At 46.2% G+C, this 142934-nt stretch overlaps 3 protein-coding genes and 2 non-coding genes across 6 annotated transcripts; 3 read left to right on the top strand and 2 right to left on the bottom strand.

Moving 5' to 3' along the window:
* Positions 1–47456: 47456 nt before the first annotated feature.
* On the top strand, positions 47457–47563 carry LOC139037630 (U6 spliceosomal RNA). Its single transcript, XR_011490505.1, has one exon. It is a non-coding gene; the product is annotated as a U6 spliceosomal RNA (small nuclear RNA).
* A 15871-nt stretch (positions 47564–63434) lies between these two features.
* On the top strand, positions 63435–125770 carry DNAJC11 (DnaJ heat shock protein family (Hsp40) member C11). The gene is made up of 16 exons (XM_020892845.2): positions 63435–63542; positions 86213–86342; positions 89118–89191; positions 98265–98366; positions 110165–110293; positions 111201–111323; positions 112228–112301; positions 115310–115499; positions 115959–116044; positions 116371–116487; positions 121138–121293; positions 122383–122452; positions 122950–123007; positions 123137–123279; positions 123933–124062; positions 124469–125770. Exons 1-16 carry the CDS (start codon positions 63471–63473, stop codon positions 124492–124494), a joined length of 1680 nt encoding a protein of 559 aa, XP_020748504.2. The 5' UTR covers positions 63435–63470; the 3' UTR covers positions 124495–125770.
* TRNAG-UCC (transfer RNA glycine (anticodon UCC)) lies at positions 91643–91715 on the top strand. The gene has a single exon. It is a non-coding gene; the product is annotated as a tRNA-Gly (tRNA).
* Positions 125771–126133: 363 nt separating the features above from the next.
* Positions 126134–132365, bottom strand: THAP3 (THAP domain containing 3). 2 transcript variants are annotated; one of them, XM_070474219.1, is made up of 6 exons: positions 132225–132365; positions 131590–131775; positions 129569–129761; positions 127529–127591; positions 127069–127173; positions 126134–126839 (listed from the first exon to the last, which is right to left on the bottom strand). In XM_070474219.1, the coding sequence occupies exons 1-6, from the start codon at positions 132296–132298 to the stop codon at positions 126555–126557; spliced, it is 906 nt and encodes a 301-aa protein (XP_070330320.1). In that variant the 5' UTR covers positions 132299–132365; the 3' UTR covers positions 126134–126554. The 2 variants fall into 2 exon arrangements, with proteins under 2 accessions (XP_070330320.1, XP_020747401.2); XM_020891742.2 differs by lacking the exon at positions 131590–131775 and having other exon boundaries at positions 132225–132361.
* An 898-nt stretch (positions 132366–133263) lies between these two features.
* On the bottom strand, positions 133264–141758 carry PHF13 (PHD finger protein 13). The gene is made up of 4 exons (XM_020890641.2): positions 141361–141758; positions 138662–138763; positions 136384–136918; positions 133264–135859 (listed from the first exon to the last, which is right to left on the bottom strand). Exons 1-4 carry the CDS (start codon positions 141397–141399, stop codon positions 135633–135635), a joined length of 903 nt encoding a protein of 300 aa, XP_020746300.2. The 5' UTR covers positions 141400–141758; the 3' UTR covers positions 133264–135632.
* Positions 141759–142934: the final 1176 nt, after the last annotated feature.

The raw sequence follows: 142934 nt of genomic DNA, 5'->3' as shown, positions 1-142934 counted from the left end.
TTTTGTCGTGGGCACCCAACCAACAATACTCACACGTGTCCAGTTGCTTGGCAAAGCATAACACAACCAGATGATTTCCACAATTTCTAATGGTAAGAATGACAATGTGGAAAGCTTTTTCATCTTGTGCCAGTCACAAAGTTTCTCCACAGAGGAAAACAGTGGTAAAAAATGCCAAGTGTTGTTGTTTTTTTAAACACTAGTCAAACATGAGGCTCCCTTTTTCAATGTTTGTGCGATTGAGATAAAACCAACTGTTCTTTTGGCGTGGCGTCTTTTTCGTGTATCACTCTTTCTAAATAGAGTATAGGGGAAACCCTTCTAAGCTAGCCTGCCTTACATTTTGAAATGCATGAAAACTCAGTCCTTTTTCTTTTTTGTTCTAAAAGTTTGAGACTTTACAGTAGTCTAGAGGTAGGCTTAACGAGACACGGCCAAGCTTCCCAAATACGGGTTCAGAACCACTTGGAGTTATCTATCCCTTCTTACAGCCCCACAGTCTTGGGCCATCCATCTAATCCGACTGTCTCTCATTCATCGATACGTTCTTGGGATTTGCAGGAAAATAGCTCTGCCTGGAATTTCATATGAGCAGTAGATGCTGAGTCAGCATTGATTTGTCACATCAGATTTTCTTATGGGTCCAATGAGACAGGTCACCAGACTGTTACCTACCATCCAGAGCTGCAAACGCTGCATTAGGAAGAGAAGCTGCCTGCTCCCATGCACACACAGGAAGTCCCAGGCAGCACTAGTGGTAAAGAACCCGCCTGTCAATGCAAGAGATGCAAGAGACACAGGTTCAATCCCTGGGTGGGGAAGATCCCCTGGAGAAGGAAATGGCAATCCACTCCAGTATTCTTGCCTGGAGAATCCCACAGACAGAGGAGCCTGGTGGGCTACAGTCCATGGAGTCACAGAGTCAGACACAAATGAAGCGACTTAGCACGCATCGTGCATGCACACAGGGACTCTGTGTCGAGGGCAGTGAGAAAATTCCCTCATTTTCCATGCCATTCCTCGGAGGCCACTTTCTCTGGATGTAAATTGTCCCAAGTTAGAATGATGGGCTCGGGACTTCCCTGGTGGTTCAGTGGCTAAGATTCCATGCTACCAATACAGGGGGCCCAGGTTCGATCCCTGGTCAGGGAACTAGATGCCACATGCCACAACTAAGAGTTCACAAGCTGCAACTAAAGATCCCGCCACCCCTAAGGCCCAGCACAGCCAAATAAGTAAATAAAAATAAATATTTCAGAAAAATAGAAAAGAACGAGAGGCTCTGGGAGCAGGAAGGGAATGCTTGGCAGAGCTGTCCTTCATCAGGGAATAAACCAAGTCTGCTCCTGGACGTAGGGTGGGGGAAGAACATAAATAGAAAAGAAGTTTTATCTACACTGTAGGGCAATGTCCATGAGCCAGCCAGATCCTAACAGGATAATGCTTAACTGACGCAACTCTCTCCCCACCCCCAGCATCCCCCTCAACAGCAGGCTTTGTGGGCACTCCATGCCAGAGCCAGGATGGGGGGTGGGCAAGACAGGGCCCTGGGGTGCAGCATTTCCCGAGGACCCACCCTGCATGTGCATGACCCTTAGTACCTCCTTACAGGTCATGTTCCAGGCTCCCCAGAGACACAACAAAATGCTGCAGAGGATTATTTATTTTTCTCGATATTTATTTATTTTTGGCCTGCCCTAGGTCTTCGTTGCGATGTGTGGGCTTTCTCCAGTTGCAGTGAGCATGGGCTACTCTTCATTGCAGTGGGCGGGCCTCTCACTGTGGTGGCGTCTCTTATTGTGGAGCGTGGGCTCTAGGGTTTGGGGGCTCAGTGGCACATGGACTTAGTTGCCCTGAAGCATGTGGGATCTTCCCAGATCAGGGATCGTACCCGTGTCCCCTGCATTGGCAGGCAGATTCTTAACCACTGGGCCACCAGGGAAGTCCAGCAGAGGATTAGTTAACAAGACCAGGGCATCCACGTGCTATGAAGGTGATGGACAGGCTGAAGTTGCTCCCAAGCCTAATTCTCCAAACCATCACAAAAGATGGCAAAGGAAATGGAGAGGAAATGAATCTGAGGGCGTCTGCATCCCAACTCTTATTGATCTGGCCGCCGGTCTCACGGTATCAGCAGAAACTCCTCTGCTTCCTTCACTGTGGTTCCCACCGTTACTTTACAATTTGGGAGCATCAGAGCTGGACCGATGGGCAGGCCTGCGTTCTACCACCTGCCCCTGCTGAGTCACCGGCCCGCCAGCGTGGGGCGAGTCGTGTGCCTTCTGTGAGCTTTGAGCAACTCATCTGAAAAGCTGTAATCCTACAGGGACATGGCACGAGTTATTACGAATGTCAGAACACCTGTTAAAAGAATTCTCTTGAAAATGCAAAATACACTAAGATAGAAAAGATAACAATTGCTATTTGTTGTTGATCACTTACAGCTTGGCAGCAGCCCTCTTTATCTAGCTAGTCATTTCCATCGGTTTTTTCCATTATTTTTTTTTAATATTTACTTATTTGGCTGCAGCAGGTCTTCATTGTGGTACACGGGCTCTAGAGTGGGAAGACTCCCAGAGCACAAGGGATCTTAGTTGCCCAACCACTGCATCCCCTGCGTTGCAAGACAGATTCTCTATTTAAGATTTCTTCTTTATTTTTGACTGTGCTGGGTCTTTGTTGCTGTGCAGGCTTCTCTCTAGCTGCGGTGTCTCCTCTTGGTGCGGAGCGCAGGCTCTAAGGCATGTGGACTCGGTGGTTGTGGCTCCCAGGCTCCAGGGCACAAGCTCAGTAGTTGTGGTGCATGGGCTTAGTTGCTACAAGGCATGTGGGATCTGCCCAGATCAGGGATGGAACCCACGTTCACTGCTTTGATAGGTGAATTCTTTACTACTGAGCTACCAGGGAAGCCCACAAAGCAGATTCTTAACCACTGGACCACCAGGGAAGTCCTTTCATTCCCACTTTAAATTGCGTACCTTGTTTGAGGTTGTAGGAATTAAGAAAGCAAGCCCTGGAGACTTCGAGGGAGACTTTCAACTCACATTGTGTTTGTTTTTTCTATGTTATTTCCTGTTTGTGTTTACCAAGCTTATTTAATCCATTGTGTTGAAGTAATAGAACTAGACCACCTTCATCACGGGACCAGAAAGCAAGGAGGAAATGCAGGTTTCATCCATATTAACTTTGGGGTAAAGGGGGGCGCAAACTAGAGCAAATGATAAGCTCAAGATTTGTGAGAAGTGCCTTATACAAAGTCCCAACACTCAATTCCATTCATTAAACTACCTTTTCTCATTCACTAACCTTCCAGAAGCTCTAAGGATTTTGCTGGTCATTATTAGGCTTGAAGAAGGAACTCCAAGCTGCCCTCCAAGAAAGACCTAAGGGTAATGGTGTTGGTGAGGGTTCTCCAGAGAAACAGAACTATTAGGAGAGATGTAGGTATTGATATAGGCTTCCAAGGTAGTGCCAGTGATAAAGAATCTGCCTGCTAATGCAAGAGACGTGGGTTCAATCCCTAGGTCAGGAAGATCCCCTGGAGTAGGAAATGGCTACTCACTCCAATATTCCTGCCTGGAAAATTCCATGGACAGAGAAGCTTGGCAGGCTACATACAGTCCATGAGGTCTCAAAGAGTCAGACACAACTGAATGACTGAGCACACACATACAGATATAGAGTAAGTCCCGTACATATGAACCTTCAAGTTGTGAACTTTGAAAGATGAGAATGTTTGTTCGCAAGTCTGATCATATCAGTTAGTTCATTTGTTTGGCGTGCACTGTCGCATGCATGCATCCTCCACAACAGGTTGTACTTTTGTGTACTTTACTGTATAGTACTGTATAGAGTACAGCAGAAGGGGATCTTTATTTCAAGCCCAGGAAGTCAAGAAGCAAGCATAAAAGTAGCCAATTGTGTTAGTTGGATATCTAGGTTAACTCTGTTGGGCTTATGAACAAATTGGACTTCTGAATGTGCTCTCATAATGGAACTTGTTTGAATGTAAGGGGCTTACTGCAGATATAAATTGAGATTTATATAGGGAGATAGGGAGACTGAGAGAGTGGTTCATTACAGGAATTGGCTCACGTGGTTATGGAGACTGAGAAGTCTCACCATCCACCAGCTACAAGGTGGAGACCCAAGAAAACTGGTGGGTGATATAATTCAAACCGAGACCAAAGGCTGAGAACCAGGAACCCAGTGGTTTAATTTCCAATCTGAGGGCTGGAAAAGATGAGATAAGAGATCCCAGATGAAGCAGGCAGGCAGAGAGCAAAATGGGGTGAATCCTCCTCCCTCTCCTTTTTGTTCTATTCAGGCTTCCATGGATGTGGTGATACCCACCTGCATAGGATAAGGCCATCTCCTTTGCTGAGGCCACCAATTGAATTGCCAATCTCACTCAGAAACACCTTCACAGGCACACCCAGAAATAATGTTTCATCTGGACATACCATGGTTCTGAAGTCAACGAAGCAGAGAAAGAGGATAAGGATTTCCTTGCTGGGCACCTGGGATGATGTTTTAGCTGGATCTATGGGAATATCTGGCTCCCCTGGTGGCTCAGGTGGTAAAGAATCCACCTGCAACACAGGAGACTCAAGTTGGAGCCCTGGGTTGGGAAAATCCCCTGGCAAAAGGAATGGCTACCCACTACAGTATTCTTGCCTGGAGAATTCCTTGGACAGAGAAGACTTGTAGGCTACAGTCCATGGGGTCACAAAGAGTCAGACAGGACTGAGCGACTAACACTTCACTTTCATGGGAGTATCTGAAGAAATGCATGTTAGGGACAGAGAATGGCCTGTACAATGACCCTAGGAATGGAATCAGCTCAGTCTAAGGAGCAAATATGACCACCAAACCAGGAAGAAAGGAGCCAGAACTCAAGGGGACTTGTTGGCCCAGATGAGAAATTTGGATTTTATTGCAAATGTAGTAGAAGTCTATTTGTAGGGGGAAATCACATGATTTAAACTTGGGGAGAGCCAAGACTCTGTTTCTCAATGGTTTCCCCAAGACAATTTCTTAGTGGTTTCCAACCATATTTTTTTTAATTAATTAATTCATTTTGGGGAGTGCTGAGTCTTTGTCACTGCATGCAGGCCTTCTCTAGTTGTGATAAGCCTCAGCTACTCTCTAGTTGTGATGTGGGAGCTTCTCATTGCTGTGGCTTCTCTTGTTGTGGAGCATAGGCTCGAGAGCATACGGGCTCAGCAGTTGCGGCACATGGGCTTAACTGCTTCACAGCATGTGGAATCTTCCCAGACCAGGGATTGAACCCATGTCCCCTGCATTGGCAGGTGGATTCTTAACCACTGGACCACCAAGGAAGTCCTCCAGTTACTGAACGGAAAAGACTGTCCATTCTGCCAACACCAGCCATATGACCTTAGCCAAACCTCTCCACCAACAAGTCTCCCACAGGGTCATCTTTGCTCTTAGTAGGTATGAGCCCCATGTTTGCTGGATGAAGATTTGGGGTCAGCTCATGGTAACAGGAAGTCAGTGGATAATGACTAAGGTGCTTCTCAGCTCCAGCGCATGCAGGAGTCTGTGACCTCAAACTGCTGAAATGGCCTGAAGTTATCCAAGCTTCTCCTAATGCTCGGTTCCAAATGGGTTATTCCAGCCCATTTCTCTCTGGAATGACCCACACCCCTCCCTCCAGTCTTAGCCACAAAGGGAAAATTAACAGTAACATAAAAAGTTAAGAAGGTGAGAGAACATTATCACTCTTGTCAACAATAAAATCTGCTGCTGATCTTCAGTTGTGAAGACAGGCACATCTATTATTTATAGAATACAGATGGTTAAATATTAAATACTGGAGCCCAGGACAGTGTAAGGGTAAAACCAAGAGTGTGAACTTGTCAAAATCGTAAAAATGGTAACTCTTTGTAAGGGTGGAGTGCACCTACATTTATGACCGCTTTTATTGCACTATAAATTAAGGAAGGGAAACCTATGATGTGTCAATTTCAAGTTCTAAGTGATATGCATTATCTTTGGGATGGTATTCGTTTGACTCTGCTTCACAAATAGCTACTAAGCCCACTTGCTTCAACTATTAATTGTTTTGGCCAGGAAGGAGGTCAAAGATAAGGTTTTCTTCCTTATTTACCACACAAGGGGATGACAGACAAGTAAAACATTTTATGAGCTGGCAATTTTTCTTGGAATTACTTGCACATCTGATCTAATATTTGCCCAAAGGTTTGTGTTAATAAAGGCAAAGATACTTCTTAAAAATCTTAAAAATTACATGTGAAGCCAAACATCTTAATTTTTCCATGATTTTGACATCTTTCAATTTACCCTAATGTATTTCTGGCCTGAATTTTTCATGCAAATTAAAAAATTTGAATCACTGCCATTCATTCCATAATACAAAGTAGAATGCCATGAGATCGGTCAGGATCTGAGCAACCCACTCAACCTGCCCCTAGAGCTCATAGGTGTAAAAACTTGATTCCTTAATTTACTGCTCATAATAAAATGATTTTCCTTCTTCTTACAAAGGAGAGTTGCACATCCAGTTTGCTTTTCCCTTTGAAAAAAATGTGTTGAATTTAGCCAAAGAATTTCCAGCGAAGCACCTAATTCTGTCCATTAAAATAGACCGTCTCATGTTTACTAAGTGCTCAGCAGGGATTATGCAATAAATTATCTTCCTCAAAAACTTGCTGATAGACATCAATATTTGGATTGATTTTAATGTTAAAGAAGTAAATCCTTAACAGTTCCGTTTTAGGAGGAAAGGAAACTTAATTGTATAACAATTTAACCTTGTTTATCCCTTTTTCTGATTGAACGCTGTACAATGATATTAAATTCGAAAATTAATCTAGCCTGCAGGATGGATAATTAGTCAAAACCAGGGAAAAGTCACAAGAAATTAACAATGAAATCAATTCCTTGATTGTGTGTCACATCTCTTTCTCTTGGGCATTTTCAGGCAGATTTCCAATGTGAGCTCATTGCCTTCTTCTAATTCTGCTGAAGCTATATTACAGAAAGATCTAGACTTTTCCTTTTCGAGATGGGAAAACTGAGGTAAGGCAAAGTTCTATGATGACAGAAAGGAAAGAGAGAAGAAATGATTTAGAAAGACACTGGGGAGTAGGAAAGAGCCAGTGTCCAGAGTGGCTGAGGTGACCCAAACAAGAAGAGAGTGAATGCCAAGAAGATAGCGATGGAGGGGAGAAACGACCTGGCCACATACTCATAGGAATTTAAAGCAGGGACTGATTAAAAAAACAAAAACAGAGTGGATATATGTACATGAATAACTGAATCACTTTGCTGTATGCCTGAAACTAATACTTTGTAAGTCAATTACACTTCAATTAAAAAAAAAAAGCAGGGACTGAAACAAATCCTTGCATGCCCCAAAGTGAAAACAAAAGATTTTTTTTAATGTGGTATATGCATACAATGGAGTGTGTTAGTCACTCAGTCATGTCCGACCCTTATTTGACCTCATAAACTGTAGCCCATCAGTTTCCTCTATCCTTGGAATTCTCCAGGCAAGAATATACTGGAGTGGGTAGTCATTCCCTTCTCTGGGGGATCTTCCCAACACAGGGAACGAACCCAGGTCTCCTACATTGCAGGCTGATTCTTTACCATCTGGGTCACCAGGGAAGCTCCAAATATACAATGGAATCCAGCATAAATGGAAGGAAAGTCTGACATATGGTACAATATGGATGAACCTTGAAGACATCTTGCCAAGTAAAATAAGTCAGTAACAAAAAGACAAACTCTGTGTGATTCCATCTACACGAGGTACATGGAGTTATCAAATTAATAGAAAGCAGAGTGGTGAGTTCCAGGGGTTGGGGAAATGGGGAGTTATCACTTAACTATTACAGATTTTCTTTTCTGTAATAAATGTTTTTATATGTATACAAAATTATGTGTATATATATATATAAAATCAATATTTTGTACACCTTCAATTCAGTTCAGTCACTCAGTTGTATCCAACTCTTTGTGACCCCATAGACGGCAGCATGCCAGGCTTCCCTATCCTTCACCATCTTCCAGGGCTTGCTCAAACTTTGTCCGTTGATGCCATCCAACCATCTCATCCTCTGTCATCCCCTTCTCCTCCTGTGTTCAATCATTCCCAGCATCAGGGTCTTTTCCATCAGGTGGCCAAAATATTGGAGCTTCAGCTTCAGTCTCAGTCCTTCCAGTGAATATTCAGGACTGATTTCCTTTAGGACTGTATACCTTAATACTTTGTATACTGCAACACTTTGCATACGATGTTATATATTAATTACATCTCAATAAAAAATGAAGCAGGGGATAAAAAGAGCAGCTGGGAATCAAGCAAGCAACTGTCCAGTTTGGAGCAGGAAAGCAGAGAGCTCCAGGAGGATGGTCTCTGGTGAGAATAGATGGTGTAATAGAACTTGAAAAAGAATTGAGACTAGGATGAAGACAAGCCATGCCAAAAAGGCGGGGGGGGGTGGTGGAAATGGTGATCAGGCCTTCCAGAAAAGACAATAAAAAGTACATAAGAAACTAAGGTAGAAAATGAAGCAAATAAAATGTGTCATCATTTTAAGCAACCCACGGAATATGATAATAATTTGTTTGTATTTGAAAAAATGGCACAGAGTTCACTCTTAGGACATGCATCAACCCTCCTAAACACATTACTGGAATATAAAGGCATTCGTTGGTTTGTTTTGTTTTTCGTTGGTCTTTGTTGCTATGCTCAGGCTTTTCTCTAGTTGTCCCAAGTGGGGGCTACTCTCTAGTCATGCTGCATGGGCTTCTCATTGCAGTGACTTCTCTGGTTGGGAAGGGTGGGCTCTAGGATGTGCAGGCTTCAGCAGTTGTGGTGCACTGGCTGAATTGCCCCGAGGAATGTGGAATCTTCCTGGACAGGGATTGAACCTGTGTTCCCTGCATTGGCAACAGATTCTTAACCACTGAACCACCAGGGAAGTCTCCATTCATTGGTTTTTCACTTTTCATTCAAACTGCAGACAGCGCACAAAAGTTTTTTGGGTCCCCAGGACAGAATACAAACATTACCAACTTTTATGTTCTAAAAGTGTAGCTGAAATATATTAACAACGAAAGGGGGAGGGAAGGCAGGAAGTAAAAATCCTTATCTGACAAAATAGATGTTGAAATGAAATTGTGGAGAGCTGATGCACAAAGAAACAAGAGATAAGCCCATTATTTAAAATTAGAAAAAAGTGGACTTCCCTGGTGGATAAGAATCTGGCTGCCAATGCAAGGGACATAGGTTTGATCCCTGGTCCAGGAAGATCCCTCATGCCATGGAGCAACTAAACCCGTGTGTCGCAGCTTCTAGGCCTGCATTCTAGAGCTGCCCCTCCTGAGCCAATGTGCCCTAGAGGCTCCACAAAAGAAGCCACCACAGTGAGGAGTCTGAGGACTACACTGAAGAGGAGCCCCTACTTGCCCCAACTAGAGAAACCTCGTGCAAGGTAATGAAGTCCCAGAGCAACCAAAAACAATTTTAAAATTTGACATTAAAAAAAAAAAGTTAGAAAAAGGGACTGATAGAAGAACTTTAAATAATAATATAAATACCAAACATCAGGAGAAGAAAGAAAACTCAACAAAGGGATCAAGAAGAAATAGGAAATGTCAATAGATTGATAATAAGTTAAAAGATTGAATTAGTAATTAAAAACTTGCCTCCCTACCCTGAGCACACGCACAAAAGCCTAGGCTTAGTTTCTTCACTGATGAATCCTGCCAAATGTTCAAAGAAGAACTGATACCAATCCCTCAGAAATTCATCTGTAAAAATAAAGCAGGTAACAACACGTCCCAACTCATTCTATGAGACCAGTGTTCTCTGACCACCAGACCACCTTACCTGTCTCCTGAGAAACCTGGATACACTTTAAGAAGCAACAATTGAAACCAGACATGGAACAACTGACCTGTTCAAAACTGGGAAAGGAATATGTCAAGGCTGTATATTGTCACCCTGCTTATTTAGCATACATGCACAGTACATCATGTGAAATGCCGGGTTGTATGAATCACAACCTGGAAGCAAGATTGCCAGGAAAAATGTCAACAACCTCAGATATGTACAAGATACCACTCTAATGGCAGAAAGCAAAGAGGAACTAAAGAGCCTCTTGATGAGAGTGAAAGAGGAGAGTGAAAAAGCTGGCTTAAAAGTCAACATTCAAAAAACTAAGATGATGGCATCTAGTCCCATCATGTCATGGCAAATAGAAGGAGAAAAACTGGAAGCAGTGACAGATTTTCTTCTCTTGGGCTCCAAATCACTGCAGTTGGCGACTGCAGCCATGAAATTCAAAGATGCTTATTTCTTGGAAGAAAAGTTATGACAAACCTAGACAGTGTATTAAAAAACAGAGACATCACTTTGCAGACTGAAGTGTCTATAATCAAAGCTATGATTTTTCCAGCATTCATGTATGGATGTTTTGAATTGATGTTTTCAAATTGTGGTGCTGGACAAGACTCTTGAGAGTTCTTGGGACTGCAAGGAGATCAAAATCATCAATCCTAAAGGAAGTCAACACTGAATATTCATTGGAAGGACTGACGCTGAAGCTGAAAATGTTGGCAACCTGATGTAAAGAGCCAACTCATTGGAAAAGACCCTGACACTGGGAAAGACTGAGGATAGGAGGAAAAGGGGAAGACAGAGGACAAGATGGTTGGATGGCATCACTGAATTGCTGAACATGAATTTGAGCAAACTCCAGGAGATGGTGGAGGACAGAGAAGGCTGGTGTGCTGCAGTCCATGGGATCGAAAGAGTCTAACAGGACTAAGCAACTGAACAACAACAAAAGATGCAAAAATCCTCAACAAAATGCCAGCAAATAAAATCCAGCAATTTTCCTGGTAGTCCAGAGGCTAAGACTGGCTAAGACTTTGCACTTTCAATGCAGGGAGCTGGGTTCAGTCCCTGCTTAGCGAACTAGATCCCACATGACACAACTAAGACCCACCACAGCCAAATTAATATTAATTTTTTAAAAATTAGGAGTTTTTTTAAAACAAGGATTATATGACCAAGCGGGATTTATTCCAGGAGTGCAATGTTGGTTTCACATATAAAATAAATCAATGTAATACACTGTGTTAATAGAATAAATGACCAAAACTCACAGTCATCTCATAGACACACAAAAAAAGCATTTAACAAAATCCAACACCTCTCCAGTATTCTGGCGTGGAGAATTCTATGGACTATATAGTCCATGGGGTGGCAAAGAGTTGGACATGACTGAGAGACTTTCACACACACACACATAACACTCTTTCACATTAAAAGCACTTAACTAACTAGGCATAGAAGGAAACTTCCTCAACTTGATAAAGGACACCTATGGAGAGTCCACAGTTAACATCAAACTTAATGGTGAAAAACAAAACATTTTCCCCCTACAACTGGGACAAGAATAGCCACTCTTAGCACTTCTATTCAACATTGTATGGAAAGTTCTACCCAGGGCAATTAGGCCAAAAAAAAAAAAAAAAAAAAATCTATATTGGAAAAGAAGAAGTAAAACTATCTAATCACAGATGATATAAAGGAAATCCTAAGAAATACACACACACACAAACTATTAGAACTAATAAACAAGTCCTACAAGCAAGGCTTCAGGACACAAAATCAATATACAAAAATCAATTGTATTTCTACATGCTAGCTATGAACAATCTGAAAATGAAATTAAGCAAACAATTCTATTTACAATAACATCAAAGACTAAAAATGGGGGAAAAATTACTGAAAATAAAATTTAAAAAGACAAATAAATGAAATCCATGTTCATGGACTGGAAGACTTAATATTGTTAAAATGGCAACTCCCCAAACTGATCCACAGCAACATAGTTCCTATCAGAGACCAAAATGTAAGAGCCAAGACTATACAAGTCTTAGAAAAAAACCTTCATAGCCTAGGATTAGGCAATGGTTTCTTAGATATAATACCAAAATATAAGTGACCAAAGAAAAAACAAATAAGTTAGATTTCGTCAAAATTTAAAATTTTTGTAATTCAAAGGACACCATCAAGAAAGGACAAGCCAGAGAAAGGGAGAAAATATTTGTGAATCATATATCCAATGAGGATCTAGTAACCAGAGTATATAAAGAATTCTTCCACATCAACAATAAACAAGAAATCCAATTTAAAAAGTCAAAGGATGTGAATAGACATTTCTGCAAAGAAGATCTATAAATGACCATTCAGTTCATGAAAAGTTCCTCAAGCTCATTAGTAGTTGAAGTGAAGTCGCTCAGTCGTGTCCAACTCTTTGCGATCCCATGGACTATAGCCCCTAGGCTCCTCTGTCCATGGTATTTTCCAGGTATGAATACTGGAGTGGGCTGCTATTTCCTTCTCCAAGGGAATCTTCCAGACCCAGGAATCGAATCCGGATCTTCCACATCATAGGCAGATGCTTTACCGTCTGAGCTACCAGGGAAGCCCCATTAATAGTTCAGTTCAGTTCAGTTCAGTCGCTCAGTCGTGTATGACTCTGCGACCCCATGAGTCACAGCACACCAGGCCTCCCTGTCCATCACAAATTCCCGGACTTTACTCAAACTCATGTCCATCGAGTCGGTGATGCCATCCAGCCATCTCATCCTCTGTCGTCCCCTTCTCCTCCTGCCCCCAATCCCTCCCAGCATCAGGGTCTTTTCCAATGAGTCAACTCTTCACATGAGGTGGCCAAAGTGTTGGAGTTTCAGCTTCAACATCAGTCCTTCCAATGAACACCCAGGACTGATCTCCTTTAGGATGGACTGGTTGGATCTCCTTGCAGTCCAAGAGACTCTCAAGAGTCTTCTCCAACATCACAGTTCAAAAGCATCAATTCTTTGGTGCTCAGCTTTCTTCACAGTCCAACTCTCACATCCATATATGACCACTGGAAAAACCATTAGTGGTTAGGGACACCCAAATCAAAACCACAATCAGAAACTAATTCACATCCACTAGAATGACTATAAGAAAGAAAGACAGATAAGAAGTGCTGGTGGGCAGTGATAAGAGAACAGACTCTGCATGATTTCAGTACCTTTAGATTTATGAAATTTTTGCACCTTGCTTTACATCCCTGGATATGTTGCAGTGTCTCCTAATTTATAGTCTATGGGAACTTGAATAGAACTTGCATCCTACTGTTGTGTGAAAATTATATAAATCTTAATTATGTTGAATTGGTTCATAGTGCTTTTCAGATCTACTATATCCTTCTACATCTCTGTATACTCATTCTACTAATTTTTGAGAGTTTGATATTGAAACTCCAACTAAAAATCTTAATTTACCTACTTAAAAAAATAAATGTAATATATAGTGGAAGTATATGTAACCTTGTTCTGTACTTTCCTCTAAAGTCTCCTCTAAATGTGTTATCATATTTTCATAATTAAAAAAATTTTTTTTTTAACTTCAAAAGAGCATATAAGAAAAAAAGAAGTCCTGGTGGGGATGTGAAGAAATTAATAGTTGCTAAAAGTTGGGAGGAGGGTAGATGAGTGCCAACTGCTAGTGGGTGCAGGGCTTCCCTGTAGGAGACAAAATGCCCTGGGGGCACCCTGGGTTTAGAAATGGTTGCACAACTTTGTGAACATACAAAACCCCACTGAATGATACACTTTAATAGAGAGAGTTTTATGGTATGGGAATTCTAGCTCAATAAAGTAGTTATAAAAATAAAAGACAGAGAAAGACAAGGAGGAAAGGATGGGGTAGGTGAACTAAATCCTTATCTTTCTACTTGGGGGTCAAAAGATAGTGCCCAAAATTGGGGGAAAAAATCAAACAATAGAGGCATAATCATAAAACAGCAGAGAAAGCACCAGAAGAATTAAAGGAAGGAACAAAGTCGCCTTGGAGAGAGGGCTGAATAAGAATGAAGCTTTACAACAGTTATCTCTTCCCTACTTTTTAATTTGTTACTCTGTGTGTGTGTGTACCTGCAGGTGAGTGTGTGTGTATATATATGTGTGTTACATTGATACAAAGTTTCTTAAAATTCTTGAAAATGCAAGCATTTTTTTTTTTATGCTCCTGGAGCTTGAGGCCAGGGAAAGGGAAGTTTTAAAAAATACTCGTGGGACACCAAGATGGAGCTTCTGGACCAAAGCTTCTTCCAGGAAACCATCCTCGCACTGAAATCTTGTCTCAACTCCACGCCTGCTGCTCGTCCTTACAGCCTCCTGCTGCGGCCAGATGACCCTGTCTAGGCTCCAGCAAGAGTAATGACTGATAGAGAATTTTCCTAACCAGCTGAGAGATCTTCATGTGATGCTGTCAAAAAAGAAACGCTGGAAAGAATTAACTCTAAAATTAATTAAATGTCGTGCACTCAAAATCGCAGCAATATTGGAAGCAGAATGGGGGCTGTGGTTTAACAGTCAGCACCTAACTTTGAAATACGTCTCTAATGTTCCCCCCTCCATGAAAAGTGTGCTGAGAAATCAGGGGTTCACTCTGTCCTCAGTGGTCTTTATGTCTTTAATTTCTAATCACTCTTCTTCTGGGTTGAATCTGTTTTTTAGCTAACATACAGCTCAGAAATCTCTACGTTTGATCCAATATTCGGAAATTTTAAAAATAAATAAATAAAACACAGTATGTAAGGCAATTTTGTCCCAGATCTTTCCCTCCAAGTCATGAACATAATAGATTTGACTTTTTACATCGTGTGCCCCCCTAAGAAGCATAAAGGAAAGGTTACACTGGCAGGCAGCTAGAAAAGAGTTTAATTAATCCCAAAGTGTGCGCTTCATTTGGAAAGAACATCACAAAAGAACCCTGTGTTTACTGAACTAGATCCTTAGGGCCATTATCCTTCCACCAATGGTGAGATTTTTCGGAGGGAGCCTCATCCCTTGTGGTCTGGAAGGTACTGCCATTAAATGTAAGATCCACACAGGGAACCAGAACTGAAGATGCTGACGAAGCAGGCACTTTCCCCTTGGCAGAGGTAATTGGCATCCTGGCATTTGTGGGAGGATGTGCAAGCCCTAATCTTGCAGACTTTTCTCTCCTGGGCTGACAGTGCCAAGCCAGCTTTCCCCAGACCATTCCTACAAGGCAGATGAAGGGTGGTCTGCATTTGGCAAGCTCCTAGTTTGCCATTGCTTTTTTGAAAGCACATGCTGCCCTTAGCAGATATGGGCTAGAACTAATCAGAAACTGTTTGCCTAAAACAAACAAACAAACAAAAATGTAGTTTGCTTCAATTTAGCACTACTTTTATCAATTAGGTGAATGATTTTTTTTAAAATTTCTATTATTTGGACATGCCACATGGCATGTGGGATTGTAGTTCCCCAAAGAGGGATCAAAATCATACCCCTGCAGCAGAAACCCAGAGACTTAACCACTAGACCACCAAGGAAGTCCCTTCTTTTCCTTTTTAATTTTCTTTTTCTGTGAGTGATTTTTTTTTTTTTAGCTTAGGATGTTGCAACACGGATAAACCTCAAAAACCATATTCCCAGTGAAATATGCCAGTCACAAAAGGACAAATATTGCAGGATTCCATTCATATGAGGTCCCTGTTGTTGTTATTGTTCAATCACTAATCTTATCTGACTCTTTGCAACCCCATGAACTGCAGCACACCAAGATTCCCTGTCCTTCACCATCTCTCAGAGTTTGCTCAAACTCATGTCTGTTGAGTCGGTGGTACCATCCAACCATCTCATCTTCTGTCTCCCCTTCTCCTTCTGCCCTCAATCTTTCCCAGCATCAGGATATTTCCAATGAGACGGCTCTACATATCAAGTGGCCAAAGTAATGGAGCTTCAATATCAGTCCTTCCAATGAATATCAAAAGTTGATTTTCTTTAGGATTGACTGGTTCGATCTCCTTGCTGTCCAAGGGATTCTCAAGAGTCTTTTCCAGCACCACAGTTCGAAAGCATCAATTCTTTGGTGCTCAGGGTTTTTTATGGTCCAACTCTCACATTCATACATGACTACTAGAAAAACCATAGCTTTGGCTATAAGGACCTTTGTCTGCAAAGTGATGTCTCTGCTTTTTAATACAATGTCTCTAAATTTGTCATGGCAACCCACTCCAGGATTCTTGCCTAGAGAATTCCATGCAGAATTCCAATCTGCATATCTGAGGTTGTTAATTTTCCTCCCAGCAATCTTGATTCCAGCTTGTGCTTCGTCCAGCCCAGCATTTCGCATGATATACTCTGCATATAAGTTAAATAAGCAGCTTGACAACATACAGCCTTGACGTACTCCTTTCCCAATTTGGAACCAGTCCATTGTTCCATGTTCAGTTCTAACTGTTGCTTCTTGACCTACATCTGATTTTCTCAGGAGACAGGAAAGGTGGTCTAATAGAAGAATTTTCTTGAAGAATTTTTGAAGAATTCTCCATCTCTTGAAGAATTTTCCACAGTTTGTTGTGACCCAACAGTCAAAGGTTTTAGTGTAGTTGATAAAGCAGAAGTAGATGTTTTTCTGGAACTCTCTTGCTTTGTCTAGGATCCAACAGATGGTGGCAATTTGATCTCTGGTTTCTCTGCCTTTTCTAAATCCAGGTTGTACATCTGCAAGTTCTCAGTTCACATACTGTTGAAGCCTCACTTAAAGGATTTTGAACATTACCTTGATAGCAGGTGAAAAGAGCATAATTGTGAGGTAGTTTGAGCATTCTTTGGCATTGTCTTTCTTTGGCACTGGAATGAAAACTGATCTTTCCCAGTCCTGTGGCCATTGCTGAGTTTTCCAAATTTGCTGACTTAGTGAGTGCACCAATTTAACAGCATCATTAGGATTTTAAGTAGCTCAGCTGGAATTCCATCACCTCCACTAGCTTTGTAGTAACGCTTCTTAAGGCCCACTTGACTTCACACTCCAGGATGTCTGGCTCTAGGTGAGTGACCACACCATTGTGGTTAGCCAGGTCTTTAAGCTTTTTTTTTGTATAGTTCTGTGTATTCTTGCCACCTCTTCCTAATCTCTTCTGCTTTTGTTAGGTCCATACTATTTCTGTCCTTTATTGTGCCCATCCTTCATGAGTGTTCCCTTGGTATCTCCAATTCTCTTGAAGAGGTCTCTAGTCTTTCCCATGCTATAGTTTCCCTCTACTCCTTTACACTATGCCCTTAAGAAAGCTCTCTTTTCTCTCCTTGCTAATCTCTGGAATTCTGCATTCAGATGGAAATAGCTTTCCCTTTCTCTTTTGCCTTTTGCTTCTCTTCTTTTCTCAGCTACTTGTAAGGCCTCCTCATACAACCACCTTGCCTTCTTGCATTTCTTTTTCTTTGGAGTGGTTTTGGTCACCACTTCCTATACAATGTTACAAATCTCCGTTCATAGTTCTTCAGGCATTCTGTCCACCAGATCTAATTCCTTGAATCTGGTCATCACCTTCATTGTATAATCATAAGGGATTTGATTTAGATCTTCCCTACTTTCTTCAATTTAAGCCTGAATTTTGCAATAAGGAGCTAATAATCTGAGCCACAGTCAGCTCCCAATCTTGTTCTTACTAACTGTATAGAGCTTCTCCCTCTTCGGCTGCAAAGAATATAATCAATCTGATTTCAGTATTGACCAACTAGGGATGTCCATGTGTAGAGTTGTCTCTTGTGTTGTTGGGAAAAGGTGTTTGCTATGACCAGTGTGTTCTCTCCGCAAAACCCTATTAGCCTTGGCCCCTAGAGGAGTCAAATTCACAGAGACAGTAATAGGATTGTGCTTACCAAAGACGGGTGGGGGTAGGGATGGGGAGTTAGTGTTTAAGGGAATAGAGTTGAGTTTGGGAAGATGGTAAAGTTCTGGAGAAGGACAGTGGGAATGGTTGCACAACAATGTGAACCATCCTCATAAAATTGTTAAGATGGCCAATTTTACCTTTGATATGAACTGCGTGTGCTCACTCCTGTCTCACTCTTTACAACCTCATGGACTGTAACCCACCAGACTCCTCTGTCCATGGAATTCTCCAGGCAAGAATACTAGAGTGGGTAGCCTTTCCCTTCTCCAGGAGATCTTCCCAACCCAGGGATCAAATCTGTGTCTCTTGCACCTCCTGCATTGGCAGGTAGGTTCTTTATCACTGCACAACCCAGAAAGCAAGGGGGTGGAGGGTGGTGGCCAGGTGGACTTTCTCAGCAGTCACTCCCCACCAAAGACCAACTTCTCCAAACCCCAGGGGCCCAGGCAGGCAAACCCAAGATGCCTCCTGCATCGTCCCTCCTGGGCCTGTCCCTTGCACCCTTGGGACCTGTGTCCCCACTGTCATACTGGGGTGGGGGGGAACCCAATGACATGCAAGGATCCTGCAGCTCTCGAGTATACAGTCCCATCCACAATTCAAAAAGTAAGTTGGTTTTTGAAAGCTTTAGGACTCGTGGTGTTTAAAAATCCCACATTGTGCTTTGTTTTAGGTGTAAGTGTTGTATTGTTTCCAGAGACAAGGCAGGGGCCCTAAGTGGGCATCTGAGGGCAAATCCAACTCTCCTAGAGACTGGGAGGGAGGAAGCTTGCCCTGCTTGTGAGTAATGACTGTGGTTTTCTGGCAAACATTAAGAAGGAAGGAACTAAAAATACTTATCGGCCACTCTGCCAAAACTCCACAGCACTCAGAACGTACCAGGCCAACACACTGAAGCACTCTCAGAGAGAGCAGAACCGGACCAAACACCAAGGTCAAAGCCATTTCACAGCCCTTGCCTCTCCCCAGGCTGGTGCACAGAGGAGGGACCAGGTGCCCAGCACTCCACTGGCCAGCTGTCCAGCCGCTGCCCAGGAGAGAGGCAGGAGCAGAAGGAACTGGTGGGGCCCCTGGCCACGCCAGCCACGGACTCGCTGCCCCCACCAGCTGCAGGGCTCACCGAGTCCTGCCAGACAATGACTCTTGTGCCAACTCACAGAAGCCAAGACAGAAAGAGCAACATAGACATTTCCCCAATGCTTTCTCCCAAACTGCTGGAGCCGGAGCCCCAGACACCTGCAGAGGAGGCGGGAGAGAAGGCGAACAGCCCAGATGGAGCTCAGTCCTCCAGACCCTGCTTCTCACACTTTAAGGTGCAAATGCATCACCTGGCTTCTGGTTCAAGTGCGGTTTCAGGTCCAGCAGGTCTGGGTCGGGCCAGAGCTTCTGCATCTCTAACAAGTGCCCTGGTAGGCAGATGCTGCTGGTCCATGGACCAGGAGTGAGACAAAAACCCATCAGACACACAGAGCAAACAAGGATGGGGATGTGGGTGAGGCTAAAGGCAGCTCAGATGTGGAAAGCTCCTGGTTTGGAGGATGGAGAACATTTTCTTTTTTTAACTCCTTATTTTGTATTGGGACATAGATGATTAACAATGTTGTGTTTGTTCCCTCCCCGCAAAGGGGCTCAGCCATACATATACACGTATGCATTCTCCCTCATTCTTTCTGGAGTTATTTCTCCACTCTTCTCCGTAGCAATATTGGGCACCTACTGACCTGGGGAGTTCATCTTTCAGTGTCATATCTTTTTGCTTCTTCAGACTATTCATGGAGTTCTCAAAGCAAGAAAACTGAAGTGGTTTGCCATTCCCTTCTCCAGTGGACCATGTTTGGCAGAACTCTCCACCATGACCTGTCCGGCTTGAGTGGCCCTACACAGCATGGCTCATAGTTTCATTGAGTTAGACAAGGCTGTGATCCATGTGATCATTTTGGTTAGTTTTCTGTGATTCTGGTTTTCATTCTGTCTGCCCTCTGATGGATGAGGATAAGACACTTGTGGAAGCTTCCTGATGGGAGAGACTGACAGGGAGAATCTGAGTCTTGTTCTTACGGGCGGGGCCATGCTCAGTAAATTCTTAATCCAATTTTCTGTTGATGAGTGGGGCTGTGTTCCCTCCCTGTTGTTTAGCCTGAGGCCAAACTATGGTAGGGATAATGGCAGTAATGGCAACCTCCTTCAAAAGGACTTGTGCATGCACTGTTGTATTCAGTACCCCTGACCCCACAGCAGGCCACTGTCAACCCACGCCTCTACCAGAGACTCCTGGACACTCACAGGCAAGTCTGGTTCAGTCTCTTGTGGGGACACTGCTCCTTTCTCCTGGCTCCTGGTGCACACAAGGTTTTGTTTGTGCCCTCCAAGAGTCTGTTTCCCCAGTCCTGTGTAAGTTCTGTAATCAAACCCCACTGGCCTCCACAGTTAAACACCCTGGGGGTTCTCAGTCCCTTTGCCAGATCCCCAGGGTGGGAAATCTGTTGTGGTCCTAGAACTTTCTTAACAGTGCGAGAATTTCTTTGGTGTAATTATTCTACAGCTTGTGGGTCCTCTGCTGAGTGGTTCTATGGTGGCACTGATGGCAGCCTCCTCCAGGAGGGTTTGTGCCACCTGCTGCGTGTCCCAGGTCTGCGGGAGCCAGAGCCCCTGGCCCCACAGCAGGCCACTGCTGACCTGTGCCTCCGCAGGAGACACTCAAACACTCAAAGGCTGGTCTGGCTCAGTTGCTGTGGGGTCTCTTGGTCCTGCTATACACAAGGTTTTGCTTGAGCCCTCCAAAACCATAGCTCACTCAGTATGACAATCGCTTCGCTTGGCTTGGCTTTGCCATGCAGCTCAGCATGGAAGCCAACAGCCCATGATTTTGAATCCACCGTGTGGGAGAATTTGACTCAGCATAGGCACTGCCCAGGACCCCTTGTGAGTTTGGGGGGTACAGGCACCCACTCACCGCTAGGGGACTGTGAGTCATTGCAGAAAGGGTACACGTTGATCCAAACGTGTAAGTCAGGGAGTCAGACACACCAAACATTGACAGATGGGGTTCAAGTCCCAAATGTTCCACACCAGCTACGTGACCTTGGGTAAGTCATTCTGATCCTCAATTTCCTTATTTGTAAAGTGGGACGAATAATGGTACTTTCCATGGTAGACAGAATAATGACCCCCAAAGGAGTATATATCATTATTCCCAGAACCTGAGACTGTGTGTCTTTGTGTAGCAAAAGGGTCTTTGCAGGTGTGGTTAAATTAAACATCCTGGGTTAGAGATTCTCCTGGATTACGGGCATAGGGTGGGCCCAATTAACCACAAGAGTGTTTATAAGAGGGAGACAGGGGGACTTTCATGGTGGTCCAGTGGTTGAGATGCCATGCTTTTACTTCAGGGAGCACAGGTTCGATTCTTCTTCAGGGAACTAAGACCCCCACATGTCACGCAGTGTGGATAGAAGAATTAATTTTTTTAAAAAAGGGAGATAAGAGGATCAGAACAAGGCAAGAAGATGTGAGGATGAAGCAAGGGTTAGACAGAGATTTGAAGGTGCAATGGGAGGAAGGGACTACAGACCAAGGACTATGGGTGCCTCAAGAAGCTGGAAAAGGTGAGGAGCTGGATTCTCGCCCAGAGCCTTGGAAGGAACAGAGGGAAACAAGTCTTCCCACACCTTGGTTTAAACCCCAGATGACCCATTTCCTCCAGAACTGTAAGATAAATAAATTTGTGTTGTTTGGGAGGTGGGAGGGGGGATCAGGATGGGGAACACATGTAAATTCATGGCTGATTCATGTCAGTGTATGACAAAAACCACTACAATATTGTAAAGTAATTAGCCTCCAACTAATAAAATTAAATGGAAAAAAAAAATTTGTGTTGTTTGTGTGCTAAGTCGCTTCAGTCGTGTCCAACTCTTTGAGACCCTACGGACCATGGCCCTCCAGGCTCCTCTGTCCATGAGATTCTCCAGGCAAGAATATTGGAGTGGGTTGCCATGCCCTCCTCCAGGGGATCTTCCTGACCCAGGGATCGAATCTGCTTCTCCTGCATTGGCAAGCAGGATCTTTACCAGTAGCGCCACCTTTGTGTTGCTTGGAGGAGGCGGGTCACTAAATTTGTGGTAACCAGTTACAGCAGTTACAGGAAACAAATACACTTTCCCAGAGGACGGTTGTAAAGATTCATGAACAACATACAGTGCCTGGCACCGGGTGAGCTGCACCTGTTAGCAGGTGCACAGCAGGGACCCCCAAGCTTTCCTGCGGTCATTAGTAGGGATGCAGCCTTGTCAGGTGGTGACTGCCATCCTCACCCTGTGCTAGGAACACTGAAGGTTTCTGGGATCCATGTTCATCACTAAATGATGACCAAGACTTCCTGCTCCCAAGCACTCCAGATGACTCTGAGGTCAGACAAGCTTGGGGGAAGAGGGTCCCCAAAGCAAAGATTTGGAATCACTGGTGAAGCACAAAGGGGATGCTAGACAGAGGATTCCAGCCACATCAGGCATTTCCTTTAGCTAAGAAATAAACCCACTTTTTAAGAACCTCTATATCTCCACAGTAACATCACAAAGATATGCTGTTTTAGGAGCAAGGAGGCAAGAATATAAAATGGACGTTGTGCAGCTGGAGTTTCAGGTTGATGCAAACTGGAACGGACTTGCTAACAGAGACAACAGCTTCTGGGCTACAGAGTTTTTGCTCTGACAGCGATCTCGCGAGGCTCCAGGATTCCCAGACCTGGCCCCAGGCCAGGGCATAATGTATTATAACTATAGAGTAAGTTATTCAAATTATGATCATTTCAGGAACCATTTTTATGAGAAAATAAATTTCAAATAATAGCATTTTAAACTTTTTATGGTTACATTTGTCATGTGATCCAGGACAAGGTATATTTTTGCACCAAAATGGGACATATCAATTATCTCCAAAGTAACACTCACTGAGTAACAACATTAGCAAGATGAAAGGACAGGCTGAACCAGACAGTCGTTCTTTCCATCTGAGACACACACACACACACACACACACACACACACACGTGAGGATAAAGGTAGGACAGTTTGGCCCACAGGTTGAAGACAGGTCCCTGAAGAGCAAAGGAAGACTGCAAACAGGGTAGTGGATTTAATTCAGGCAAATGAAGTAATCCATGTGGAGAGGGATAAATTAGGAGTTTGAGGGGGAACATACACACACGACTGATCATCAACAAGGACCTGCTGGGACTTCCCTGGTGGTCCAGTGGTTAAGAATCCAGCTGCCAATGCAGGGGACACAGATTCCATCCCTGGGCCCACATGACATGGGACACCTGGGCCGGGGCACTGCAACGACTGAGCCCAAGCTCTAGAGCCTGTGCTTTGCAACAAGAGAAGCCACCACAATGATAAGCCCCTGGGCACGGCAATTAGGGAGGAGCTCCCACTCTCTGCAACTTGAGAAAGCCCACAAGCAGCAATGAAGACCCAGTGCAGCCAAAAATTAATAAAAGTTTTAAAAAAGCAAGGACCTACTGTATGGCACAGGCTTCCCCAGTGGCTGAGCCATAAAGAACTAGCCTGTCAATGTGGGAGATGCAAGTTCGATCTCTGGATGGGGAAGATACCCCAGAAAAGGAAGTGACAACCCACTGTAGTATTCTTGCCCGGGAAATCCCATGGACAGAAGAGCCTGGAGGGCTACAGTCCATGGGGTCTGCAAAAGAGTTGGACATGACTTAGCAACTAAACAACAACTGTATAGCACAGGGAACTCTACTCTATAATAATTCTGTAATAATACATGTGGGGAAAGTATCTGAAAAAGAAAAATATGTATATATGTATAACTGAATCACTTCGCTTTACACCTGAAATTAACACAATAGTCCAAAATAAAATAAAAATTAAACAAAAAACAAGGTAATTGTGTGTGTGTGCACATGCATGTGTTTGCTTTGCTTGCTTATTTAACAATTAAACAGTTTAACTTTGGCCACATACTTCCCCAAACTCCTGGAAACAGATAATATACTTCAGTGAGCAGTGGATTCTCCACCTGTCTCTCAGAAGGTCTGAACTCACCTCCAGGTTCCCATCTGTGCAGGATCCCTGGGTCAGATCAAACGGTTGGACTGTGGGAATGGGAGATTTCCCATCAGGAAGACACCAGACAGAGGAGGTCCCCACAGTCTCTTATCCCTGAGGAGATGAGAGTCTTTTAAGTAACAATTAATGCTTCGTATAGTGCTTTACAGTTTAATTTTTTCCAAAATTACATAATTTTGTCCACCACGTGGCATGTGGGATCTTAGTTCCCTGACCAGGGTTTGAATCCGTGCCTCCTGCAGTGGAAGCGCAGAGTCTTAACCACACTGGACCACCAGGAAAGTCCCATGTATAGTGGTTTATGGTTTTGAAGTCCTTTACCATACATCATATCACCTGCCTGGGGCAAACTATAAAATCTGTGCAAGATGAAAACGCAAACCTTTATTTAAAAATTTTTAGGAATCTCATGATGGCAACATGGAGCATCAAGCCAAGCTCAGAGCACTGTGTGATGACCTAGGTGGCCACCTGTAAAACCGGCCTTCCTCCTGCTGACATTCAGAATTGACCATTTGAAACATCAGCAACCCACTGCCTTCCATGCCCAAGGACTCCCCCCTCTTAGCCTTCCATCTCTGTAAAGCAGCTGCAAATTACAAACACACAGCCCAAACTGGCTTACACAATAAGGACATGTATTTGATCATGTGACTGGCAGTCAAGAGAGAGGGTGGGCTTCAGGACCTACATGGGCCATAGTCTCTGGATGGTTCCCTGGCCTGCCCTGTGTTCTGTCCACTTGGGCGGTGATGTCGTCCCCCAGCCAGAAGCAAGGATGGCTGCATAAGCTCTGGACCTCCCCACTGTGCAACACAATGTCCCAAAGAAGAGAAACCACCTTCCTCCATGACTCTCCCCTGAGAACAAGAACCTTTCCAGCCCAGCAGTGCTCTGCTCATCTCCCCTGTGAAATATCAATCTGACTGATGAATCCATCCCCGGACCAATCCCTGCACAAAGGAATGCTGTGTGCTGGTCCAACCTGGGGTCCTTTGACCAAGACCTGACAAGGGTCAGAGAAGTGAAATTACCTCAATTGACTTCAGCAGCCCTTTCCTGGTCCAACTGAGGTCCAGCCCCTGAACTCACGGCTGCTCCACAGTGCAGGGTGTTACAGAGACCGCGCCCACATCCCTTGGTGACAGCTGCCATGGGCAGCCATGTTTTCTAACACATTGTATTGACCTCCAGCTATATCTGATTGGACCATGGGTATTCTGATCTAGGGACTTCCAATCCATTGGCCATACATTGCAGAGAAAGATGAATTAGGCCAGATTGTTGCTCTGAGCATTTGAAGAAGAAATTATAAGACTGGTCCACCAATAGATGAATTGATAAAGATGGCGTGGTACATACAGACGATGGAATATTACTCATTCATAAAACAGGACAAAATTATACCATTTGTAGCAACATGGATGGAACTACAGATCATTGCACCAAGTAAAGTAAGTCAGAAAGAGAAAGACAAGTGCTATATGATATGATTTACATGTGGAATCTAAAATATGACACAAATGAACTTATCTACAAAACAGAAACAAATTCACAGACATAGAGAACAGACTTGTGGTTGCCAAGGAAGAGGCAGGTTGGGGAGAGATGGATTGGGAGTTTGGGATTAGCAGATGCAGACTAGTATATATAGAATGAATAAACAACAAGGTCCTACTGCATAGCACAGGGAACTATGTTCATTACACTGTGATAAACCACAATGGAAGAGAATAAGAAAAAGAATATATATATGTATATATAAGTGGATCACTTTCCTTTACAGCAGAAATTAACACAGCATTGTGAATCAACTACATTTTAATATTAAAAAAAAAAAAAGAAAGAAACTATAGGGCTGAGAGAAGAAAGCAGTCAGTATGCAAAGTTGAAGTTCAAACATAGCAATGTAGAAAGAAGTCAGAGAGGCCGCAGGGGGTCTTGTGCACCTGAAGTCACGAGGAAGAAGAAAGTGTGGACGAGCTTAAGCTCGAGAGGACAGAAAACATGTTGAGTAAAGAGTGAGAAGCAGGCAAGGGGAGCAGAGAGGCTTTGAGAAGCTGACTTCTGTTAATGGCAGGAGCCAGAGTAAAACGTACGAACTGCTCCCGTGATCACCAGGGCAGCCCTGGATCAGAACGGTCCTCTAACTGCTGGAATTTCTGAGTCTGCATACCCAGTGTTTCCTGGACTCCTTGCCTGCGCCTAGCCCTCCCCTTCCTCTCCCACCACCGTTCTTTGAGTGTTTCTGTGTTTTCTTACAACCAAAGGAGCCCTGTCTCAAGCAAGGGATCTTAGATTTCTAACTGCACTTGTCAGCTGAGTGAGAGACCAGAAATACAAGAAAACAGTCGTTCATTCATTCATCCATTCATCCATTCATACTGAGAAACTTGTACCCCGTACTCCTTTGGGGATATTAGCAATGGGCTTCCTTGGTGACTCAGACAGAAAAAACTCTGCCTGCAATGCAGGAGACTCGGGTTCGATCTCTGATTGGAAAGATTCCCTGGAGAAGGAAATGGCTACCCATTCCACTATTCTTGCCTGGAGAATTCCAAGGACAGAGTAGCCTGGAGGGCTACAGTCCACGGGGTCGCAAAGAGTCCTACATGACTGAGCAACTAACATACACACACACTCAGGAATGTCACAGCCAGGCTGGGCGGAGGGAGAAGACAGACAGGTAAACAAGTAATTAGGCTGTGCTGTGATGAGCATGATCAAGAGAGGAAGGCAGTGATGGAAATGGTCCCCCAAACTCAGTCACCTCAGAGGGAAGTGCCTCCGAAGCTTAAATTGCATTCGAAATGTTTGCTCCGAGGGAAGATGAGAGGCAAATGTTTGATAATAAACAAGCATATGGCGGATTTGTTCCACTCCTCCTCCCCACTGTTTCCCCTGTATCTGTAATTCTTCCACTCTCATGAAAAAAGAATTAAAAACAAACAAACAAGGTTGATCCTGAGAGCTTTGTGCGGGTTGGTTCTTACAATGGACTGAATTCCACAAAAGTGCAGCTCCTGGTTACTAAGAACTGTGATAACCAAAGCATATCCATGGTAACTGATCAGAAACATAGGAAATCTATGGCCTAGGAATCACTGATGAAACAAAGTAATCAGAGTAGGTGATACTGACTTATGAATCCAGTTATGAAATTTTATGAGAAAAGGAATTATACCTTCAGAGAGAAGAAGGGGTTTACATATCAACAAAACATCCATCTGCATCAGAATAAATAACCACACCTTGATTCCAAGGAAATTGTCCATTTCTCTGAAGAAGTCCAGGGATTTGAGACTCAAAAGCTGTGTGTTTATTGGTGGGGTGGGGTTTCAGGAGAGCAGAGAATGAGGGAAAACTTGTATATTTCTCTGGGGAGTATCTAACCACTCTTTCATGACTCATTTCATGGGCATTCAATAAATCCACTGCAAATTCACAGCTTGACGCTTCATACTGAAAGGCTACTTTAAGAAAGCACTAAGTCCTACAGGTTGGAAATCGTCTGGCCAGGTCCCTGGAGCAAAAAGATCCAAGGACCCTGTTGTTTAACCATCCTACATATACTAGTTTGCATCTGCTTATCCCAAGCTCCCAACAAGGTCCTACAGTAAATGGTGATAATTCAGTCACTAAGTCGTGTCTGACTCTTACGACCCCATGGAGAGTAGCCTGTCAAGCTATTCTGTCCATGGAATTTCCCAGGCAAGAGGACTGGAGTGAGTGAATTGCCATTTCCTTCTCCAGGGAATCTTCTTGACCCAGGGATTGAACCCTCAGACCCGAGTCTCCAGGATTGCAGGTGGATTCTTTACTACTGAGCTACCAGCGAAGCCCATCCTACTGTATAGCACAGGAAATTATATTCAATATCCTGTGATAAACCAGAATGGAAAAGAATATGAAAAAGAATGCATGTATATATATATATATAATCACTTTGTTGTACAGTAGAAATTAACATATTATAAATCAACTATACTTCAATAAAAAAAATTTTAAGAAAGCAAAAAGAAAAAAAAAAAACACCTCCAAGGAAATTTGGTCTAAACTTTGGAGAAGAACCTTAGCTTAATGCTCAGAGAGAAATAATTACAGCCCACCCCCTCCCTGCCTCATTGGGACTTCACTAACATACAAGATGTGCCATTAAACTTCTGAAAGAAATAGCACTGCATAAATCATAAAGACTGAAATTTAATTTTTATATTACAACAGAGACAAGCAAGCCTGAAAAGAAGGCCCTAAGGTCAGCCGAGGGGAACAGAAATTGATTTCTTCATGAAGTCATCGTGCTGCAAACCCCTGGCCAGAGGTGACCTGGCTAGTGTCCACATCTGTATCAGAGACTCCAAACTGCCCTCCTCTCATACTTAGAAAACAGATTAATAACATAGCAAGCAATGATTGCATTAACGGTGTCACAGCTGCCTGTCTGATGAATTGCAACAGGCAGAAGTGTATATGGAAGCTACATTTTCAGAGTCAATGAGTTTTGATAATTGAGTTTATCTCGCACAACGAGTACAGTTCTAGGAAATCTAGATAAAAAGCGTTATGGGCTTTGTTTGCTTAAGTGTTTCCTGAGCAGGACCATTAGCTTCCTACGACTTTTTTGGACATTTTGTTGTCATTCCATCCTGGGTAGGGTTTTCAGCGAAGATCTCAGGCATCATTTTCACCCCCACAGAACAGTTTTTGAATAATGTGTGGAAGGACAAGTGAATCACACAGAACAAAGTCTGAAGCTCTGGTCAGTGGGTGCCAAGGGGAGCCTGACCTCTTTGGCTTTGTTGTCATCCTCCATTACACACTGAAGCCCCCCGACAGAGGGTCCTGGGGGCACAGTTTGAAAACCATGCACGATCCACAGTAAACCTCCACGCCTCTTTCCTAGTTAATAGAGTGTCACTGGAGCTTCGGGGAAGGGCTGGACTTGGCTTGGCCCTGGTGTGGGTCTATACAACTAGAGAGGGAGGTGAGCACTGCCTGGGAAGACAGCGTGCTAAGGCGAAGGGGGAGGGGTGGGAGGGAGTCTGGGGTGGGAGGAGCCTTGGAGCCAAGGGGGAACAGGAAGAAGAGAGACTGGAAAGTGGGGTGGGACGAGGACACAGCGGGTCTCAGACATCAAGTTAAGAAATTTGACCTTTGTCTTGTGACTAATTGATTGTATCACTTTGCCGGGGCTGCCATGACAAACAGTCTGCCATGATACACTGGGGGACCTGTAACACAGAAATTTTTTTTAAGATTTTTTTTATGTGGACTGTGGTTATTTTATCTTTGGTTGTACTGGGTCTTCGTTGCCGCACACGGACTTTCCCTGGTTGCGGCAAGCTGGGGTTACTCTTCACTGCGGTGCATGGGCTTCTCATTGCAGTGCCTTCTCTTACTGTGGAGCGCAGGCTCTAGGCACGTGGGCTTCTGTAGCTGTCAAGCAGAGGCTTAGCTGCTCCGAGGCTTGAAGGATCTTTCCTGACCGGGGATCAAACCCACATATCCTATATTGGCAGATGGATTCTTATCCACTGTACCACCAGGGAAGTCCTATGTGGACCATTTTTAAAGACGTCATTAAATTTGTTACAATATAGCTTCTGTTTTATGGTTTGGGGTTTTTGGCCATGAGGCATGTAGGGTCTTAGCTTTCTGACCAGGGATCGAATCTGCACCCCCAGCATTGGAACGTGGTCTTAATTAACCGCTGGACCACCAAGAAAATCTCTAAATCACATTTCTAGAAGCTAGAAGTTCAAGATCAGGATGTAGGCAAGTTGCTCTCTTCTGAAGCCTCTCTCCCTGGCTAATAGCCATCTTCTCTCTGGATCTTCACACGGTCTTCCCTCTGTGTGTGTGTCCTAATCTCCTCGTCTTAGGGACACAAATCATATCGGATTAGGGCCCACCCCAGTGACCTCTTTTTAGATAAATTACTTCTTTGAAGACCCAATTTAAATGCTGTCATATTCTTAGGTACCAGGAGTTAAGACTTCACCAAACAAACTTGGAAGGGACACCTTTCAGCCCATAACAATGAGATTGATATTTATTTCATACATAGACAAATACATATTTTTTGGCTTAAAAAAAAATTCATCTGGCAATAGGGCAAAATAAATTGGTTGGCTCCAGGCATAGTGCAAAAGTGGAGAGAGTGAGAAAAGAGAAAAGCCTGAAGACACGGCCCACTGAAGAGCTGTAAAGTAGTGCACATGCAATAAGCAAGGAATGAAAAGCAATTGTAATTACTCGCTGGCTGGGAAGGTGCAGCCCAATCCATACATACCATGGGAGTTCCGTGTGTGGACAGGGGCTTGTGGAGGGCTCACATCTCAAGGGGTGGATTTCAGATAGGAGAGCTGAGGGAGTGGAAAAGTGAAAGTGAAAGTGTTAGTAGCTCAATCATGTCCGACTCTTTGCAACTGCGTGGACTGTAGTCCACTAGGCTGCTCTGTCCATGGGATTCCCCAGGCAAGAACACTGGAGTGTGTTGCCATTCCCTTCACCAGGGGATCTTCCCTACCCAGGGATCGAACCCTGGTCTCCTAAAATGTAGGCAGATTCTTTATAATTTGAGTTGAAGGAGGGTCTGCACTTAAAAAGAGGTGAAGAAAGAACCCAAGTACAGGCTTTGCAGCTGGAACCAGCGTTTGCAGACCTCCATCTGCAAAGTCTGGACAAGACTGCATTGGGGGCTTCTGGCCAAATTCACTAGGTTAGGATGTGCTGCTCAGAGCATGATATTTAAATTTGAAGAGCTGGGGACTTCCTTGGTGGTTCAGTGGCTAAGACTCTCATTCAAATTGCAAGGGGCCCAGGTTTGATCCCTGCTCAGGGAACTAGATCCCACATGCTGCAACTAAAAGATCCTGCATGCTGCAACTAAGACCCAGCGCAGCTGAGAAAGTAAAAAATAATAATAATAATAAATTAAATATGAAGGACTTTGCCCTCGCATTTTAACTGATCCTGAAGAGGAGCCCAGATTCGATGCTGAAAGAGCACTTGCTTCCTTCGATGATTTGCGGTTTTGCATTTTTATCCTGTTGGAATACACTAGACAACCCCTCAGGGTCCCCAAATCCCAACTAGGCAAACAGCAGCCCCCCGTGGAGGATGGGGGAGGGGCACCTCCCATCTGAGCAAGTCACACAGTTGCTAGCACCCCCACCCTGCGTGTGTTTCAATGGGACTGATTTTTCAGAAAGAATTTTTAGACAAGCTCAAATAACAATCTCAAAAAGCCAGACTCCAGAGAACAATGAGAAAATGTAGAAAAGCCAAATATAAAAATACCGGCACATACAAAAGAAAAGAAAAGAAAAATCAATTCACTTCCACAGATTACAACTGGTAATTCCCAGAGGGACGGGTAGATTTTGGAAGAGAAAAAGAGATTATATTTTATGGAAAGAGATACAATAACCATTCTCTTCCCATAAAGCAACTGATGGAAGATTGTCTCTGCTCCATAGCTACACTGCACATTTTCGGGATAATACTAACAGGAAATCAATAGGATGTTTTCTATGTGAAAAGACATTATCTCTCTGGAATCCCAGCATGGCTAATCGGGCTACAGAAGATCTTCATGAAAACTTGCCACTCACCATTCATCTTGGTCCTGGGACAGTAAGCAGCCCTTAAATCCAGACCTTTGTTTATTTAAAAATTATTCCTTTTTTTTTTTTTTTAAGAAATAATCGTATAGAAAACTTCACCCTTCATTAGCACCAACAAGCCTTCAGAAAATGCCCCATGACAAGTGTCTCCATGCTGGGCCAGTGCCCTTCAGAAAGTCCCGCCCACCCATGGGTGAAGAGCCATAACTTTAACCACCAGAAGTTTCATCAGGGCATAATGTGGCAGCTGGGCTTCTCTGGTGGCTCAGTGGTAAAGAATCTGCCTCCAGTGCAGAAGAAGTGGATTCAATCCCTGGGTCCAGAAGATCTCCTGGAGAAGGAAATAGCAACCTACTCCAGTATCCTTAGGGCTTCCCTCATAGCTCAGCTGGTAAAGAATCCACCTGCAATGCAGGAGACCCAGTTTGATGTCTGGGTCAGGAAGATCTACTGGAGAAGGGATAAGCTACCCACCCCAGAATTCTTGGGCTTCCCTAGTAACGCAGCTGGTAAAGAATCTGAGACCTGGGTTCGACCCCTGGTTTGGGAAGATACCCTGGAGAAGGGAAAGGCTACCCACTCCAGTTTTCTGGCCTGGAAAATTCCATGGACTGTATAGTCCATGGGGTCGCAAAGAGTTGGACACGACCAAGCAATTTGCACTTTCATTTTCTTTCCAGTATCCTTGCCTGGAGAATCCCATGGCCAGAGGAGCCTGTCAGGTTACAGTCCATGGGGTTGCAAAGAGTCAGACACGACTTAGCAATGGAACAACAATGTGGCAGCTACGACAAGCTCAGTGGGATTTATGGGATCTCCTTGTTTTTACGTCCACAGGTCTAATAGAGAAACAAAATTAATACTCGCAAAAAAAAAAAAAATGTTTTGTGCTGGGGCAATTTTCCCGAGAAAGGCTTTGGTGGCTGGTGGATTTGAACACGTTTTATACATGTGCCCTTGGTCAGGTGACCCATAAATGCTCAAGAGACTGGACATATTGTCTCTCCTTCCTCAGTAGGATGTCAACACCATCCTGGCAGTCTCTCATTTTTCCAAGAAACTAATTTGATTGTCCCACTCAGATCAAGTTTGGGTTTAGCACTGGGTCTGCCCTTGCAGTAGTTTCCTAGGGCTGCCCTAACACAATGTCAAAAACTGGATGTCTTAAAACAGCAAGGGACTTCCTCAGTGGCCCAGTGGTTAAGAATGTGCCTTCCAATGCAAGGGACTCAAGCTTGATCCCTGGTTGGGAAAGTAAGATCCCGCATGCCCAGAGCATCTAAGCTTGCATGCCACAAAACACAGCTAGAGAAGCCTATGCCACAAGGAAGAGTCAGTACAGCCAAAAAAAATAACAATAATAATAATAATAAAACAACAGAAATTTGGGTGGAGGCTAGAACTCTGAAATCAAGGTGTTGGCAGGGCCGTGCCCTCTCTAAGGGCTCCCAAGGAAAATCCTTCCTGGTTTCATCCAGCTTTGGAGGCTTCCAGCAATCACTGGCGTTTCACATTTCTAGAGAAGGGCATATTGTGAGATACTAGGGTTTAGGACTTTAACATGTCTTTTTTTTAGAGGACACAATTTAAGCTATGACAGCCCTCAAGGAACTGACCTCTTACTAAGTACGGACTAGATAACTCCTAACATAGTTAGGTTACATCAGGGTTTCTCAACCTTGGAATATATGACATTTTGTCCGGACAATTCGTCACTGTGGGGAGCCATCTTGGGCACTGGAGGAGGTTTAACAAGATCTCTTGCCCCTGCCAATTAGAGATGTCAGAACACTCCTCCACCCTTGTGACAGGCTGTCTCTAGATATTGCCAAAAAGACCCCTGACTGGGCACAATTACCCCCGGTTGAGAATCACTGGCTTAAATGAAATGAAAGCCAAGCTTATAAAGGTGCCACGGGTTGGATCCCTGGGTCAGGAAGATTCCCCTGGAGGAGAAAATTGCAACTCGCTCCAGTATTCTTGCCTGGAAAATCCCCACAGACAGAGGAGCCTGGTGAGCGATAGTCCATGGGATTGCAAAGAGTCGGACATGACTAGGCAGCTGAGCACGCACAGTAGGTTGAATGCATATAAACAGGTAAGTTAGATATGCATCAATCAAAGGTTTCCTAAAGGATATGAATCCTAAGCAGCTCCCTAAACATCTGGATTTTCTTTCATTTATTCAGCGATTGTTTATTGAGTGCCAACTATATATCAGGTACTGGACTGATTTGAGACCTGGGAGAAAAACAAACAAGCACATTGATTTGAAACCTCTGCCTTAAACATCATGTGTTTCAGGGTATTCCCTGGCAGTCCATTGGTTAGGATGCCATGCTTCTACTGCAGGGAGCGTGAGTTTGATCCCCGGTCAGGAAACTAAGTTTCCGCAAGCCACGCAGCTTGACCAAAAACAAGCAAGCAAACAAACAAAACACATCATCTATTTCAGTGAGGAAGACCAAAAATATGAGGTAAATAAAATATATACAGTTGGCCCTCCAGCAATACAGTTTCAAACTGCATGGGTTCCCTTACATGCAGATTTTTTTAAGAGTACAGGCCCACAGGAGTCCCAGTAGGCTAAATCTGCGGATTCCTAAGTGGGGATACAGAGAAACCATGTGTATTAGAGGGCCAACCATAAGTCACATGTGGATTTTGACTGTGGGAAGGATTGGGGGAAGAACCCCCCAACCCCCACATTCTTCAAGGGTCAAGCATAGTATGGTAAATAACGCTACATGTGAATGCAAAAAAACCACTAAAGCTGGCAAGGAAGGTAGGAAGTGTTGGGAGGATGCTGAAATTTTTCCAGAGTGGCCTAGGAAGGGCTCACTGAAATGTGGATGCAAGTCTTAGAAATGGGGACAAGCCAAGGAGATTGGGTGGAGGTCATGTAGGCAGAGGGGAGGGCAGGGGCCAAGACCCTGAGGCAGAGATATTCCCGAGATGTCTGGACATCAGGAGGCCTGTGGAACAGAGAAAGCGGTAGGAGGGGAAGTCAGGGAGGTAACCTCAGGGTACAGACAGGGTTTGTGGTTCGAGTAAAGGCGAGCCGTCACTCAGAATGATGTGAAAAGCCAGTGGAGATGTGTGTGGAGGGATGAACGTGGACCAGTGTGTTGGGTGGTGTGAGACGTGGTGAGATTCTAAATGCATGTATTTGAAGGTACCGCCAAGAAGACTTACCAATGTGCTGAACGGAGAATCAGTCTTTGGCTTTGACTAATGGAAAAACAGTCAGTATTCATTGAGATTGGGGTGGGGGGCGGGGCTTCCCTGGTGGCTCAGTGGTAAAGAATTTGCCAGCCATTGCAGGAGACATGGGCTCCATCCCTAATCCAGGAAGATTCTGCATGCCTCAGAGCAACTAAGCCATGTGCCACAACTACTGAGCCTGTGCTCTAGAGCCCGTGTGCTCCACAATAAGAGAAGCCACAACAGTGAGAAACCCGTGCGTCTCAACTAGAGAGGAGGCCCTGCTTGCCACGACTAGAGAAAAGCCTGTCCAGCAAAAAAGACCCAGCACAGCCAAAAATAATAAATAAATAAATTTTTCAAAAAAAATTTTTTTTTCTTTTTTTTTTTTTTTTAATTTTTATTAGTTGGAGGCTAATTACTTTACATCATTACAGTAGTTTTTGTTATACATTGAAATGAATTAGCCATGGATTTACATGTATTCCCCATCCCAGTCCCCCCTCCCACCTCCCTCTCCATCCGATCCCTCTGGGTCTTTCCAGTGCACCAGGCCCGAGCACTTGTCTCATGTACCCAACCTGGGCAGGTTATCTGTTTCACCCTAGATAATATACATGTTTCAGTGCTGTTCTTTTGAAACATCCCACCCTCGCCTTCTCCCAGAGTCCACAAGTCTGTTTATGTGCTAATCTGAAGTTTCTTTATTTTTAAAAAATTGAGATGGGAAGTCTGAAGGAGTGCGTTTGGAGGGATTATCAGAGGATTAAAGTTGTTTAATGAAGTAAATATAAATAACAAAATTTACCACTTTAACCATTTTAAAGTATATAGTTCTGTGTCATTTAATTCATTCATTGTTGTGCAACCATCACCACCATCCATCTCAGATATTTTTATAGTTTCTCCAGCTGATACTCTGTACCTATTACCCCACCCCCTTCTCCAAAGCTCCTAGCAATCACCATTCTATCGATACTTTGTCTCTATGAATTGGACTAGTCTAGAATCTCATGTAGGAGGAATCATATAGTATTTGTCCTTTTGTGACCGGCTTATTTCACCTAGCATAATGTCATCAAGCCTCAGTCACATTGAGGCATGTCAACATTCCCTTCCTTTTTAAAGTTGAATAATATTCCAGTGAGTAGGTATCACATTTTAATTCTCCATTCATCCTTTGATGGACACTTGGGTTGCCTCCACTCATTGGTTACTGCAAGTAACACTGCTATGAACTTGGGTGGACAAGTATCTGTTTGAGCTCCTGTTCTGGATATATACTTAGGAGTAGACTTACTGAATCATACGGTAATTCTGCTTAAGTTTTCAAAGAACTGTCCTGCCATTTCCCACTGCAGCTGCACCATTTTACATCCCTATATGCAATGCACAAGCGTTCCAATTTCTCCACATCTTCAGCTTGGATTTTAGCAGAAAGATCCGACCAGCTACACCAATTTGGGAATCAGAGCTTACCGATGGCATTTATTTATTTATTAATATTTATTCATTTATTTGGCTGTGCCAGGTCTTAGTTGTGGCATATGGGATCTAACTCCCTGTCATGAGATCGAACCTGCACCCCCTGCATTGGGAACACAGAGTCTTAGCCACTGGACCACCAGGGAAGTCCCCCACAGATGATATTTAAAGTCATGACACTGGCTGAAATCATCTAGGCCTGTGTCATTCAACAGAGTAGCCTCAAGCCACATATGGTCATTTACCTTTATATTAATTAAAATTAAATAAAACTTTAATTCCTTAGCCACATTTCAGGTACTCTCTAAACACATGTGACTAGTGGCTATTGTATTGGACAGCACAGATCCAGAACATCCCCATCATCACATAAAACTCCACTGGACAGCACTGGTTAGGAATACGGAAGATATAAAAAAGAAGATTCAACTTCCCTGGTGGTCCAGTGGCTAAGACTCTGTGTTCCCAATGCTGGGGGCCAGGATTCAAGCCCTGGTTGGGGAACTAGATTCCACATGCCACAACTAAGAGTTTAAATGCCATAACTAAAGATCCTGCATGCCACGACTAAGGCCCAGCACAGACATATAAATGAAAAAAAAAAGCAGCAGCAGCAGCAGAGGTCCATGCCTGGAATCAGAGGGCACTTTAACACTGAGATCTATGGTAGAGCTGAGTGCAGTCCACCTAGAGCTGTTACCCTCTTTGCCAGGGACAATTCCAACTGTGCTTATGGTCCTAGGATAATTAATAGTGGCTCCTTCCACTCTGAAAAGTGCTCCAGTGTGGGTGATAATATGGTCACCCCACCTACACCCCATCTACCCTGAATAAGAGTTACCAGGTGGCATCTCCCGTGAAGGGAATATGCAGAGCTGCAGTGACTCAGAAGCCTCACCCAGGCTGCCCCACCAGACACTCAGCTCATTACTGGGAGCCATTTAGAGGACTGGTTACGGTCTGCTTCTCCCTATGACTAAACCATCCTCGAGAAATCTGTGCCTGTCCAAGTCTGTGCCTTTGGGGCCGGCTGGAAGCAGGTGTCAACTCCGGGGCCCTGTGCCAAGGGTCACAAGGACAAGCACGTAGCCTTGTGTCCCCTTGTTTCTTTCACTCACTGGTTCTGATGACAGAGGATGACAAAGGATGAGTTTAGACTCGTAAGGGCTCTGCCTCTGACATCTCCTGCTAGAACGCTCCTCTCTCCCACAGCCTATCCTGGGGCCACCATCTGTTTATTTACAGAACATCTCACTTCACCTGTTGACATTTACATGCACATGCCAAAACTAAAAGAAAGCCTGAAGAATGAGGGATGAAAAGATCTGGGGTGTTCCCAGGCCACTCCATGCTTCCTTCACTAGGTGAGCTGGAATATGGTAGACAAGCAGGAAGTTAAGGGCATGCATTCCAAAATCTCTTCTGACACCTTCACAATGAGTGCAACCCTGTGGCAGGCAAAAACAATAGCCCTTGTTTAATTCTGAAGTTTACATGCACGTTGGCATGGTTCTAGCTCAACCTCTCATTTCCATGGAAACCATGTATGAGGCTACAAAAAGAGGATTCTGACCAGAGTGAGAAAGGAGTAGTAGCGATGAAAAACTTGCTTTCAGATCAGCTTCTGGTAAAGGGAAGGACGGGAGAAAACCAAAAGGAGCTGCAGGTACCTAAAGCTATTGTTAGGGAGAGTGATGCTCTCGAGACACACAGAATGAGAACTCACAGCCCAAGCAGAACCTACTGACCCCTGAGCTGATTCTGATCATCTAGGTGGCTGGGCGGCTCATCCAAAACTGCTTTTATTTTTTAAAATTTATGTATTTACTTTTGGCTGCACTAGGTCTCTGTGGCTATGCACAGGCTTTCTCTAGCTGCCATGTTGTGGCTTCTCTTGTTGCAGAGCCCATGCTCCAGGGCTTGAAGGCTCAGGAGTTATGGTGCATGGGCTGAGGTTGCTCCTCCGCGTATGAAATTGTCCTGGGCCAGGGATCGAACCCCTGGCCCCTGCAGTGGCAGGAGGACTACCATCCCCTGTACCACTGGGGAAGTCCAAAACTGTTTTATTTTTGTTTTCTTAAGAAAAACAACACGTTCTTCAGTCAATGGCTCTCCGCTATAAGGAGAGGCATGGGATGGGAGAGTAGAAGTGACCCATGGTGTCAGTTTCCCGTGACTGCCATATAAAGTGCCACCAACTGGCGGACTTAAAAAGCAGACATGTGCCGCTACCCTGGTGGCCCAGTGGCAAAGAACCCATCTGAAAATGCAGGAGATATTAGTTTGATTGCTGATCTGGGAAGATCCCACATGGCACAGAGCAACTCAGGCCACGTGCCACAACTACCAAGCCTACAGCACCAGAGTCCAGGAGCCACAACTGCGGGAGTCCGCATGCTCTAGAGCCCGTGCTCCATGACAAGAGAAGCCTCCGCAATGAGAAGCCCGCGCACCGCCTTTAGAGAGCAGCCCCCAGATGCCGCAACTAGAGAAGAGCCCACGCAGCAGTGAAGACCCGGCACAGCCAAAAATAAACAAATTAAAAAAAAAAAGCAGACATGTATTCTTTCACAGTTCTGAAAGCCAGAAGCCTGAAATCGGAGTGTCAGCAGAACCACACTTCCTCTGAAGGCCTAGGGCAGGATCCTTCCTCGTCCCTGCCGACTTCTGGTGTCTCCTGGAACCCTCTGGCTTCTGGCAGCATTGCTCCAATCCCTGCCCCTGTGTTGACATGAATGCCTTCCCTGCGTCTATGTCTCAAATCTCCTCTGCCTTCTTCTTATAAGGATGCCTGTCTTTGGATTTAGGGCCCAATCAAAATCCAGGAGAATGTCCACTCGAGATTCTTAAATGTGAAAAGACCCTTTCCCCAAATGAGCTTGCATTCACAGATTCCATAGATTATAACCTGAACGTATATCTGGGGGGACCACTGTCCCCACATCACAGGGGGCTTTGCCCTGGGAGCTGCAAAAATTTACTCTGTGCACCAACAGAGTGATGCCGTGAGTCCTGAGGCTTAGGCCAATTTCAGAGGCACGGCAGGACCAGTTCCTATCACACTGAGACCTGCCATCACAGGGAATCTGAGGCGTTGCCATGGCAATTCCAAACCTTGAAACTTTTGTCCTTTTGTATTGTTTGCAAGGAACTAATTGCTCTACCATCACATGAAACTCATGAATCAAATAGGTGGGCTGTTTCTGGAGGAAAACCACTGCTCAGAGTGGGAACTTCCCTCTCATCCAATGAACAGAATCTGTGACATCCTCTGGGTTTCCCCGAACGACCATTGTCCTAGCCTTAGCGGTAACCTTAAACTCAAAATCAGACACATTTGGTAAGAGGGGAGAGAAGTACCTCCAAAACTTAGTGCCCTCCGCCACTCCAGTTCAGAAGAGATTTTGAAAATGCTGGTCTTTGGACTTCCCTGGTTGTCCAGTGATTAAGACTCCATGCTTCCAATGCAGGGGCTGCAGGTTCAATCCCTGGTTGGGGAACTAAAATCCCACATGATGTGGGGCATAGTCAAAAAAAGAGAGAGAGAGAGAAAGAAAAGGCCAGAGGTAACACGGACAGAAAAGGAAAAGCCTCAGTATCAATAGCTTATCATGATGGATACACTCTGCCAGGCAACAGAACACATTACAAGGAGCTGGCAGAAGGGCCAGGCAGCAGGTGAAAGCCTATTTCTTGGAGACACCCTGGCTTTTGTTCGCCCTTCCTGGGATTTTCATGCAGGTAGGCATGTAAGAGGGATGATTTTAGTAAATGCATCAGAGTTTCATCCTGGACAGAATTTTGGCTGAAGGTTCTGTGGGTGATTCTCTGCTCTGTAAATAAAGACAGCTGTGACTACCCTCTTCACTCCATCCATCACCAAGGCAAGGATTCAGCACCGGTGCCTTGGTAGCATGCGGGGATGTGAACACATGGCCCCACGTGGCAGTCATGGCATGGAGCCCCAGAGAAAGGAAAATGCAGAGGAAACCCTCTCCTTCACAATAGAAACAGTTTTTGCTCCTATTGCAGTTACAGACTGAGATCAGCTTAAAAATGAAACATCAGGACTTGCCTGGTAATCCATTGATTACGCCTGCCAGTGCAGGGGACATGGGTTCGATCCTGGTCTGGGAAGATTCCACGTGCCATGGAGCAACTGAGCCCTTGAGTTACATCTACTGAGCCCACATGCCCTAAAGCCCATGCTCCACAACATGAGAAGCCACGGCAATGAGAAGCCCACGCATCTCAATGAGAGAGTGGCTGCCACTCTCCGAGACTAGAGAAAGCCCGCACACAGCAACGAAGACCCAGCGCAGCCAAAAATAAATAAATTTGCTTTTAAAAATGAAATGTCAGAAATAGGACAACAAAGCTAAGATGGTCTTCAAACTTTAGGTTCTCAAGAAAAAAAAATTCAAGTTCTCTTTATGGAAGGAGATTGTGCATTTTTAAAAGAATAGGATGATTGAACATATTGTCCACAAAATTATTTAAAAGGCCCCACCTCTGGACAAGGAAGTGATGACAGTACCATTTTCCTGAAATCTTTTCCCTCTCTGTTCTAAACCTTCAAGAACAGTTTGCTTTGCCCACTTCAGTCGATCGGGACCACAGGTCTGCCCTCTGCTGGTGAAGGGACAGTCCAGCATCATTACAACTGGAAAGGGGATGGCTGTTGGGCCAATTTCCCAGCTGCCTTGCCAGAGATGCAGAAATGTGCTGAATCTCCTAATTCATAGACTTTTTAAAAATAATTATCATATGTCAAGACTCTTCGTGATCCCATGGACTGAAGTCCCCCAGGCTCCTCTGTCCTCCGTAATCTCCCAGAGTTTGCTCAAATTCATGTCCATTGAGTCAGTGATGCCATCCAACCATCTCATCTTCTGCCGTCCCCTTTTTCTTTTGCTTCAGTCTTTCCCAGCATCAGTTATACATCGACATATATCCATTCTTTTTTTTTTAAACTTTGGTTTGTTTTTTGTTTTTAAAATTTATTTATTTATGTATTTGCTTTTGGGTACACTGGATCTTTGTTGCTGTGCAGTGGCTTTCTCTAGTTGCAGCAAGTGGGGGCTACTCTCTAGGACATGCACAGGCTTCTCACTGTGGGGGCTTCTCTTGTGGAGCACGGGCTCAGGTGAGCAGGCTTCAGTGGTTGTGGCACACAGGCTTAGTTGCCCTGTAGCGCCCTGTGGCATGTGGAATTTTCCTGGACCTGGGATCGAAACAGCTCCCTCTTCATTGCAACAAAATTCCTAACCGCTGGACCATCACGGGAAGCCCTCTTTTTTTTTTAATATTTATTTATTAGGTAGCAAAGGATCCTTGTTGTGGTCCACAGGATTTTTTGTGGCAGCGTGTGGACTTTCTAGCTGTGGCACATGGGCTCCAGAGTGTGTGGGCTCAGGAGTTTCAGGGCCAGGCTTAGTTGCTCCAAGGCATGCACGATCTTAGCTTTCCCAACCAGGGATGGAACCTGAGTCTCCTGCATTGCAAGGTAGATTCTTAACCATTTGGCCACCAGGGAAGTCTTGGTCCACTCTTCTTTAGATTTTTTTCATATATAGGCCCTTACAGAATACTGAGCAGTCTTCCCTGTGCTATACCGTAGGTCCTTACTGCTTATCTATTTTATATATACTAGCATGTATGTGTCAATCCCAATTTCCTAATTTACCCCTCCCCCTCTATTTCACTGAGACTTTATCTCAGAGTCAGGGCTCTTGAGTGGGCAATAGAACATTACCCGCCTTTGCAGCTGGCTGTTAACAACTTCCCACACCACATATCTGAAACATCATTATATAAATTAAACTGAAAGAGAAAAACAAAAAGTAAAGGCCATCATAAAAGGAGACAGACCTTCAGTGGAACCCTGGTTTCACAATGTACTACTTCCACAAGCTGGAACAAGCAGATCTCAACCTAGTTTCCTCATCTGTAAAATGAGGCTGCTAATACTTATTGAAAGGATTAGTCACTCATGTCTGACTCTTGGCGACCCCACGGACTGTAGACCATCAAGTTCCTCTGTCCATGGAATTCTCCAGACAAGAATACTGGAGTGGGTTGCCACTCTCTTCTCTGGGAGATCTTCCTGACCCAGTGATCGAACCTGCGTCTCCTGCATTGCAGGCAAATTCTTTACCGTCTGAGCCACCAATACTGACTCAATGGACACAAGTTTGAGCAAACTCCTGGAGACAGTGAAGGACAGGGAAGCCTGGCATGCTGCAGTTCATAGGGTAGCAAAGAGTCAGACACGACTCAGCGACTGAACAACAGCAACAATACAAAGTTGGCAAAAAGGTCATTCGGATTTTTCTGTAACATTTTATGGAAAAGCCAAAATGGACTTTTTTAGCCAACCCAATACATCATCAAGTTTTTCAAAAGACTCAATGAGATAGTGAATTCGTTGCACAATGTCTGGCACAGAGTCAGTATTCCATACATGACATAATAGAGTAAGTATTTTTCTTTGCCACTGGCTGCAGTAGGAGAAGCCAACGTCAGCGATGAAAAATGGGCACTGATTTTCTTATAGTTTGTGAATAACATCGTCACCTCTGGCCAAACAGTTCTCAACCTGGCGATTGTGTCCTCCAGGGGGATTTTGGCAATGTCTGGAGACGTTTTGGGTTGTCCCAGCTGGGGAACGGTACCACCAACATCTAGCGGGTGGAGGCTGGGATGCTACTTAGCATGCCATGGTGCACAGGATAGACCCACAGCACTAAATGTTCTTTGCACCAAGGTGGAAAACTGCTCCAGCCTTTCTAGAAGTGTCCTTAGCTTTAACACCGAGGAACTAAGGCCTCAGCCACCCACTATCTACAGATGAAGCTATGCTTCCCTCAACTTGAAAACCCATTCAGAGATGCAGGCTACAAGCCCTCACCACGTGTCAGGTATGGCTTTAAGCAGTGGGGACTCTCTGCTGGGTTCCATAACTTTCAGTACATGACAGATGGGTAGCATTTCTGCCTTTCCGCTCAGCTTTCTAGGTGACAGTAAGATTAGAAGTAAGGCCTCTGGGGTTTCCCTGGTAGTTCAGTGCTAAAGAATCTGTCTGGCAATGCAGGAGACACAGGTTTGATCCCTGGTCCAGGAAGATCTCACATACCACTGGGCAACTAAACGTGTAGGCCACAACTACCGAGTCTGTGCTCTAGAGCCTGTGCTCTGCAACAAGGGAAGCCACTGCAATAAGAAGCCCGTGCACCGCAACTAAAGAGTAGCCCCTGCTCACTGCAACTAAAGAAAACTTGTGTAGCAACAAAGATTCAGCACAGCCAAATAAAGAAATAAACAAAGTTATTTAAAAAATAAAGAAGTAAGGGGTCTGGATTCAAAAACCACCCAAAGTTAAGAGGTCAAGATTCCATAAAGATTTAAAAATTGTGGTAATATATACATAGCAAACAATTTACCACCTTAACCAGGTATAAGTGTATCCTTTTGTAGCATTAAGTACATTCACATTGTTATGCAGCCCATCTCCAGAACACTTTCCATCTATCTACACTGAACTTCTGTACCCAAAAAACAACAACTCCCCAGTCCCCTCCCTTCAAGAACTTCTGGTAATTTTGTAAGAGAAGATACTCCAATACTTTGGTCACCTGGTATGAAGAGCCATTGGAAAAGACTCTGATGCTAGGAAAGATTGAAGGCAGGAGGAGAAGGGGATGACAGAGGATGAGATGGTTGGATGGCATCACCAACTCAATGGACATGAGTTTGAGCAAGCTTCAGGAGATGGTGAAGGACATGGAAGCCTGGCATGCTGCAGTCCATGGGATCGCATAGAGTCAAACACGACTGAGTGTCTGAATAACCATAACAATACTAATTTTTCTAAACTGAGCTTCAGCAGCCATCTAGGCACCATGAGAGCATCCAGTCTAAGCAGTCATGATTCCCAAGAACAGAAGGAAGCAACATGGAAAGAACTCCCCTCCTTGCTGATGTAATGGAGTGGCGGACCATCCACTTTCATTACTGCTTGACTTTGGGCTGCTGGTATTGTTGGATAATAAACTTCTTACCCTTGGAGGGGAATGTAAAAACAAATTAAAACAAAAGAAACCAAAAGACAAGCCGAAAAAAAAAAAACCCAGAGTTTATTTGAAATTAGCATTTCATTTAAAAGGACCCATTTCTCCAAGCCTAGCCTGTCTCTGTTGTCAAGGTTGGTGCCCACTCAACTCGACCACCCTCAGTGACGAATACTCCCTGGCCTGTCTCTTCTTGGGAATCCCACTGGATGGAAAGGGAGATATACTGCAACCAAATTGCAGAGCCATGAACTTCCTGAGATCAGGGATGCTGGGGAGAGGCCTGGTCTACCCCAATTCAGAGGGACTGAGGGCTTTCATTGGCCTTGTTCTGCTCCTGGGGGCCCTTGGCACTCTCATCTGAACTCTGTCACTCTCTCAGTGGGTGAAAACATGTCTCTGCTTCTCCATCTCCATCATCTTTTGTTTCCGGCTCCTCCTCTCCTCCCAGTTTTAGCACAAGTTAAATACATGCTTGTGTCTTAAGCACTTCCTATACGCCCAGCACACAATGCTGTTGGAAATATAGACACAAAATACACTTGCTTCAAGGAAATTACAGAGACTTCCCTAGGGGCTCAGTAGCTAAAAAAAAAAAAATCCACCTTACAATTCAGGGGAGACAGGTTCAATCCCACATGACCTAGGGCAACTAAGCTCACACACCACAACTACTGAGGCCACACTCCAGAGCGTGTGTACCACAACTAGAGAGCCTGGGCGCTGCAAGTACGGAGCCTTCCTGCTCTAGAGCCTGCAGCAACAACTAGAGAAAAGCCCGAGGGCCACAACTGCAGAAGCCCTCATGCTGCAATGAAGAGCTGAAAGTGAAAGTCGTTCAGTGTCCAGCTCTTTGCGACCCCATGGACTGTATACTCCATGGAATTCCCCAAGTCAGAATACTGGAGTGGGTAGCCTCTCCCTTCCCCAGGGGATCTTCCAAACCCAAGGACTGAACCCAGGTCTCCCGCACTGCAGGTGGATTCTTAACCCGCTGAGCCACAAGCGAAGCCCAAGAATACTGGAGTGGGTAGCCTATCTCTTCTCCAGAGGATCTTCCCAACCCAGGAATCAAACTGGGGCCTGCTGCATTGCAGGCAGATTCTTTACCAGCTGAGCTATCAGGGAAGCCCTTCCCCAAATGAGGAAGTACCATAACATTGTTTGGTACAAAGGGACTTAGATTGAAAACTGACAGAACACAAAGTCTGTCTTTGCTCCCTTCAGAAATCCCAATAAAATGATGATAAAGGAATTAAACAGGTATAAATGCATAGGGAGAAGATGAATGGGAGAAGAGATGACATCAGACAAAAGATGTCAACAAAATTTTGGAAAATGGAACCTGGAGGGGACGTTGGAAATTACTTAGGCCACAGCTTTCTCTGCTCTGCTAAATGCCCACAGGGTGTGGGAAGACTGGAAAGTGTGTTGGTTTGTGCTGCATGATTCAGAAGTGGTTCAGGAACTGGAGGCTGGGCAGGGGTGGTGATAGTTTACATAAAGAATAGTTAAATACCCCAGATTTCCTCACCAGTGTATTCAGCCAGGCAATGATTCCATCTTCACCCCTATTGGAGATTTATTATCTGGTAAGCAAAGGCTCTGAAGTCTAGATACCAGAGCACAGCTAGATACCAGATGTTGTACTTTTAAAAAATAGGAATTTTGTAAATGTCTCGGTACTAAAATGCTATTCCTGGCCCCTTCTTCTATAGGGCTTTTACCTACCCCAGGCAGAAGAAAGGAAGACTCCTCTCTGGGAAAACCAATCCACCTAAGAGAAAAGACATCTGGGGGACCTTATCTGACAGCTCCCCAATAGGCCCACCAGAAGGTAAGCCTTGAACATGTATGTGGAGCTCTCATCAATAGACAGCCAAGGATCATCAGAGCTATAATGAAAGCACTCTCCCCTCCACTCTCCAAAAAGAAAAAACACAGGAAAGAAATAAGTAGGAGAAATAGAAACAGTAAGGGAGTGGAATAAAACTAGGTATATCCTCAGACATATGAGGAGAGAACTAATTGCATCCACAGAGTTATTGTAAAGGAAAAAATCAGAGAACAAGAAAGAAATGTGGAAAAATAAAAAAACACTGTTGAGTTCAGTTCAGTCGCTCAGTCATATCAAACTCTTTGTGATCCCATGGACTGCAGCATGCCAGGCTTCCCTGTCCATCACCATCTCCCAGAGCTTGCTCAAACTCATGTCCATTGAGTTGGTGATGTCATCCAACCATCTCATCCTTTGTAATCCCCTTCTCCTCCTGCCTTCAGTCTTTCCCAGCATCAGGGTCTTTTCAAATGAATCAGTTCTTTGTATTAGGTGGCCAAAGTATTGGAGTTTCAGCTTCAGCATCAGTCCTTCCAATGAATATTCAGGACTAATTTCCTTTAAGATTGACTGGTTTGATCTCCTTGCAGTCCAAGGGACTCTCAAGAGTCTTCTCTAACACCACAATTCAAAAGCATCAATTCTTTGGTGCTCAGCTTTCTTTATAGTCCAACTCACACATTCATACATGACTACAGGAAAAATCATAGCTTTGACTAATACGGACCTTTGTCGGCAAACTAATGTCTCTGCTTTCTAATATATTGTCTAGGTTGGTCATAGCTTTTCTTCCAAGGAGCAAGCTTCTTTGAATTTCACGGCTGCAGTCACCATCTGCAGTGATTTTGGAGCCCAAGAAAATAAAGTCTGTCACTGTTTCCATTGTTTCCCCATCTATTTACCATGAAGTGATGGGACCAGATGTCATAATCTGAGTTTTTTGAATGTTGAGTTTTAAGCCAGCTTTCTCACTCTCCTCTTTCACTTTCATCAAAAGGCTCTTTAGTTTCTCTTCGCTTTCTGCCATAAAGGTGGTGTCATCAGCATATCTGAGGTTATTGATATTTCTCCCTGCAACCTTGATTCCAGCTTGTGCTTCATCCAGTCCAGCATTTCACATGATATACTCTGCATATAAGCTAAATAAGCAGGGTGACAATATACAGCCTTGATGTACTCCTTTCCCAATTTGGAACCAGTCTGTTGTTCCATGTCTGGTTCTAACTGTTGTTCTTTTTTTTTTTTTATTCCCAATCTTTATTTTAGCCAAATAAGGCTAGGAAAAAAAAATTTTTAATGAAAGTATAGTTCATTTACAATATCGAGTGAGTTTCAGGTGTACAGAAGATTGATTTAAAATACATACACACGTGCTTGCTTCGGCAGCACATACACCAAAATTGGAACGATACAGAGAAGACCAGCATGGCCCCTGCGCAAGGATGACACGCAAATCCGTGAAGCGTTCCATATTTTTGAACAGAATTTTGGACTCTGTGGGAGAAGGCGAGGGTGGGATGTTTCAAGAGAACAGCATCGAAACATGTATATTATCTAGGGTGAAACAGATCACCAGCCCAGGTTGGATGCATGAGACAAGTGCTCCGGCCTGGTGCACTGGGAAGACCCAGAGGGATCGGGTAGAGAGGGAGGTGGGAGGGGGGATCGGGATGGGGAACACATGTAAATCCATGGCTGATTCATGTCAATGTATGACAAAAACCACTACAATATTGTAAAGTACTTAGCCTCCAACTGATAAAAAATAAATGAAAAATTAATTAATTAATTAATTAAATACATACACACACATTCTTTTTCAGATTCTTTCCCTTGTAGATTATTATGTAATATTGGCTATAGTTCCCTGTGCTATACATATAGCAGGCCCTTGTGGGTTATCTATTTTTATACATAGTAGCATGTATCTGTTAAACCCAGCCTCAGTTCAGCTCAGTTCAGTCGCTCAGTCCTGTCCGAATCTCTGTGACCCCACGGACTGCAACACACCAGGCTTCCCTGTCCATCACCAACTCTCAGAGCTTGCTCAAACTCATGTCCATGGAGTCGGTGATGTCATCCAACCATCTCATGCTCTGTTGTCCCCTTCTCCTCCCTTCAGTCTTTCCCAGCATCAGGGTCTTTTCCAATGAGTCAGTTCTTCCCATCAGGTGCCCAAAGTATTGGAGCTTCAGCTTCAGCATCAGTTCTTCCAATGAATATTCAGGGTTGATTTCTATAAGGGTTGAATGGTTTGATCTCTGTGCTGTCCAAGGGACTCTCAAGACCCTTCTCCAACACCACACTTCAAAAGCATCAGTTCTTCGGCGCAAGGGAATACCAGCCTAGGGAATTCTTAAATTCATTCTCAGCACCCATTTCTTAGTCTGGACTCAATAATTCTTTCAAAATAGATAATTCCTGTAGAGATTAGGCTGCCCTCTCCAGCCTCTTCTTCTCCAGTCTTCTGGCCTGGAGAATTCCATGGACTGTATAATCTACGGTCGCAGAGTAGGACACGACTGAGCGACTTTCACTTCACTTCACTAAAAGCCGAGAGGAACTCCAAGCATTAATAGCCTGTGTGATCCTGCACAGCATCTCTGCCTGTCTCTCCAGCTTCATCTTCTCATATTTAAAGGGGCGACATCATCTGTGCTTGTCCATCTTCAAAAACTTACTGTAGTCCAACAAAGAGGTTAACTTGCAGCAGGGGAGGCCACATGGGGGAGGAAGGTGGGCATCCTGGAAAAGGGAGTAGGGAGGGGCTTCTCACAGGACTGAAGCTCTTTTTGGATAACAGCACAAGCAGATGGAAGACCAGCTCTGGGTTGGGTGCTGTCATGAGGTGCAGCAGTTTAGCAAGTGGGTATCTTATAAATCTTTGGGAGCTCAGGTAACAGGGAAGAGCCAAGTCTGACTCCATGTTAGATCTGATTCTTTGACTCCTAACTGTTGTTCTTAATCTGCATACAGATTTCTCAGGAAGCAAGTCAGGTGGTCTGGTAATCCCATCTCTTTAAAAATTTTCCACAGTTTGTTGTGATCCACACAAAAGCTTTAGCATGGTTAATGAAGAAGTAGATGTTTTTCTGGAATTCCCTTTCTGATCCAACAGATGTTGGCAATTTGACCTTTGGTTCCTCTGCCTTTTCTAAATCCAGCTTGAACATCTGGAAGTTCACAGTTCACATACTGTTGAAGCCTCACTTGGAGAATTTTGAGCATTACTTTGCTAGAGTGTGAGATGAGCGAAATTGTGTGGTAGTTTGAGCATTATTTAGCATTGCCTTTCTTTGGGATTGGAGTGAAAACTGACCTTTTCCAGTCCTGTGGCCACCGCTGAGTTTTCCAGATTTGTGGGCATAATGAGTGCAGCTCTTTAACAGCATCATCTCTTAAGATTTGAAATAGCTCAGTTGGAATTCCATCACTTCCACTAGCTTTGTTTGTAGTAATGCTTCCTAAGGCCCACTTGACTTTGCATGATGTCTGGCTCTAGGTGAGTGATCACACCATTGTGATTATCTGGGTTGTGAAGATCTTTTTTGTATAGTTCTTCTGTGTATTCTTGCCACCTCTTCTTAATATCTTCTGCTTCTGTTAGGTCCATACTGTTTCTGTCCTTTATTGTGGCCATTTTGCATGAAATTTTCCCTTGGTATCTCTAATTTTCTTGAAGAGCTCTCTAGTCTTTCCCATTCTATTGTTTTCCTCTATTTCTTTGCATTGATCACTGAAGAAAACTTTTCTTATCTATCCTTGCTATTCTTTGGAACTCTACATGAATATATCTTTTCTTTTCTCCTTTGCCTTTTGCTTTTCTTCTTTTCTCAGCTATTTGTAAGGCCTCCTCAGTCATTTTGCCTTTTTTGCCTTTCTTCTTGGGGATGGTTTTGATCACCACCTCCTATACAATGTTTCAAACCTCCATCCATAGTTCTTTAGGCACTCTATCTATCAGATCTAATCCCTTAAATCTATTTCTCACTTCCACTGTATAATTGTTAGGGATTTGACTTAGGTCATACTTGAATGGTCTAGTGGCTTTTCCCTACTTTCTTTAGTTTAAGTTTGAATTTTGCAATAAGGAGTTCATGATCTGAGCCAGTCAACTCCTGATCTTGTTTTTGCTGACTATATAGAACTCCATCTTCGGCTGCAAAGAATATAATCAATCTGATTTTGGTATTGACCATCTGGTGATGTCCATGTGTCGTCTCTTGTGTTGTTGGAAGTGAGTGTTTACTATAACTAGTGCATTCTCTTGGCAAAAGTCTGTTAGCCTTTGCCCTGCTTCAAGGCCAAACTTGCCTGTTACTCCAGGTATCTCCTGACTTCCTACTTTTGCATTCCAGTCCCCTATGATGACAAGAACATCTTTTTTTGGTGTTAGTTCTAGAAAGTCTTCAGTTCTTCATAGAATTGTTCAACTTCAGCTTCTTTGGCATTAGTGGTTGGGGCATAGACTTGGATTACTGTGATAGAGAGTGGTTTGCCTTGGAAATAAACAGAGATCATTCTGTCATTTTTGAGATTGCACCCAAGTACTGCATTTCAGACTCTTTTGTTGACTATGAGGGCTACACCACTTCTTCTAAAGGCTTCTTGCCCACAGTAATATGTATAATTGTCATCTGAAAATACTGTTAAAGACATTTTAAAAAATCAACAAAAAGGATGGTAGATATAGTTGATACCTCCAATAAAGACTTTAAAGGAAAATTAAGATTACAAAACGGAAAAAAAAATTAAGAAATCAGTCCAAGAGGTCCAACCTCCCAAAACACTAAATTCCAGTACAAACAAACCAAGAAAATCAATGGAATTAAGTTATCAAATAATCAAGTAAAAATTTCCAGAAATGATGGACCGATGTTACCTGGTTAGGGACTTCACTTGTGGTCCAATAGCTAAGACTCCATGTTTCCACTGAAGGGGACATGGGTTGGATCCCTGGTCAGGGAACTAAGATCCTGCATGACACAACATGTGGCCCCCCCCAAAAAAAGTTTCCTGGTTAAAAGAACTCACTGCGCGCATAGCACAGTAATTCTTTAAAGTCCCAGACAAGGCACATCATCACAGAATTTCAGAGCACCAGAAAGAAAAAGTGTTTCCAAATGGGGAAAAAAGAGATTTACAGAGTCTCAGGAATTAGAATAGAATCAGTCTTATAGTCAGCAATACTGGGAACAAAAGATGATAAAACAATGCTTTCAAAATTCTGAGAAAAAATTTTACAACCAGACTTTTATCCTCCACCAAATTACCTACTATCAAACTTCCATCAAATATAAAGGTAAGTTAAGAGCATCCAAGTTCTCAAAAAAATAAAAACTGGGAGGAATATTTTTCCATGAAAACAATGGAATAAAACAAGAAATAGGAAACAGGATTCAAGAAACAAGAGTGTCAACAGTGAAGAGAGGAAAAAGGTCTTCCCACAGTGATAATATAGGGAAGATACAGGATGATAACTTTGGAGCAAACTATATGATTTCATATATAAAATTTGAGAAAACACAAACTAATCTATATTGACAGATAGTGGATTTGTGGTTGCCTGGGGATAGGAGCAAAGAGAGAGGTAGCTTATAAAAGGGCACAAGGAAACTTTGGGAGGTGACGCAAATGTTCATTGCTTTAATTATAGTCATGGATTCATGGGTGTTTACATGGGTCAAAACTTATAAAATTGTTCACTTTAAACATACACATTACATTTGCAGGAACATAGATACACCTAAAGAATATCTAAGTAAAGTAAGCCAGACAAAGGAAGACAAATATCATATAATATCACTTATATGTAGAATCTAAAAAAACATAATACATATGAACTTATATATAAGACAGAAATAGACCACAGACATAGAAAACAAGCTTACAGTTACTAAAGGAGAAAAGAGGGGAAGGGATAAATTATGAGCTTGGGACTAACATATAAACACTACTATATGTAAAATAGATAGCCAACAAGGATCTACTGTGTAGCACAGGGAACTGTACTCAATATTTTGTAATAATCTATAAGGGAAAAGAATCTGAAAAAGAATAGGTAATATAACTGAATCACTTTGGTGTACACCTGACACTAACACATTATAAATCAACTATAATTTTTAAAAAATACGTGCATTATAGTGGACATAAACTATATTCAATAAAGTTTTTTTAGGAAAATGAGAGAATTAGTGAAATGGAAGATTAGTCAGAGGGTCCACAAAGAAGTCATAGAGACAAAAAAGAAATAAGACAGGGACTTTCCTGGTGGTCCAGTGCCTATGACTCCATGCTTCCAATGCAGGATGCTGAGGTTAGATCGCTGGTCAGAGAACTAAGATCCCACATGCCAAAACTAAGAGTTTGCATGCCACAGTAAAGATCCTGAATACAGCAATGAAAATCGATCTTGCATGCTGCAACCAAGACCCAGCACAGCCAAATAAATAATTTTTTTAACTTAAAAAAATAATGCAGAAAAGAGAGACTACACTGAGAAGGTCTAATTGAAGCCCCCCAAAGAGAAAAAATTAACACTTCACAATAGCATTAGCAGAAACCTAAAAGAAGTGAATTGACATCGTCGAAGTGTTGGTGATGGACAGGGAAGCCTGGTGTGCTACAGTCCATGGGGTCCCAAAGAGTTGGACACGACTGAGAAGCTGAACTGAACTGAAAGTGCTGGAAAACAAAATAAATGTCTAGCTACATTTCTCTACCCTGAGAAAACATAGTTTAATATTAACGATGCAGATAGAGACAAATGCTGAGGGAGTTCTCAACAGCAGGCCCACATTCAAAGCAATTTCACAGGGCATTTTTTAGACTGAGGGTCATTGACCCCCTCCGTGGAAGCTCAGAGATGAAACAAAAGACAAAAAGCAAAGAAGTTCAATAATTTTTGAACTTGAATAATATTTGTTTTCTGGCTAGAACCAAAGATCCATGAAGGAAGATTTGGAGACATAAGGCTGAGAGATCTGTGAATCCGGAACACAAAGATCTTGAATTCCAGATGGGGGCAAGAGGAAAGGAAGATCAAGACAGAGAAATATGGAAGCTAAGGGAGAGGGAAAATCAAACATTCAAGGACAGAAACATTGCAATAAAGTAGGTGAACAACATTGAAATACTGGCTAGAGTCCAAAGAGTAGGCAGTTCAACATAGTCCATTGGATTTAGGCTCAAGAAGCCACAGGAATCTCTGAGACGAGAATCTTAAGGAAATGATGGGGATGAGAGTGTGCTTGCATACATGAAAGTTTGAGCAGAAAAGGAAGCAGAAGGTGTCCTCTCCACAGGAAGACCTAACAAAGACCTCCACCCCCAAAATAGAACTTGTTTACTCCCCTCCCAAGCCTGCCTCTTCCCTGATCTCCCTCAGCTCCATACATGGCTTTACTATCCAGTAGCTCAAGCCAAAATGTAGGCATAACAGGAAGCTCAGCTGGGAGCTTTGTGACGACCTAGAGGGGTTCAATAGGAGCGGGTGGGAGGGAGGCTTAAGCAGGGAAGGGATATATGTATACATATACCTAATTCACTTTGTTGCGCAGCAGAAACTAACACATTGTAAAACAATAATACCTCAATTTTTTAAAATGCAGGCATAACACCTGTTCCTCTCTTTCCCCTTCATACCCCAAACCCAACCTATCAGCAGTTCCTGCTGACTGCAGTCCAAGGTGCATTCTATGCCTGGCTATTCCATTACTTAGTCCAAGTCCAAGGCCACCATCCTTTCTTCCCAGGAACACTGCAAGAAATTTTAACATGGTAGGGGTGAGGGGATGTTCCATTCCAGGAACCTCTAACCCAGTCTAACTCTCCTGATCTTTAGTGGGAGGAAAGCCAGACCATGTCTTTTCTGGGCTTCCCAAGTAGCACAAGTGGTAAAGAATCTGCCTGCCAGTGCATGAGATGCAAGAGTCGCAGGTTCGATCCTGGGTTTGGGAAGATCCCTGGAGAAGGAAATGGCAAACCACTCCAGTATTCTTGCCTGGAGAATCCCCTGAACAGAGGAGGCCGGTGGGCTACAGTCCATGGGGTTGCAAAGAGTTGGACACGACTGAAGCGGCTGAGCACACACACAATACACACATTCCTTCCTGCTTAAAATTTTTCAATGCTTGCCATTGTGGTCAGAATAAAAATTAATTTCTTGACCACCATCCTCCCCTCCATGAGCCCCTCCTCCACTAGCAACCTCTCCATCTATTCCAACTGCCCTCCCCTACCTGCACCAGCTTCATGCTTGCTGGCTCTCTCTCTGTCCCTGGAGCACACCAGATTTGTTCTTGTTTCCAAGACTTTGCACTAGAAGGTTCTTCCTTTAGGCCTTGCAAAGCAGGATCCTCCCTGTCGTTCGGGTCAAATTTACATTCTCAGATAGATCTTCCATAACCAACTCAGCTCACGTGACCAACATATGAGATATTACATTATCACACCAGTGTTTTATTTTACTCATACTACTTAGCATCTGAAGTTATCTTGTTTATTGTCACCTCCCCTCCCCCACTCATTGGAGTGTTAATTCCACTAGAACAGAAATAATTTCCCTCTTGCAAATTGCTGAAAGATCAATGCCCATCTCTGGATATTGTCTCAAATTTAAAGATAAGCTGAATAGAACTGTGGGGTAATGTGTAGGGTGTTATATGAGGTGAGTGTAATAAGACAGATTTTATTTTCTTGGAGTCCAAAATCACTGTGAATGGTGACTGCAGCCATGAAATTAAAAGACAGTTGTTCCTCGGAAAGAAACTTATGACAAACGTTGTTGTTCAGTCACTCAGTCATGTCCAACTTTTTGTGACCCCATGGGGTGCAACATGCAAGGCTTCCCTGACCTTCACTATCCCTGGAATTTGCTCAAACTCATGTCCATTGAGTCGATGATGCCATCCAACTATCTCATCCTCTGTTGCCCCCTTCTCCTCTTGCTCTCAATCTTTCCCAACACCAGGGTTTTTTCCAATGAGTCAGCTCTTTGCATCAGGTGGCCAAAGTATTGAAGTTTCAACTTCAGCATCAATCCTTCCAATGAATATTCAGGGTTGATTTCCTTTAGGATTTACTTGCTGTCCCTTGTTGTCTAAGGGACTCTCAAACATAGACAAACATAGACAGCATATTCAAAAGCAAAGATGTCACTTTGCCGACAAAAGTCCATATAGTCAAAGCTATGCTTTTTCCAGTAGTCATGTATGGATGTGAGAGTTGGACCATAGAGAAGGCTGACGAATTGATGCCTTTGAATTGTGGTGCTGGAGAAGACTCTTGAGAGCCCCTTGGACTGCAAGGAGATCAAACCAGCCAATCCTGAAGAGAACCAACTCTTTGTTCTTTTTAGAAGGACTGACACTAAAGCTGAAGCTCCAATACTTTGGCCAACTGACGTGAAGGGCCGACTCACTGAAAAAGACCCTGATGCTGGGAAAGATTGAAGGCAGGAGGAGAAAAGAGTAGCCGAAGGTGAGATTGTTGGACAGCACCACCGACTCAATGGATATGAATCTGAGCAAACTCCAGGAGACAGTGAGGGACAGGGAAGTCTGGCATGGTGCAGTGCATGGGGTCACAAAGAGTCGGACATGACTTAGCAACTGAACAACAGCAACAATAGGACTGCCAAGTAACACTGGTAGCCAGTTAAAGTCAAGTAATGACACCAAACAGGACCCTGTGGGGCTTGTGGGCATGAAAAGCCTTTCTGTTCAACCTCCAGGACCTTCCCTGAGTTCCAAAGGGCTGATTCCAACAGTTGCTAATCAGAGAAGAGAAGGGATGCACAGTCAAGAGAGAAACAGCCCAGAAATGGTAGCCTATCCAGCCTGGGGGTGGGGTCCTGGTTCCACCTCAAGGGATACACTTAACAATATCTTTAAGCTCTTTACAGAACTAAAACTGCATTTCAGAGAAGACCAGATTAACAGAACCAGAGAAACTCATCAAGAGATCACCTCTAACCAAATTAAAGGAGGGCAGGCTCTGCATACACCCTAATCTTATCAGCAACCTTACCCTTGAATCATTGCTATAAAACTCCTCACCAACCCCCCTGGATCAGGACACATAAGTTTTCAGTGCAGGAGCCTGCTCTGTCTCCATTTGCCTGGCAAAGCAATAAAGCTACTATTTCCTTCTTCTTGTTTTCAGTCGCTAAGTCATGTCCACCTCTTTGTGACCCCATGGACTGCAGCATGCCAAGCTTCCTTGTCTTTCACCATCTTCCAGTTTGCTCAAACTAAGGTCGATTGAGTCGGTGATACCATCCAACCATCTCATCCTCTGTCGGTCCCTTCTCCTGCCTTCAATCTTTCCAAGCATCAGGGTCTTTTCCAGTGAATCAGTTCTTCCCATCAGGTAGCCAAAGTACTGGAGCTTCAGCTTTGCATCAGTCCTTCCAATGAATGTACAGAGTTGACTTCTTTTAGGACTGACTGGTTTGATCTCCTTGCAGTCTAAGGGACTCTCAAGAGTCTTCTCCAGTACCCAAGATTGAAAGCACCAATTTTTTTGTGCTCAGTCTTCTTTTTGGTCCAGGTCTCACATTGGTACATGATTACTAGAAAAATCATAGCTTTGACTATACAGACCTTTGTTGGCTTTCCTACTTTTTTTTTCTTTCTATTTTTCTACCTCACCTAAAACTATCTCCGAGATTTGATTTAGCACCAGTGCACAGAGGCCAAAATTTTAGCATCAGTAAGCATCAACTTTGTATCTTCCAAGACTTTCCTGGACCCCTTTCAATAGCCTGGGAGGTGGGTGGAAAGGTAGATAAGAGAGACAAACTGACCTGGGAATGGATGTGGTGGACAGAGTCAAAGGCCAAATGATTATGATATGACTAAGTGAAAGTGAAAGTCGCTCAGTAATGTCCAACTCTTTGCGACCTCATGGACTGTACAGTCCATGGAATTCTCCAGGCCAAAATACTGGAGTGGGTAGCCTTTCCCTTCTCCAGGATCCCCTTCTCCAGGGGATCTTCTCAACCCAAGGATCAAACTCAGGTCTCCTGCATTGCAGGCGGATTCTTTACCAGCTGAGCTACAAGTGAAGCCCAAGAATATTGAAGTGGGTAGCCTATCCCTTCTCCAGCAGATCTTCCCAACCCAGGAGTCGAATCAGGGTCTCCCGCATTGCAGACAGATTCTTTACCAACTGAGCCCTCAGGAAGCCATGATATCACTAAGCTGCCGAGAAAGCAGATTGGAATGGAACCCTAGCTGGGAACTGACGGATTAGGACAGATGAACACATAGGCACCGAGGACCTGAAGGTGCAAACATCAGGGAAAACCAGTAAGTTTCCCCAGGCACAACAAATGGATAACACTGTAGACAGAACGCCGAGTTCCCAAGATAGAAGCTCTGAACCGGAGACTTTGAAAATGCCTGTGCATGTGTGCTAAGTTGTTTTAGTCGTGTCCAACTCTTTAAGACCCTATGGACTGTAGCCCGCCAGGCTCCTCTGTCCATAGGATTCTCTGGGCAAGAATACTGGAGTGTGCTCCCATGCCCTCTTCCAGGGGATCTTCCTGGCCCAGAGATTGAACCTTCATCTCTTACATCTACCTGCATTGGTGGGTGGGTTCTTTACCACTAAAGCCACCTGGGAAGCCCTGAAGATGCATACTTTTAAAATATATATATATTTTTTTTAATTTTACTACTTATTTGGCTGCACTGGGTCTTAGCTGCAGCATGCAGGATATTTAGTTGCAGCATGCAAACATTTTGTTTGTGGCATGTGGATTCTAGCTCCCTGACTAGTGATCGGACCCCTGATCCCTGAAGTGGAAGGATGGAGTCTTAGCCCCTGGACTACCAGTGAAGTCCCTGGAGATGCATACTTTGATGGGATGGTGAGGTCTAAAACTGGACAGTCTCAAGGCCTCCCGTCTCTCTGCACCCCCTGCCACCCCCACCAAGGCTGCCTCTGGGGTCAGGTTCTGCAGCCGCTCAGCCACTATCTCATTCAAGCAGGTATGGCTCTTCCTCTGCCTGACTCAACCCTCCTACAATTATCATCGTGGCTAAAAAGGAAAATGACAAGTCACTTAAATGCTAAGGGAAAAGATAACATCAAGAAAATCTAATTCTTGAGTGCCCTCAGATTCTCCCTTCTTTTCCCCAGCTAAGGATTTTTTTTTCTTCCTTAACTCCTCTTAACAGGGTTATCAGAGCTCATGAGAGGAAACGGAAAGCTGACTATGAATGGCTGGCAAGCAAAGACATCCTCATCCAGGCTCAGTGACAAGAGAATAACCGAAAAAGTATAGGTGACTTTTCCTTCTGAATTATAGAGATGGGGGGTGTGGATTCAGGCTGTTCACCTCACCTCTCCAGAGCATCACTCAAGAAAAGGGTGAAACCGAGTGGCGCCCTGTGGGGCCCCTGGGCTCGGAGGCCTTTTAGGTCCCCTGTTTCTTGTAGGCAAGATTCCAACTTCCATGACCTTCCTTGAATCCCAAAGGGCAGATTCAAACAGCTGCTAATCAAGAGAGGTGTACATGCTAAGTCATTCAGTCATGTCTGATTCTTTGCCACCCCATGGACTGTAGCCTGCCAGGTTCCTCTGCCCATGTGATTCTCTGGGCAAGAATACTGGAGTCAGTAACCATTTCCATCTCCAGGGGATCTTCCTGACCCAGGGATCGAACCTATGTCTCTTGTGCCACCTACGTTGGCCACCTGATGTGAAGAGCCAACTCACTGGAAAAGACCCTGATGCTGGGAAAGATTGAGGGCAGGAAAAGAAGGCGGTGACAGAGGATGAGATGGCTGGATGGCATCATCAACTCAATGGACATGAGTTTGAGCAAACTCTGAGAGATGGTGAAGGACAAAGCAGCCTGGCGTGCTACAGTCTTGGCGTTGCAAAGAGTCACAACTTAGCAACTGAACCACAACATTGGCACTTGGGTTCTTTACCACTAGTGCCACGTAGGAAGCCGAAAAGGAGAGGAGCAGCCAAGAAATCACTTGAGGCAAGATTAAGGGGACCAGAGAAGCTCATCAAGATTAGGAGACCCACCACCTGAGACCCTGCACACACCGTGATCTTGTCAGCAACCTCCCCCTAAACTCCTCACCAAACTCTCCTGGGTTAGGACACATCATTTTCCAGAGCAAGAACCTACTGTATCTCTCTTTACCTGGCAAAGTGATAAAGCTATTCTTTTCCACTCTGTCCAAAACTCTGAGATTTGATTTGGCCCCAGTGTACAGGGAGGCTGAGCTTTCAGCATCAAGGAGAAGGATTGTAGTGTTTCTAGTTGAGGTTGCCAGAATAAGTTAAATTTGAATTTCAGATAAACAATAAACTGTGTTTAGTATATAGGCTTTCCTGGTGGCTCAACAGTAAAAATCTGCCTGCACTGCACCTGACTCAGGAGTCATGGGTTCAATCCCTGGGTTGGAAAGATCCCCTGGAGGAGGGTATGGCAACCCATTTCAGTATTCTTGCCATGAACATCCCTTGGACAGTGGAACCTGGTGGGCTACAGTCCTCAGGGTCACAATTTGTTCAGTATATGTGTATGCCCGGTGCAATACTACTGACAAGTATTCATTGTTTATCTGATATTCAGATTTAATGAGCATGCTATATTTAACCTCAAACCCTAATCCTACATGCTAGGTGCAAGGCCTGGGGTCAAGTCTTTAAATAAAAGGAAACTTCCTGGATGGCTCAGAGAAGTCAGATGATCTGAGGTCACTCTGAACATGATGATGGTAGAGGTAAGCATCCTTATATTTACAGTTAAGATGAGAGAATTCAATAACAGCTATGAAAGCTCACAACTCAGGTTGGAACTAGAATCCAGTCAAAATTCAGATTTGGGACTTGAACCCACTGTCTTTTTATTAAAATCACACACCTGGTATAAGGACTTACTGAAGCTCAGGCTCTTTATGTCTCCACGCAGAAGGAATTCAACAAGAGGCAGAGCGATAGGTAAGACGTGGGTTTATCTAGAGGGAGACATTCCAGAGACAGAATGCAGTCTGTCTCAAAAGGCAAGAGTGACCCTGGGAGAAACACACTTTACAGAAGAGCGTGGGCCACTCTCAGAAGGTGGGAGACCCCGAAATATGCAGTAGTTAGTTTTTATGGCTGGCTTCCCAGGTGGTTCAGTGGTAAAAAATCTGCCTGCCAATGCAGGTGGATGTGGTTTGATTCCTGGGTCAGGAAGATCCCTGGAGGAGGGCACGGCAACCCACTCCAGGATTCTTGCCTGGAGAATCCCATGGACAGAGGAGCCTGGTGGGCTACAGCCCATGAGATCGCACAGAGTTGGACATGACTTAATCACTGAGCACGGCTTCCCTCATAGCTCATAGTTGGTAAAGAATCTGCCTGCAATTCAGGAGACCCGGGTTTGATCCCTGGGTAGGGAAGATCCCCTGGAGAAGGAAATGGCAACCCATTCCAGTATTCTTACCTGGAAAATCCCATGGACAGAGGAGCCTGGCGGGCTACAGTCCATGGGGTCGCAAGCGTCAGCCACGACTTAACGACTAAACCACCACGGTTTCATTTCATACGCTGATGAGTGAGAGGATTATTCCAATTGTTTGGGGGAAGGGGCAGGGATTTCCAGGAATTGAGCCACTACCTAGGTCAGGAAGATCCTCTCCAGAAGGGAATGGCTACCCACTCCAGTATTCTTGCCTGGAGAATTCCATGGACAGAGGAGCCTGGCGGGCTACGTGCATGGGGTCACAAAAAGTCTGACACGACTGAGCAACCAACACTGTTCCATTTGTCACGGCACCTGTGGATGTGTCACTTAGCTAATGAATTACAATGAACAAATAATGAGGCTCAAGCTCCACTGGAAGTTGAATCTTCCACCATCTTTGATATAATCAGTTCTGACCAGATCTTGGTATATCATCAACAGCAATCATTCTCTTAAAGGTTGTGTGACCTTCCCTGGCGTTTCAGTGGTTAAGACTTCACCTTCCAATTCAGGGCTTGAGGGTTCAATCTCTGATGGGGGCACTAAGATCCCACATGCCTTGGGGCCAGGCAACCAAACATAAAACAAACAGAAGCAATATTTTAACAAACTCAATGAAGACTTTTAAAAAATTAAAAAATAAAGGTTATGCCCTGTCCCCTTCCCCCATTTCGGTTTTATATGCATATATAATAATACACATAGTCATACAGTTATATGAATATATTACATAAGTATTGATATATTAGGCTTTGCAACTAACTGACAAATCGCTTTATGACTGTAAAGGAAAACTAAAGTGCAAGGCAGTGATGAGTGACTGAGTTTTGTCGCTTGCTCTGGCATGAGTAGCTTGTTGGATGTGTATGTTAACTGATAAATTTATACATCTTTCGGTTTGCATTATTTTGCCCATCAGAGATTATGGTTTTTGGAGGAGAGAAACAAGAGAGCCAATCTCTGAAGTCAATATATTCTTGAGCCTGTGATGTATCTAAGTTTATTTCTTATTTGTCACAACCACTTTCTAAGTAACCAAGTAACACAAAATACTGTGGGCCCAAGAGAGGACAAAAGCACAGAGCATCCCTGAGTCACTATTTATTTTGTTTGAGTGGTGATAAAAACCAGGTCCTTCTCAATCACAGCAACACCGACCTGGGCATTCTGAGACATATGCTGTGTTCCGTTTGTGTAATTCCTAGAGGCAGTGTTTTCCAAAGCAGAGGAAAGATGGCAAAGAGCTCCTCTACCCAGCTGAGCATTATAGCCCAATTAATGTCTACAAACGGTAGGAGAAAAGGAATATCACAACATTCTAGTTTTCCCCCCAGCCTCTCGGTAAGACATTCTTAAAAACCAGCAAATGTCAGCGTGCAGTTTAGCCCTAATCACTGTTCTGCAACGGAGAAAAAAGGAAAGACTATTAAAAAAAAAAAATTTCTGGACTAGCTGATGGAATATGAGTGTGTGTGAAAGAAAGCTATTGGGAAGAAACCTCACACAGATAAAGAAATAGGTCTTAATTTACAACTCCGGCTAACAGTTTGTTCCAGACTGACTCAACTCTCCAGAATAACCCGTCTCAGCACACCTAAGTGACTCACGCCAAGAGAGCCTTAAGAGGGCTGGGCAACTTGCAAGGGACTGTACGCAAGCCCAGATGATGCACATCTGGTCAAAAATTAGGAAGAGAAAGAAATCAACTTCTCAAATCCACAGACAGGTGTTTGGGGCTTCCCAGGAGACCAGCTTAGGAAGGGCAGCAAGGATGATTCTAAATCACTGGTTAGTTACCGAGCAAACATTACTGAGAATTAGGGAAGAATTTGTACAAGTCGGCATGAACCAAACAGGTGACAAGACTGGGCACTCTCTTGTCCACTTTCTCTTGATAACTGGATCATTTAAAAGACATTTAAATTATTTAGATGACTGCAGAGACATCTTTAACAACGCACCAAGCCACAGGCACAAGGTTGAAATCAATTCGACTCCAATGCTAAATCCTAAGGTAGAAATTTACAAGAGAACAGATCCAGGGTGGGGTCGGTAGATATATACGCCTGCCAGAAACAATTATAGTGGGAAGCCAATGGCTATGCGGGGGACCTGGGTTCCATCCCTGGGTTGGGAAGATCCCCTGGAGAAGGGAAAGGTTACTCACTCCAGTATTCTGGCCTGGAGAATTCCATGGACTATATAGTCCATGGGGTGGCAAAGAGTCGGACACGACTGAGCGACTTTCACTTTCACAATGGCTATAACCTCGTCATTTAAGCAGCAAAAAAATTGCCCGATGCCCCAAATATACGACAATAACAAATGAAAATGAGGGGGCCTGTCCCCTGGGCAGGGTTGTCAAGAGAAAAGTGAAAGACCACAGGAGGAATACATGCCATTCTGGAAGCTTCCTGTGCAAAGACAAATCAGTATGTGGGGCCTCCAGTAGCCTCCCGTCGGAGGGGTGCGGGGGTGAGGGTGGAGGTGGGGAGCTGGCCACGTAGCCCAGGTGAGGCTATATTTGGGATTCGGATGTGCCCCGCACTGGACACCGGCGGGGGAGACAGAGGGTGTCGCAAAGGTCTGTCTCCCCGGCGTCCAGACGTGACGACCCCCGGGAGTGACCGCAAAGTCGCTCCCCCTAGCCAAGGCACAGCCCAGGGTGCCGGGGCTCGGCTTTGGGTCCCCGGGCAACACGTGGAGGGACTGGGCCCGCCCTCGGCCGCGCGGGGGCGCAGGGCGCAGGCGCGCTCCTTCCGGGCTGCGCAGAGGCGGCGCGACTCCAGCCCGCCAGGGGCCGCTGTGGGGCAGCCGCGCCGGCCCGCGCTATCTGGGCCGCGGACTGTCGGTCCCTCTTGAGCACGGCCTTGCCGGTTTGGCGGGGTGAAAGGTTGCGAAGATGGCGACGGCCTTGAGCGAGGAGGAGCTGGACAATGAAGACTATTACTCGTTGCTGAACGTGCGCAGGGAGGTGAGGCCTGCGGCGTGCCGCCGTCCGGACCGAGGCCGGACCGGGTCGTTCAGGCGGGGCCGGGCTGGCAGCGACCGCCCCGTTCCCTCCTCGGGCGGCCGGACCTTGGCGGGGAGGCCGCGTGACCCCGACTGACGTGCGCGATCGCTGGCCGGCCAGACTGTCCCCACTGCCCTGACCCTTGCGCCGGGGGTATCCTAGCTGGCCTCTCCCCCAGCTCTCCGCGGCCCCTGCGCCGCGTGCACTGTGTCCCTGCAAAGCCAGAGGGCCCCGCGCCCCCAGGGGGGAACAGGGTCCCGAGGTGAAGGTGGCGTGGGGAATCCAAGTCCTCTAGGACCAGTTGCCACGCTCGGCTCACACACCGGCCTAGGCCGAGGGGCTGTGTCATCGTCCCGCAGCTGGCAGGATGGGAAACGGAGTCCCAGGCGCCAAGGTCAAAGCCACCAGGGAACCTCCCCGTGGGTCTGTCCGGTCCCCGAGTCTTCCACGGGGACATCCCGCCTCTGAAGTGAGTCGAGGCTCAGAAGCACGTGTCTTGTGTCCTCCTTCTCTCTGAGCGCCTTCCAGAAATTGAAGGAAGAGTTTCTTGGACAAGTAGCCTCCATTCGGAGGCCCAGGTTAGGAATAAACTCAGGAATGAGCGAGGAGGAATTGACGCCACCACTTGGGTCCGCGTTTCCAGACGCCAAGTGCTTATACCTCGTTTCCTCACATTTGAAAGACAACACTAGAGAGCCTCTCATGGTGTCTGGGACATAGTGGGGGCCCAATTAAATTTCCTTTCTTGTTGACAAGTACATTTGAGGTCAGCGTGAAGGGCAGAGAGGCTTCCAAGGTCAGGTCATGTTCATGAAGTGAACTCTTTCTCTCTAAACTGCTAGGTAGGGTCTTCTCAGCCCTGCCAGGGGATCTCTGATTCTGGCTCAGATTTTTCAGTGATCAAAACTAGCCTCCTTTGGCTGTCCTTGGCAAAACTGATCAGGCTGTTTTGTCAGTGAGCTCAGGTCTGTGTGATCTTAATAATTGCTAATGTTCTGTGAGGGCTCACTTTGTGCAGGGCCACAGTGCTGAATGGACACTTTGTTTTATGTTATTGCACTTAATTACCCTATTAGCCTTTAAGGTGGGTATTCAGAGAGTTCTTGATTGATATCTGAGGAAACTGAAGCATAGATTAAGTAACTTGCCCAAAGCCGCACCACTAGAAATTGCAAGAACCTAGATTCAGCCCTGGGCAGTCTGACTCTGAAGCCCCAGTTCTTGACCTCTATGCTGTACTGCCTAGCTACCAGTCTTCAGACTCCAAAGCTGCTGGACTCTTTGGGCACTCCACATAGGAATTCCTTAAATGTGTTAGTCACTATTGACTGTGGAAACATCCAGTGGAATATTTTGGTGAATTTCAGATCTTGTTAGGCTGCAATAGGGCCACCTAGAGATTCTTGTAACGAGTCATTGGTGAGGCTTCTTTGGCCTCTATTTCTTTCCCTTTGAATGGAGCTGTCGGGCTAGTTATTTTTTTTTCTCCAGTTCTTAGAAGTAAAGTGGTAAATGAAACCAGCTTTTCTGAAATCAGCCTTTCTTACCACTCATTTATAGTTCGCCTGGGGAACGATACTAATACCTGTTCACTGAATCTTGCATACCAAGTCGCTTCAGTCATGCCGACTCTTTGTAACTCTATGGGCCATAGCCCACCAGGCTCCTCTATCCATGGGATTCTCCAGGCAAGAATACTGGAGTAGGTTGCCATACCCTCCTCCAGGGGATCTTCCCCACCCAGAGATCAAACCCACCTCTCCTACATCTGCATTGGCAGGTGGGTTCTTTACTACTAGTGCCACCTGGAAAGCCCCTGAATCTTAGGCGGCTGCAAATGATCAAAAAGGTCTAGAGTAGTAAGCTTGGCTGGAGTCCTAGGTAAACATTTGTCAGAGGTATACCCTGAAACTGCCAGGATGTTGGGACTTGTCATTGCTGTTAGACTGATGGGTGAAAGTCAAAGAAATATTTCTTTAAAAATTTCACTCCTCCGGAACAGTGAAGGCACCTCCCACATTTATGGCTGTAGGTGAAAGTCCTGTGAAACAAGTCCTCTGGCTTAAGTCATTTTGTGTTGCTGCTGTCCACAAACTCATTATAGAACACCATCCTCTGTGGTGTGATTTTCCAGGGTTCCATTAGAAAAGAAGCTCAGAAAGTGATCTCTGGACTTGATTTTAACAAAGATTTTTTTTGTGAAATTAGAAATCAACCTGAAGTTGAAAGACCATGATTTAGCTGAAGAATTAGAGAAGAAAATAGAAGTAATCTTTGTCTTACATATGTGGTCAAAAGAAGGTAATCACCCCGTTGATGTTTCAGGTCTACAGCTTGATGGCATTGAAGTGTAACTAGGAGGCAAGGTCCTCTTCCACCAGCACCCCAGAGCATTTTCAGAAGTCTCATGTTCAGGAGATTCGTGACTTTCTGCCAAGGATCTCAGATGGAAGGAAGCTGAACCAAAACCAGGGAACTCTAATTAATAAAGTTTTAAATTTACAAGCATGATACACGATGATAACAAATGGAGTAATACAGAAATGTCAGAAATCTGCCTAAGAATCTCCCTTGCCATGTTTTAAACTTTAAAATGTTCCCTCTTTAAATTGTATCCCAGAGAGTGAAGCAGGCAGCTAGATAAAGCTTCAGTGATCTTTAATAATTCCCTTTCTCTAGTGTGTGCTGAGTGGAGCAGTTATCTGCCTGCCACACATTGAGGGAAGGGAATAATTTATCATTAACTGGGCATATTTAAACTGGATTGATGCACCATCAGGGGCCTAAACTCTAACTGATCTGAGATTTCTGAGATGATTTTCCAAAATTTATTTGGAAAAAGGATTCCTGAAGAATTAATGAAATTTTCTTGATGCACATGCTTTTTATCGACATTATAATTAATTTATTCCTAAATAATTGAGTTTAACTCCTACTTTAACCAGTGTTGTAGTTGAAAGAGTTTCATTTTTATGCATGTCAGTCAGCAATGTTTATAACCTGTTGTAAGCTCTCTTGTCCCAATCAATTTTAGACTTAAAGGAGCCAATCTCCTTTTCAAGTTGTAGATACTTTTGTAAAAAAACCAGTCATTAAATAAAAAATAAACTTAAGTAGAAATGTCTTTTCTTGTAGCTCACATATGGAGGTCAGTGTTCTGGGATCTTCATCCTTCCAAAATAGCCATGAAACTAGAAGTGCAAAATCATCACCTAAATAGAAAGTTTTCCCAAAGTCCCTGCATTTTCATTCCTTCCCTGGTATAGGGCATCTCATCCTCTTCACAGTTTTTGGTTGTCTGGTTTACTCTGGCTGCAGGTTACAGTCACAGAGTTGGGCCTGAAAAATCTGAGTTTGGACTGCAGACAAAAAGGCTAGAGCAAAAGAGGAAGGTCTACTCGTCACAGCCAGGATTGACCTTGGGGGACAGTCACCCAACCCCCAACCAGGGTGGCAGGGCCATCCGCAGAAACTGAATGTAAAAGGGTGGTAAGCCAGGGCACACATAGGTGCCTAAAGCCCTGAGGTACTTGTCTAACCTGATGGGCAGGTGATTAGTCTTAATAAGGGATGTGAAGGTGGGTCTAGGAAGGTTTCTTTTAATGAGTTTTCCATTTGCTGCCTTAGGTTCAAAGTCTGAAAAAAAACAACAAAGTCTGATAGTCACAACAGTGAACCGGCTTGTGCTGGGCAAGTAGTGTGAGCCTTGGTTGTCCAGAAACCTAACTTAGCCCAATGGTCACATTCCTAAGGCTGCCTGTCAGTGAAGAGGTGTGTGGTCCTTAAGAGCAGGGCTCTCAGGCCACTCAGGTCCCCCAGGTGACCTTGAACACATCATTCAACCTCAGAGTCTCCTTTACTGATATGCAGCTAGAGCATCCTGTGTTTGAATCCCAGTTTTACCCCCAGGAGGTATGTGCCTCTAGGCAGCTAATAGTTGAACATTTTTGCTCTCTGTTTTTTGGGGAGCTTTTCTTGAAATGTAGGTAACAGGTAAAAATGTATTAATATGAAGTACTCACTCTGATCCAGGATGTTGTATATTGGAGCTGTGAGGCTATATATAAAGTACCTGATGCATAAGTAGGTATTTGATTAATAATGTTTACTGTTGCTACTTCTTGGATTTTGATAAACATGAGGTTTTGCTTGTTTTCAAAAGACATACCTGTACATAGAAGACTTTGGTCTGTCTCATCCAGGCTCAGTTTACTATTGTAGTAATAAAAAAATGGTGCTAAGCAGAATTTAGGATTTTAAGCTAAGCATTAGGTTCTCAATTCCCAAAGCTTTCTTCTTCTGTTCAAATTACTGAGTTTATTCTCTTCAGAAGACAGTTATCTGTGAACTCTTCCTGCAAGGTCATGCATTTGACTTGGGTGGCGGGAGGAGTGGTTCCCAGCAGCTGGGCTAAGCTTGGGAGTGTGGTACAGAGCCATGGGGTGGTCTAAAGAGATGGTGTCTGGGTTAGACGCAGAGTGGGACCCACAGATCAAGTTGTTGTGAGCGGTCATCTTTGAAGGAACCAGGCAGAGAGGGCAGGGCCTGGCAGAGGCAGAGGCTCTGCTCCAGCGACAGCATGACAGCGTTGGCAGTCAGGAAGGTGACTCGTGGAGCTTTTAGGGGTCTTCCTGAGGGTGAGGAGAGGGGCATTAGGCTACCCCTCTAGTTCCAGTGTCACCTTATACTGTGATTAGCAAACACCATGAGGCTGAATTTTGAAATTGTTTTCTTTAATGAACCTTAAGCTAGTTACTACCTTTCTACTTTGGGCATTTCAAACAATTAGGTCTTGAAATTTTAATGTTCTAATTCTACATTATCAACCAAACTACCTCTTTTTTTTTTTCTTTCATTTTTTTCTTAAAGGGAATTCAATTGTAAGCTTTTCTCTTTGCTGTGAGTTCAGTGAAACAATGGAGAAGAAACTATGGGACACACAGGCCACATGTTTTGCTTGGCTACGGAATTTTAGTGTTTACTTTTTTTAAACTTTCATTTTAATTTCACTCGTGTATTTTATTTACACTCTACCATGTTCAAAGAGAGGATTTAAGGCAACTAACAGGGATGAGAAGACAAAATAGCAGAAATGTTTAAAAGGGGGCACCCTCCAAAAAAAAAAAATGAAAGACCACTGGGGATGTTACTGCTTTAGTGGCCCCTGCGTTGTATGGATCACGCTCCTTTGCAGAAGCTCTTGTGGTCTGATGGCTGCAACCTGCTTGGCTCTTGGGCTTTTGGAACCATTTCTGCCTGCAGTGAGTGCACAGTGTTCCCACCCGGGTTTGCTGCGGCCAGAACATTCCTCAGTAGTAAAATGCCAACAGACATCAAACCACAAGAATCATGTGGGCATCGAGTGAGCAGGATGTAGCAGATGGGCACGGACCACATATAAGGTCAAGCGTGTGGGGGGAAAGAAGCCGAACCCTTCATGCGAGAGAGGATCTGAACCATGAGTTTTGACCCAGGAAGGAACTTGAGCTCATTGCCCTGTGATGCTGGCCTTTTTATTTACACTTGTGTCTCAAAGGCGCAAAATAAACGTATAGACATAACCAGGAAGAGAAATGAAGACAGAGTTGTACAATGGTAGGAAAGTCTCTCCTAAGCCCTTGGAATGACCTTTAATCAAGAATCAGAATTTCTGCTCCTTTGGCCTGGTTCTCACGTGCCGTTGTCAGGAAGGAATTTGTCCTGGAGGATGGGAACCCCCTCAGCCCCACAAACCTTAAAGGTGAAAAAAGGCCCTGCCTTTCCACCCCCCCACCCCCCACCCCCAGTAGTTAGACTTCCTGTTCTTATCGATTCCCTAGTCCTGTTTTTGAAGTTACAATGCCATCTTGGGGGTAAATTGTAGGTTTTTTCCCTTCTGTGTTAAGGAGAACCTGTGTAAGTTTTCTAAGGTTATTCCTAATTGTAGAAACTTGGGATTGTTTCATCAACCTCCTGTTTAGCCTTTCTGATGCATTCATGATTTGATTTTTTCTCTCTGAAGTCCACCTTCTCAAAATGAAAGGTCCTAAATAAAGTGGTGGTAGGAAGACAACTTCCAAAATCATGAGAAATAGAATGTGTGCATCTGACCTCCATACTCAGCAAAGGTGGGCTTTAGGGAGAGACAGCTGGGATCCCTCACCTTGTACCTGGCATGTGAGGCACCTGTGAGTGTGTTGATGATTATTTGAAGAGGCCAAAGGTGAAGATGGAGTTTCAGAAGAGGTCAGTGGCTTAAAGAGCAAAGCCTTTGAAGTCAAGTCCAAGTTTGACTTTCTAGCCACCTGGGCTAATAAGTTCCTTAACCTCTCTGAACCTGTTTCTTCACCCATAAAATCCAGATGATAATTTTACTGTCATAGTGCTGTTGGGAGAATTAATCGAGAATGCATGTAAGTGCTTAGCATAGTAATGGGCACATTATTATGTAAAGTAAATGCCAGTATATTTTTATTAGTATCATGAGCGTAAAAGTTAATAAGGAGTGCTCTCACTGCTTTGTAGGAGCTCTTCACAGAATTCGGATGAGTCCTTTGACAGGTTAGTATAAATGTCCCGTCTCTGTAGTTTGCCTCTCCTTGTAAATGTCTGTCAACCAAAGTTTGGTTTGAGCCAGGCTACACATGAGTTCTAATTTCTAGCCAGCTTTTGGGTCAGGGATACATAATCGGGTACATTTCTCCATCTCAGACAAGTCACTTAGTTAACCTTTTAGATATTCACTGTTTTTATCTGAAATATGGGGGTTCTAATGCCGGTCTCCAGGCATTGTATGAGTGTTCAAATGTTAAAGGAGGAAACCCTGGTGATGGCGCTTTGTTAGCTCTGCTCTGACTCTGCGTCTGTGCCTCCTGGCCATTACGGTTACGTGTTCAGACCACTGCCTCCTGTGCCCGGCTGCCTCCCATTTCCATGCTCACCTGTGCATCCTAGTGAAAAGCCTCAATGCTCTTTGATCTTTCTTCTCTGAGTAGCATTGCGTCCCTTCTCAGGTGCCCCACAGAAACTCAGTCCATGAATCCTCTCCACTCCAGCTGACTTTGACCCCCTCGTTTTTATTTTCTTCAGGTCTCTCTGTTTTCACCTTTTGTTAGTTTCAGTCAAGCTGTACCAGTTAATATTAACACACAGTACTGACCACGTTTCTCTAGCCAGAAATCTTTTGTCATGTCCTATTTTTTATTGGATAAAGGTCAAATTCTTGGCTCTGTTTTTAAAGCCCCTTACGAATTAGATGTTTTCTATATTTTCTGCCCACTTTGTGCTGATGTTCTGTTTTCTTCCACTGCAAAGCAGGCTCCATGTGGGGTCAGACACTGTGGTTGCCTGGCTCACCACTGGGTTCCTAGCACCGTGTGGGCACATGACACATACCTGTCAGATGTTTGCCAAGTGAATGAGCAGGCGGGTGGATGTCCGTGTTAATTTCTTGCCTACTTCCTGCCTTCTTCTTTGCCTTTAATATGGCCAATTTATCAGTGTTCTGTCTCTGTTTCCTTGGGGCACTCTTTTCCCGTGAAATACCCCAGTCTGTTGTCAATACTGAAACAAATTCAGTCTACTTTTTGCATTATCATTTCAACCCTACTGGCTCCATGAAGTTTTCTTTCCATTCTGACAGCCCTGAACTTAGGTCTTTTTTTTTTTTAATGTGAACCATTTTTAAAGTCTTTATTGAATTTGTTACAATATTGTTTCTGTTTTAATGTTTTTGGGGGTGAAGCATGTGGAAACTTACCTCCCTGACCAGAGATCAAACCTGCACCACCTGCATTGGAAGGCGGTCTTAACCACTGGACAATCAGGGAAGTCCCATGTCTTCATTATTGTTTAGTTAAATCCATGTGTGGGGAGTTTTAGGGAATGGACAGGACACTTAGTTTATAATCTCTTTGAGGGCAGGGATGATGTATTTCTTCTGTATCTCTTGTGGTACTTAGAGAGCAGAGTTGACATTCAGGTAACATGGTGGTTTGAAATGACAAAATATTTGCTAATGCCATACTCACCTTGTCCAGGTGCATTTTACTTTGTGGGATACCTGTGTTGAGGAATATGTTGCAGTTTTGGTGACAGGTCATCCTAGAGGAATGTATTGGAAGCAGTCTGACAATTTTCAGTTTGGTAAATCTAAACTTTCCCTTAGGAAAATTGCTTAAAGTCAGGGAGCAGAGGATGACAGCAAATTCATCAGCTGGGGCCCCGGTTTAAGCCAAGACCTGTGGAGACTCAGTTCAAGACTGGATGCCGTGTGAGCCTTTCCCCGCAGGGCTTGTCCTTTTTCATCCGGCAGATATTGATCATCTTTCTCTTGTGTTTCTTTATTGCGATGAGAAAAGGTTACGTATTTATCATCTTTTGTACTAGCACCAGTAATGGTATTTGTAGAAAGCTTCAAATGGATTAGATTTATTTTCGTACAGTTCTTTTTCCTTCTGTCAGTTAAATAGAGCTGAATTTTTACAATAGGCATTGGTTAGTTTCTCTTGAAATCTTGTTCTATTTGAAATGCTAGTACAGTCTGTAGCACACTTGAGGGTGAGTCCACATGCTTAGTAGTGTTCCGTCACTCAGTTGTGTTCGACTTTACCCTCAAAGCTCATCTGTCCATAGGGTTTTTCCAGGCAAGAATACTGGAGTGGGTTGCCATGCTCTCCTCCAGGGGTCTTCCTGACCCAGGGATCGAACCCACGTCTCCTGTGTCTCCTGCATTGGCAGGCAGATTCTTTACCACTGAGCCACCTGGGAAGCCTCACATACATTGTCGGGCTCTATTATTGTTTGTGGATGAAGCCCCATGTGCGGGAACTTATTTCCAGAGCCTCCGAAGATTTCCCCATAAGTAAACGAGAAGAGCAGAAGGCTGCTGAGCAGGGAAGGGGGCATCAGAAGAGGGTGGGGCCGTGTGGAGAGCAGCTTTTGGTCTTCTGAAGCTTCAGACTGCGGGAACCTTCACGCAAGCTAGTCTCTTAGTGTGATCAGTACCTACTCAACGACACCATGTGCTCTCTAGCACCCTTTCTCTTCATGAATCGGCTCTCGCTCATCACAAAGTACCCTTGCTGTTAATTAGCTCTGAAATCTGTCTTTTCCTTTAAATTCTGTGAGCACCAAGTATCATAAAAAATTACAGCCTTTTATTAGCTGATGCAGTTTATTTTCCATCAGATTGTCGCGGAGCATATGGGCAGTCATGAATCTCCAATTGCGGTAATTAGGCAGACTTCCCACAACCCAAAAGAACATAGTTTGTGGAGGTTTTGTTGCTGAGATGCAGTAATATAGATATAGCCTGGAAGTTTGAGCTTGAAATTTATAGACTTCAGCAATAAAAAGCCTGGTAGCTCTGCTTTTTTAAATTTGTGCTTATTTATTTATGGATCTTCGTTGCTGTGCAGGCTTTCTCTAGTTGTGACAAGCAGGGGGGTTACTCTCTAGTGGTGTACAGGCTTCTCATTGCAGTGGTTTCTCTTGTTGAGCACAGGCTCTAGAATGCCCAGGCTCAGTAGTTGTGGCTCACAGGCTCAGTCACTCCGAGGCATGTGGAACCTTCCTGGACCAGGGATTGAACCTGTGTCCCCTGCATTGGCAGGCAGATTCTTAACCACTGGACCACCAGGGAAGTCCAGCTTTACTTTTCTTAAAGTGAAGGTATGAGGTATCACTGAGTTGTTGCTTGTATACTCTATCGGGTCTTCAAAGTATTGAATGAAATATAATTGCACTAGTTAGATGTGCTGTACACCAAACATTATTGGCTCTTAACTAGCAAGGGGCTGCCCTTCCTAGTGCCCTGGTGGTTGATGCGGTCGCATGACCAGCTGTAGCCAAAGACATGAGTGGAAGTGATGTGTGTTCCACTCCGGCTGGGGCACTTAAAGGGCGGGTGACACAGGGTCTCCTGCTCTTCCCTCTGCCTCCACGATCAGCGCTGGTTCCAAAGGGTCTGTTTTGTCCACCCGGGACCAGAGGACATTGCCAAGCAGAGAACTAGCTGGCCCGAGATGGACATGTAGTGTGAGGGAGAGATAAACTTCTGGAATCTGGGGGTTGTTTGTCACCACAGTATCACCAACCCAGCAGTTCTCAAACTTTTTAATGTCGGGGCCTGTTTACATTCTTAAATTGTTGAGAGCCCCAAAGAGCTTTTGTTTATGTGGGTTATAGCTATCAATATTTAACAATAAGACACAAAATGTACTTCTTGTATTTCAGTATAAGCATGAGAAAAACTTAGGGATTTCAAAATAACTATGTATTGGACAATAATGAGTTTGCAGGCAGAACGAAAGATAGTACACTGAGAATCAATTGAGGTAATCTCTGAAAACTCTTGTGTTTATAGCATAAAGCTACCACCTTAGAAGCTTCTAGAAAACAAGAAAGTATACAAGTATGCATTTCACTAACCATCAGAACAGTGGTATCATCACACTCATGTTACCTCAGGAAAATCCTATGTGTGCTTATTGAGAAAGGAGAAGGGGGCAACAGAGGATGAGACAGTTGGATGGCATCACTGATTCAATGGACATGAACTTGAGGAAACTCCCGGGAGATGGTGAGGGACAGGGGAGCCTGGTGCGCTGCAGTCCATGAGGTCACAAAAAGTCAGATATGACTTGGCAACTGAATAGCAATGCTTATGAGAGGATGAGGAAAAGGCAGGTAACCCCTGAGTATTATTATGAAAATAGTTTTGACCTGTGGACCCCCTGAAAGGGTTTCAGGAACTCCCAGGGGCCCCACACCACACTTTGGAACCACTGACGTAGTCCGTCTGACAGATAGCCATACTGATGTCCCCACATGCTGTAGCTGACTTTGCTAATTGAAGATAGGGAATAAAAGCAGAGTGACCGGATGCTCTTTGACTGTGTGCTGTCTCTTTGAATGCAGAGATGATCTCCGTCACTAGAAATTAAATAAAATGAAGATGGAGCAGTGTCTTCCATGGCCTAATTATCTAAGGGAAGCAAATACAGTAACATTGTTATCAGGACACTTTTCTAAGCACAGCAGAAATCAGAAAAGAGAGCATGGATAGGTTTGATTTTGCAAAAATGAGAAACATCTCTAAAACCTTTAAAAAATTATAAGCACATTCAAAGACTTAAGAGGAGTCTATATTTGATACAAATTCACATTTCCAACATATATAAGGAACTCTTGGCTTCAAAAGGAAAAAAAAAAAAGAATACCCCAATAGGGAAACAATACAAAGGAAACAAGTAGAAGAAATCTGAAATGCAAATAAATAATTGGAAAAATTTTCACCCTCACTTGTAAATTAACAAATGCAGGTTAAAACAAGCCTGTTTTTTGTTTGTTTGTTGTTTTGCTTTTTCTCTACCAGATTGACAAAGATTTTTTTTTTCCTTTTTAATGATAGTATTCAGCTCTGACAGATGAAAATCTGTTAGCCCACCCAGCCGGGAGACAGGAGGATTATTCCCTGGAGAAATTGAGCCAGAAAGACTCTGGAGCTAAGACATAGACAGTAGAGGGTGAGAGTGGCTCCCTAACAAAAGCAGGGAGACATCAGTGTTTGCACCCTGCATGGTGAGGCTTCTAGCGTTTTTCCCCTTATTCCTGGGCTCTTCCCTGAAGGAACTAGCCTATAAAGAGAAAAGACTGCCAAATGAAACTTCTAGGTTCCCTCCCAGCCATTTCAGAAAGAAGCTCATCAGATGACAAGACCTGTTCACACATACAGAGCTTCCAAATAGCCTATTAGTGTCTTACTATGAAGTGTAAATCAACTGTCAAAGAACATCAGATGTTTGAGGGAAGCCTCCAGAGGAATTCTGAGAGATCATGCCAACAGCAAGGAGAAACTAGAAGGAAGCAGACAATGCAAGGAGTTTGGGAACTAGATTGCCTTCAGATAGATAAGATACTGCATGTAAGAAATAACAGCAAGGTGATTCATCAAAAAATACTATATAAAAAAAGAAGGAGGTTTTGGAACTTAAAAAGAAGATAACAAAAAACTGGAAGTTAAAGATGAGGAAGCATCCACAGAAGTAAATTTTAAAATTTAGAAGATCAAATTTTTTAGGCATTAAATAAAGTAAAATGAAGGGAAGGCATTATTAAACAGTTAACATGAGAAATTTTTCTCAAAAGATGTGAGAATACAGGTAAAAACGGCCAGCCAGATAGCTAGCATAGTGGATAGGGGCGTAAAAGACCCCCATACTAAAGGAAATCATAGGTTAAAGTTTCCAAACCAGGTTGCAAAGGATTGGATTGTTTCCAGCTTTTTAACTTGTAAGATACACGTAAAATTTTGTGCAAATTTTTTCTTAGTCATTTTTAAGTATACAATTCTGCAATGTTAAATGCTTACATATTGCTATGCACCTGCCACCATTTATTTCTCATACACTCTTCATTTTGCAGAACTCAAACTCTATCCCTATTAAACAGTAACTCCTTAACCTCCCTTTCCACCAGCCTCTGGCTGCACCATTCTACTTATGTCTATGATTTTGACTACTTCTAGGTACCTTACATAAGTAAACGTGTACAGTATTTCTCTTTCTGTGACTCGTTTATTTCATTTAGCATAATGTTCTCAAGGTTCATCCTTGTTGCAGCACATCAGGATTTCCTGCCTTTTTAAGACTGAATAATATTCCATTGTCTTTATATGCCACATTTTGTTTATCAGTTTATCTGTTGATGGGCACTTGGGCTTCGTCCATGTTTTAGCTGTTGTGAATAATGCTGCTCTGAATATGAGTTTACAAATATCTGTTCAAAACCCTGCTTTCAGTTCTTTTGGGTATTTACCCAGAAGTGGAATTTCTGGATTGTATGGTAAATCTGCTTTTAATTTTTTTTGAGGAACTACCATACTATTTCCCATAAAAGCTCTACCATTTTTCATTCCCCCTAGCAGTGCACATGGGTTCCAGTTTCTCTGCATCTTTGCCAACACTTATTTTTTTTCTGTTTTTGTTTTGAACAGTAGCCAGCCTAATGGGTATGGAGTGATGTCTCATTGTGGCTTTGACTTGTTTTTCCCTAGTGGCTAGTGATATTGAGCATCTTTTCGTATGCTTTTAGCCATTAATATATCTTCTTTGATGTATTAAGTCCTTTGCCATATTTGAATCAGATTATTTTTGTTGAGTTTTAGGAATTCTTTATATATGCTAGTTATTAATCTCTCATCATATAAACTATCTGCAACTATCTTCTCCCATTCTTCATGTTGTTTTTCTACTTTCTTGATAGTATTCTTTGATTCATGAAAGTTCTTAATTTTGTTGAAGGCCAGTTTATCTCTCTTTCTTTTGTTGCCTGTATCTTTTATGTTACATTTGAGAAATTGTTACCAAATCCAATGCCTTGAAGCTTTTGGTCTGTTTTCTTCTAAGAGTTTTAATGTTTCAGCTCTTACCTTTAAATCTTTAATCAAGTTTGGGTGGATTAGCCAAAATTGCAGGATACAAAGTCAACATACAAAAATCAGTTGCATTAATTTTTGTATATGGTGTTAGGTAATGGTCTTTACTCTTTTAATGTGGATATTCTGTTATCCTGGTACCATTTGTTGAAAAGCCTACCCCTTCCCTGTTGAGTAGTCTTGGCATACTTGTCAAAAATAATTCGACCATTTGTTTGAGGCTTTACTTCTGGGCTCTCTGTTCTGTTCTGTTGGTCTGTATGTCTGTCTTCATGCCAGTATCTATCTGCTTTGGTGACTAGCTTTGTTGTAAATTTTGAAATAGGGAAGTATGAGTCCTCCATCTTTGTCCTTTTTCAAGATTGCTTTGGCTTTTGGGATCCCTTGAGATTCATGTGGATTTTAGAGTGGACTTTTCTATTTCTGTAAAAAAAATGTCATTGGAATTTTAATAGGGATTGCATTGATTTTGTTAGTTGCTTTGCATATTATTGACATTTTAGTAATATTGTTTTCCAATCCAAAGTTTTCCAAAGACACTTGACATAAAGTATCTTTTTCATTTATTTATGTCATCTTGATTTCTTGTAAGCCTTTTTTACCTCCCTGATTAATTCTTAAGTTTTGTTTGTTTGTTTGTTTGTTTTTGATGCTATTGTAAATGGACCTGTTTTCTTCATTTCCTTTTCAGATGGTTTATTGTTCATGTATAGAAATGCAGCTAATTTTTGTGTGTTGACTTTTGTAGCTTGCAATTTTGCTGAACTCATTTGTTCTAACAAGGTTTTTGTGTATGTGGAATTTTTAGGGAGTTTTCTATATATGATTGTATCATCTGTAAACAGATAATTTTACTTCTTCCTTTCCAATTTGGATATTTTTTATTTCTTTTTCTTACCTAATTGCTCTGGCTAGGACCTGCAGTAGTACTACGTTGAATAGAAGTGGTAAGAACAGACATTTTTCCCTTGTTCCTGATCTCAGGGGAAAAACTTTCAGTCTTTCACCATTGAATATGATGTTAGCTTTGAGTTTGTCTTCCTCAGTTTGTAAGACCTCTTTATGGCTTTTTGTTTCTTTTACCTTCTGTTGCTAGTTTGCTGAGTGTTTTTGTCACAAGGGGGTATTGAGTTTTGTCAGTGCTTTTTTCCTGTATCAATTGAGATGATCATATGGGGTTTCTTTGAATATGGTGTATTGTATTGATCAGTTTTCATACATGGAACTGTTGTTTCATTTTAAGAATTAATCCTGCTTGGTTGTAATGTTTGTCCTTTTAATATGCTGCTGAACTCTCCTGGTATACTGTTGAGAATTTTTACATCACTGTTCATAAATGATTCTGGTCTGTAGGTTTTTTTCTTTTTTGTGGGATCTTTATTTGTCTTTGGCATCAGGGTAATAGTGGCCTCATAGGGTGAGTTTGGAAGTGTCCCCTCCTCTTCAATATTTTGGAATAGTTTGAAGATTGCTATTAGTTCTTTAAATGTCTGGAAGAATTCACCGGTGAATCTGTCAGGTCCAGAGCATTTCTTTGTCAAGAGGTTTTGATTACTAATTCAATCTCCTTGGCTTCCCCCCCCCCCCCCCGTAGCTCAGCTGGTAAAGAATCTGCCTGCAATGCGGGGAGATCTGGGTTCTATCCCTTTGTTGGGAAGATGCCCTGGAGAAGGGAAAAGCTACCCACTCCAGTATCTGGCCTGGAGAATTCCATGGACATGACTGAGTGACTTTCACTTTCACATTCAATCTCTTTTTACTAGCTATGGGTCTATGCAGATTTTCTACTTCATCATGATTTGATCTTGGTAGGTTTTGTATTTCTAGTAATTTGTCCATTTCATCTGTTTTCATTTTTTTTGGTGTACAGTTATTCATAGTGCTCTCTTATGAACTATTTTCTGTTTCTATAGAATGAATAGTAATAGCTCCACTTTCATTTCATAGTCATTGGAGTCTTCTCTCTTTTTTGCCTTAGTCAATCTAGCCAGAGGTTTGTCAATTTTTGTGATCTTTCTGAAGAACCAACTTTCATTTTATTTCTATTGCTTATCCATTCTCTGTTTCATTTATACCTGCTCTAATCTTTATGATTTCCTTCTGCTGTTTTTGATTTTAGCTTTTCTTTTTCTCTCTTTTTTCCTTCTATTTTTTTAATTTATTTTTATTAGAGTATAATTGATTTTGTTGTTTGTTTAGTTGTTGAGTTGTGTCTGACTCCTTTGCATCCCCACAGACTGTAGCCTGCCAGGCTCCTCTGTCAATGGATTTTCCAGGCAAGGATATTGGAGTGGGTTACCATTTCCTTCTCCAGGGGATCCTCCTTACCCAGGGATAGAACCTACATCTCCCGCAAGTCTCCTGCATTGCAGGCAGATTCTTTACCGCTGGGCCATCAGGGAAGCCTGTAGTTGATTTACAATGCTGTATTCGTCTCTACTGTACGGCTGAATATGCACATATTCACTCTTTTTTTAGATTCTGTTCCCATATAGGTCATTATAGAGTATTGAATAGAGTTCCCTGTGCTATAAAATAGGTTCTTTTTTGCTATTTTACGTATAGACGTGTATATTAATGGTAGAAAGTGAAGAGGAACTAAAGAGTCTCTTGATGAGGATGAAAGAGGAGAGTAAAAAAGCTGGCCTGAAACTCCACATTCAAAAAATGAAGATCATGGTGTCTGATTCCCATCATTTCATGGCAAATAGAAGGGGAAAAAGTGGAAGCAGTGACCAATTTTATCTTCTCGAGCTCTAAAATCACTGTGAATGCCACTGCAGTCATGAAATTAAACAAAACTTGGTCCTTGGAAGGAAAACTATGACAAACCTAGACAGCGTATTAAAAAGCAGAATATTGCCGATGAAGGTCCATGTAGTCAAAGCTATGATTTTTCCGGTAGTCATGTATGGATGTGAAAGTTGGACCATAAAGAAGGCTGAGTGCCTTCAAACTGTGGTGTTTGAGAAGACTCTTGAGAGTCCCTTGGACAGCAGGGAGATCAAACCTTCAATCCTAAAGAAAATCAACTCTGAATATTCACTGGAAGACTGACGCTGAAACTGAAGTTTATAGTTATTCTATCTTCTTGCTGCACAGAAGCTTTTTTTATTATTGATGTCTTTCTTTGTGTCTTACAACCTTTTCTGATTTCATGTCTGTATTGTCTGGTGTTAATGATAGTCTTGCTCTCTCTTGATTACTACAGTGGTTGCAAGCAATGTCTGTTTCCATCCTTTTACTTTCTACCTGTTTGTTTTGGCTCTCAGTTGAGTCTCTTGTTGGTAGTATACAGGTGGTCATGTGTTTTTATCCATTCTACCGGTCTTTGTCTTTGATTAGAGAATTTAATCTATTTACGTTTAAAGAAATTACTTATAAGAAGGAATATTTCTGCCACTTTGTTATTTGTTTTCTGTGCACTGTTTTGGTTGTTTTGGGTTTCTTTTTGTCTCAGGTCCCACATTACTATCTTTTGTGTGAAAGCTGATTTTTTGTAGTGAAATGTTTTAATTCACCTCTCATTTCCTTTCATGTATATGCTATAACTGTTTCCTTTGTGGTCACATTTAACTCCTTAGATTACATTTAACATCCTAAAGTTGTAACACTCTAATTTGAACTTATTCCAGTTTAACTTGAATAATGTACCACAACTTTTATTTTGCAACTCTGTCCTACCTCTTTCAGTTATTGATGTCATAAAATTACATTTTTATATGTCTAAAAAATAAACTAGTGATTGTTTTTTAGAATGCATTAGTTTCTTAAATTATGTAGAAACAAAACATGAAGTTATAAGCTGGAGTTCCTTTTAGATCAATCTTTTTTTTTAAATGTGTTAGTGTCTGAAATCATTGAGAAAACAAGATGTAGAGTTGCAAATTGTTTTTGTAATAATACTAGCTCTTATAATTGCCCATGTATTTCCTTTTCTGAGATCTTAATTTCTGCATGTGGCTTTGAGTTACTGTCGTGTCCTTTCATTTCACCAGGCAGGTCCCAGTATCTCACAGTAAAGGTCAAGGTTCATTTTTCCACATGTGAATATTCCTTTCTTCTATCATCATTTACTGAAAAACTATCTTTTCCGCATTGCATTACCTTATATTGCACACCTGACCATATATATGGGGGTCTGTTTGTGGACTCCCTTCTGGTCCACTGATTTATGTATATCTGTTCTTTCACCGGTCGCACGCTGTCTTGATTACCAGAGCAGTCTTAAAGTCCAGCATTGTGAGTCCTCCAGTTCTTCCTCAAAGTTATTTTGGTTAGTAAAATAACTGGAAAGTAAAATTTCTCCTTGCTCCATATTGTTTTTCCATATAAATTTTAGAATTGTCTTGTCAGTTTCTACCCAAAGAAAAGCCTACTGGAATTCTGATTGGATTGCATTGGATCTGTAGGCTGCTTTGGGGAACTTTGACATCTGAATAATACTGAATCTTCTGATACACGAAGGTAGCGTATCATGCCATGATTTGTGGTCGTCTTTCATTTCTGTCAGCAGTGCATTGTAGCTTTCAGAGTGTGGGTCTTGTAGTTGTTCAGTTTATCCCTTAGTAGTTCATGTTTGTCAGTGATACCAAGTTTCAGCTTTTAATATATAGAAATAAATTGATGTTTATTGATCCTGTATCCTGTGACCTTGCTAAAAAATCACTTAGTAGGTTTTCTGATAGACTTTATGATTTTGTACACAGACGACAACTGCGTAGAGACATTTTAGCTTTTTAATATGTTTTTCTTGAATTTCTTTTTTGTGCTTTATTGCATTTTTGTATTGTACAGCATCTAATCCAGCAGTTTTAACAGACCACTAAACTCTACAGGTCTCTAGGGATCTTTTCACTGTGAATTTTATGATATATAAAGATTGAATTTATATTAGATTTACTTTCCATTAAAATTATAACTAGATGATTGAGATGATGAAACTTTTCTGACCTAAAGCATGATACATCACTTAATTTTATATACAATTTTAGGAATAAGTATATAATTTGAGGTATTATTTTTAATGTTACCACATATTTTGAAATATCATCAGCATTTTTATTTTATTCATTTTTTGGTCATGCCAAGTGGCATGTATCATCTTAGTTCTCCAATTAGAGGTTGAACCCATGCCCCCTGTGTTGGAAGCACAGAGTCTTAACTGCTGGACCACCAGGGAAGCTCTGATATCAGTGTTTTTATGATAGTGAAAGAGTTTATCATTTATGAAATATCGAACCAGTGACCTTAGCTGTTCAGTTATGATAAAAGGCTCAATCTAACCTTTTATTGAATGTGATATTTATTAAAAATGAAACTTCTTATTTCTATTACTTAATCAATAGCACGTTAAGCCATTTATTAATTTGACTAAAGAAGGTATTGCAAACTAGGTACTCTACTCCCTTGTCTTCTGGTTTACTTTTTACAATGAGGAAATAGCAGTCTAACCTAAAGTCAGTCAAATATATCTAATCCTGCACTTGTAATTTTTATGAGATGCTGGAAAGAACAATTAAAATTTGCAGAAAGAGACTAATTCATCATGGCTCCTCAGGAAGGAACAAGCCCCTTTTACGTCATCACATAAGTAAACCTGTCTGGAGAAGACACTGAATTTGCCACTGGTTAGCTGTTCTTTATTTACTTAAAACATTGGAGCTTGGTGCAGATGGCATCTTGGTAACTGTGGCAAGGAATGTGATGTATAATTAATTGACATAAGTATAAAAAGAGGCCTATGGTGGGAAAAAGAAAGGGGAACCACAGAGATGGGAGCATTGAGGCCCCTCTCTTCCACGGAGTGTTTTGTTTTGGGCCACACTGCAGGCAGGGCATGCAGAATCTTAGTTCCTTCACCAGGGATCAAACCCAAGCCCCCTGCAGTGGAAGCCCAGAGTCTTATCCACTGGACCACCAGGGAAGTCCCTGGAGTCTTGTGTTCTTATTGAAATAGAACATATGCATAGAAGAGTCCGCATCATGGGCATGCAGCTTAGTAAATTTTCACAAACAAGGGCTACTTCATGAAAGAATGCTCCCCTCATCCTCACACAAGGTCTGTAAATATCCCAGTTTGTATATTCCTGCTGCCAAAAGGGTATCAAAGCTGAATTGTGGCAGTAATGACAGCTATAGTGATTAAATTCCTCTCATGTTCAAGGCACTGTTAAAAGCTTGTACATGTACTATTTACTCCTCAAAATAAGTGTGAGAGAGGTACTGTTGCCTACAGTGTGAAGAAAAGGTTTTAGAAGAGCTATAGAGAATAGGTTGCTGCCCTGGGCCATAAGCAGCATTGTGTGGTCACTGTCTCATTTTATTCCCACACCATCCCTGAGCATGGTTTCATCTGCTCTAGCAGGTGAGAAAGCCAAGGGTCAGAAAACTCATTTGCCTGAAGCCTCTGTTCTTACGGGCTTCCCTGGTGGCTCAGTGGTAAAGGATCTACCTGCTAATGTAGGAGACGCAAGTTCAGTCTCTGGGTTGGGAAGATCACCTGGAGAAGGGAATGGCTACTCACTCCAGTATTCTTGCCTAGAGAATCCCTTGGGCAGAGGAGCCTGGAGAGCTACAGTCCATGGGGTTGCAAGAGTCGGACATGACTTAGCGACTCAACAACAACAACAGAAGCACTCATTACTCCTGGAATTGGAAGATATTGAAAAAGGTGGAAATTACAGAAAAATTCAGTTTGACGTCATCCCTTGTAATCTTGATGCCTTGGTTTGTCACACACTATGACCGCTTTCCTATGTTCCAGGGCCCAGAGCTCCCGTCCTTCCTCAGCATCCTCACTTGTGGACCTGGTCCCATCCTCCACCTGGAAGGCTGGCTTTCCAGGCCCCTCTGGCATGTTATCAGTGACCCAGAATTTGCTTCTGTTGTCAAAATGGTGGGGTTGCCTCCAAAAATAAAGTATTCTTTACTTGACAAATCACCTGGACATCCTATATGTCCATCAGCAGATGAATGGATAAAGAAGATGTGATAGATACATACAATGGAATGTTACCAGGCCATGAAAAGGAACAAAATTAAGTCATTTGTAGAGATGTGGATGGACTTAGAGACTCATACAGAGCAAACTAAGTCAGAAAGAGGAAAAAAATGTCACATTTTACTGCATATATACGGAATCTAGGAGAAATGGTACTGATGAACCTATTTGCAGAGCAGGAATAGAGACACAGACGTGGAGAACTTGTGGAGAGGGAGGAGGGGAGGAGAGGGTGGTACAGATCAGGGAGAGGCACTGATGTGTACACACACTACCGTGTGTAAAATAGATAACTGGCAGGAAGCTGCTGTAAAGCCCTGGGAGCTTAGCTCAGTGATGGCTGAGAGGGGTAGGATGAGGTCTAGGTGGGAGGGAGGCTCATGAGGAAGGGGACATCTGTATATGTGTATGGATATGGGAATTGGACCATAAAGAAGGCTTGGTGCTAAAGAGTTTATGCTTTCAAAATTGTGGTGCTGGAGAAAATTCTGGAGAGTCCCTTGGACTGCAAGAAGATCAGACCAGTCAATCCTAAAGGAAATCAACCTTGAATATTCATTGGAAGGACTGGTGCTGAAGCTGAAGCTCCCATATTTTGGCCACCTGATGCGAAGAGCCATCTCACTGGAAAAGACCCTGATGCTGAGAAAGATTAAGGGCAGGAGGAGAAGTGGGGGAACAGAGGATGAGATGGTTAGATAGCGTCGCCGGCTCAATGGTTGTGAATATGAGCAAACTTCTGGAGATAAAAGGACAAGGAAGCCTGGCATGCACGCAGTCCATGGGGTCGAAAAGAGCCCAACAAGACTTAACAGCTGAACAACAACATGGCTGATTCACGTTGCTATACAGCAGAAACAGACACAACATTGTAATGCAATTATATTCCAATTAAAAACAAATCATTTGACAAAGCTGCACATTTGGTATCACCTCTGATAGACTAAAAAGGTCCCTGAGGTTGATATGAAATCAGACATTGTACTTTCCCAGCGCACACCCGAGGGCCCAGCCGAGGTGGCACCAGAGGTGGTGTGGTGTTTGTAGAGCCTCCAGTGAAGACTCTTGCTGAGGAGTTGTTGGTGGCTGAGTCAGGCAGAGTAGAGAGTGGGTTTCTGTCATCCCTCCTCCTTCCTCCCTTCTGCATTGTTCAAACACACCCAGAGCCTGCTTGTACTCTGTGTCACATGTGCTCCTCTTATGGCATGTTCTCCTCTCAAACTAATTACATATAAGGTTAGAGAGGGACTTCCCTGGTGGTCCAGTGGCTAAGACTCTGCGCTCCCAGTGCAGGGGAAAGGGAAAGTGTGAGTCGCTCAGTCACGTCCGACTCTCTGTGATCCCATGGACTAGAGCCCACCAGGCTCCTCTGTCCTTGGAATTCTCTAGGCAAGAATACTAAAGTGGGTAGCCATTCCCTTCTCCAAGGGATCTTCCTGACCCAAGAATTGAACCCGGGTCACAGGGCAGGGGGCCCAGGTTCAATCCCTGGCCAGGGTACTAGATCCCACATGCCACCATGAAGATCAAAGTTCCCAGTGCTACAACTAAGACCTGGGGCAGCCAATAAATAAATAAAAAGGAGTTGGAGAGTTGTATGTGTTGAGCCTTTAGGTGCTGTGGGTGGGGAGGCTTGTTTTTACTACAGATAGTGAAGTATTTTTGCCTGCTTTGTGTGAGTCCTTTTAGAATTAGCAGTTGAATAGAAATGTGTTGATTTGACAATTTTATGTCTTTGATTTTTTAAGGATGAATATTCACTGAGTTTCCTTTGTCTGAAGACCGAGTAAATGCATGGCATTTCTTTCTGATGGTTTATAGCTCTTCTCCCCTTCTGAACAGTCTCTGTTGAGAGTACCTTGGCACAATCGACTTTGCATGACTTGGGTTAAAGAGGAAGCAGGTCTCTGTGACAATTCTCATTTCCACTATGAGCGCAAAGAACCAGGGGGGGACACACGCTTTCATTCTCTCTGATAGCAGCATTTCCCAGCAAAACACAGTTGCTTTTGATGTACATAATTGATCGCTTTATTAACTGGAAAAAAGAGGCCTTATTGAAGTAATAAAGCATAACTTCATTATATCCTGCATGTAGACAGCAGACATGTTGGAACGTGGCTGAAAGCTTCCCATTTCAAGGCTGATTCTGATCATGATAATATTTAAGTTTCATCGATTGTCTTCTAATTAGATTTTTCTTTCCTGCAGGCCTCTTGTGAAGAGCTGAAAGCAGCCTACCGGCGGCTGTGTATGCTTTACCACCCGGACAAGCACAGAGACCCAGAGCTCAAATCGCAGGCCGAGCGACTGTTTAACCTCGTTCACCAGGCTTATGAAGGTCAGTGTGGGGCTTGGCTCTGTAGAAGCACCAGTGTAGAAACAACAGTGTCTTATAGCAGACACTCGATTTTTAAGAGGCTTGATTTGTAGAGGATAGAAAAAGAAAGTCCTTCGAGGTGCATAAAAGAGGCGGTTAGTTTAGTGCTTATACTGACAGGGTCCTTTGAAAGAGTAGTATTTTGCTTTGGAAATCAATATGTGTCCAGTAAATAGAAAATGAGACCGCAGGTGAAGTAATAGCCCCCGGATCTGAATTGCAGGGGAATACTCCAGTTTTAAATCGTTTACTCGTTTTCTTCTAAAGGGAACTCTTCAAGGTGAAAGGCTGATCGCTACAGACAAGCTTACTTTGTTCTTTTCTTTTGAGAAGATACAAAGAACATTTTTTCCATCTGAAAGTGATTTTCTTGGTTCTATAGCATTCAGTTAAGGAAAGGTTCTAATAAAAGGAAGAAAATGATGTTAAAAAGCATAATAGGAAATAGAATCAAGTAATTCCGATTTTTATACTTACCTCTTATATATTTCAGAAAGAATTTTGTAATATATTTGCTTATGAAATAGTAAAATCACTCATAGGTACAGTTTCTGTTTGAGAGGATGAGACAGTTCTAGTAGATTATGGTGATGGTTATACAGCATCATGAATATATTTAAAACCAGTGAATTGTGCACTTATACATGGTTTAAATGATCAGTTTTATGTTGTGTATATTATAACCACAATTTTTAAAATTAAAGTTAAATGTGATCTCACTGTTAGGATATATGCCAAGTAAAGTAAGTTATTTATTCCAGAGCCACTTGGTGATTTGCTCCTTAATTAAACATACCAAAAATTAGATTTTCTTTATGGTATAAAGATTTCTCATTGTGGACATGAAAGCACTTTGCCGTATTTCACTATAGTTTTACCAAAAAGTTAGATTTTAATGACCAGTAGAACTGAGACTGGCACATAGGTGTGTATAATCAGTCTGTGTCTTCACCAGATGTAACTGTTCAAGCTATTTGTCTGGTCTGAATACAGCTTGTTCCTCATCTTGTATTTGGTTGTTTGAATTACCCTCATAGCTGGGTTACGTTGTTTTGGAGATTTGGGGAAGGGTTAGCAGAAGAGCCTTCCAGTGCTTGTGAACATGCTGTAGCAGCAGGCCTGGCTCCAGTATTTGGCCTGAAGGGAGACTGAGGTGGTGAATAAATAATTCCTTCTTAAATCCTAGAAATCAGCTCAAGAAGTTTGGCTCCCAGGTTTTAGAATGGTCTGCATTTCTTTCTTCCCTGTTAGATTTGAATATGGATAGAGTCATTTACACGGGCTTCCCTCATAGCTCAGTTGGTAAAACATCTGACTGCAATGCAGGAGACCCGGGTTTGATTCCTGGGTCAGGAAGATCCCCTGGAGAAGGAAAGGATAACCCACTCCAGTATTGCCTGGAGAATCCCATGGACAGAGGAGCCTGGCATGCTACAATCCACGGGATCACACAAGTCAGACATGACTTCATGACTCAACCAACCAAGAGTCATTTACAGGGCTTCCCTGGTAGCTCAGCTGGTAAGGGATCTGCCTGCAATGTAGGAGACCCCAGTTTGATTCCTGGGTTGGGAAGTTCCCCTGGAGAAGGAATAGGCTACCCACTCTTGTATTTTTGGATTTCCCTGGTGGCTCAGATGGTAAAGAATCCACCTGCAATGCAGAGGACCTAGCTTCAATCCCTGTGTTGGGAAGGTTCCATGGAGGAGGGCATGGCAACCCATTTCCGTATTCTTGCCTAGAGAATCCCTAAGAACAGAGGAGCCTGGCAGGCTGCAGTCCATAGGGTCACAAAGAGTTGGACAGGACTGAGTGACTAAGCATAGCACAACACAGTGTCATTTACATCATTTTTTAATTAGACCTAAAAATATATGGGAATTCTCAGGAGCTGGTGTAGGGGAGAGTGGGGAGATTCAAAGGTCTTGAACAGAAGTTGGCAGTAGAAATAGCTGTATGGATGTTCAGAGTCAGTTACCTACCATCCTTTTAATTTTTTTAATGTAGTGTTTTAAAATGTTTATTTATTTAATTTTTTCACCACACTATGCAGCATATGGGACCTTAGTTCCCCAACCAGGTATCAAACTTGGGCCCCCTGCAGGTTAGGTTAGGTTAGTCCAGTCCTAACCACTGGACTGCCAGTAAAGTCCCTCTCATTGAACAATATTTTTCTGATGCACTTTAGGTGACATGGCCGACACCATAGTGACAGGTGTTTGTACCTTTTTAAATGATTTATAAATAAAGAAGAGAAGTGCAAAAAAAAAAAGCAAACACCCTACATAGATGGTTGTAGGAGCTAGTGAAGCTCTATAGGGTAAATAAGACAGATTTTTCCAGTCAGAGCCTGTCCATAGGTTTACATTAGGCGTTGTTAGAAACTGGAATTTGCTCTCTCAAGCCAAGGTACTCCATAGACTGTGACAGAAACTTAGGACAGTCTTTTTAAAAACTACTGTCCTTTAGTGATGCGGAGTCAGCACCCCTCACAAAGAAGAGTATCTCAGACATGAAAAATCTAGCATTTCCCACCTGGAGCCGCCTTTAAACACATTCTTAGTTGGATCTGGAAGGGAAGTAGAAGGAAAGATACATCAGGAATGGCGGAGTCTCTGGGAAGATTGTGGTTGGAAGGAGAAGGACAAAGAGAGGTAGGCTTGCCTGCTGCTGGTGTGGTCAGGACTAAGCAGAGGACTCAGTGCTTTGTAAACACATTGGGTTTTTCATTTGCAGTGCTCAGTGACCCCCAGACCAGGGCCATCTACGACATCTATGGCAAGAGAGGACTGGAGATGGAAGGCTGGGAGGTAAGAGAAGCTCTGCACCTGGTGTCCCAGGAAGGAACACCTCAACAGCTACAGAATAACACCCCCCAAAACCCCGCAACCTGCTCTGGGGCCTGTGAGAATGTCTGATGATGTCAAAGTCCCCTTTTCACCTTATCTTTTGGTTTAAGGGACTGAATTTTACACTTGGCTTCGCCACTTTATAGCTCTGTGAACTTGGGACTGTCGGTCATCGAACTTATCTGGTGTTTCCTAACCCATCAGGGGAACGGATGGATGAACTAGACCAGTAAGTTTTAACCCCGGGGAGGGAACAGGCTGATTGGGGTGATGGTCTGAGGGTGTCTACAAGGGTACAGTTCTGGCTACATGTACACATCCTTACACACACACACACACACACACACTTCTACCCTCCAGGGTCCTGCTACATGTACACATCCTTACACACACACACACACACACACACTTCTGCCCTCCAGGGTCCTGCTACATGTACACATCCTTACACACACACACACACACACACACACACACTTCTACCCTCCAGGTCCTGAATGCCTCTCTCCAACTGAGGTCATAACTGCACGTAGGAATTGTTTGGTGATATTAAGAGTTGTGCATGTGAACAAAAAGGAAGCAGAGAAAAGTTGAGAGCTACTGGATTAAATTCTCTGTAATGATGCTTCCAGCTCTAATGAGCTGTACTGTTAGAATGTTATAGAGAATAAAACAAAACAGATAGCAATGTCTATGTAGTAGATAACCTGGGCCACCATGCCTTGTGAGAACAATCACTGAAATCCAGAAGTTTCCATTTGGGCTTCTGCGGTGGTACAGGGGACACGAGTTCAATCCCTAGTCCAGGAAGATCCCACATGCTGCTGGGCAACTAAGCCCGTGGGCCACAGCTCCCAAGCCCGCACACCTAAAGCCCATGCTCCAGTGGGAAGCCCATGCACTGCAACTGGAGAGTAGCCCCCACTTACCTCAACTAGAGAAAGCCCACGCACCGCAATGGAGACCCAGAGCAGCCAAAAAAAGAAGGTTCCGTTTTCTTTCACTCTGCCCTTGAGCAGTCTTAGAATCTTGGGCAGGCTGTTTGCCTGCCCAAACAGGGCAGCTGCTTCACGCTTCCAAGTTATTATCTGAAAAATAATGATATGCAGATCAAGTGGAGAAATTCATCTGAAAACTGTAAAACTCTGTATTGGCTATAAAAACGTGTAGGTGTTATTACTTAATTTCATTACAGAAACTTGGTTCTGATGCCCAAGAAATTCTGGTAGATGTTAGTGCTAACTGTCGTTGAGTTACTTCTTCATTGACAAACCTGGTCTCAAACCTGTATGCCTGTCTCTCTGATATGAAACCTTCTGAAGACCTTTGCATACAGATGAGAAGAGAAGCAAAATGGGGTTTCTGCACTGCTTAACATTGGTAGCCTACAGGCCGTTTTCTTCATACAGCTATGTTTTGGTTGTCCACACAATGAATTGTAGTTGCTGACTTTAAATTTGGGAAGCTTTACATAAAAGTATCTTATCTTCTCTGGAAAAATCAGAAGATCTGACAACACTGTATCTAAATTCCCCTCTGAGCCAACAGTTGATCCAGATATGAGGAGCCCCTGCTGTTGACTGTACCATCCAGTTTGCCCCAGTCCCCACCACTCCCTACTGTGTCTGGCCCTTGACCCATCCACAGTCCCAGTGAGCTCCCAGTGAGCATTTGGTTTCTGGCTTTTGGCTCGGTGGAAGTAGCAGTGCATTGTGTCACATTTTGTTCGTGGTAGCAAAGTGTTAGATCTAATAGCTTAGAATTTTTTTCATCAAAAAAGGAAACTAGAATCCTATTGTATTTACTGAATTTCTCCTCACACTTCATGCTCCAGTTTAAAGCTCCCTTTGTTTTGAAGACATGGGTTGGTTACAGTTTTTCACGGCAGCAGTTGAGGCCACTGAAAAGCCTCAGGCCTCACGTTTGCATCCCTTCCTCAGAGTCTAGGCTTTTCATTGTACCCACTAAGTAGAACAGCAGGGTGACTTCTTCCCAGCAAAACATCATGGTTTCCTATTACAAGACCAAACCATCTCCCCGTTAGAAACAAAGAAGCACCACACACACTACAGTGATTTTAAGAGCATGTAGGCTGAGACTTTCCCAGTGGGCCAGTGATTAAGACTTCACACTCCCAATGCAGGGGGCCCAGGTTCGATACATGGTCAGGGAACTAGATCCCACATGCTGCAGTTAAGAGTTCAGATGCTGCAGCTAAGACCTGGTGCAGCCGAATAAATAATTTTTAAAATAATAATAAAAATATAGAAGTATGTAAGCAGTTGTAGGTGGTGACTGGATAAGCTTTTATGTTCACATTTTTCAGTAGACTGCTTTAAGGGAATCAAGTTCTCATCCATCAGAATTGACTTTTTTTTGCACTGATATTAATACTAAGCCTTCTCTGGGACTTCCCTGGTGATCCAGTGGTTAGGATTTTGCACTTCCAATGCAGGGGGCCCAAGTTCAATCCTTGGTCAGGGAACTAAGGTCCCTCATGCCATGTGGCACAGCCAGAAATAAATACTAAGCCTTCCCTGACAATAGAAGGAAAAGACAGGAAGTTACCTCCCCTGATACATATTTACAAGAGATGTATTGGTGCCTAATGTAATAGGAAGATTGACTCCAGTATTCATACTGTGGAGAAGTCTCACTGAACTCAAGAGCAGGTCACAGCGCTGGCGTCACCACTCCCTCGAGGAATTCTGCTGGTGGTGGCTTGTCCAGTGCAAGGATTCTGTCTTTTCAGTCACAGCCTCCACCCCACAGAGGAGGCTGTGTTCCCCTCAGGGTGGTGTTGGTGTTTTTAGACTATTGAACTTTTTACTTGTCGACTGGTGTCCATTTGCCATGCATCTATCTGTTAGTCTAAACACACGGGTGGTCAGGAGGGTGGAGGTTTAAAGCCCCTAGTGTCTGGGGCACCTTTAATCCAAAGATGTCAGAGTAGCCACTGACATGCTGGTTGCTCCTGTCCCAGCAGTGGCATTGTCCCCTTTCTGCTGGCGGAGGCTGGGGGTGAAACTGAGCTTTTATAGGTTGCATCAAATATTGGCTCTGTTTTCAGGCATTATGTAGGTTTAGGTCTTTTCTGTCTCTCTCTCTCTCTTTGTCTTTAACCTTTAAGAAACTGGACCATCCTCTGGCAACATTCCAAAGGAATAGGATGCCGCCATTCATAGCTCATTACACCAGGCACCTGAGTCCCTGAAGCTGCAGTGTCTGTGCAGATACCCATGTTGAAAATGAAATTGGCCTCTTCTCTCTAACAGCAGAAATCCAGCTCTGAGCTGTGGAAGTGGAGTGGAAACCTTACAACCCAGAGGGCGCTTACAGACCAGCTGACATTACATTTAAAGGAGCAGCCTTGGGCCTGGATCATCCATGCTTTGGTTTCTGTCTGCAGTCCTTTACATTCGTCCATAGCTCCCTTTTCCCTACCTATTTGACGTCATCCTTACAGTGTCTAAGAAGATTAGCCTGGGGAATTCCCTCGTGGTCCAGTGGCTGAGACTTCAAGCTCCACATTCAGGGGCCTGGTTCAATCCCTGGTCAGGGAACTAGATCCCACCTACCGCAGCTGAAGATCCCACATGCCTCAATGAAAATCGAAGATCTCGCGTGTCACAGCAGAGACCCAGCACAGCCAAATAAATAAATAGCTATCTTTTTAAAAAGAGAAAATCAGCCTGTATTAAGAGCTACACTATGGTCAAGATCATGAAAAAGAAGACAGAAACTCCCACAGATCGGAGGAGACTTACAAGATGTGATTAAATGTAGTCCTGGACCCTGAATTGGATCCTGGGACGTAACTGTGATGTTAGTGGAAAGACTCGTGAAATCCCCCATGTCTGGGTTCAGTTAATAGCCTTGTACTAATGTTGGCATCCTGTACTTTACAGGTGTTTGTTCCTGGTTGTGTAAGACGTTCACATTTGGAGGAGTCTGGGTGAAGGGTAGATGAGAACTTTCTGTACCATCTTTGTAGCTTCTCTAAAGTTCTAAATAATTTTCTAAAATTATTCCAGAGTGAAAAGTTGTCTAACCAGAATCATAGAACAGACAGCACCTCATGTGATTTTAATGCCCCAGGTGGCACTAGTGGTAAAGAACCCACCTGTCAATGCAGGAGATGTAAGAGACCTGGGTTCTATCCCTGGATCAGGAAGAACCCCTGGAGAAGGGAATGCCAACCTATTCCAGTATTCTTGCCAGGAAAGTCCCATGGACAGAGGAGCCTGGTGGACTACAGTCCATGGGGTGGCAAAGAATTGAACATGACTGAAGTTACCTGGCATGCATACACTGTGTAGTTTAGAAGCATTTATAGGAGGAAGCTGAAGTGAAAGTCCACTTTGTAAAGTGACTCACCTGAGTTCTCCAGGAGGTTCAGGTGATGTCGGAAAGCCTGGGTCTCTGTCCTCCCACTGCGCCACCTGCTTCTACTGGTCTCTGCATCCCCTCATCTACAGGATAAGTCATCTGGCTAGCACAGGATAGACCTAGCTGATAAGTGATCAGGGCGGACCGTGCAGGTGTACAGACTGATGGGCTGCATGTGATACACTTCACTGATGAAAAGTATTGAAAATATCTTTTCAACTGTACTTTCCAATTTAACGTGCTTTCAGATGCTGTGTTCCAGGTGCGTGTATCTAAGGGTTACCCAAGGGAAGAAAAAGTGACTTGCAGCTGGATTAGGCATCTTCCACTCTCCACCATGATGTTCTCTGTGTAGAGAAGGGTGTAAACAGTAAAGGGCGGGGGGCGTCCCTGGTGGCTCAGTGGTAAAGAATTTCCCTGCCAATGCAGGAGACACAGGTTGGATCCCTGGTCCGGGAAGGCCCTACTTGCCATGGAGCCACTAAGGCTGTGGGCCACAGCTGCTGAGACTGTGCTCTAGAGCCCGTGTGCTCCACCGCATTGAGAAGTGAGAAGCACCCATGCACCACAGCTGCAGAGTAACCCCCGCTCTCTGCAACACAAAGACCCAGCCAAAAATAAAAGAAGTAAACAAATGGTTTTTTTGAAAAAATAAATAGTAAAGGGCCCCATGGGAGTTAGAATGAGATGCCCAGCCAAGGTGTTCACACCTCTAGAGTGGCCAGCCAGCTTGACTCTGCTGTTAGCTCTGATTTCGTACCAACTGTTTGCAAAACTTCTGTCAAATAGACTAGAAACAGAGTGACATAACACCTTTGGAATATTTGCCTCTTCATTCTGTCACACAGTGTGGCAGAGAAAGTCGTTTGCAAAAGTCACACAGCTGGAATTGTTGAAAATAAATCTTGTTCTGCTTTGGGCCCCGTGGAGGGAGCACCCCATCAGTCCAAGATGGGGTGACTCTGGGGAAGTGAAAGCGCCATAAATAGATGTGCACGGGCACCTCCTGGCAGTCCAGTGGGTAAGACTGCATACTTTCACTATCCGAGACCCAGGTTTAATCTGTGGTCCAGGAATTAAGATTACATAAGCCAAGGGGCTTGGACAAAAAAAAGAAAAGATGGGCAAGGCTGAGTGTTTTTAAGCAGTAGCGTTGTGAGCATGCCGCGTTAGTTCAGTACCACCGAGGACGTTTTTGTGAGGTCACAGGGCAGTCATTGCTGTGCCATTTGGACTTTCAGTGCTTAGCTTATTTTAACAGTGTTTTTATTTTGAAACCTTTAAAAGAAACACCTGCCCCTTTTTGGTAATGAACAATTTATATGGGAGAGGAGAAAGTGTTTTCATTATTTTTTTCTGTTTACTTGCTGAAAGTGGTAGTGAACAGATTTCTCAATTTTGGGGGGATAGGCCAGCTCCTGTATTTATTTTTCTGGATTGCCAAATAATAAAATCAGGTTGCACAAAGCCTGTAATATGACCCTGCTAATTTTAATATATATATTCATACATGTGCATAGGTTTTTAGGAAGATACATAAAAAATTGTTAGCCTGTGAGAAGGAGGAGTATGGGGAGGGACTGCACCTTTTTACTTCATATTTTCCTGTACCATTTTGACTTCTTGCTATAGCATGCATTTTTTGAATAATTTTTAAAACTTGTGATTTCCAAGATAGCTTTCTTCACATCAACTGCCTTTGTAGGTGTTTTCTGAGTAGCCCCTCTGGTTTCCCCTATGTTTCTCCCACTACCACAAGGTCAGGACTCTTTGACCCTTTCCTCCAATGACCTTGATGGTGTCTATCCTGCGCCCATTCTCAGTGTCCCTCATGGACCTGTAGCTTTTGGGGCCCTTGGGAATCACGTGGTGCAGGTTCCTCTCTCACAGATGAGGTACTCAAGACCCATCTGGCCCTTCCCAACCTGTTTGAAATCTCAGAGACTGTCTTGCTTTTGGATGAGCTATAAAGTAGGGAAAACCACTAGACTATTCAGGTATGCCTAAATCAAATCCTTTATGATTATACAGTGAAATAGATTCAAGGGATTAGATCTGATAGACAGTGCCTGAAGAACGATAGACAGAGGTTCGTGACATTGTACAGAAGGCAGGGATCAAGACCATCACCATGAAAAAGAAATGCAAAAAGGCAAAATGTTGTCTGAGGAGGCCTTACAAATAGCTGTGAAAAGAAGAGACGTGAAAGGCAAAAGAGAAAAGGAAAGATATACCCATTTGAATGCAGAGTTCCAAAGAATAGCAAGGAGAGATAAGAAAGCCTTCCTCAGTCAATGCAAAGAAATAGAGGAAAACAATAGAATGGGAAAGACTAGAGATCTCTTCAAGAAAATTAGAGATACCAAGGGAACATTTCATGGAAAGATGAGCACAATAAAGGACAGAAACAGTATGGACCTAACAGAAGCAGAAGATATTAAGAAGAGGTGGCGAGAATATCCACAAGAACTATACAAAAATGATCTTCACGACCCAGATAATCACGATGGTGTGATCACTCATCTAGACCCCAGACATCCTGCAAAGTCAAGTGGACCTTCGTAAGCATCACTAAAAACAAAGCTAGTGGAGGTGATGGAATTCCCGTTGAGCTATTTCAAATCCTAAAAGATGATGTTGTGAAAGTGCTGCACTCAATGTGCCAGCAAATTTGGAAAACTCAGCAGTGGCCACAGGACTGGAAAAGTCACTTTTCATTCCAATCCCAAAGAAAAGCAATGCCAAAGAGTGCTCAAACTACCACAACAATTGCACCCATCTCACAGGCTAGCAAAGTAATGCTCAAAATTCTCCAAGCTAGGCTTCAACAGTATGTAAACCATGAACTTCCAGATGTTGAAGCTGGATTTAGAAAAGGCAGAGGAAGCAGAGATCAAATTGCCAATATCTGCTAGATCATCAAAAAAGCAAGACAGTTCCAGAAAAACACCTACTTCTGCTTTATTGACTATGCCAAAGCCTTGGACAGAGATGGGAATACTAGACCCCCTGACCTGCCTCCTGAAAAATCTGTATGCAGGTCAGGAAGCAACAGTTAGAACTGGACGAGGAACAACAGACTGGTCCACATTGGGAAAGGAGTACGTCAAGGCTGTATGTTGTCACCCTGCTTATTTAACTTATATGCAGAGTATATCATGAGAAACACTGGGCTGGGTGAAGCACAAACTGGAGTCAAGATTGCCAGGAGAATTATCAATAACCTCAGATATGCAGATGACACCACCCTTACAGCAGAAAGTGAAGAACTAAAGAGCTTCTTGATGTAAGTGAAAGAGGAGAGTGAAAAAGTTGGCTTAAAACTCAACATTCAGAAAACTAAGATCATGGCATCTGGTCCCATCATTTCATGGCAAATAGATGGGGAAGCAATGGAAACAGTGACTGACTTTATTTTGGGGGGCTCCAAAATCACAGCAGATGATGACTGGAGCCATAAAATTCAAAGATGCTTGCCCCTTGAAAGAAAAGTTATCACCAACCTAGACAGCATATTAAAAAGCAGAGACTTTGCCAACAAAGGCCCATCTTGTCAAGGCTATGGTTTTTCCATTAGTCATTTGTGGATGTGAGAGTTGGATTATAAAGAAAGCTGAGCACCAAAGAATCGATGCTTTTGAACTGTGGTATTGGAGAAGACTCTTGAGAGTCACGTGGACAGCAAGGTGATCCAACCAGTCCATCCTAAAGGAAATAAGTCCTGAATATTCATTGGAAGGACTGATGCTGAAACTGAAACTGCAATACTCTGGCCACCTGATGTGAAGAACTGACTCATTGGAAAAGACCCTGATGCTAGGAGAGATTGAAGGCAGGAGGAGAAGGGGACGACAGAGGATGAGATGGTTGGATGGCATCACCAACTCAATGGACATGAGTTTGAGTAAACTCCAGGAGTTGGTGATGGGCAGGGAGGTCTGGCGTGCCGCAGTCCATGGGTTGCAAAGAGTCAAACATGACTGAGCAACTGAGCTGAGCTGAACTGAACAAAGATTGAGGTGGGATGCCTTACCTGCTCACAGGCCTGACATCCCTGTGTGTCCTCAAGGGCTGCCGATTGGTACCTGAGTATTGTTTATGCTCCAACAATATAGAGCCGACATCGTACATCCTAAGATTCATTTCAGGTTGTAGAAGGAAGAGTCCCCTACTGCTAAAACACTGAGACCTTGTGGACTAAGGTTGTTGGTCTAGGAAGCTCAAAGGGCGCCCCTGGTGGAGGCCCAGCCCAAAGGAAATGTGCCAGGGCTGTTGCGGAGGCCTCGCCCCTCTCTGGACGTTTCTTTCAGCCTGCATTATGGTGGGCTCCTTGGAAAATTTAAACTGTGACACTTGAGGTGACATTTTCATAGTAAGATTCCTGCCGCCTTGGAGACAAGTGACAAAAAAAATATCACCTCAGTCTGGAGTGCTGAGGAAGAGCGCAGACTGGGGACTGAGCAGGCGTGAAGGAGAATCTGGCTTTACTGGGGGCCACACGGTTGGACAGGAAGGTCCCCTGGTCTCACTGGGGGCTCTCACGGTCCCAGGGGAGAGGAGCGCCAGGACACGGTTAACACTCGCGTCTTTTGAGTCTTTCTCACCGTCTGGGTCCTCAACTGACTTCTCTCACTTCTACCCAAAGGTTGTGGAAAGGAGGAGGACGCCAGCCGAGATCAGAGAAGAGTTTGAGCGGCTGCAGCGCGAGAGGGAGGAGAGGCGACTGCAGCAACGCACCAACCCCAAGGTCAGTGGCTGGTTCTGGGGGGAGCAGCAGTCTGACGTGGTCAGTGCTATGGGCTCTTACAGTGAGCCGTGAGAATTGGGAGGAACTGAGTGTCACTTATCAGGTCTCAAGAGTGGCGCCTGCCTGGAGGGCCACTCGCAGGCCTGCTGGCAATGCCAGAAGAGAAGGCAAAACAGGAGACATTCCGAGTAGGCGCAGGCCAGCTGGTGAAGACCCATCGTTATAATTATGCTGCTCGAGCCCTTGACTGTAAGAATCAGCCAGAGGCCCGTGTCAAGAGAGGACAGCCACCTGCCCACACACTGAGGCCCAGGGTTCCTTGCAAACCAGTGAGGATACAGAGGGCCAGAGAGCCCAGACCATGGGGCGTTTCCAAACCGCATTAAGTGGGGGCCATGTGTGCATCACTCAGGACAGCAGTGCCATGAACACTGGGTAACAGGCTGTTTCTGCAGCCATAGGGTGACCTCTTTTACCCGTCAGTCAGGTTCCCGATGGAGGCCAAGTCATATCCCAGGGACATGGCTGAGTCTGAGAGTTACTTTTCAGTCCAGTTATGGTCTCTCCTTCCTGTGATTCATTAGGGAGGCAGATTGTTCTGAGTGTGCACCTTGGTCCCATGACACACAGGATAACTCGGTCAGTTCACAGTGCCAGTGGTACTGAATGACTGACTGCACTTGGCCCAGGGTTCCTGCTCTACAGTGTTTAATAATAAGGAAACTCGGCAGGCGGGCTCTGTCAGTGTGGCTGGGACAGCCTGGCAGGCAGCCTGAAGATATTCTAAAGGAAAAGAACAAATGCTGGCTTACACGAGGGAAGCTTGATGTTAAGAGTTTCTGATCACATGCACTGTACAAAATGGACTTTTCTAAGACCCTACATCATTTAAAGGCCCACATATTCAGAGAACGCCCATCTCTTCGAATCCTGTTACATTGCAGGGTGTATTTATAAACGCCAGGGCCTCTCCTTTTCACCCCTTCAGCGAGTGACAGCTTCAGTAGAACAGTTACTTTGGGTCAGCCAAGACAGAGACTTGAAACAGTGGCTGCACCGATCAAGGGCTGTGAGATGTTGAAACGGTTGAAAATCTCCGAGGTGCTCTGAACCATGTTGACGGGTTCCCTTCTCTGGGGTCCAGCCAGCACACCAGAGGGAGTCTGGGTAAATGTCAGCGTTGGCAGGTGGAGGTCAGGGTCCAGGAGCGGGGAGGGGTGCCTGGCAGGAGCGGGCTGTTCCTGTGGGGTCTTTGTTTTGCTGGCTGAAGTTCTGCTGCCTTCAGAGCAGTGAGGGGGAAAGAGTGTCACAGCAGCCCATGCCTCTTGTGTCCTGGGATGAGATGGCCCATCTGGGTGTGCGCGGTGATCGTTTATTGTGCTTCTATGTAGATGTGTCTCCAGGCCACGTTTGTGTGGAATGAGGAAGCACAGCTGTGACCATTCCACACGGGTATACGGGATATTGTACGATTCCCAATACTTCGCTACTTCTATAAAGTGCTGCCGGATAAATAAAGATATTTCCTAACCAGAAGTACTAAGTAATAACCAGATGTTGGCTCTGCAGCATTTTGAAGAGAGGTTTCAAGCTGGATTTTTTATTTCATTTCTAAGTGTTTTGCTTTGCAAGATGAGCAGTGAGGTTTAGTGTGTTTCTCATCTTAAGATGAGAGGGGTGATCTCTTTTGAGACGACCAGAAGGAGGAGGACCCTTCTGATGACCATGGGGCTTGCACTGGTCTGTCACCCGGACCCCACAGGGGACCATGGCTTGTAGGGGAGGGGAACGGCAGACTGGATAGTGTTCGTAGTACAGCCCCTGAAACTGGGGTGGGTATTTCTCCATTTTCACAACAAGAGTTCACTGGGGAGGAATTTTCCAGTTGGAGTATGTACCAAGAACAGGCAAAAAAATCAAGTGGGAGAAACCAGTAGTTTGGAAATACCGCCTCTGACACAGTGATGTGGGATGCAGAACTCACCCTTTGACCTCTGTGCAGGTTTCTAGTTTGTAAAATAAGGATGCTTATCCTAGCCACCATGCCAAGTTATTAAATGATTGAAGAAATATGACATAGATATTAGTTTCTTAGAGACAGACAAGGCTGCTCTGTAAGTGCAAAGTGGTATGCATACCGAGGTGAGGTACGAACTTGCTTCAGTGGCTCGATAAGCACCGCATGGAAAGCACTCGCCTCACTCGGGTGGTCCATTGCCCCCAGTAGCTGGGTTTGTTGGGAGGAAGTCTGTCAGTTGGGTTCTGGAAATGGCCGTCTACAGTTACCACCCCCCTGCTCCCTTGGCCGAAGTGCAGTGCCTTCCATGTGTTCAGCCACCTGTGAGTCCTGCCTTGGGTGAGGGTGCTGCGGGGTGGGAAGGAGGGAGTGGGTGCCAGCTCCAGCAGGCGCCTCCTTCCCTCTGGCCCTGCAGCTGGCGGGACCCAAGCGAGCACACGGGTTCCACGTATGCCAGGGCAGCCTGGGGAGCCTCGCACTTGGCATCAGGGCTCTAGATTCGGACTCCACCCACAGCTCTGGGCCCTGGACCCAGTCACTTCTCCAGCCTTAGCTCGGTTTCTCCCTGTGTGAAATGAGAAGTTTGCCATGAGGCCGAGCATAGGGTCACATCCTCAGACCCCAAAATCATTAGCTTTGTCACCTGTTTTCTGTCTTTCAGGCCATGTGCGATCAAATTCCTCTCTCTGCATTTCCTGCTGGAAAATGCCAAGCTCAGGTTGTTGGGTCCCAGGGTCTCCAGGGCACTCCACATTGAGCCGATATTGGGGAGGGGATTTACAATCAGACAGATGGTGAGGTTCGTCTGCATCCTTGAGGGCTGAGTCTGACTGGGGTCTGAGGGGACTACCCTGACCTTCCTCTCTCCATCCTTAAGATCATGCGATAGGCTTGTTCTCTGCCGTGTTCACGTCATATTGATTACTGTCATCCCTTTCTTTTGCTGATACCTGTAAATCCTCTCTCTCTGGACAGCAGCCAGTTCTGAAGTCAGACTTTTCACAGCCTTTTTAATGAACTTGTCCAGACCCCATAAAAGCAGGGCATTAAGTCAAAGATTGTTTAGTGGGCTTCATTGTTTGACTTTGAGAGTATCCTCTCCTTTCTTTTGGACCCTGTTACATAAGAGTTACATGGAGATTGTTTCTGGGTTCCCTGGACCATTTGTTCTCCTTTCACTGTTACAGAGGTTGACATAAACTCTCTGGTAAGTTTATGTCTTCCTGATTTTAGAAGGGCCATCTTATCGGTGTGGTTTTCTATATAGCTGAAAATCACAATTCAACTTTATCAGGGGAAAAAAAATGTAAAATAATGTGTCAAGGAAGACATGTAAGCCCAAAGTAGTTTCATAAAGTTTTTTTTTTAAAGATTTGTTTTGGTTGCCATGCCTAATGATTATAGTCCTTGGAATGAGTCCGTCGTTATGGCTTCAGTCTGTTCCATGGAAGTGACTCTAATGTCGTAAACCGAATTGACTTGGCTGACAGGATAATCATGCAGAAGTAAAGCTGTTTGAACCCATATGTTTGTTGTGCTCAGTGGCAGAAAGGGGCAATTTACCGTATGCAGAAATGGGCTGCTGTTGAAAGTGAACAAACTGGGGTAGTATCACCAAAGAAGAAGGGACCAGGTCGAAAAAGTGCTGTGATAATAATCGGATCTTTGGGGGAGAGGCAAGGTGGCCAACTGGAGGGATGTATAGAAAGCGCTTTTACCTGGGTCATAGCTGCATCCGCATCCTGCCAGCAAGATGGCTGATAAACCAAGTGTCAGGGTTAAAGGCTACAGGGCGGGGTAGTGGGGCGGCATTGCAGCTGGGACCGAGTTTCCTTAGAAGCCCTGGTAAGTTGAGTTGAAAACTCAAAACGCTGGCTTAAAACTCAGCATTCAGAAAACAGTGATCACCAAATCTGGTCCTATCACTTCATGGAGAATCAGTCAGTTCAGTTGCTCAGTCAGTTGCTCAGTCATGTCCGACTCTTTGTGACCCCGTGGACTGCAGCACACCAGGCTTCCCTGTCCATCACCAACTCCTGGAGCTTGCTCAAATTCATGTCCATTGACTTGGTGATGCCATCCAACCATCTCATCCTCTGTCATCCCCTTCTCCTCCTGCCCTCGATCTTTACCAGCATCAGGGTCTTTTCCAATGAGTCAGTTCTTCACATCAGGTGGCCAAAGTATTGGAGTTTCAGCTTCAACATGAGTCCTTCCAATGAACACCCAGGACTGATCTCCTTTAGGATGGACTGGTTGGATCTCCTTGCAGTCCAAGGGACTCGCAAGAGTCTTCTTCAACACCACAGTTCAAAAGCATCAATTCTTCGGCGCTCAGCTTTCTTTGTAGTCCAACTCTCACATTCATACATGACCACTGGAAAAACCATAGCCTTGACTAGATGGACCTTTGTTGGCAAGGTAATGTCTCTGCTTTTTAATATGCTGTCTAGGCTGGTCATAACTTTCCTTCTAAGGAGTAAGCGTCTTTTAATTTCATGGCTGCAATCACCATCAGACTAAAATCTGATTTAGTACCAATTTAATAATAAAAGGATATAAGCTTGCATATATTGAGTTAGTGGTTGGAAGAAGTCTAACCCAAATCTGCCTCTCATTCTTAAGTCATGTCTTTCCACTGTATAAAAAGCATATTATGTTGGAAGTGAAAATGAATTGTAAGTCAAACCCTGTTTGACTCGTAGGGAAGTCTTAATTCTGGTGCTGTGACCAGTCAATTTTCAGAAGGTCATTTTCCTGGAAGCAGAAGCAGAAAGCAAGCATCAGGACCACTCTCTGAAGTGAGGAGGACATGTCCTTGCAGGCTCACAGTGACCTGATCAGTCCCTGTCTGGGGTGGCTTCTCAGACATGGCTGGCACCTGAGCCTCACGTTCTCCTCACTTCTCCACCCCTCTGGGTCATTTTCTTTCTTTTTTTGGGGGGGACGGGGCAGTCATTTTCCATAAACTTGAATCAGCACCAAAGGCTGTCGAATCATAAAGGTGACCAGCTCATTGGAGTTTTCAACTATTTGGGCCTTATTTAAAGAAACAACAAAATAGTTGAGAGAAAGTGATGCCTGGAGCACTGTTTTTAAACTTCTAGAGTCTGCTCTACCCTCTGGTGAGTCAGTTGATTGTCAGTATGGAGTTAACACAGATGTTTATCATTGCAGAGGTTTTCTTTGGGAAAGGAAAGAAAACTGACTTTAATGTTATTCTGGAAGTTTTAGCCAATACAACTAGACGAATAGTGAAAGAGATATAAATGTTGGAAGGGTTTTCATTATTTGCCTTTGGTTTGATTGCATGTCTTTATTTATTTTTTGGCTGCATCATGTGACATATGGGATCTTAGTTCCCCAAGCAGGATTAAACCCATGCCCCCTGCATTGGGAGTACGGAGTCTTAGTCAGTGGGTCCCAGGAAGTCCCTGATTGCCTTTCTTTAAAGAACCAACTGAGGGACTTTCCTGCTAGTCCAGTGCTTAAGACTCCCAAGTTCCCAATGCAAGGTGCCCAGGTTTGATCCCTGGTCAGGTAACTGAGATCCTGTGTTCTACAACTAAAGTTTTGTGTGCCGCAGCTAAGACCTGGTGCAGCCAAGCAAATAACTATTTTAGAAAGAAAAAGGGCTTCCCTGGTGGCTCAGATGGTTTAAAAAAAAAAAAATCTGCCTGTAATGTGGGAGACCCAGGTTCGATCCCAGGGTCAGGAAGATCCCCTGGAGAAGGGAATGGCTACCCGTTCCAGCATTCTTGCCCGGAGAATCCCATGGACAGAGGAACCTGAGAGGCTACAGTCCGTGCAGTCGCAAAGAGTCAGACACCACTGAGCGACCAACACTTTCCCCTCTCACTTAGAATGAGAGAACAAACTGAAAACTGTCATGAGTTGAATGAGTTGGCCAGTGACGAAACCCACATATGTAAGTCAGTGGCTCGTGAATCAGTGGTTCATGACCCTGCTTCCCTCCTGGCCCCAGCACAGAGCCAGAGGAGCCGGCGGGTCAGGCCAGGTGGCTCTGCTCTGCGCTCTGCGGCTCACGTCCTTCATGGTCAGCCAGCGTCCTACAGTGACCTGTAGGCGGGGCAGCTGTGCCATTCATCATCCAAACCAGGACATTTTTGAGAGTGAAAGGGATGTTTACAAGAAAGTAGCAGAAGCAGACTCATTATTCTTGGCACACACACTCACATACTTCAGTAAGTTCTCTCTCTGGTATTTTGTGTTCTAGTTACGTATTGCTGCATGACAAACCATTCCAAAACTCAGTGGCTTGTGAGAACAATTTGATCTCCTCTCACACGCCCCTGAGTTTATGGGACTCAGCCTGAGGCGCTCGCTTGGAGTGGGCTCTTGTGCTCACAGCCAATGGCAGCTGTGTCCTGTTGTAGAAGAGGCACACGGGTGCCCCTCATAACTGCAGCTGGGGTGGCCGAGGGTGGCCTGCCATTTCTCACATGCAGCCTCTCCCCACTTTAGGTCAGGCTTCCTCCCAGCCCAGCAGCCCAGGACACTCAGGTTGTTACAGGGTAGCTAACTCCCCCTCAAAAGCACATTCCCAGACGAAGCTACCGGGTCCCTTATGACCTGGCCTTGGAGTCTGCACCATCCTGTCCACAGCATCCTCTTGGACGAAGGTGAGTCCCGGGCCCATGCAGGTCAAGGAGGGACTCTGAAGCCTGGGGTTCCCGCAAGCGGGATTCTCAAGGCCACACTGTGTCACTGCTGTTTTTCTGAAGAATGTCTTTTCAGTGTCTTTTTTTTTCCTTCATAACATTGCTGACCATATTCATACAAGGAGCAAATTTATTTAGTAGATTTTGACATTTTTGGCATATTTGATTCTTCTCTGTATACTGTAATATTCTTTTTCTTTTACTTATTTCACTTATCATCTTTTTTTAAATTGAGGTATAATCGATTTACAGTATTATTTTAGTTTCAAGTGTATAACGTAATGACTCAAAATCTTTATAGATTGTGCTCCATTTATATTCAAGAATAATACCCTCTAGGTCCATACATGTTGCAAGTGACAAGCTTTTGTCCTTTTTTACGACTGAGTAGTATTCCATTGTATATATGTTCTACATCCTCTCTGTTCCTCTGTCCATGGACACTTTAGGTTGCTTCCTTGTCTTTTGTAAATAATGCTGCTGTGATATAACTTAGGGGTACATCAGTTCAGTCGCTCAGTCGTGTCTGACTCTGCGACCCCATGAACCATAGCACTCCAGGCCTCCCTGTCCATCACCAACTCCCGGAGTTCAGCCAAACCCATGTCCATCGAGTCGGTGATGCCATCCAACCATCTCATCCTCTGTCGTCCCCTTCTTCTCCTGCCCTCAATCTTTCCCTTCATCAGGGTCTTTTCAAATGAGTCAGCTCTTTGCATCAGGTGGCCAAAGTATTGGAGTTTCAGCTTCAGCGTCAGTCCTTCCAGTGAACACCCAGGACTGATCTCCTTTAGGATGGACTGGTTGGATCTCCTTGCAGTCCAAGGGACTCGCAAGAGTCTTCAACACCACAGTTCAAAATATCAATTCTTCAGCCCTCAGCTTTCTTTATAGTCCAACTCTCACATCCATACAAGACCACTGGAAAAACCATAGCCTTGACTAGATGGACCTTTGTTGGCAAAGTAATGTCTCTGCTTTTTAATATGCTGTCTAGGTTGGCCATAACTTTCTTTCCAATGAGTAAACGTCTTTGAATTTCACGGCTGCAGTCACCATCTGCAGTGATTTTGGAGCCCAAGAAAATAAAGTCTGTCACTGTTTCCATTGTTTCCCCATCTATTTGCCATGCAGTGATGGGACCAGATGCCATGATCTTAGTTTTCTCAATGTTGAGCTTTAAGCCAACTTTTTCACTTTCCTCTTTCACTTTCATCAAGAGGCTGTTTAGTTCTTCTTCACTTTCTGCCATAAGGGTGGTGTCATCTGCATATCTGAGGTTATTGATATTTCTCCCGGCAATCCTGATTCCAGCTTGTGCTTCCTCCAGCCCAGCGTTTCTCATGATGTACTCTGCATATAAGTTAAATAAGCAGGGTGACAATATACAGCCTTGACATATTCCTTTTCCTATTTGGAACCAGTCTGTTGTTCCATGTCCACTTCTAACTGTTGCTTCCTGACCTGCATAAAAGTTTCTCAAGAGGCAGGTCAGGTGGTCTGGTATTCCCATCTCTTTCAGAATTTTCCACAGTTTATTGTGATCCACACAGTCAAAGGCTTTAGCATAGTCAATAAAGCAGAAATAGATGTTTTTCTCGAACTCTCTTGCTTTTTTGATGATCTGGCAGATGTTGGCAATTTGATCTCTGGTTCCTTTGCCTTTTCTAAAACCAGCTTGAACATCTGGAAGTTCACAATTCATGTATTGCTGAAGCCTGGCTTGGAGAATTTTAAGCATTACTTTGCTAGCATGTGAGATGAGTGCAGTTGTGCGGTAGTTTGAGCATTCTTTGGCATTGCCTTTCTTTGGGATTGGAATGAAAATTGACCTTTTCCAGTCTTGTGGCCACTGCTGAGTTTTCCAAATTTGCTGGCATATTGAGTGCAGCACTTTCACAGCATCATCTTTCAGGATTTGAAATAGCTCAACTGGTATTCCATCACCTCCACTAGCTTTGTTCATAGTGATGCTTCCTAAGGCCCACTTGACTTCGCATTCCAGGATGTCTGGCTCTAGGTGAGTGATCACACCATCGTGATTATCTGGGTCGTGAAGATCTTTTTTGTACAGTTCTTCTGTGTATTCTTGCCACCTCTTCTTAATATCTTCTGCTTCTGTTAGGGGTACATACATCTTTTCCAATTAGTTTCATTGTCTTTGTCTCTATACCCAGGAATGGGATTGCTGGAACATATGGTAGCTCTGTTTTAGTTTTTTAAGGAACCTTTCCACAGTGGCTGCACTGGTTTACATTCCCACCAACAGTGTGGTAGGGTTCCCTTTTCTCTGCATCCTCACCATAATTTGTTATTGTGGTCTGTAAACTATAGTATTCTTAATTGAGAAAATACTCTCAATTTTAAATTTCTTTGTTTCAGAACATGTAAATATTTTTCACAGGTGTTGTCTTTTTGCCTCCATTCAGAGTATTTTTTCTCTTCGACAAATTTCTGAAATAAATTGTTGATGATCTTTTGAATGCTTCAAGTTGAGATGCCATAAAACTGTAGGCAAACCTTGCTAATTTCATCCCATTCCAGGAAAGAATATAAATTTAATTGAAAATGACAGCTCCACCAGACAATTCCTACCCAAAATTGAGATATTCCAAAATGCCATTATGGAATTTCAAAATGCAATTAACAGAACTCTCATTTTATGTGTTTAGTTTTTCCTTTCTCGAGAGATCCGTTTCACAGTATTCTTAGTTACACAGTTTTCAATGATTGGAGTTTCTTAAATATTTAAAAATTGCATGATTTAAGGGTTTTTAAAAGCAGTTCTACAAAGGTTCACACTTTCCTAATACACAGGTTTAACACATGCCACAGTTCTTATATTCAGAATAGGCTTCACAAGAAATTATCTTTTTACTCTGAATACACAAAAGTGTTTGTGTATTTTGATAACTTTAGCTTTTTTTTCCGTAGGCAGAATATCACAGCTCGTTTTAACAAAATTACGCATTGTGTACACTATAATTCTAAGACTATTTCTGCTCCATGGGTTTCTTGATTTAATTAAAACACTTTTACAAGGAGGCTGTACCTTCACCAGAATTGGTATTTGAGTATCACCACAAAAGCACACCATTTTACATTCAGTGTGGAACTTTTTGACCGAGTTTACTGTAACATTTACAGTAATGTCAGGTGTTTCACCTTCAGCAAATCAAAGTCATTTTTCATTTGAAACGTCTGGTTGACACCGATGTAAAACTGGTGCATTAGCAGTTGTGAGCTTCTGCTGATACCAGCTTACAAACAGCTATTGCTGTATCTTTCATGTGTACCTTATGAACCTTAGCGTGGAAAAAAGAGTGAAATTAACATAGAGGAACTGCCTTTTGATCTAAATGCAAAGTCATTTTTTCCACACCTGTATGTAAATATCCCTGCTGCTGGCAGCCTCACCTTTGACCATATTCTTTAAAGAACAACTCACTGTTGAAAATGCTGGTGTTTCTAAGGCAGATCTGAGGCTTTTAATTTTCATATGGCTGGAATTAGCACCGTGGATGGTCAGTGTTGAGAAACGGTTTATAGGGACTTACCTAGTGACACAGTGGATAAGAATCTGCCAGCCAGTGTAGAGGACACAAGTTTGATTCCTGTTGGTGATGAAAATGGGCTTCCCTGGTAGCTCAGCTGGTAAAGAATCCACCTGGAGTGCAAAAGACCTGGGTTCGATCTCTGAGTTGGGAAGATCCCCTGGAGAAGGGAAAGGCTACCCACTCCAGTATTCTGGCCTAGAGAATTCTGTGGACTGTATACTGATGGTGATGGAAATACTGTAGGTGATGATATCACTTTTTAAAAAAACATCTAGGGTGATTGCTGAGCCAACCAAAACATCAGGGTTAAACTGTGTTATCCCAGATAAATCCCACCTGTGACGTTTCCCGTGACCACCCAAGCCCGGCAGCCTCCAGCCCTTCTGCCGCCTCCGTCCCCCGGCACTCCTCACAGGCAGATGGATACTCATTGTCTCCTCCTGCGTTTCCCTCACACATTTTCGTTCACAAGTCCCCGTCCCCCGGAGAAAAACACATTCTCCTAAGCTTCTTTTGGGGTGATAGAAGTGTTCTGTATAGTGATTTTGGAGGTGGTTTCACAAGTGTACACACCTGTCAAAACTCATGAAATTGCACACTTCAAACAGGAGCAGTTTATATTATATGTAAATTAAGCCTCAATAGTTTTTTCATGCACTGCAGAGAATTTAATGAAAATGTGTGTGGAGTCATGTCTTTATATGTTGGACTAAGGTCGCTGCCCATTTGAGGGACTTCCCAGGTGGTCCAGTAGTAAGAATCCACCCTGCAGTGCTGGAGGCATGGGTTCGAGCCCTGGCCAGGGAACTAAGACCCCGCATGCTGTAGGGCAAGGAAGCCCACACACCATGACTAGAGCGCCTGCACGCTGCAGCAGAGATGCTTTGTGCCACAGCTAAGACCTGACAGGGCCAAATAAAGTGCATTTTTTTAAAAAAAGTATCTGCTAATTTGAAAAGTCTTATGACAGTAAAAGAAAATAATAAATATTGTTTTCCTGAGTAAAGAACATTTTTATCAGTCAGCAAAATTTTAGCTTGTTTCCTGAGAGAACAGGGGGTTCTGTTTCTCATAACTTGAGGCAGAATAATTTTTAAATCTCCCATTTGTATATAATTTGGTTTGCACTTCTCTGTCTTTGAAGGTATTTTTTTATGTTTTAAAGAAATTTAAGGTACTTTGTGACATATCAGTGTTTAGAATTTAATATTAAGAGTGTTTCTCCCATGTAGCTAGTTTCTGGTTGTTTTCTGCATTTGTGGATTAAATCCGTAGATAAGCAAGAGAGCCATGAGCAGGGCAGTTTCGTTCCATTTCCCACCACTTGTCCTCGGTAAGTCACTCGCCCACTTCATCCCTGGTTTTCTGACTCTAGAAGACGTTGGTGCTCGGACACTGTTTGGTGTGAGCTGTGACATTCATGCTCTGTGGGTGAGTGGAGTTGTGAGTGCCCTGTGCATCCCGTGGCTGCTGGAGTGTGTAGTATTGTCTTTCTTCCCACAAATCCCAGGCCTGGTGCTATGGCCTGTTTTTCTACCACAGGGGACCATCAGCGTTGGCATCGATGCCACTGACCTTTTTGATCGCTACGAGGAGGAGTATGAGGATGTGTCCGGAAGTGGCTTTCCACAGATTGAAATTAACAAGATGCACATATCACAGTCCATTGAGGTAAAGTGCACAGATGTGTCCCCCTGTGCAGGGGGGCTTGGGTTGGGGGGAGCTTGGGTTAATGAGGTGCAGCACAGCACACAGCTGGAATGAAAGTCTGCTCAGGGTTTTCTCATCTTTATTCATGAAAGGATGCAGTTAGCCACTTGAAAAAAGAATAGCTCCAGTCACAACCTTGTTTATCTTGCTTTCCTGACCCACATGTTAGCGGCATGAGTATGGGGTGGGGGGTAGGGTGGCAGTTAGCTTCAGGGTCTCGGGGTTCTCCAGCAGGTGGTGGAGAGCCACCACCACGCTCATGGTCTAGGAGAAGTGGGAGCCAAGGTCATGATGATTTTAGAAGCAAAACAAGATCTCTGGGAAATTCCAGGAATGGGTCTTAGTTTGAAGGCACATGCTCCTCTGTGCTGAGCCCTGGGGTCATCTCTCTGGCCAATGTTGGGACGTGGCAATGTTGGGCCATCTGCTGACGGTTACGGCAGGTCTCTGCCCCTTCAGCTCATCCACTTCTGCTCAAGTGCATCAGCCTGGAACGTGAAGTCCCAACTTGGAAACTCTCCCCCTCCTGGGGCTTCCAGTCAGTCATTGTGGTCGCAGGCAGGACTAGGGAGTCCTGGACGTCCCCATGGGTGATATCACCCTGGAGCCTGATGCTGAGGGGACGCTGGAAACCAACATCTAGCCCTACATTGCTCCTAGTTTTTTGGAATTTGCGCGTTCAAGCTTTTGCAAAACCTGATCGTGGTGGCATAATGGGAGAGAGGTGCGGCAGGCCCACATCCCGCCCACTCAAGCCACAGACACACATGTGCTTCTGCCTCACACTCAGGGCGCGTTGGGCAGACTGCTGTCCTCGGCACTTCTGGTTACTTCGATTACTGTATTACTGGCTGATATGATTTTCTAGGCACCCCTGACAGCTTCAGACACAGCCATCCTCTCTGGAAGCCTCTCAACCCAGAATGGGAATGGAGGGGGTTCCATTAACTTCGCACTCAGACGAGTCACTTCTGCAAAGGGCTGGGGAGAGGTAAGCACGCCAGCAGGGGGTCAAGTTGTCAGCCACAGAGCCCACACTCAGAATGACCTCAGTGGCCACATCGGGTGTAACAGGGTGCAGCTGTCAAACTTGTATCAACTGACGGTCCCCACTAGAAACCTGTGTCTCACATCTGAGGGGCAGGCTGAGCCTGCCGGGCAGCTCACAGTCAGGACAGAGCAACAGGATTCCCCTGGAGCTTCCAGAAATCTAGAAACTCAGCATCTCTGTTCCTTAAACAAGCCTGCAGGCCCTTCCCTTCTCCTGCACTATTCGGAAGGTGGGTCACCTCCGTCTCCATGCGCTGGTTCGCTGCTAAGCAGTCATTAAACAGCCAGTTCTGCCAAGCAAATTGAGCTGCATCAAATTAACATTAAGGAGTTGCCTTGAAAGTCACCTAGACTAGTAATGAGGCAGCCAGGATCGGCTGGACTTCATGGCTGTGAGAGCAGAGCCGCTGGTGGGTTTCATGTCAGACCCCTGAGAGCCATCTCCAGTCACGTGTGAGACCTGCGGACAGTGAGGCAGAGCAGATGGGCCCGCACAGGAGCCAGCACTGCTCGGGTGGGGCCGCACCTGCTGGCGGAAAGCGGTGTGCGGATGGCCCCAGCTAGGGCGACGGGGACCGGGAGCCCACAGCGCTGTATGGGGAGGGGCTCCTTCAGGAGACTCAGCTCACTGAAACCTTCCTCCTTTGGGTCTGTGCACATAGTCATCTCCCTTTGTCAAAAGTTAGAATGAGATAAAATTCTTCCTGCCCCTACTTTTAGAGGCCTGGCAAGGGCTGGTGGCTTTGAATTATATGAAGAAATTAGAACCAGAAGCGCTTCCTGAGACCTTGGTTACTGCTGTGAGGAAAAAACCATTAATTCTTTTTCCCTTTTTTTTTGAACAGTTAGAATTTGGAGCTGGGGATCTGCAGGGGCCTTTATTTGGCCTGAAGCTGTTCCGTAATCTCACACCAAGATGGTAAGTATATTGAGACAAATGCCCTTTGGTGGTCTTTGTGGGTTTAGACCAGAGCCTGTGTCTTTTGCTTGTCAGGTCATCTGGAGTCACCTTCTCTGACCTGCACAGTCACTGCGGGCAGACCCTGCCATGCTCGCACGGGGTCTGGGCGGCGTGCTTGGTGCAGAGAGCACTGGATTGGGCAGTGGGGTGGGAGGGGTCTGCTTTCGTCCCAGTCCGGGGCCAGGCCCTCCATGGTCCTCAGGTTCCTGCTGTGTGGGGATGAGGCCCCTGCCTGGTCCCGTGGGCTGTGAGCACCATGATGTGAGGCCCTGGAGGGAGTGCACGTTCACAGAGAAGTGGTCCCTGGTCTGACTGAGTCTTTATGCACGAGTGGGTCATTTGTTTGTTGCAGAGAACCGTTTCGGACTTGGAGTGGGGCTTTACCAAGCAGTGAGGCAGTGAGTGAGGTATTCTGTCTACCTGTCTCTCTGGTAGCTTTGTGTTACGCCAGAACATTAAACTGCCCCCACCCCAGCTCCATCTTTGCTTTTGCAGTGATGTTGCACCCCTAGCACTGTCCCCTGTAGGACACACAGGTGTCCTTATTCCCCATTAGGGGTACCTGTGTAAGCTCAGGTAGAACTGGGAGGAGGATAAACAGCACGTTCATCTGGGGACTGAAATGCAGCTGAAGGAGTCCTGGAAAGAAGCACATGTCTGAAAAGAAAAGCAGGGCTTCCCTGGTGGCCCAGAGTTTGGGAATCTGACCACCAGTGCAGGGGACGGGTTCAATCCCTGGTCCAAGAAAATCTCACATGCCACGGAGCAGCTGAGCTCACGAGCCACAACTGCTGAAGCCCCTGCTGTAGAGACTGTGCTCCATGACAAGAGAAGCCACCACAGTGAGAAGCCTGCATACCACAACTTGAGAGTGTGCTAAGTCGCTTCAGTCTTTCCACCGCTGTGGACTGTAGCCTACCACGCTCTCCTATCCATGGGATTCCCCAGACAAGAATACTGGAGTGGGTTACCATGCCCTCCTCCAGGGGGTTTTCCCGACCCAGGGATTGTAACATCTTTTTTAAAAAAGAAAGAATAGTATTTCATCCCCAGTCAGATGTTCATGTACGAGCCTACCCTCAGTTCCTGGTAAAGGCAAGTGTGCAGAGCCATGTGATGCACAGAGTGAGTGGTGTTGTGAGAGAGGGCTTGGCTTCTTGACAGATGGAGATGGAAGCTGGTGGAGATGAGCAGAGTCCCATGCAGAGATGAGCGGGACTTCCAGGCAGAGGGCATGGGGTGAACCGGATGCCCTGGCTCAGGGACCCCCCATGGTTTCTCTGGCCTCTGCTCTGGGACCCGGACCCACTGGGTCTGGGATGGACACCGGGATCTAGGCTTTTAACCAGAACTTCCTGCGGGTAGTCTGTACCCATGTCAGTGTTGTCCTAACCTTGTCTGCTTCGGATTGTCGCCTCCCATGCTGCAGCGTTTGCGTGTCTGGAATTGAATCTCATCGTGGTGCCTGGTTTATCAGACTTGGGATCTTGAAGATTTATAGAAAGAATACTAGCTAATTAATACTCCAGCTGCTCTTACAGGTGCCCGGGTCCCAGGGTCAAATTACTTCCAAGTCCAAACTGGTGACTGTTGGTGGGTGTGGAATCGGCCCAGAGCCTGGCAGGCAGCCTGTAGGTTGTTCTCAGTCTCCCCGGGCAGTGCCTGCCTTACTGCTCTCTCCCCAGAGTTCATCTCTCTCTAGGACACGCTCCATAAGAACACGAAATCATATTACTTTGATTAAGCAGAGATCTCATTCTTTATGTTTTGATTTTTTTTAAATGTTGCTGCCTGACATCTCAGGGTGACTTTTATCTGTCCTCTATCTGCTTGCCCCCCCGACTCCAGATCCCACTGTGGCCAAAGTAGAATAATGGGACCTCTGTCTGGTGTGGCTGGAGTGTCAGATAAATGAGGGCAGGCTTGGGTTGGGGGGGAGAGCAAGGAGTTGGTTCCTCATTCGTCTGGTCTTGGGAAGAGTTTTGTGTGCACAGGTGCAAATGTCCTTAGTTACCACATGTATTATTATTTTAGTGGCGAAAGTGAGACACAGATACCCAGAGGAAAGTGAAAGTCTTAGTCACTCAGTTGTGTCCATCTCTTTGCAACCCCATAGACTATAACCTGCCATGCTCCTCCATACATGGGATTCTCCAGGCAAGAATACTGGAGTAGGTTGCCATTTCCTTCTCCAGGGGATCTTTCTAACCCAGGGATCGAACCCAGGTCTCCTGCGTCGCAAGCAGACTCAACTGTCTGAGCCAGTGGGCAAGAGCTTAGGAAGGAGAAAAACTAAACAGGCATCCATCTAGTGAGGGCTGCTCACTGGAGACCAGCTGTTTGCTCATCTAGTAAAGTTCTGTGAATCCCTTTGTTACTGAAATGAAATACCCCTGTTTAACCAGAAGGTGGGGCTGACTCCCTTGGAAACAGAACTTCACAGGCCTGGCAGAGGGACAGTTTTCTAGCTTTTCAAGCAGCTTCAGTTAGTACTTTGTGGCTGTGGGTGCACGTCAGCCTCACACGGCAGCTTTGGAAACTACACTGATGCCTGCCCACCGCCCCCCAGAAAAATCATTCCATTGGTCTGGGGCGGGCTCTGGGTGAGAGGCACTTAGACATGGCCTCACGTTAGCACCGCTTGACCGGCTTTTCCATGCCAAGTCTATAAGTCAGCACACCTGGGGTGGGAGCCTGCAGGTGGTTCTAACTTGCAGCAGGATTTGACCTGGTTTAGGAACGCAGACACACAGGTGCTTCTGCAGTTGTGACTGCAGTTGGAATGGGATGGGGTGGGGGGATAAGTGGACTGAGTCCCCAGATCACCCTCCTGCCCCCTTGCAGGGAGCCACCTGGGAAACCGTGGGAGTGATGGTGAGCAGGGTGGGGATTGGCGGAGAGGACGCAGCCAAACCTGGCAGCAAGCCCAGTGTCATCCAGGGCCCTTTCTCTGTGTATCCCCCCAGCTTTGTGACGACACACTGTGCCCTGCAGTTTTCGTCCCGCGGCATCCGGCCAGGCCTCACCACCGTCCTGGCCCGGAACCTGGACAAGAATACTGTGGGCTACCTGCAGTGGCGCTGGGGTGTCCAGTCAGCCATGAACACCAGCATCGTCCGGGACACCAAGACCAGCCACTTCACCGTGGCCCTGCAGGTGAGGACAGCTCGGGGGACCCTCCTCCAGTCCCTTGCCCCCCACCCCCAAGTCTGTTGCCTGCAGGGCCAAAGGCAGGTTCTATCCATCTGCCCTCAGGAGCTGAAACAGGGTTGTGCTCGGGCTCCAGGGCAGCTGTGTTCCACCCGTCATAAAGTGAGAGGTCTTTTCCGCCAAAGGCCACAGGATCGGGGTCGGGGTGCTGTGGTGGCTGGGCAGGAGCTTGACGCAGCTGCTGCCCTGTGAGAACGCGTGCTCAGGTGCAAGAGTTTTTATTTTTCCTGAGAAGTCAGAAGACTGGGTTTTTAAGTGAAATCTCCCAGTTTGTAAAGATCAGCTCCAGGTGGAATTTTACACACCCTGTGGGACAAGCCCCCTGCCCCAGACAGTGCTCGGCCCCCAGGTGGGGTTACCCCCTCAGCTCGGTCTCAGCTGCCTTTTCTCTCTTCACCTCCCCAGCTTGGAATCCCTCACTCCTTCGCACTCATCAGCTATCAGCACAAATTCCAGGATGACGACCAGACACGAGTGAAGGGGTCCCTGAAGTGAGTGCTGGCCGGGCCGACGCAGGAGTCCACCTGGTCTGTGCCATCAGGCACCTGCTAGGGTTAATCCATGTCTCCCTTGTGAGGCTGTGGGACTTGCTACCCTGCCATCCCACCCTGAGGAGCTTGGTGTCTGATGTCAGACTCCTCTCCGGTCATTGACCAGGGGTTTCCATCCTGAACGTCCTCCCCGCGGGTGGTGGGAGGGCGAGGGAGTTGGGATGGGGGCCTGGCCTCCGTCCTGGGTGACGGCTGCCAGTGGTGATAGGGCTGGTGGGGGAGCAGGAGCAAGGGGCCTGGCTGGCTCACTGGTCTGCTCCCTGCAGGGCCGGCTTCTTTGGGACGGTGGTGGAGTACGGAGCAGAAAGGAAGATCTCCAGGCACAGCGTCCTCGGGGCAGCTGTCAGCGTTGGAGTCCCGCAGGGAGTTTCCCTCAAAATCAAGTAGGTTGGACTCGGGTCCTTCTGGCCAAGGGTTGTCTCGCACCTGGTAACTCACCTGAGCTTCACCTGCGTTAAGAAAGAAAGAGCCTTTGCATAGAATTCTGTTAGAGACGTGCTTGCTTCTGTATGGGGTGTGTCAGCAAACGTCAAGTCCAGAAGCCCAACATTCAATCAGTAAGGCCAAGTCTCTGCTTCAGAGAACTTCCTGTGCCCGCCTGTCCCTACTTGCCTCCCCTTGCCTGAAATGCCCTGGGGTGGCCCCGCACATCCGCTCACCCACACGCCACACTGTGACCACGCCTCGTGGTCCGTGGTCCGCAGGGCAGGCAGCTTCGGACTCTCTGCGCCAGATCCTCCCACCTCAGTGGCCTGGCTGGTCGCCTCTAAACAGAGGCCTCGCTCTCAGACCCTTGGCTGTCAAGGCACCCCACAATGGTCTGCTCCGACCTCCTGGCTTCATCACTGTTGGGCTCTGTGATGCTCACACAGCGCTCAGGGTTCCAGCTCCAGCCTGTGCATCCCTCATCCTTCCCCACACCACGGGGACCTCACAGCATCACAGATGTCGCACCTCCACTCCCATGGTCCCCCACCCTCAGTCCCATGCGCCCTTCACAGCCTGCTGGGCCTGGAGTCCACCCCCTCTTGGCACCTCAAGCTCTGTTTTTCTGCCGGTTCTGGCCAGAAACCCGGGAGTGGGTCTCCCAGCTTAGCATTCTCTCTCCTCAGAAAGCACATCCTCAGTCTGACCGTTTCTCACAATGTCTGTGGCCACTATCTCCAGTCTGAATTACTGTTCGTGTCCTCCTGACTAGTCTCCTCCCTTGGGACGCTGCTCTCCCAATGTCTCAGCCTTCTGCTTAAGGCCCTCAGGGACTCCCTCAATTAGGGGCAAATCGGCCCCCTCAGAGCCCGCAGGATCTAGCCCCTCACTGTCCTCTCTGCCCCCCACCGGACCCCATTCACTCCCCTCTGGCCTCCAGGCTGCTTCGGGAGCACACCAAGCCCACTCCTGCTTCTGGGCTTGGCACGTGCTGCTCCCCAGTCCCCAGGGAGCCTCACGGCTGATTTCTTCAGTTCCCTCAGGTCTCTGCTCACATGTCACCTGATTGCCAAAACCGCCTCCTGTCACCCTGTTAAAACTGGTGGCCCTCACCTTGCCCCAAGCCGTCCACTTCCCCTTTGCCCAGTTCTTATTCTCCATTGTACCTTCTCCGTTGGACAAACCATCCATCCCTCGCCACCCCTCATTCAGAGCACCGTAACTCAGTCCATTTTATCTATTCTCTGTGCTCCTGCCGCCAAGGACACAGCCTCGTGCTGAGGAGGGACTCTGTAAGTGCGTGAGTGAGAGGAAGCAGACCACAGCTCAGCCATGGAGCTGAGGTCAAGGCAGGTCCCCATGGCCACAGCTGGCGTCAGGCCCTCTCTAAGCTGAGACTTGAAGATGCCCAAGATTTAATGAAGAACACGGAGCCAGCAGATTTCTGCATCCCAGTCCCTCCTCCTCCCCCGCCTCCCACATCGGGACCTCCAGTGAGGCTCCGTCCTCTGTTGTAAATGCTCCTCCCCGGCAGAAGTCACGTTACACAGTCTGAACTGAATTCCTTTCCCAAGGACGCCAGCCTGCATCTTTGTCCATAGGCTGCATCATCCGAGTTATATTGGTGTGTAAACCACGGTTTTCCCGGAAGGCACTGCAGTTCAACAATAGCAGCTGCTCTTTGCTAACTTATATTCTATTTATTTGACAAATCACACTAATCTTTGAATGTTAAACCAACCTTACATTCCTGAGGCAAATTCCACTGGATCATGACATGTGATACTTTATATATATTGCTTGATTTGCTGGTGTCTTACTAAGAATTTTTAAATCTTTGTTTTTAAGGGATGCCAGTTATAATTGTCTTTTTATTATGTATTTATCAGGTTTTGGACCAAGTTATGCCAGCCTGATAAAATGAGTTAGGAATTATGCTTTCCTCTGTTTTCTGAAAGAATTTGTATAAGAATGTTTTTGGTTGTTTTTTTTCCCTTAGTTTCATAGACTTTAGCAGTGAAATCAACCAAGCCTGAGTTTTCATTATAGGAAGGTGTTTGATAGTGAATTCAATTTCTTTCATAAATACAGGGCTTCTCCAATTTTCTGGTTCATCCCTTTTTTTCCTCCCTTCCAGTTTTATTGAGATATAATTGACCAAACAGTGCTTTATAAGTTTAAGGTGTATGGCATAATGATTTGACTTACATACATCATGAAACGATTATTACAGCACATTTAGTGAACATCCACCATCTCATGTAGATACAAAATTAAAGAAATAGAAAAAAAAATTTTTTTGTTTTCCCTTGTTATGAGACCTCTCAGAATTTACCTGCTGTGTTTCATCTTGTTTTTTACATGTAAGCGCCATCACAAGTAGGGAGTAGAGGACATCTCCTTCATTCCCTATATTTTTGCCTTTTTCCAGGATGCCACATAATTGGAGTCATCCAAGGTGAAGCCTTTGCTCCTTTCAGGAGCATCATGCATTTGAGATAATCCACACTGTTACAGGCATCAGCAGTGTGATCCTCCTCATTGCTGTTGGGTGCTGCATGGCGTAGATGTGCCACGGTTTATTTGTTGTGTAAATACTTCAGTTGTTTCCAACTTCAGGAAGTTAGAAATTCAGTCAGTACAGACATTCATATTCAAGTTTTGTGTGAACACAGTTCTCACTTCTCATGGGTAGATACCCTGGTGACCTGAGTCACGTGGGAGGCTGTGTTTGACTTCGTAAGAGAGTCCCAAGCCATTTTCCAGAGCCGTGGTCTCCTCTTCCTTTCCCACCAGCAGCTCTGAGAGTTCTCGTTGTTCCGCATCCTTACCAACCCTTGGGAGGGTCTTTTTTTTTTTTTTTTTTTTAAATTCCACCTGTTTTAGCAGGTGTTGTAGGTGTGTCCCATTGTGGTCCTCTTGATTCTCATTTACCTCCTGTCTGAGATGTTGACTAGCTTTTCAGGTGCTTATTTGACATCCTTTTTATTTTTTTTTTAAGTGAAGCATCTATCCATATCTTCTGTCTGTTTCATTATTGGGTTGTTGGAGTTCTCATTTTAGTGTTGAGCATCCTTCATCATTTCTGGAGTTGCTTTCTTTACTGAAGGGTCTTGTCACTGGGTATAGAATTCAGGGTTAATGGAGTTTTCTCTCATTGTTCTCACAGTGTTCTGCTCTATTCTGGCTCCTTTGTGTCTGACAAGTCATTGTCCTTTTGAACTGTTATACTCTAATGTCTCTTTTGTTTATTCCCCACCCCACACCCCCCAGGTTACTCAACTTTTTTTACTTTTGTTTCTCAGCACTTGAGTGTAGCTACAGCTGATTTTGTTCTATGTCTGCTGCTTGGGGTTTGCTAAATTTCTTGCTTCTATAAATTTATGTATTTATTTCTGTAGAATTATTAAATTTACAACTTTTAGGCCATTAATTCATTAAATGTTAAATATGTAATATACTTCTTCCCAGCTGCAGTGTTGCCCCAGACTCTTGAGCTCTGATTCTTCAGTCCAGTAAGAGTGCATATTTCTTTGCAGTTTTAATCCTCCTCTCCTCTCTGGGGCCCTAATTACTTCTGTGCTAAACCTCTGGTTTCTGAGGCTCTGTGCATTTGTCTTCAATCCTTTTTCTCTTTGTTCTTAACATTGGATCATTTCTGCTAAATTCTCTTACTCTTCTCTCATCTCCTAAACCATCAGTGAATATGTTATATCTTTGAGCAGAGTTTAAATAGTTGCTTTAAAATCCTTATCTGCTGGCTCCAGCATCTGAGATCGCTCTTTATTATCTTTCTCTCGTTGTATCTGGTTATGTAGCATAGTTGGTATTGTATTCTGGATACTGTGAACAATACATTGCAGAAATTCTATTTTGTGTTTTTGTTTTTTAAGTGTTAATTTTTGTTTCCTTTTAGAACTTAGGTGAAGTCTGGCTGCAACCTTGGACTTACCCATGTGGCAACAGTCAAAACACAGCACCAGCCATCCACTGGGGATCTCTGGCACTCAGAACTTGGGGCTCCCCACCTGTGACTTCCCTTTGGGGGGCCCCCTCTTCCCAGATGGGGAGCCCCAGACTCTGAACTCTAATTCTTTAATAGGACTGCAGATTTCTTTGCAGCGTTAATCATCCATTGTGGTATAGACTGAGAATTGCCTTCAGGCTAAAAGCTGTTTTTTATAAAAGTCCAGAAGCTTACCAGTGCCATTTGGTGCTTCTGCCCTTGGTTATTGTCTTGTCCCTGAGGGTGTGGGTCACACTGGTCCAGAGTTCACAGTTGATATCTGTGGGGTGACAGGGCCTGTCAGAACCACTCAGCCGTCCCTGAGAGCTGACCTGGAGGAGTGGCCACTCCTGCCTCCTCGGGCCATGTTTGCTCTGCTTAGGTGTGAGTCTGCTGCTTGCGTCAGCAGGTATCGAGACCTTTCTTCTGTCAGACCTAGGGGCCCACTCGGGGGAGTGGGTCGTGAAGCGTGCAGACTGGGTTCTGCCTCCCCAGGTCCTGTGTGTCAAGAGGTTCTATCCTGGGGCTGGGACACCCTTGCCCCCCGACCCTTTCCCTGGGAACCTGACTCAGTGGGTGCTCGGCTTTGTTCTCTTCTCAGGTTAAATAGGGCCAGTCAGACCTACTTCTTCCCCATTCACCTGACAGACCAGCTGCTGCCCAGTGCCGTGTTCTATGCCACCGTGGGGCCGCTCGTGCTGTACTTCGCCCTGCACCGCCTGGTCATCAAACCCTACCTCAGGGCTCAGAAGGAGAAGTGAGTTCTCAGCACTGGCGGGTACGGAGCCCAACCGCCCTGTGCTCAGCTTCCCCATCTGTGACATGGAGAGGGTAGCACCCACCCCACAGGGCTGTGAGGGGAACCACCTGCATTAATACGTGTAAAGTGCTCACTGCGGTGTCTGGTCACATCAAGTCCTCAGTGATTATTAACTAGTTGTTATCAGTAGTAGTAGTACTACTGTTGGCAACATTTGGGTTAACTTCTGTCTACCCACATTTCCTACTTTGAGAAAGAATTAAGAGTTAGTTTACCAAATTGTTGGGACTATAAGCCATGACCACAGAAATGAGAAGTCTTCCTTTTCCTCATTCTAACCATTTCTTTGTCTGGCACTGAATTCAAAGAGATCAGGCTCTGAGTTCCTACAAACAAGGCCCATGTTAACTACAGTCTTGGAAGTCATCTAGATGGAATTTATTTTGCAGTTTCTTAGAGATGATCCATTAGCACAGCATTAAACCCAAGAGGAGGTTTAACTTCATTACTTTACGATGATCTCATTTAATAGATCACTGAACTTAGAGAGTCAGGGAGAGAGGAGCCCAAGGAAGGCTTATGGGGCCCCTCCAGCCTCTGATTCATTTAAGTTTGGGGTCCTAATTCCCCAGCAGACTGAAGGCTTGGAGCAGAGGATGTGCTGGGCCAAGGCTGCCAGGACATGTGTGTGCTGCCCAGGTCCCCATGCTTTCCTGGGACGGAAATACATGTATTTTATTGCATGTAGTATGTGTTGTCCCTGCCAAGGGTGTCCTGTGGTAATGCCTGGTTGGGGGCATCTCCTGAGATTCTCACCCTCTCCCCCTTTCCTGAGATTACTGCCGCGAGGAGTCCTCCCACTGAGGTTGGGGAGAGCCATCTGGGGACCACAGGACAGATGCACAGGCCTGGGACAAACAGATTTGCTTGAACTTGTCTTGGAAATAGTGTTTAAAGTTCTAGAACTGGGAACGCAGTAAGACTTACAGGCTGTCTGCAGGGCGCAGGTCCAGCCCGGAGCACTGTGGCCTCCCGTGCTGGTAACCCCACGTTCCTCACACGTGGCTTGTGTTTTCCTCGCCTCAGGGAACTGGAGAAGCAGAGGGAAAGCACAGCCACTGACATCCTGCAGAAGAAACAGGAGGCAGAAGCCGCGGTGAGTGCGGCGTCACCGGCTCCCTCCCAGGCCTCTGCCTTGCGAGGACCTGAGTGTGGACCTGCCCGTCGTGCAGAGCACAGACTGCATGCTTGTTCCTATCCTTTCTTGTCCACGTTTCTTAGACCGGGGCTGTGGGGGGCATGCTTCACACCCTGCAGAGTGGTCTCAGGGGCCTTGGGTCTTGGGCTTTTCTTCCCTGACAACCTGCCTAGTCATCTAGTCTTTACATTATTGCCTGTGGGATGCAGCGCTGGGAGCGTCTGTCTGTGCCCTGAAGAGTCGACCCTATTACCCTGCAAAGACATAACCAGGTTTTGTTAAAAAGTGGTGGGTGTTGTCCTCTTTCTTCCCTGTGAGTATACTGTTTTTCCAGGACTGTGATAGCAGCGATGTCCAGAGAAATGGACAAGCAGGACCGATAGGCACCAGGCATATGGCCCTGGCTCTGATGGAGCCTAGGGAGGCCCTGATAGTAGCGTCCTTGTCCTTTGCAGGTTCGGTTGATGCAGGAATCTGTCCGAAGAATAATCGAGGCTGAAGAGTCCAGAATGGGTGAGCAGGCCTGGCCTCTCTGAGGATGGGGTGGGTGCTGGGGTCTCACAGGGGCACATGGCTCCTGCAGCCAGGCTGCACAGGGGTTGCCTACCAAGGCTGCCCTGCCCTGACCAGGCCTGTTCTCAGGGCTCATTATCGTCAACGCCTGGTACGGGAAATTTGTCAACGACAAGAGCAAGAAGAGCGAGAAGGTGAAGGTGATTGATGTGACCGTGCCCCTGCAGTGTCTGGTGAAGGACTCCAAGCTCATCCTCACTGAGGCCTCCAAGGTGGGCGCTCGGGCAGATGGGAGGGGCATCTGAGGAAGAGGGACCCTCCAGAGGGCCATGTCACTGCAGTGGAACCCGTCGTGCTGCCCCGTCCCCTGTGCAGGGTGCGGCCCAGGATCCAGGTTACAGCCACACTGGAGCGGTTGACTTCAGCCAGCCAGCCATTCACCGGTCCATCCATTCGTCCATCTGTCCATTCATTCATTGCCAACTGTCTCTTGAGCGCCTACTGTGTGCCAGTTACAGCAGCAAACAGAATATACCTCCTGCCTTTGGGAGCTCATGCTCTGTGCCTTGCCTGGTTCCAGAAGGAGGAGTCCACCTGTAGCACACAGGAGGCTCGGGGGGGAGCCAGGGTATGTGCGAGGTGAATTAAAGCACAGAGGAGCTCAGGCAGAGAGCCCTGGTCCCTGAATGGGTTCCTGGTCTCGCATCTTTGGCAGGGCTTCCTTGAAGCTGGAGGGTGTTTTAGTGTGGCAGCGGGGCAAGTCTAGGACTAAGTAAGCAACTTGTTAAAATCCTGTTTCCTGTACTCAGGCTCCAAGGTTTGCATCCTTCGTGGGCAGTGTCCACGCTGCCCCTCCAGGCAGGTATAGACGGCAGCACCACTGGGCTTCAGACGCCCATCTCCAGTGAGAATCTGTCTGTTGCAGGCTGGGCTGCCTGGCTTCTATGACCCGTGTGTGGGTGAAGAGAAGAACCTGAAAGTGCTTTACCAGTTCCGTGGGGTCCTACATCAGGTGATGGCGCTCGACAGCGAGGCACTCAGGATACCAAAGCAGTGTGAGTAGCTGCCCCCAGCTGTCACCTGTTGCCCAGAGACGGGCCCAGGGACCTCAGTTGCGGGGGGGGGGGCGACGGGCGACAACCACCTTCCTTCCATCCTTGGCCAGGGAGCCATAGGCTTGGGCATCATGACCTACACAGACCTGGGAAATGACACCCTGAGAGAGGGGTCAGCCCTTTCCCAGGTGGAATTAGTGAGCTCTTGGAAACTGCAGCCAGGGTGACTAGGTATGAGGCAGACCCGGCGGCTCTGTGTTCAAGAACATGGTGATTTTTGGCAGCTCATCCTCTGCCCGGCTGCAGGCCAGGCAGCCTCTGGCCAGGCCCTGGTTGATCCCCACTACATGGAAAGAAGGCATGGAAACAAGTTGCCTTTAGACACACTGATTTTGTCTTTTTACAGCTCACAGAATTGATACTGATGGATAAACTACTTGAGAACACAGATTCAAAAGGGGCTGCAAAAGAATTTCCCCAGGAGTCAACAAATTTGGAAGCAGGAAAAAAAACCACCCAGAATCAGATGTTTATTTTGTATTTGCATAGAAAGTGGTACCGGCTCAATTATGTGAAGGGACACACAGGTGCCCTGAGGCAACCCCACCAGGACTGGAACTACAGCTGGGCCCGAGTCTGTTCCCAAGGATCATGTCCCCGCAGGGAAGGCCCAGCCCCCGGGGCCTCAGGGTCCCTCAGCCTGCGTGCCCGCTGAGCCACCCAGTAGCTCTGTCTGCCGTGAGGTATTTATGAATACCTCACCCTCATGCCCGTGACCGTGAGCTACCTTTCCTAAAATCCACACTGAACACAGAAAACAAAATGGAAGGAGGGAAGGCGTTCCCAGGAGCTGAGTCTCTGGATCAAGTGAGCGCCTGTTGAGTCACCTTCCTGCTGAAATGTGACTGCGTGAATCTGGACAGGATGGTGTGGGTTTATAAATCTGCTTTTTACCTGAGAACGAGTGGCTTTGGGAATTAAGTCTCCTTCGTCCCCTCCCAGAACTTCTCAAGTCATTCCACTGGCACCTGGCTTGGGACAGAGGATGTCACTCTGGTCCCAGGAGCCACCTGTGTCCTCGGAAACCGCAATGCCTCTGCCCTCCCCCACGCAGCTCAGTCCAGGCAGCCCCCAGAGGTCAGAGTGGGAGCCAAGAGGCTCAGGGGGTTCCGGCAGGCTCCTCCCTGCTCGCTGCCAGCCGGTGGCACTGCTGCTCCCACACCGGGTCAGTCCGTCTCCTCTGGGCTGCCTGTACCCATTTGGGTGTCTGCTCCTGGGATCCCCTTCCTTCACACGCCTCTTTTGCGGATGCAGAGTATTTCAGGACCAGGCCCCTCCTGCCCAGCCTGGCTGATGAACAGTCACCGGAGGAGCGGATGCCTGGCTGGTGGGGGTTCAGGCAGCCTCCGTGCGGCTCCTGTTCAATCAGGCCTTGCTCCTGATGTCGGTACCGGAGAAGTCACTCACAACCCCCTTCCTCCAGTGTTTAAAGATAGTTCAGGTTGTCCAATTCTGTAATATTTATCTCCACTTAAAAGTTCCCTGCAGGAGCTGCTGCTCTGAATGTAAATCGTGCAATAAGTGTCGAGTTAGTGGAGTCCGACCTTGGCCACAGCCTGTGCCCCTCCTGGCAGGCCGTCCCTCCTGTTGTTGAACAGGGACTGAACAGAGGACACGCTCTTACCACAATAAATCTTTCCTGAAAGCCGGGGGCAGTGTCTATGTGTCTGTGTGTTCACTTTAGGAGCCAGCAGGCAGAGGGACTTGCCGCCGCCTCATAGGCCTCATCCCACCCTCTGTTCTCAGGGTTCAAACCATGAGACCTCTAACTTGAGGCTGGGGTATTTTCTCTGCCAGACATTTACCTGAGAATTTTAAGAGTCCAGAGTTGAAATCACAGGCTAGGTTGTTTTTGTTTTGTTTTTTATTAAAGGCAACTTTTTTGGGTAATCAAAGGTGGTCACATCCTGCTAGCCCTTCTGCAGGAAATAGGAAGTCAGTCTCCTCAGCTGTGACCAGGCTCAGAACTCAAATCAGTGCTCACTCACTTTTAAATAAAGGAGGCGGCACGCGGGGCAGGAAGACACTTTATTACATTGCTCACTCACACCAGCTACGCAGAGGTGCTCCTGGGATGGAGCCAGCCATCCAGGTGATGGAGGGGACACCTCGCTGCCTTAGGGCCAGCCAGCACCCCACACCCCCACCGGGGCCCACCTAGCCCTCAAGGACATGGTCTGCCACACTGGCCCAGGGTGGTTCCAAGGACACTCACCCAGCTTGTGCTAGGGGCAGCTGGGCTGTCACCTTCCGAAGGGAGAGCCAAGGTGTGCTGCTCAGGGCCCCGGCTGCCTCCCCGCCTGGGGCCACCACACTCCACCTGAGGCGGCGCTGGCCAGAGGGTCAAAGTGGGACCAAAAGGTCCACAGCCAGAGTCCAGAAACCACGGCCCCTCCTCTCAGAGGCTCAGACAACAGGGCCCAGTGGGCAGCTCAGCTCTGCTGCCCCAGCCGAGGCCTGGCCTGGAGTCCCGGCTGCCCCGCAAGGCAGGCCCGCAGACGGCTGCACATCCTCCGCATCACCAGCCTCTGGGCCTTCAGGCGCCTACGGAGCTTTTCGTTCTCCTTCAGAGTCAGGAAGAGTTTTTTTTTAAGGGCGTCTAAGTCCAAAAGGGCATAGCTATGATCAGACGGCTGTGTGGGAAAGCGCCTCTTCAGCTCTGGGGGGCTAGCTGGCTGACCAGGGACCCCAGAGGCTTCAGGTGTGTGTGGCAGGACCTGAGGACAGAGGTCAGTCAGAGACCAGAGCAGTGGCCAGGCACCTGAGGCCAAGGGGGCTCCCCTGTCACCCACAACTGCCGAGCCGCAGCTGTTCCAAGTAGTCTGAGGTCCAGGCTATATGTCATGGTGCTCTGGTTTGGGCACCAGTTTTCTTCATTCTGTTTGAAGCAAATCCCCTCAGACTGAGACCAGTCCCGCACTGCCTTCATGCCCAGCCCAGCCTCACCTGTGCTCCTGGGCCTCCAACCTCGGGGGGCAGCTGCAGCGCTTCAACCGTTGTTTCCACCTTCCTCCCCAGGCCACACTCCCCAGGCTCCGTCTCAGGGAGGACCTGGAAAGACAGGGTGGAGCCGGCCGCTCACTGGTCCTCCCCAGCTGCTACTTATCCTGCCAGGAGTCCCTTCACACCACACCGGGGCTGCCAGGGCACCAACAGGATAGCCAGCGTCCTCCACGGCCTGGGGCCAAACCCTTAGAAACGGAGCAGGAGCCAGACTTGCGACCGGCTGCCACTGCTTGATATTGAACAGGGAGGAGGAGGCATGGACGGCTTCGGCTTCTCCTTCTCTAGGAAAACAACCCAAACCCCAGCTTGTAAGGAAAGTATGATGAGCTCCAGTGGGCCAGCCTGGCGGGAAGGCACAGCAGCTGAGTTGGAACACTCGTGACCAGCAGGGCAGACTCACCTTTCTCTCCCCAGAGGTGGTGTCTCCACTCCGGCCGGTAGGGTCCGTGTTCTCCCTCACCAGCTGCAAGAGACACAGAGCTGCTGTGGACAGGCCCTGAGGTGGGCACAGGAGATCTGCACCAGAGGGTCCATCAGGCCTCACCTGTCTCTGTCCCTACGCTCAGCCCAGCCCAGCTCTCCTCTCACCATCCACCAGTGCCCTTCCTTCTCCACCGTGCCCAAACTCTTGGGTCAGAGACCCACTGAAGCCAGGGACCTGTTTAACTGATACATGCTGCCCTAGGGCCTGGCATTCTTCAAGGGAAAATACCCAGCTCAGAGCCTATAGTACCCAGGCCTCCAAAGAACTGATCAGAAGCCATGGGGACCACAATTTCAACTACCCCCCCGCCCCCACTCTGCCCCCAGGCACCAAAAGCACTTCAGGCAGGACCACAATCGTCTGCAGTTTCCTACAAACGCCGTGCAAGTCGTCACCCTGACTGAACAGGGCAGGTGGAGGGTTCCTGATCCACGATGGGAGTTTCAGGTCAGCAAACTATAATTTCCAGAGCCCCACAGTACCACATCCCTATAGCCCACAATAATGTGCTGTGCACTTAATGTGTGTTAAACAATAGATCTCAGGGTGAGTGTTCTTACCATGATAAAATAAGTATATATATATATATATATATATATATATATATATAAAATAAAATGCCTTCCACACTTAAAAGAAAGAACCAACAGCTCCTACTTTGTGCCAAGCAATGTTCCTGGACATGGGAATAAAACCCATGGAGCAAAGCCCAACCCTCAGGGAGCATCCCCTAGGCAGATGCTCACAGCTGCCAGAGAGTCTGAGGAGCAGCGGGGGGAAGCACGGTGGCGGGGACCTGGACTTCGTTAGGCTGCATGATCAGGCGGACAAGGATCAAGGGCAGAGGCCTGACACCCCACAGCCGGGAGCTCATGGTGCCCACTGGCTCCCTTCTCCCCTCCTTAACACCAGTGTGGGTACCTGCAGGTCTTCCGTCTGTTCCACCTCTGCTCTGCCTCCCAGGCTCCAGCCAGTGCCCGGCTCCAGTCCTCCCTCTGGGACTCACGGCACAGTGAGAACTTGTAAAATTCACTATGACCGCCTCAGGGCTCCAGCTCCAACTGTCCTGTTGTATCCCCTCCTGGGCCAAACCCATACATCCTGCCCCACCAGACATGTCTGCCTTGGTATCCCACTAGGAAGCCAAACTCCATGTGCTCAGGGCCGTCTCAGGGAATCAGGGACTCCCCCTAACCCCCAGACCACCTCCTTCTCAACCCAACAGGTCTCCAAAGTTGCCTGCTCCATCTTCTCCTCATCACACCCACTTTTGGCTCAGGCCACCATGACCACCCTCACCTGCGATGCCACAGTGGCCTCTGAACCAGCCTCCAGAGGGACCTTCCGAAGTCCCCACTGGCCTCCCCCCGAAAATCCACCTCCTGTCCAGGACTTCCCTGGTGGTCCAGTGGTTAGGGCTCTGCAGTTCCACTGCAGGGGGCAAGGGTTCAATCCCTGGTTGGGAAACTAAGATCCCTGTATGTCAAGCCGTCCACCCCTTTGAAGAAAACCACCGCCCGTCCAAGCCTGTCACCACCTGGCCCTGCGCCCTCCACAGGGCCTGAGCTGCTGCTGCTCCCGAGCATGCTCAGATCCTGCCCCCACCCAGCCTCGCTCCACTGTCCCTGTTCCCCTCCAGCAGTCCACCAGCATCGTCCTCCTGTGCCCTGGACAGGAAAGTCCTCACCTCCCTCGAGCCCAAGTGAGGCCCCACAAAGTGAAGCGCAGAAAGGAGCAAGCTCTCGGCCCCCTCCCCATCAGCTGCTTCCGTAGCACCCATCATGAAGTGACTTGTCTTTAAAGCAGCTTTGAATTGCAGATTTCCTAAAGCTCATGGCCAGGAGGGGGCCCTAGGCTTCAGACCTAGGGGCCTGACAGTTTTCAGCCTCTGCTATCCCCGCAAATGACACCGGTGCCCACCCCACTGCCAGGTGGGGGACCCCGGTGGCCACGCACCTGCGGGGAGCCCTGGAAGGCGAACACTGTGGGCACCGCGTTGTGCTTCAGGTTCTTGCGGTTCCCAAAGGCGCTGAAGCACTCAGGCCGGAAGTGCTCAGAGCAGATGACCGTGTGCTGCTTGGGCTCAAAGTCGCCCCGGCCGATGTTCAGCACCCATTCCTTCAGCAGCTCCGGGCGGCTGAACGGGAACCTGGGGACACAGCAAGAAGGCACAAGGGACTTGCCGGGCTAAACACACACCTTCAGGGTCCCAGGGACCTTCTGCATCCCTGCCCAGCATTTTACTGGACAGCCTGGAAAATTTAGTAGCCTTGTCCTCTTAAACCACATCCTTCCATGTCGGGAAGCTTCCATTGTGGCTGTTGACAGTATCCTTAGTAGGAAACCGGAGACCATGAACGCAGCCAGGGCCTCAGTGAGCTGCTCCCAGAGCCACATGTGCCAGGCAGGCCTCCATTCCAGCTCCTGTGTGGGGAAGCAGGAGGGGAAGTGACCCCGCCCTTGTGGAGCCTACATTCTAGAGCAGGGAGACAGCCAGTACACCAGACAGACACTGACTGTCCAAGAATAGAGTAGGAAGTGGTCGGGGAAGGCAACCTAGGAGGTGACGCTGGAGCAGAGACTGCAGGAAGTGGGACAGAGAACAGCGATACAGGAAGAAAAGGAAGAGCAAGTGCGAAGGCCAGAGGGTGTCAGAAGCCAACGAGGCAGGTCTGGCTGACACAGAGCGAGAAAAGGACGCGGGCCACTGTCGGAAGGGGGTTCCTGGAGGCTCAGGCCGAGGGTGAGGCTGCGGCAGGAGCACAACTGGTGGCAGGTTCAGGGTGGAGCTGGAGAGGGTGATGAGTGGCAGATCTGGGGTGCATCAAGAAAGCCAGGCAAAGAAGTCTGCCTGTGGGCTAAGAAGCAGAGGAAAGAGTTTTAAGTGCTAAGATTGTAGGGGACGGGCAGCTTTGGGAGGGTCAGCAGTTTGGTTTTATCAATATACGTTAATGTTAAATTTCAGGTGCCTTTTAGATGTCCACATGCTGAAGCTGAATGACAGGGGGACAAGAGTTGTCTGGAGATGTCACCATGAGGGTATCCCCATGTAAAAGGTGGCAGAGCCATAAGCCTGGGTGAGATGGCTGCCCTGGGAAGTCAGTGTGGACAGGGACAGGACAGCAGCATGGCCGGCACCCTGAAGTGCTCCAACATCTGTCTGGAGTTGGAAACGAGCAGAATCTACCCAAGACTGAGAAGGGACACTGTGATAAAGGAAGAGACCGAGAGGTGTCCCAGAAGCCAGGTGGTAGATGGCCTCAAGGGGTCAGCAGTCGGTTGTGTCACAGGCCGCAGAGAAGGGCCACTGGGACTTGACCGAGGTAATTTTGGGAGTGGTGGGGTACAGGCGCTGGAAGATAAGACCCAGCAAAGATGACCCAAGCCTCATGCCCGTAATGGCCATAAAACAGAGGGGCCCAAATGCCCTTCAATTGTACAACAAGTTGGTTGGAATAAATACACTCCTGGATCACTACACAGCAATGAAAAGGATGAGCTGCTGCAGCTGCTTCGGGCCACATGAAGGACTCACAAGCACAAAGATGAGCGAAGGACAGGAAAAAGGACAGCGTGTGACTCCATTCAGTGAGGCTCCAAACAGGCCAAGGCAGTCCCCTCTGACAGAGGCCTTACCTTGGGGACTGAGTGAGAGGCTGAAAGGGGGTGCGTTTCCGGGTCTCCTGGGGGCTTCCATGGTCTAAACTCTTGGCGGTCACACCGGGTGTTCACTTGGTGAAACTGTGTGCTTATAAATTGTGCACTTTTCCGTACGCGTGTTACATATCAATAGACATACTCACGTTAAAAAAGAAAACGCTTAAAGAGGAGACGAGGTGTAGATGAACAGAGCGCAGCCCTTTGGAGTCACACTCTGAGCAGGACGGAGGAAGGCGTGTGGCTGGAACCAGCAAGAAAGTGTGCAACACTCTACCCATTGATGCGCAAGCGGCCGTGCACTCGGCCGGGTCCCATACCTGGCGTGCGCGGGGCGCGCAGGGACAGACTCCAGAAATCCTATCATCCTCCTGCGGGCTCCAGCAAAGGTCGCGCGTCCCGGCCCCGCGCCCCTACCCGCTGGAACGTTCTCATTCCTCCACCACGCCTTTCCTTCCTGACTAGAGACCCGGAGAAGTGAGCAGAGGGCGCAGCGCACCGCACACCTAAGGGAGATTAGCATCGCTCACCTTGCAGCAAATGCTGCACACTTAACTACGTCCCGGGCTGCACAGTCCCTGAACCGCGGAGGGGACGCACGCCAAGTCACCGCAAAGGCGCAGCGCTGAGCGCGCACCAGGCCCGCCACCGCCTCCCCCGACCCAAGAGAGGCTGTGCGCCGGCGGGCAGGTTACTCAGCCTCTCCGACCGTCTCCCCGCGCGCCCAGGCGGCCGAGGTGGTGCCGGGCTTCTTGGGCCGGGACCTCGCCGCTCTCCGGGGGTCCGCCGCCCCTCCGCAAAGGGCTCGGCCGCACGTCCTCTGGCCTCCCGGCGGTCGGGCAGTGGCCCGGGCGTCCCCACGCCTGTCGCGCCAGACCTGACGCTTCCGCTGGGGCCGTGGTCGTCGGCCTGGGAGAGGCTGGCCCCCGCGCACCCCGGTGCCCCCGCCCCTCACCGGTGGAAGGTGAGCTGCTTCCTGCGATTGCTGTAGCGGTTGCAGCACTGCCGGGCCGCGCACGACTTCGGCATCTCCAGACTCCAGGCCCGGCTGCCCCTAACAAAGATGGCGGCGGCGGGGCCTGCGGGGCGCGGCAGCGACTCCGGGAGGGGCGGGGGTCATGGGGCGGGGCGGGGCGGGGCCGGTGGAGGCGGGGCGAGCGATAGGGGCGGGGTCTGCAGGCGACAGGCCCTCGAGAGAGAGAGGCGGGGCCAGTAGGAGACGGGGGAGGATCCGGGCGGGGCGGGGCTTGCAGGGGCTGGTGAGTGAAGGCGGGCCTGGCTCTGTTCTTTGGCCAGCATCTTATGCACGCAGTGCCTGCGACCGCGTCAAAGGGTGCTTCAAGGCCCGGCTCAGACCCGACATCCCCAACTAGGAGCAGATGCAGGTTTTACGCTAGTTACGCTAAAGCGTCACCCTCACCTCCTTGCTTTGAAGCTTCCAAAATTCACACACACCCACCCAGTTTGGGACAACTGAAAACCAAAGGCAGGCTCACTGGCCACCTAGGCCAGTATTTTCAATATTTCAGTAGGTATTGATTCATAGATTTCGGCTGCTCCAACGTCACAGAAGAAAGTACTAGTTGACCATTAGCTGGTCCCAGATTGGCTAGGCAGACACAGCTGACTGACAGAACAGGCTCAGCCCCTTGGGACCCCCAAGTGGAAGGACAGAATGAATACGGGGCAAATTCTAATCCCACCTGCATAAACTTAGAGGCAGCTGCAGCTTTTACAATGCAGGTTAACCACTCACTGGGATTTAAGCTAATGCACAATGTGAAGAAATTGTGAAAGCTATTCATGCCTCTTCATGCTGTGGTTTGTTTCTGGAGAATTTACTAGAAAAGCATATTAAGGGCTGTGATAATGTTTCATCCTGCTAAACCAAACTCAGACTCTAACTTCCCAAGTCTTCATGTAACCATGGTTTTGGGGGTTGGTAATGAAGGGTCAGTCCTTCAGCACAGAACACAAACACCTAAAGCTAAACATGAACCTCAAAGTAGCAATATATTTATTTACAAAATATACAGTTTCACAGAAACAGCTTCGCTTTATACACATAAACTTTATAATTACACAGAACCATGTAAACGATGTTAAGTGTCTGGCCTGGCCAAAGCCCGACGGGAGGGACTTGCTTTGGGGATGACAACTTTCCCTCCCTTCTCCATCAGCCACCAACCAGGAACCCGGAGATGGGCCATACCTAATTTGCATAAAGCTGATTGCAGCTGCCCAGCTCAATCTAACAGAAAAACTGTGGTGTCCTGACTTCTTTGACACCACCCACAGGGATAACTCTGTTAAAAGAACAAAAGCAAATGAAGGAAACAGAAATCGAGATGAGTATCAAATGCCTTCCAGAGGCGTCACCAGGAACTAAGTCTTCTAAGAGCAATATGGTAATTGCCAGGACTGGCAGCTCCACCCTAAAATCACACCTATTCTTAAACACACTTGTAAAACTGTGGAGTTTTTTTTTAAGAGAGAAACATTTGGAAACTTTGGCTACTGTCATGGTGAAGACACAGGACAGGCAATGTCATGGTGCAGATCTTTGGCAAATTCCTCTCCCAACTTTTCCTGGACTTTTGCCCTAGTCAGAGCCAGACGGTTGTCTGGGGAGAAGGTTGTTTCTAAGCCAGGCTCCTTACTAGTTTTCTCTACAGTAGAACACCTCCCTTGGGGCTCTTCACAATAAAATGGATTTCAAAAACTATTTCTCTCTATTTTTGTGTTAATAGAAACAACAGAATTAAAAATAAAACAAAAAAGGCAGTTGGCTGGTCAAGCATGAAAGATACTAGGACAAAATATAGGCTCTGATCAGCCGATTACAGTTCAACCCCCCTCCCCCCACCCGTGCTTCAGTGAGAGAACGTGGACACAAGTCCGTCTGGTGGCCTCATACATGGGGACCACGTAGAGAAGTCCCCCTGTGGGAAGACTGAGGCTCCATCTTGATGTCAATAAATATGCCTGACTTGGGCACCCTTCCCTCTTCATGCTTCATAAGAAATAATGTTTATGAAGACACACTCATTAATATACAAAAAAACGAGTATTTAAACTGCTAGAGTAATGTCAGTTTCAGAGAACACAGAAGTCCTCCCTCTCCCTCAAGCCTGAGACCCATCAGTGTCCCCGCCACATGGCCCTCCAGCGGAGGCCTGCTGGGGCTTCAAACTCCCTGGCCTCTCCAGAGCCGGCCTGCACAGGGGTCTCCTCGGTCCAGGGCCCTGCTTTAGATCTAAGGAACTTTGCAAAGTTCAGTGGTATGTTCCTGGAGGCCAATATTACCATATCACTCACTCAGCAACTCAAACCAAAAAAATGCTTCAAAAGTCCTAACCTTGCCCCCTGGAACCAGCAGGCCAGCCTGTACGAGGGGCATACTAAGAATACCCATGAGGGAGGCCTTCCTCCCCATTTCCCTCCCCCCACCACTATGTGGAGAACACCCTCCCCCAGAGACTGCCTAACCTTTAACGTCGCTGCTAGAACCTAGTGAGCGGGGAGAGACAAGGAGAGGATCCAGGCGCCCCCTCACTTGAAAACAGCTTGCTGGGCACCCCCAGGCCCTCCAAAGCCAACTGGAGAGGAAGGGAACCCTGGCAAAAGTCTGCCAATACTTTTGGCTATTTCGTGCAAAAAGACAGGTTTTTTTACATCGTGCAAAACAGGAAACTGAGTTATGAACACGGGCCACCATGACCCCACCCCCAAACCAACCCTTTCCACAGAGAAGCAGCTGCATAGTGTCCCCTTTAAAGAACAGAAGGAAACCTGGGGCTCACCAGCAAGCTCACTACCCCTGGGTGAGGCCAGGGACTCCAGCCCCAGGGGAACAGGCCTCCCCCAAGGCAGGGGAGAGGGGACCACTAAGGGAGGAGCGGCTTCGATGGTTGCTGTACAGACACTTATGGTAAAAGACGGACTGGAGAAGAACTTTACACATATGGCGGTTCATAAACAGGCCAGGGAAACATCTCCTCGCGCCAACACAGCGGAAGCAGGAGTAACAGCCAGCACTTGTTCCGATCGGCGGGAGTTTGTCAACAATGAGAGCAAAAATGCACAACGACCAAGCACCCTCATGTTCGGCTGGACCAAACCCACTGCACTTGGGTGTGCAGTCCACCTCCACTGCAGAGACCACGGCTCCAGCAGCAGCTCTGGCCAACGAGGATTTTATTCAGTCACTGGCTATGTACAGTTTATACCTTGGACAGCTGGTCCTTTCGTGTAGGCACCTGAACGGCAGGGGTCTGCCCGCGCTGGAGCTAAGAGTCCTGTGCTCAACTAAGACCAGGGCCAGCAGGCCCACAGTCCCTTCCGACTCCTCGCCCTCCAGCAGTCAGTCCAGAAACAGCTTCCGGGAGCCCATTCGGGACCGGTTGGAACGGCGGATGTCAAACTTGGAGTCCCGGCACTTTTGGCAGACAAACACTTCCGGAACGTTGGACTTCCGGATCTTTGCACAGGACAGGTGAATCCAAGTGTGGCACTCGTTGCACTCTATCATTGGGCGGCCAGCAAACGGTTTCATGCAGAAGCACGTGACCAGGTCCCAGGAGTCATCATCTGAAAGCAGAGAATCACGTTAAGAGTGGAAAAATCTCTCACACCACCACCAATCAGACCCCCGCCCATCAGGAAAGCCACTCTCCAAAGGGAGAGGGCAGCTGAGCTGCGGTGAAACCAATTTCAAGTTTCAGGGTGATACTTCCCGCTCTGAAAATGCATACGTGCCCCAAAAGCACTGAAATGTGTGGTACGAGGAACTCCCCACAAGGTGGTTACGCATGAGCTATGTTATTTTCACATTTTGAGGCCTGCTCTGGAATGTCCGCCGTCTTCAGATGTGATCACCCCTTCCTAAATGTCTCAGCATCGGCCTTCTCATACCCTTTCCCCTGAAGGTGGTGGGGCATGCTCCCCTGTCCCCTTCCAAGGAAGGGACCACTGCACTGAAACCCCGCACCTCACAGCAGGCGCATGGGATCTCAGCTCCTCGACCAGGGATCGAACCCACAACCCCTGCAATGGAAGGGGAAGGTTAGGGCCCTGAAACCCCGCTCTTAGCGTCCCACCTCTGGGCCACTCACCGGAATCCACCATGATGTCTTCATCGTTGCCCGTGCTGTCTTCGTCCCGGAACACCACCTGCTTGCCCTGCCGGACGATAGTCCGTTTGCCTTCAGTTTTTATTTCTTTGACCTGATCCGGTGACACTGTGGTGCAAGACCCACTGGAAGGAGTATCGGAGTCCCAGCCCGAGCAGGGGTCTCCAGCAGCCTGGGGGATATCCTGCAGAGTGGGGCTCGTGGGGGTCTCTGAGTATGGGTCGGCGGCTTCCAGCTGCAGCAAGCCCCCCATGTAGCCCTCCTTCCCAGGCACGTCACTGTCCCTTCGCTTCCTCTTCTTCTTCTTCTTCAGCTTGTCAGTCTTCTTTCTGTCTAGCAGGAAGTTACTAGGCTTAGCTCGCTGCAGGAGGGTGGGCTGCAGGTGGCCAAAGCAGCGATCAGAGACTGGCAAGGGCACGGTGGACGAGATGTCGGCAAAACTGGCATCCCAGCCGTCGCTGTCGATGGTACCAGCGGTGCTGTTGGCGGGGCTGGGACTGCTCCTCAGAGGGACTTCCTGAAAGGACAGACAAAACAGGGTGGCTTCTGATTATTTCAACCAGCCTCCAACACCAAGAGCTTGGCCTGAGCAGAGCTTCCAAAGGACCCCATCCTCCCCACTCCCCACCAGGTGAGGTCTGCAGATGTGGGAAACAAGAACCCAGAGCTCCTCAGCTCTCACCAGTGCTATTCTTCAGGAACATCGGGAATGGGATTTAGTGCATCCTTCCAGCTACAACATGAACCCACAAGGGGGACCTCCAGCCCTGGGTGAACCCTCACCAAGGACTTAGTTGATACTCAATACACTTCTGTGACAGGAGTGCTAAAGACACATCCTCAAGCTCTTATCTTTACTGATTTTACAGTCTACCCCACAACTGTCCTCCCAAAGGATGTACATTTTAATTAAGTGAATGTAAATTAATGATGAGGATGTTCTGACACTTCTCTTTAAAAACTTGGAGGTATCTCAAAATACTGCAAAATCCAAGTATGTAATTACTGCCCCAAAGCAGTGAGTTCAAGTCTCTGGTTCCTTCAGGTCAATCAAACAAACTGTTACTGTTTATGTGCAAACAGTAGCAACATTCATGTAGGCATTACAGACCTAGCTGGCAGTGGAAACAATAAGCCAGTGCTGGGATCTGGCCCCCTAAAAATACTGGATTCCTTTCTCTTTAGCCTTGCACAGTATGAACCAGGCCCCTGAAGTTTGAGCACCCTGGCAGCACTGGTCCACCTGCCCATTTCTCAGCAAGGAAAAAATGCCTTAATTTACATGGGATTCTGGCCACGATTCCCTGAAGATTCTGTAATGACACCAACCAGGAGGACACCCACCAGGTAGAGCAGGGTGGACTGGGCCCAACTATTTGATCTGCTTGAACCCCAGGCTCCACCACCAAAGAGCCTGTACCCAGAGTAAGGAGTTCCCTCTCTGTGCCCCAGTGTCCTCATCTTTAAAATGGAAGAGAAAAAGTAAATAAATACAACAGAAACAAGCAGGGGATTCCCAGGAAGTCCAGTGATTAGAATTCAGCACTTTCACTGCTGGCCCTGGGTTTGATTCCTGGTCATGGAACTAAGATCCTACAAAGCATGTGGCACAGCCAAAATAAATAAACTACTACCAAAAAGGCTATAAATAAAAGCTCCTACTGCATATCATTATAATGGCCAAAAATAGTGCCTAGCCACAGTAAGCTCTCCAGGCTTCCCTTGTGGCTTAGTTGGTAAAGAATCCGCCTGCAATGCAGGAGACCCTGGTTTGATTCCTGGGTTAGGAAGATCTACTGGAGAAGAGATAGGCTACCCACGCCAGTATTCTTGGGCTTCCCTTGTGGCTCAGCAGATAAAGAATCCACCTGCAATGCAGGAGACCTGGGTTAGATCCCTGAATTGGGAAGATCTCCTGGAGAAGGAAAAAGCTACCCACTCAGTATTCTGGCCTGAAGAATCCCATGGACCGTATAGACCACGACTAAGTGACAGTAACCTTTCAATAAACACTAGACATTAGGAAGGTATAAGTTAGATTATTTGTAAGCAAACTTTGAAAGTTTATCGAACCATTTCTAGACAAATCTACATTTTCCATCCGTTTTAGGAACCACTTCCCAGGCTGGTCTAGGTTTGTAAGAAAAATTTCTGCCTGACTGTTATGGCTCAAGTCCTCCCATTCAATCCCTTCCAGACCCACTGCCTTGTCAAAGACTCTGGTTTTGCTGCCAGCAAGGTCTCTGAAGTGCTGAATTACCTCCTTTGGATAAGGGATGTAGCCTGCATAGGCCAAGACAAAGGTGCAGAATTTGTTGAAATCCTCCACGGTCCTGCGCCGCTTGTAACTGGGGGAGTACTCCTGTTAACAGAGAGAAAAGGGAGCATGTTTGGAAGTAGACACTTATAGGTGACATCAAAAAAACAATACTAAACAGGCTGGAGCTTTCATAGTCTGCCACTCAAAAACACACTGCTAGATTTACAAACACTTTAGAAACAAGATAAGGTAAGTCTGGGTCAAGAATTAACAGTTTTCAGAAGGTTGAAAGAGGAGGTATGTGATGCTATGCCAAGAATACTGGGAAACTGGTTAGAAGATAAAAGATTGTACAAAAGTCTATTTATTAGCGCTCATGTGCATTTTCTGACATTATCTATTAAGTTTCTACAGGCCTATTGTAGAGAGCCCTAATAATTAACTTTTTTGCCACAAATTTTCCACTTTGAAGATAAACTGCTGCAGCTGAAATATTTTAAGTGACTTCAGAAGTCAACTACTTTTCAACCTGCCGAGTTCAGACCTGGAATCCTGGACCTGAATCTTGCCTGACCCCTCCCCAGGCAGGGCTGCAGGAGGACCCCCTGCCTCCTACTCTGCTCTCTCCTCCAGAGGAGACACTTCCTGCTGGTCCCTCCACTCCTCCAACACCCTGGGGCAAGGCACCCCTCAACCCAGAAAAAATCCTGCCACTACCATTTACTACCATTTAGGAAACCTAACTCTGTATATAATTACAGTCACTAAAAGCCGCCTGCAATGCAGGAGAGGAAGGTTCAATCCCTGGGTGAGGAAGATCCCCTGGAGGAGGAGAAGGCAACCCATTTCAGTATCCTTGCCTGGAAAATCCCCTAGACAGAAGAGCCTGGAGGGCTACAGTCCCCCAGGCTTAACGACTTGGACAGGATTTAAGGACTGAACAACAAAACCATTTGCATACTGAAGGTGAAGTATTAGAAATTTTGGCTTGTGTGTCCCATCCCCATTCAATTAAGAATCGCCCTCAACAAGAATTGATTCTCTGAGAAAGAGGAGCTAGGAAGAAAAAGATTATTTGCTCTCTTCGGTTCATTCGACTAGGGTATTTACTTAGGTTTTCTTTAAGCACTTTATCACCCACCTCAATCCCATCCTTAGGAGTTCAGCTAACATTTCCATAGCCGAGGGGCCCACTCCCCACTCGGATGAAAGTAGGGGGAGGAGATGACGGGGTAGGCTCCGGCTTCTGCCGGAGTACAACCACCCCCGCCCCCTCAGTCCAGCGCGCCCAGAAAACAGCGCGGGCGGCCTGCCGCCCGCAGGTCTCCTTCCAAGGGCTCCACTTCTTTTTATTTTCTCAACTCGGTGCTAGCAAACCGCCTCTGCCCTCAGCCCTCGGCCGCCCAGACCCGGAGAGGCGCGCAGGACAGCGACAAGGCAGAGTCCGCGCAGTACCCAGCGCTTCCAGAGCCGGGGAGACCCTGCCCCCAACCGCAGGGAGAACTGACCGCCCTCCCTCCGGCTGGGTGGGAGGGCTGCGGCCCTCAAACTCGCGGGGAGAACTTTTATTTCGGCGGGGAATATGCTGAAGTGGGTCAGTAGCAGGGACTCTGAGTGGATGGCGGCGGTGCCCTCGGGCCCGGGGCGGGGGACCCGCGCCGCTCCTACCGCGCCGGCCGCCCGGGCCCCGCCAACGCCGCCCGTAAGAAAAGCAGATGGCGGTGCGGCCCCCTCCCCACCCTCCCGCGGAAGCCGCTCCTCGCCGACAAGCGGCCCCGGAAGGTGCGGGGCCCATCCCGTGGGGGAGGGGGCGCGAGTAGCCGGGCAGGATTCGGGGTCCGAGACTCACAGGCCCCGCGAGCCCCCGAGGCGGCAGCGCGGCGGACTAGCCCGCCCGGCGCCGCCTCCCCTCCCCCACCCGCCGGCGGCCGGACCCGCACCCCGGACTCGGCGAGCTTCGAGAGAGAGAAGGGACCGCGGCGGGGGCTCCGGGGGATGGGGGCGGCCGGGAGAACCGAGGGCCGATCCCCGGAAGGAGGGGGAGCCGGGGCGGGGCGAGCCGAGCTCGGGGGAGGGGGCCCTGGAGGGGGAGGCAAACGCGTCAGGGGTGGGAGCACGGCTCAGGCCCCCGCAGGGGTGGGGATCCCGAAGGACGAGCCTCCCCCACCCTAGCCAGAGGGGGCGGGGGCCGAGCGGGAGTCAGGGGGCGGGGCGCGGGCCACCAGGCCTGGGGGGATTAGTGGAGGAGGCGGGGGAGCGCGGAGCGGAGTCCCAGTCCGAGAGGGGGCCGCGAGCCCCTCTGGGAGGGGGTGGGTGATTCCTCCGGGAAGCTGGAGCGCGGGGCGGAGGCGGCTCGGACCGAGTCCCCGGGGGCGGGGAAGGGGTAAGCCAGGCCGGCGAGGAGGGGCCGGGGGCGCAGACAGGTCCCCCGGCTACGCGAGGCCGGGGAGGGTGGGCGCGGCGACCACGGGGAAGGGGCGCCGGGAGGACGCGGACGCCCGCGGAAGGGACACCGAGGATACGGCGGGCGGGGAAGACCGGGCGCGGGCCCGAGTGGGGGGCGGGGTTGGGCGCCCGGGGGGCGACGAGAAATAGCTGGGGGAGGGGAGAACGGCGCCCAGCCGGCGGGGGTCGGCCTTCGGGAGCACCGGATCGGCGTGAGGGTGGTCAGGGGCTGTCGGGGCGCAGCTCTCACTCACCTCCGGGTGGAAAGCGGCGGCGCAGGAGTCGGAGTCCATGTTCAGGGTGGGGGGCGGCGACCGCGGACTGCAGGGGCCGGGATGCGGACGCCGGGCCACGGGGCCGCTCGGAGACGGGGGCTCTGGCGGCCGCGCAGGGCGAAGGCGGACCCGGGAGGGGTCGCCCCGACTGAAGATGATGGGGGGTCGGTGTGTCGCGTCCTGGACACTATACTCTCGGGCCGGCGGCTCCACAGCCGAGCAGAGTTGTCGATGCAGGTCCTGCGACCAGCGCGACTGGAGAGGCGGGAGAGTCGCTGCGGGGGGCGGCGGCGGCGGCGGCGGCGAGCGGGAACCCGACCGGCTCCCCGACCTGACGCCCAGTTCGGCTCGTGTCTCGGGAGGGAGGGCGGGAGAGCCGCGAGGGCTGCCGGGAAATGTAGTCTGGGAGCGACGGAAAGCCGACGGCGAGGGGGCGGGCGCGAGGCATTGTGGGAGTCATAGTCCTCGGCTCCGCCGCTGAGGCGCGCAAAGGCCCCCTCGAGGACTCCAACCCCCAGAGAGCTCCGCGGCGGCTGCTCGGTCTATGGAGGCAGTGGCTCGGAGACCCGAGACCGCCGGAGCGGGGGAGGTGCGGGGACTCGCGCCGGCTGGGCGATGGGGGAGGGGCGGTGCAAGCCAGAGCGCCTCGGTCTCTGCGGAGGCGGGGGGGGTCAGGGGTCGCCCCCGCGGGTGGGGGCAGGGCTGACAGCCTTGGTCGTGGTGGGCGGCGGCTAGCGCCACCTTTTTCGCCTTTAGGACTTGGGGTCTGTGCCCCTTTGTGGGGCTGGGGTCTCCACAGCCGGGCGGTGACCGCGGGCTTTGACGTCGCAGCCGCCCCACGGCTGACTCCCCGCTCCTCGGACCGGGCGAAGCGAACTTGTTTTCACGGCTGTGTCTTTTTCTGGCCGGCTCCGGGGCTCCGGGACCGCCGACCGAGGCCGAGAGGGGTGGGACCGCCCGAGTCTCCCCCGTAGCAAACACTTCGAAGTGTCGGGTTACCAGCGCATTTTTAAAAACTACACCAGTGTTGCCGGTGTTTTAGAAAGTGTTTTAAATACGCTTTTTTTTTTCTTCCGTTCGCCTAACCTTGACATCAGTCCTGTTTTTTTACTTTGCATTGAATTAGTTCCTGAATGCATTCTTCACAGGATCACAGCAGTGGGTGAGGCGAAAACCCGACAGAGATATAGAGATATTTGGCATTGACGTTGACTTTGTTTACTGATATTTAATTGAGTTGGCTGTACTTAAATAATGGACCGCGGCGTATTTTACAACTTTATATGTTGAAGGTTGATTTACTCTGAACACTTAGTTGAAAATTAACTGCTCTGATAAACTGACCATGAGGAGGCCTCAAATACTTTAATATTTTTAATAACCATTTGAAAGAGAAAAGTTTATATACGAAATATAAATAATTCAGTAACGTATTAGGTGGCTTCGAAGACAAACTGTTAAACAGGAATGACATAAAATTTTAAATTCAGATCAGAAAACTGACTCATCTACATACTAAATCAGAAAGATGATCGGAAGAATCCCTATTAGAC

This window comes from Odocoileus virginianus, chromosome 11 (assembly GCF_023699985.2).
Source record: "Odocoileus virginianus isolate 20LAN1187 ecotype Illinois chromosome 11, Ovbor_1.2, whole genome shotgun sequence".
NCBI classification, from domain to species: Eukaryota; Metazoa; Chordata; class Mammalia; order Artiodactyla; family Cervidae; genus Odocoileus; species Odocoileus virginianus.
This window is presented reverse-complemented; position numbering and strand designations above follow the sequence as displayed.

Bases quoted from the DNA above. Each gene is read 5' to 3' on its own strand.
- DNAJC11 (XM_020892845.2), top strand. From the start codon at position 63,471: ATGGCGACGGCCTTGAGCGAGGAGGAGCTGGACAATGAAGACTATTAC. The intron at 63,543-86,212 runs GTGAGGCCTGCG...TCTTTCCTGCAG, and splicing joins TGCTGAACGTGCGCAGGGAG to GCCTCTTGTGAAGAGCTGAA. The intron at 110,294-111,200 runs GTAAAGTGCACA...ATGATTTTCTAG, and splicing joins ACATATCACAGTCCATTGAG to GCACCCCTGACAGCTTCAGA.
- THAP3 (XM_070474219.1), bottom strand. From the start codon at position 132,298: ATGCCGAAGTCGTGCGCGGCCCGGCAGTGCTGCAACCGCTACAGCAAT. The intron at 129,762-131,589 runs GTATGGGACCCG...CTGTGTCCCCAG, and splicing joins GCGCGCCCCGCGCACGCCAG to GTTCCCGTTCAGCCGCCCGG. The intron at 126,840-127,068 runs GTGAGGCTGGGC...CTCTGTCCTCAG, and splicing joins TTGGAGGCCCAGGAGCACAG to GTCCTGCCACACACACCTGA.
- PHF13 (XM_020890641.2), bottom strand. From the start codon at position 141,399: ATGGACTCCGACTCCTGCGCCGCCGCTTTCCACCCGGAG. The intron at 138,764-141,360 runs GTGAGTGAGAGC...CTCTGTTAACAG, and splicing joins CCGCCGCTTTCCACCCGGAG to GAGTACTCCCCCAGTTACAA. The intron at 136,919-138,661 runs GTAATTCAGCAC...CTGTCCTTTCAG, and splicing joins ACATCCCTTATCCAAAGGAG to GAAGTCCCTCTGAGGAGCAG.